The 113,575-nt window shown below is 51.4% G+C and overlaps 4 protein-coding genes and 2 long non-coding RNA genes across 12 annotated transcripts in view; 4 read left to right on the top strand and 2 right to left on the bottom strand.

The window, feature by feature from the left end:
- Positions 1–3,322, top strand: part of Sardh (sarcosine dehydrogenase) — a 59,940-nt gene extending 56,618 nt beyond the window's left edge. For 2 of the 3 annotated variants that reach the window (XM_006497789.4, XM_006497788.4), the window contains exon 22: positions 2,071–3,320. In XM_006497789.4, the coding sequence (XP_006497852.1) occupies positions 2,071–2,196 (126 nt within the window). In that variant the 3' untranslated portion in view covers positions 2,197–3,320. Of the gene's footprint in view, positions 1–2,070 lie in introns of all 3 variants that reach the window. The other variant, NM_138665.2, reaches the window with a different exon arrangement.
- A 5,188-nt stretch (positions 3,323–8,510) lies between these two features.
- Positions 8,511–26,208, bottom strand: Dbh (dopamine beta hydroxylase). The gene is made up of 12 exons (NM_138942.3): positions 25,849–26,208; positions 23,396–23,542; positions 21,146–21,403; positions 20,227–20,403; positions 18,909–19,011; positions 16,734–16,900; positions 14,264–14,407; positions 13,963–14,001; positions 13,468–13,527; positions 10,611–10,738; positions 10,085–10,244; positions 8,511–9,049 (listed from the first exon to the last, which is right to left on the bottom strand). Exons 1-12 carry the CDS (start codon positions 26,197–26,199, stop codon positions 8,915–8,917), a joined length of 1,869 nt encoding a protein of 622 aa, NP_620392.2. The 5' UTR covers positions 26,200–26,208; the 3' UTR covers positions 8,511–8,914.
- Positions 26,209–29,011: 2,803 nt separating this feature from the next.
- Dbhos (dopamine beta hydroxylase, opposite strand) lies at positions 29,012–46,817 on the top strand. Its single transcript, NR_040524.1, has 7 exons — positions 29,012–29,506; positions 29,858–30,129; positions 30,337–30,467; positions 31,336–31,466; positions 34,665–34,819; positions 38,777–39,004; positions 44,210–46,817. It is a non-coding gene; the product is annotated as a dopamine beta hydroxylase, opposite strand (long non-coding RNA).
- A 2,420-nt stretch (positions 46,818–49,237) lies between these two features.
- On the top strand, positions 49,238–81,336 carry Fam163b (family with sequence similarity 163, member B). 2 transcript variants are annotated; one of them, NM_175427.4, is made up of 3 exons: positions 49,238–49,555; positions 78,052–78,167; positions 78,825–81,336. In NM_175427.4, exons 2-3 carry the CDS (start codon positions 78,075–78,077, stop codon positions 79,233–79,235), a joined length of 504 nt encoding a protein of 167 aa, NP_780636.1. In that variant the 5' UTR covers positions 49,238–49,555; positions 78,052–78,074; the 3' UTR covers positions 79,236–81,336. The 2 variants fall into 2 exon arrangements, with proteins under 2 accessions (NP_780636.1, XP_030102504.1); XM_030246644.1 differs by lacking the exon at positions 49,238–49,555 and adding an exon at positions 66,806–66,881.
- Positions 81,337–82,733: 1,397 nt separating this feature from the next.
- Adamtsl2 (ADAMTS-like 2) lies at positions 82,734–112,379 on the bottom strand. Of its 4 annotated transcripts, none has more exons than XR_003953747.1 (19): positions 112,142–112,379; positions 109,921–110,011; positions 109,191–109,333; positions 108,440–108,515; positions 107,617–107,719; positions 106,793–106,938; positions 106,541–106,664; positions 104,424–104,504; positions 101,956–102,131; positions 97,825–98,182; positions 95,943–96,312; positions 93,012–93,109; positions 89,982–90,108; positions 88,733–88,950; positions 88,494–88,649; positions 87,677–87,847; positions 86,790–86,966; positions 84,176–84,320; positions 82,734–83,394 (listed from the first exon to the last, which is right to left on the bottom strand). XR_003953747.1 is itself a non-coding variant. In XM_030252238.1 (19 exons), exons 9-19 carry the CDS (start codon positions 102,025–102,027, stop codon positions 83,276–83,278), a joined length of 2,007 nt encoding a protein of 668 aa, XP_030108098.1. In that variant the 5' UTR covers positions 102,028–102,131; positions 104,424–104,504; positions 106,541–106,664; positions 106,798–106,938; positions 107,617–107,719; positions 108,440–108,515; positions 109,191–109,333; positions 109,921–110,011; positions 112,142–112,365; the 3' UTR covers positions 82,734–83,275. The 4 variants fall into 4 exon arrangements, 3 of the variants coding, with proteins under 3 accessions (XP_030108098.1, NP_084257.1, XP_006498502.1); XM_030252238.1 differs by having other exon boundaries at positions 88,733–88,946; positions 106,798–106,938; positions 112,142–112,365; NM_029981.2 differs by having other exon boundaries at positions 88,733–88,946; positions 112,142–112,336.
- Gm36882 lies at positions 88,928–90,956 on the top strand. The gene is made up of 2 exons (XR_374186.3): positions 88,928–89,687; positions 90,714–90,956. It is a non-coding gene; the product is annotated as a predicted gene, 36882 (long non-coding RNA).
- Positions 112,380–113,575: the final 1,196 nt, after the last annotated feature.

The following is a 113,575-nucleotide window of genomic DNA, read 5'->3' as shown; positions in this document are numbered from 1 at the left end:
AAAAGAAACTGACTGGTGTGCCTGTAGGATTTTCTTGATCAAAAAGAGTTGCAAGGCCTAGGACAATGTTCTCTGGTCCCTGAAGCTAGATCATCTCTGCCTTTCCTCTTCACCCAAATACCTCAACCCAGCAAGTAAGCCAGACCCAAGCTGTAGATTCCTGGGCAGCCTGGACAGCCACAAGGAGGGGCCAGCTCTGTGCCCAGGGGAAAGGAGATTGACTTTTTCTCTTCCTGCCTTCCAGCCACCGCCTTAGAGATGCACTGGGTAGTGGGGTGTACTTTCACACCACCTAAGCATTCCTAGAGGTGTGTGTACCTCTACCCACGTCTCACTGAGGTCTCCTATGCACCAACTCCAGCCCCAGAGGTGCTGACCTGGCTTTGCCTTCTAGCCTGACACCAAGACGAGACAGACCACAGTGTCCAGCTGAATGGACGGACCAGGCTAGGACAAGGCAAAGACTAGTGGCTCTCATGAGGCCTAGGGGTAGCCTGACTCCCGGAGCCGAGGTGGGGGTAGGGATGGGGGTGGTTGCAAGTTGGAAGGAGTCCTGTGCTGGAGCAGGAGCCTCAGGACACTGACTTAACTTGAGGCTGTGGCTTCTTTGTGCTCTGGGTCTGTAGCCCAGGGGTTTCTTAAAGAGCCCCAGCTCTACCTATAGAAAAGGCACAGGCTCCCACCCTCCAGTATGGACCACTGGGTGGACACAGTATGGACCACAGTATGGACTGATAAACCACACACACACACACACACACACACACACACACACACACACACACCACACCAAGGCCTTCTCTGAGACAGAGAGCCCCAAAGAACAACAGCTCATGTGCCCTGTGCTATGCCAGACAGAAACATGGGTGGAATTTGATTGAATGTATCAAACATTGCAAACCAGCCTGGGACCTTCGGTTGGTTACACAGGACTTTACCACTGAAAGGCCACAGCCAGGGTCCCAGAAAAGGCGAGATTAGCAGCTCCTTTACAGGTACCCAGACTTGGTGAGACAGGAGGAGCCCAACACTGAGGGTGATCAAAGGCATGAGATGCTGATGCCCTGCTGAGGTGATCAGGCTTCCAGAATATTCATGCCACGAGAGTGGGCAGATGCTGCAAAGCAACCCCTCCCTGCTTATATACCAGCGCTGTGCTGAGACAGCCCACATCTCTCAGTAAGAGTAAGGGACCAGGGCGAGTTTTGTGGCTCCTGGGTGTTTCTTAGCTGGACTGAGCTTGTCCCAGAACACCTGCCTCACTCTGCTGAGATCCACCAGCCTCCCAGCCACACAGGGAAGTACATGGCAGAGGACTCGCCCCTAAAGATCCCTCAGCTTTAATGGATGTGTTGCCTTTGTTCTTTCCTTTCCTTTTCCTTTCTCTTCTTTTTATTAGATGCAGTCCTGGGCCACCTGGAATGGGGAGAGAGCAAGCCCCAGACCCCTCCAGCTTGGGCCTGGAGTCCTCACTGTACACAGAGTCCGCTCCTTGGGTGGCCTAGGAGAGTTCCTCCCTCCAGCACAGTAGAGTATCAGGCTACAGCACTCGTCCTAGCCCGCAGAGCACCTGCTCCCAAGCCTAACAGTTCCAGAGGGGTTGCTGAGAAGAGGGAGCCAGATGTGGGCTGGGGGAGGAAGGGGGTGACTCAGGGGCAGAGCTGTCCAGAAAGCCGTTCCATTCACCCTGTCCCTCAGGAGAACACATCTGGCCCCTGGCCCCTGCCCTATAGCAATGATGTGTTTGTCTATCTCTAAAATCCATCCAGGCTCTTGCCTCAGACCCATCTTCCCAGAGAGCTGGGGACAGGTCATGGGAACAGGTCGTGCGGAGGAAGAGGTCTTGTTGCCTACTGGACCTAGGCTTTGGTGGGCTCAGATGTTTCTGTCTAGCATAGCACAGGGCACATGAGCTGTTGTTCTTTGGGGCTCTCTGTCTCAGAGAAGGCCTTGGTGCGGGGTGTGTGTGTGTGTGCGTGTGTGTGTGTGTGTGGTTTATCAGTGAAGCAGGAGTGGGTAACCATAGACCCCTGTAACAACTAAGTAACTCTGACTACCCTCTGCTTCTAGGTCTCTCTGGACTTTGTGAAGAATGGAGAGTATGCCTTGGAGAGAATGGGGGTCACCTATGCTGCCCAGGTTCACCTGAAGTCTCCCTTTGACCCTGACAACAAGCGGGTGAAGGGAATCTATTGATGGGATGCAGGTGGAGGCTACAGCTGCTCAGGCCACTGGCAACAGCCATGCTCCCCACACTGCCTGCGGACCCCTGCACTGCACACACAGCCTTGTGTCCTGAGACCCAGAATAAAGGCAAAGCACAGACTTCCCCACCCTTAGCCTCCATGTGGTCTTGCTAACCACCACAGTTCCTAACCAGGGCTGGGTGGAGCACTATGTTCCTCCTGCTCATGAGCCACACAGTGGTCTCCAGTCCGCTCTAGCCCTCCCAAAATTCACCCTGCAGATGTCTTGGCTCAAGGTCCCTGTGAGTATCTTAGGTGTATGGCTAACCCAAGATGGAAGCTGTAAAGCAGGCTTCCCCTCTGTCCCTCACTCAGCTGACTGCCAGAGTAGTGGATCGGGAGAGTGAATGGCGATTGATCAGCAATGCCTGCCACAGGGTGGGGAGCACATAGATGGGTGCTAGACTGGTACAATCCTTCCTCAGAATGGCTGCCTTTCAGACCAGAGAGGAGAAGGGTAAGAAAGCTCTTACAGCCTTCCAGCTCTCCAGGAGATAAAGCCTTCTAAGAGTCACCATGGGATTTGGATCAAGAACTTCCATTACTTACAAAGAAGTGACACATTCTGCCTCAGTTTCCCCTCAAGCTTTTGCTCATGGGTCCGGGGACACCAAGCTTGCTCTTGTGCATGTTTCCAAGGACTTTCTGTCTCTGTCACAGATGCATGGCTCCAGCTCTGCTCTGTGAGATAGAGCGGTCCCTTCTCCCATCCTGTGTAACCATCTACATATGTCCTCATGTCAAGGGCACCCTGGCTCTCCTTCCTGGCGGTGAATGTCTATCACTTTTCTATGGCCCCTGTCTTCTTCCTCTGCCTCACGCCCTGACTGAGAAATTAGGATGCCATGTCTCCCCAAACGAAGGTCACCATGTAGTCTTACATGCCTTGTGGTCTAGGAGGGCAGGAGGCAGATGCCATAGTGGTACGGAGCTGGGGTGTCCTAAACCTAAAGAAGGCAGCAGAGGGGATATGTGGGCCCAGCTGTCCTGGGTGGGCTCTGAATCTTCATAGGTTTACACACCACACACTGAGCTGGAAAAGGTCAAGTTAATAAAATCGTGTGAAACCACTGGAAGATGTGTGGGGTACAGCAGGTCTTTCAAAAGCAGATCTGGTCCCCTGAGCCTGCAGAAGGGCTGGAGGCGGGAGGGTGTGGAGGAGCCTCTGGATGGCTGAAGGAACACCTGTGCTCTCTTGAGACCATGGGTCTGGCTCTTGGATGACATGAGTTTTGTGGAGCCAGAGGAGGGAGGAGGGAAGGGAAGGAGGGAGGAGGAGGGAGGAGGGGAGAGTGGGCAAGAAGTAAGTGGAGTAACAGAGGGAGGAAAGGGCAAGAGAAGGGAAGGAGAGGGGAGGGGAGGAGAGGGAAGGGAAGGAGAGGGAAGGAAAGGAGAGGGCAAGTGGCTGCCCCATTGTCCAGCCTCCCCTCCCCATTCTGTAGTCTAGCCAAGACTCCTGAGTTTGGAGGATGACCACAGGGGACAGGGCAAGGGAGGTCTGAATGCTTTCCCAGCCCCCTGACTTCCCCACGCACAGTCCTTGGAAGGGTGTTGGGGCCCTGAGTGAGAGCAGCTGTCAAGAATCCGCTCCCAAGCTCACCTGTTTATCTGGAAAGTCCCCAAAGTGCCTCTGACCATGGCATCACAGAAACCTCAAGCCTGACTTCCGACACTGATAGTCTAAAGTCACGTTTCATAGCTGTACTAAAAAAAAATTCCCCTGGACGATCAAACACCATGGCCTCTACTGTGGCTGAGTACGGCCTATCAGAATCACTGTGTAGCTGATGGGGAAGTACCTGAAGTGTGCAGAGCGGTGTGTGGCTGGCAGTGGAGGGAGAGGATACACACCCTCAGATGCTTCATGAGGTCCAACAGTGTTGGGCTTCAGAGGTTCCTAGGCAGAGCTGTCACTGCAGAGGAGGGGAACATGCCCCTTTCTCCGCACATACACACAGGCTTGCTGCCCCTGGCCTGGTGTCTGTTACACTGAGCAGGCATGGTTTTTTCCTCAGGACTGGAGAGATAACCTGTAGGTAAGGCACATGTAAACTTGAGGGCCCGAGTTTGGGTCCCCAGGAACCAAGTAAAACTCAGGTTTGGTGGTACAGTCTATAGCTCTAGCACTGGCTTCAAGAAAGGACTTGGAAATCGGCAGATCCCCAAAGTCTGTGGGCCACCCCGCTTAGCCACTCAGTGAGAGCCAGGTTTAATGAGTGCATTGGCTGGTTTTGTGTGTCAACTTGACACAAGCTGGAGTCATCAGACAGGAAGGAGCCTCAGTTGAGGAAATGCCTCCATGAGATCTACTTGCTCAATTAGTGCTCAGTATGCGAGATGCCCAGGCCTCTGTGGGTGGGGCCATCCGTGGGCTGGTGGTCCTGGGTTCTATAAGAAAGCAGGCTGAGCAAGTCACGTGAAGCAAGCCAGTAAGCAGCACCCTCCATGGCCTCTGCATCAGCTCCTGCTCCAGGTTCCTGCCCTGTTTGAGTTCCTGTCCTGACTTCCTCCAGCGATGGACTATGAAGTGTAAGCCAAATAAATAAACCCTTTCCTCCCCAACTTGCTTTTTGGTCATGGTGCTTTATCACAGCAATAAAACCTGACTAAGACAATAAGAGGCCCTATCTCAAACAATAAGAAAGAAGGTGACAGAAGAAGAAGAAGAAGATGACATCAACTTCTGGTCTCTGCATCCACGGGTACACATGTGCTTGCTTGTAAACCCATGTATAAAGTACACGCATGCTTGGGCTGGAGAGATGGCTCAGCTGTTAGAGGTTAGGCTCACAATCCCAAATAAACGACAGAATGCTTACAATAGAGCAAGGCCAGTAAACTACACCACGTGCCTTCCAGTAGAGACGGGGAGGGTCCTGGCAGGGTGAGGTGCCCATTTCTCTGATAACGACTGAGGCCTTGCTTCCTATGCATGGTGCCGGCACAAAGCTATGTCCCTTTAGTCTGCATGGAAGACAGCAGGAACATTTAGAGAGGAGGGAGACACAGACAGGTGTTGGACCGCAAGCCACTCATGTGTCATACCCTTGAGGTAGGCCTGATCATCGTGGTACATGCTCTAGGTGGTATCTCGACAACCCAACCTTCAGAGGGGGACTGATAGATGGGACTGTCTTGCTCTGCCTCAACTTAGGGACTCTGCCTGGAAGACCAACCTTGTCTCCTGGAGCTCCATGCAGCCTGTTCGAGCCCATGCGTTCATCTTACTTCTACCCTGTTAGGGACCCAGGGGCCAGAGGGATTGCCAAAGATAGCCCCGAGTTCCATCCTGTTACTCTTGATGGTTGGGGAGAGCAGGCAGTTAAATGGTTCTACATCTGTGGGAAATGAGCTAGGCAAAGCCCACAGGCAGAGCTGAGTCCTTTTGAGTGGGCAGAGGGAACCAGGCTTGGGCTGTGGTGACAAAGGTGAGCATCTGGGAAGGGCATCAGAAGGTGGCTCAGCCAAGCTACTATACTCATTCATCAGGTGACCATCCTGTCAAGATGCAAAATGGCCAGTGTGCTCCATGACTTCCTGCTGGCCCAGGATTCCCTCTGGTTAAATAGCCCTGAACACCCCAGCATGTGGCCCCTTCTGCCTTTGTTCGCCCCCCATTTTCTTCCTCACCCTCCCGGCTTCAATAAAGTAGCACTCGTGTAAATATGCTAAGTATCTAAATACCAAGCTTGGCTGCCCAGGCACTGAGACTTCCAGCTTCTTTCACTGAAGACCCGATGGTGCCCTACCTGCAGGTAGGCACTTTGCATGGGCGGCCAGAGTCTTAAGTCCCCACTGCTAAGCAGGCTACAGTGGTAGCCTACCGAGGAGTCTTTAGACAACTTGGCAAGCCCAGGAACCTGTGTGCAAGCTCCTTGCAGCATCTTAGGAGGTCACTGCAGTTTGAGAGGTGCCACCATTTCTGCATGACAGGTGGTAGGTATCCCCTCGCCCCCAAGACAACAACTCCAAGCAGGTCCCCACAAGGATGGGATGCTGTGTGGGTGCCCATCCACTGTTGCAGGCATGAGTCACATTCTGCCTGACATGAGGGAATGACACCAGAAAGAGAACTGTAAATAAATATCTCAGTGTGTGTGTGTGTGTCTGTGTGTGTGTGTGTCTCTGTGTGTGTATCTGTGTCTATGTCTGTGTGTCTGTGTGTGTCTGTGTCTGTGTGTGTCCAAACATGTGTATAGAGGCCGGAGGTCAACCTTGGGTTTTGTTCTTTGGTTGTCTACCTTGTTTACTGAGATGAGATTTCTCACTGGAACCTGAGGTTCACTGGTTAAGCTAGGCTAATGAGCCAGCAAGCCACAGGGATCCCCATCTCCCCCCACCTCAGTGTTAGGACTATAAACTTTCACAAGTTTGGGTTGTGGGGATTGAACTCAGGTCCTCATGCTTTCATGACAGCCGTTTTACCAACAGAGCTGTGTCCCTAGTCAACCCCTCTCTCAGTTTTGGGACAGACTGTAGTGTAGACCAAGGGGGCCTTAAGCTCTGTCGTGTAGCCAAGGATGGGCTTGAACTTCTGGTCTCCCTGTCTCTACCTCCCAAGAGATGGGATGATGGGTGTGCTCATCCTGTCCCCAGTTTTATGTGAATCTGGGAATAGAAGGCAGGGTTTTGTGCGTGCTAGGCTAAAGTGTCTGACCAACTGAGCCATACCTCTCACTATGGTGCTTATAATTTTTAAATTAATCTAAATAGAAAGGAAATAGCTACCCGAGACTGAGGGCTACCAGACAGCACTGCTCAGGAGCAGCTCAGTGCCGGCTCATGTAAACCTTACCATGGCTTGGGGACACCCTATTTGTACCCAAGGCTCTCTCAGAACCGATATGGAGTAGCACACCCCATCCTTTGGCACTCCCTAAAAGCCCTGGCTTCTGGAAGACTAGAGATCTTCTGCTCCATGAAACACCCAAGCCTAGCAAGGCAAAGCAAACACCCAGCAGATGTGGGCTCGGCTCACACTCAGGCCTTTCTACCACCTCAGTGAAGAAGAGGGGTAGATCTGGAGACTTGCTTTGGCTTAGAGCATATAGGAGGAATGTGGTCTCGGTAGCCTGTTACCTTACGTTCTCATGTTCAGGTCTTGTAAGCTCACTCATGATTCCTGCCTGGTAAATAAGGATATAGAGCTGGGAGCCTAGATGCTGATGTCAGACAGCCCTGGGCTCCACAGCTCACCGTGGGGACCTTATCATCTAACCCCAGGTCTCTGAGCCTCAGTTTCCCTGTCTATAAGTCGGAACAACACTAGGAGCAGAGTAACTGTATTGAGGGTCAGGTTCCTTGGAGCTCCATGAGCCTTTCTTGTACTCTCTGGCTCTAGGCTACTCGGGCAGGCGGCCATAGAGAGAAGGCACAGCTATGGAGACCGCCTGCCTCCCCCATCTCTCAGGCTGTACAGATGACAGAAGACTGAGCATTGCTCTGGGCTGTCAGGCCTGGCATTTCACACCGATTACGCCCATGACTTATGGCCGCCTGGAGCCATGATTCATACCACAAGGCGCAGAGTCCGGGCACTTTCGTTCCCTAGTAATAAAGTGCCTTGCAGAAGGGGAGGCAGCACTTAGCTGATGTCTGCGGAGGGGGGAGGGGGTGCAGGAGACCCGAGGCTCATCCATCACCCTCCCTGCCTGAAGAAGCCTGGGCTGCATTTTGCTGAAATAGCTGAAAAGGCCCGGTCTCCTACTCCCTTCCAAAACCATCAAAGAGCTGAGCTGGCCCTTCAGCAGGAGACTGAGGGGAAGAAGTCAGGGAGGGTAGAAGTAACTAGAATTATAGAAGCAGGCCTCACTCACATGGGACAACATGTCTGATATCATAGAGCCCAGAAAGGCTCAGCACAGGGCAGGAATCCTGGACATGCATATGTGTACACAGTTAGTGCTAGGTAAGGGTAAGTCTCATTTAACAGACAAGGAGACTGAAGATCAGGCAGCTGAGTGGCTTGCTCTAGTCACTCCTTCATTAAGGGCCCAAGCCAGCTCTTCACCTAACTATCTATTTCAGAGCCTGGCCTGTCACCATCAGGAGAAGCAACCAGCTCTGGCCGTTCCACTCCTCTACAGAGCCTGGCTCTAGCCATCTTGGCTCTCCGTCATGGAACTACTTGTTGGGGGTTTCCTCTAGGTGGGCGAAAATATCTATTTACTCTGCCACGAAGCGAGTTCCCCTGGTGAGTCTCTAACTGCTAAACGACTTGTCCTGTCTTGTTGCAGGGAAGCCGCCCACTGGGAAACATGAGCCACTCTGCAAAGGAATATTTAAGCAGTGTTGTCACGGCATACACTAACACAAGTCACCACCAGAGGACCAACAGGGTCGGGACTGTGGGGCTTGGGGAGTCTGCACCCAGCCTGGCAAGGCTGTTCTGGAGGCAAGGTGGTGTTGAATCTGGACTACCACAGCGAGCTGTCCCTATGTGGAGTCAGCAGTGTGTAGATAATGTCCAGGGCTTCTCCGTTCAGTTGGACCTCATGGGGTGCAGTCATGCAAGTGTCTCCAAGGTGACATGCTCCTTCTCCCTGGATGGCCAGCACTAGTCTATGGAAGTGAGTCTTCACACAGGAAGGGAGGGCTACACAGAGCTGGTGTGAGCCCAGGTGGACAGGAGGAGGAGGGTCTGAAGAATAGCTTCTCACAAGGTGGGTCTATTCAGCATCTGCCTCTGTTGTGATGGGCACAGTGGGGTTAGCGGGGCTCTGAGTCTGTCGGATGGGGCAGCGTGGGGTGGGTTCTTCCAGCGTGGAGGTGATCTTAGGCAAAGGCTGCAGATTCCACTCACCCTGTAAGGAAGGAGCAGAAGGTAAGCCGAGGCTGGAGGGGCCAAGCAAACTGCTATCTCCCTAACTGGTTGGATTCTTGTCCTTAAAATCATTTCTCCCATGCTGAACACTCCACACCTCTTCCAAGTCAGCCTTTGAGAGTTAGCACCGGAGGATCCACGTCCCTTCCCTAGGCTGTTGTGTTCTCTGTCAGCAACCTGAAGCCCTCCAGACGTCTCCACCTCCATGCCTGCACTCAACTGTATACTCCGAGGAAAGGATCAGAGTCTTTGGAGGCAGGCCGTGGGTTTAGCCACTGTCCAACAAGGCGTCTGCAAAAGCCAAGATCTAACCATATCCGGCGGTGCCTCAAACTGCTCTGGGATGAACAAGTCTCCCCATGGCATGGGTGTTTGGGTTAGCAATTAATCCGGTACCCAAACGCTGCCAGGAAAGGTCTGTTCACCTTCTGCTGCAGTGCCTGCCTCCCCTGCCTAACACAGCAGGCGGGGTCTGCTGACCAGCACTCTGGGCTGGCACTGCTGCTGCTGGCTAGCTCTACTGGGAAATAAATTAGGTGCCTTTGAATCCCAGCAGGCCTCAGATAAGGAGGGAGAAGCTGCGCTGTGGGGCTCTTGTCATAGACTGCTGGTTTCTTGCCTCCCCTGCCCATAGCTCTATTTTTATTCTCTGAGCAGGGTGCTGACACTCAGTCACACACCATCCAGACAGGGCTGAGGTTAGTCCTCTGTTGTTCTATGCCCAGGAGAAGTGGCCTCTCTGGCCTTCCTGGCAGTGTTGCTGGCCTGTTCCCTTACCATCTATCTGTCTGTACGCCTGTCTCTATCACTGTGTGGTCATTTTCTCAGTCTCATGTAAGCACTGCTTGTTGGGAAGTTCAGGGTGCCCTTTCTCAACCTACCTGGGGTCCTCCTCAAGATCTGGACAGACCTGGAGTTGGAGAGCCAGGCAGCAGTAGGGTTTGTTGGTATTGGATAGGGTTGAACTAATGTTGAATGTCTGCTGCCACCCACCACTTAACCCCATCAGTCATACCGGGAAGCGGACAGCAGAAGTCTTGTTGCAATGCATGGAGATAGGGGCGTAGTCATACAGAGCCTTGAGCATATCCCGATTGAAAGAGTTCCAGGGCACGGAGGAGAACTGCTGGGGGACTGAGGCCTGAGGGCAGGTGCAGACCTCCTCACTGCTGAACCTGGAAGGAAAGGGAATAACCCATCATGGCTCCCATCAGTGGCCATTCACCTCTTCCACTGCCTAGGCTGTCCTGGCCCTGCTTCCATCTTTTATATCACATTTGCTTGTTGAAAATGGCTGCTCTGGCAGTAGCTTGGAAGTCGAGAGATTGATTAGTGATACTTGCCATAGGCACCTGCAAAGGCACAGAAGGTCTGATGGCATGCATGCTAACTTTGCTCCAAGAACTTAGCTCAAAGTTTGCATTTGGCCACCCAGACTCCTAATAGGAGAAGATGTGGGGCAGGGAGCATGGTGCAGGGTACAGGGTACAGAGGCTGTCCATGCTGGGTTCCCCAGGGGCAGAAAGCAAAAAGTGCTTCACCTGTTTACCATGTGGAAGTATTTCTGTAGGAAGCCGTCGTCCACGGCACTCTTGCAGAGTTCCAGCTCTGTCTGGGGGTAGTAGTGCACATAGTTGACACACATCTCCTCCAAGATTCCAAACCCCCCCTGCAGGAGAGAGAAGACCCCATCAGCCCTCAGCACATCGCTCTCAGCACCCTGCCTGTTTGTGGCTTTCTTGTGACTACTTGTTTGCCTTCTTGCAGCAGGGTAGCATCTAAAACTCCCCTGCCCCCAGGATAGAGCCAAGAGGGAGGTCCCCCCCAAAACTCTCCTGTCCCCAGGATAGAGCCAGGAGGGAGGTCCCCCCCACACACTCATGGGGTTTGCTAATGGTAGGGAGAACAGAGAGAGACCCAGTGAATAGGCACCAGATAGTGACTTTTTAAAAAGCCAGAAACAAAATGACAGAGCCTTGCTGTTCCTATCTTATGGGTTACCGCAACGGAGTCTTAGGGAGCAGGGGACAAGACCCCATGACCCCAGTGGGAACTGACCTCCCTACATATTACAAACCTCACTGGCTAAAAGTCATATTGGTACTGCAGAGATGCTAGTACAAGGAACAGTCTCAGGAACCCAGGCCACCTAGCCACACTATGGAAGGGACAGAGCAGGTGACATTCCTACTGCTTACTTTGTGCTCTGAGAGCTAGTGAACTAACCCTGAGTCGGGGTGGGGGGAGAAAGAGCTCCGTCTGCATCAGATCAGTGTCAGGAACGGCGGAGAGCCCAGGCCAAAGCTGTCTTAGCCTCTCTCCAGGATCCTGGCTCTTTGTGAACATGATGTTGGGAGGGAGATTTTATTTGGCTGGTTAGAACTGGTTAAAGATAGAAAGGCCTTCACTAATTCATGACAGACCACATGGGTGGGGCAAAGCTCGGCTGGCCCCTGCTTGGGTGGTTGGGGCCTGGGTATCTCTATGGAGGAGCGGGGGAAGGAAGTTCATCATAAGAAGTTGGCCTGCTCGCTGTGTGCTAGATGGGTCTTCCTGCAGCGTCTGCATGCCCCAAGCCCCCACGCTTCAGTTTTCATAGCTCTCAGTGAGCATGGGGACCCCCAACACTCCCCCCCAGCACTGTTGCCTCAGAGATCAAGAATAAGAACATAGCCTGGATGCCAGGAGTAGATTCTCCTTCCATCCTCTCTCTCACTTTGGGAAGGAAGCTGCATTTCAAAATCCACTATTTCTTTGGATCCACAGGTAGTCCGAGGTGGGAAGCTCAGGTCCGCCTCTGGAAGCTCCCATTTCCTCTGATCTCAGATAAAGCCTCCCATCCCACCCCCGAAGTCCTGAGCCCTAAACAGCCAAGGACTTGTATCTTGAAGCTTGGACTTGAAGACCTAGCATCTGATATTTTAGTTGCTTGCCAGGCCAGTGGCCATAACATCCCAACACAACTAAGGCACTATGAATCAGAAAAGGCAGGAACACAGCCCTGGCAGAAGCGCCTCTAGCTCTCTTCCACCAGTGACTGGCAGGTGCCTCCCTGCCTCTACCCATAGCAGATGCACCTGTAAAAGGAGCCGAGGCCTGTGAAAGCATCTGGGGACATGCTTGCCTTAGATACCGGCACGAGACTAAGACGGATTAAATGTACGGGAAAGAATCCAGCCACAGCAGGCTGCATAGCCTCTAAATCCAGTGATGAGAAATGTCCAGAATAGAAACATCTAGAGCAAGCGGATCTGTGTTGGGCTGGGCGAGGGGACTGGAGGCAATAGCTGAGGCCTGACTGTGTGCATGGATCTGTGAACGTGCTTCCAGGCAACAAGCTGCACACTTCACACACTTCAGCTGTGTGGAATGTGAGTCATCTCACAAGAAGGCTATTTAAAGAACACATGTGAAACAGAGTGGGGAACCCTGGACCGTGGCTGAAGGCCCAGGATACGGTGCAGAGAACAGTGCTCAGTATTGGTAGGAGTTCCCAGGGTTGAGGGATGCCAGGGTGGGATGCGGCCCATGTGCTAATTATTGGGTGTACAGGATCAATTAGAAGGTTAGTAAAATTAATGACTGGGAATAGTGTCCCCACTATTCCCCCACTAAACCATGGAAAACATCCCTCTTCCTTGTCCAACGTGCTCCAGCTGGATGACACATTTCCTGCATATCTCACTTTGAAAATAGTCCTCGCACCAGGTACTCCTCCTCCCTGGGCTATCCACAGTCCAGCCCCAGACAAGACCCAGGTCACTTCCCTAGTGTGGCTGACCCCATCTACCTGCCTGGTGCTGCCCACATCGCCACACTCCCCCACAGCTGAACATCCTAAGAACAACCTTTTTCCTCTGAGGCTCCTGGCTCATGCTGCCAGCCAAAGCTCTTTTCCATCTCTCCCCAACTCTCACATCCTTCCTGTCATCTCTGGGAAATGTCTGCTGAAGTTTCTGTGACCCTGTCATTTTGGTTATCTCCTGTAGCAGATATCTCCCCAGGTGGACTTTTGAATTTCAAAGTACTTCTTGGCTCCCTCCCATGTCAGAGAGACACTGAGCACATGGGTACCAATGAGAGTCCATCTTAGTGGTGCTCAGATGAAGTCCTGAAGCTGTATTGACAGTGTTACCTCCGTGTTGGACTCAGTGGGGTAAGTGCAGAGTCCAGCATGCTGCCTGTGTCACAGGAACTAGGAGTCTGGGGGAGAAGAGTTGCTAGAGATCGGGCTTCAGAAGCTTCCCCTGAGATGGTCGATCCATTCGGGGAATGCAGGAGGGGCAGTCCTGCCTCTGGCAGCCTACACTCAACCCTGGGAATGTTTAGAAATCTTTAAGCAGACTCTGGGCTGTTCATTTCTCTGTGTGGGTGGCTGAAAAAGCCAGTGTGACTTACCACTGTGGCCAGCGTCTTGTTTTCTGTGTTGTATGTGCATGAAGTGATGAGTACGTCCCCCTGGAGAGAGAGGCAGCAGATACATCAGCTCCTGCCCACCCAGTGCAGACAGGGCTGCTCAGCTCACCTCCATGGTGACCAAGCCACTATGATGTGTGACCTCCCAAGAGGACCCCAGCATCCTCCACAGTGAGGTTCCGAATCTAAGCATCCCTGGCACTTATATCCATCAGTGGCCTCATGGTCTGGCTGGCCATGTTGGATCCCCAGTTCTGTGTGGGCAAAGACTACATCTTGGCACCCCCATCTCTTTCCAGTGTTGTCAGGGGATGAAACTCTTTGAGGTTGTGGTTAAGCTGAAGATACCAGGCAATGTCCCCTCTGTGCCATGAAGCCCACATGTACCTTACCCAGCCCAGCTGTGCCTGCCCCTCTGTTCTCTGTCTCTCGGGCACAGTACTGTCCAAATATCTTCTGCCCCAGCCGGGCACTCACCGGGTAGACTGTCACAACCTTCTTCAGCATTCTGATCTCCTGCAATCAGGAAGAGAGGAGATGGAAAGAGCTGTGGACCCTGATCCAATCACCTTGTTCTTCCCCACCAAACCCTCCCTGGGTTTCAGTTCTGCCTGGGGAATGTCAGGACTGACCAAATGTGGGCTTCAATCAGGGGAAGACAAACTCAATCGAGTCATCACCAAGACATTGTAGCCTGGGTCAGGGACCATCACCCAAGGTCAGAGGTCAGCCCTGGGAAACAGAAGGCCTTGGAGGCTGGTGACAGGCAGGTCGTCACCTGGAAGTGGGGGCTGTAGTGGTTGTCCCTGTTCACCACCTTCCTCTCTTGGCCATCCCTGGCGAGCACAGTAACCACCTTCCTGCCCGTCAGGTGTGTATGAAGCTGAGAGGCAAAGATGTGGATTCCGGAGTCCTGCAGTGCCTGTGGGAAGAGCAGAATCAGACACCAGAGGAAAGGGACAAGGACCCAGAGCAGAGGCAGCATCCCTGGGCTTACCAGAACAATTGCTTTTTTCACGTGATTCTCTCTGATCTCTATCATAAACCTGCCAGAGAGTGGCTTGTTCAAGAGCGTATGGTGGCCAGAAGCCCAGGCCCTTGAAACCCCAACCAGCAGCCAGACTACAGAACATGTTCAGGGCAGATGACACCCCTCTCCTTTGGTCTCCTTGGGGGTCCCCAAGAGCTGAGTTCTCCTTCTCCTCAGCCTGCAGACCTCTGAAGCCCTTCCAATGCTGGCAGGATAGGAGCTTCCTTCTTGTGGGCTCCCTGTCAATTGATGTTTGCAATTCCCACCATATGCAGGGGCCCAGGCAGGGACTGTGCACAAAAGGCCGTATTCTCTCTGAGGTCACTGTGACCCTGGTCAACAGCAGTGATGTTGACCACTAAGCCAGTGGCAGAAAGATTGCCAGCCCTAATGTGGGGAGGCCCCCTTTTCTCATTAAGGCATTCGGGCAGTTCCAAGGAACAGTTGTTTCCCTCATCTGTGTTCATATTTTTAGATACCAAGTGTTCTCGGATGGACCATTAAACATGCCACCATTCATGACCCTGCCATGGTCCTTGGCTCCTCTCACACTGCCAGCCAGAGCTGAAGATCCTGGTGCCGGCAGCTGGCATCCGATGACCCTAGACTGCTGTGCTTTCTTCAACTCGTCTGCCTTTACTTCTGAACCTTCTGTCTTGCTCTGGCCGGCTATTGTCCCTGCTTTTCACATTGTGGATCTCTTTATCCCCCTTGCAATGAAAACTGAGGCCTTCAGGACTAAACTGTGACAACATATGCTGTCTAGTGAGCCAGGGTTGCAGGTGTATGGCAGAATGTGATCCATAGACACAGGTCTAAGAAGCCAGCATCACCCCTCCTGACCTGTCCGTTTTGACTTGGGAGGAAAGTTGATTTCTCACCCTGGCCCCAGGCTAAAGCTTTTGATTGAGTATAAGAACAGATGTGTCTCAGCCTGAGAACATTAGGCCTAGCTAATACTTCAAAGACCAGGCGCTCAGGTACGGAGGACTCTTGAGAACAGGTGTCATCCCATGAGTACACTGGGAAGGAACCTTCACTATGAGCTCTGTAACAAAGAAACCTGGCTCCGCAGTGCAGCTTTGGGCTATGTGTCCTCTCTTGGCAGGCCTGGATCTCCCTGTCTTCAGTCCAGGAATATGTACAATTCCATGACAGGTCACTGTAAGAAGCAGGGGGTCAGCCAGCAAAGAAGGCAGGACACATAGCAGACAGTAAAGTCACATCTGTGACATCAAAAAAGCTCCAGACAGTAAGACTGATGGCAGGCAGCCAGAGGAACTTGCAAAGGGCGAGAGCAGATGTTAGCAGAAATGAACAGAGGCTGCAGACAACTGAGAGGTGCAGGTCTGTGCGCTGCCTGCCCTCAGACCACGGGCAACCATCACAACTGCCACAGCATGAGTGCGAAGACGTCACCGACAGTCTAGGGAGGGCTCTGTGAGATCCCCATTGCTGGCTCTCCCCGTCCTTACTGAGTAGACCTCCATGTAGGAAATTCCTCACCAGCTCCACAGCAGCTTCTTGCCAGGTGGGAAGAGAGCCCAGCTAAGACAGCGGTGCAGCTGAGAATGAGGGCAGCCTGGCACAGGCAAGGAGCCACTGTCTGCTTGCTACAGAAGCCGAGGCTCCTGCTATGTCACCTTGTGCTTGCATGGCCTCAGGGACACTGGGTACTTTGCTGCCTCCCCTAGTCCCTGCTTGGTGAAACGTGATATGAGGGAGGCTGCACAGCCTGTAAAAGGTGAGTCCCATTTGGAAGTTTGGATACTCCTATAACAAAAGCAGTTAAAATGTACTGTGTGGGGTTACACAGAGATGGCTCAGCTGCTAAAAGTGCTTGTTGCTCTTTCAGAGGACTTGGGTTCAGTTCCCAGCACCCTGGTTGGAAGGCTCACAACCACCTAACTCCATCTTCAAGGGATCCAATACCCTCTTCTGGCCTTAGCTAGAACACACACACACACACACACACACACACACACACACACACACACACATGCGCACACACAGAGAGAGACAGAGTGACAGAGCCAGAGAGAAGGAGGAGGAGCATATAATCAAACACATAAATAAACATTTTTAAAGTGACATATTTCAAACAGGTGTGCAGAGACTCAGACAACCTTGATTCCAGGTCAGGGGTTCAAAGTCCTCTTGCTGCTCTCCCCTGGTCATCACAAGCAGTGGGTTGTGTGTAGGACCCTGTCCTACTCACCATCTGGGTGCACTTGTCTGTGCAGTAGCCGGTCAACACAAAGGCAGTCTCCTGAGGGGGGATGGCCATCAAGGGTGTATACACCAGTCCGAGCTCCATGATGCCCGCATCATAGCGTCGGAGAGTAGCTGTGTAGTGTAGGCGGATGCCAGAGGAGTCCTGCCGGCCTAAGGGAGAGGCATGTGGTAAGCAGCACCACCCTTGGGGATCAGTGTGCTTAGTCACCCTTTCTGATTGACTAGAACAAGAAAGAAGAGAGCCAGAAGCTGTTCTTAGTGCACCTGTCACATCTATGGGGAGTGGGGTTCATGGTAAGGGTCACCAGTCCCATTTACAGATGGAGAAACTGAGGCTGGAGGGTGAATGAAAGACTTTGCCTAAGACCGAGGATCTGGGAAGCATCTGAACTTGGCCTCAAACCCAGGACCAACAGGCTGGGATGCAGGATGTTGCTGGCAGGCTCTGTCTCTCTTCTGCTATCATTTGAGGGTACTGCCTTTTGTACTGTCTCTACCTCCCCACCCCCAGGCCAACAACATTCAAACTCAAACAGCCTCTTGTGTCTCTAGGCTGATGACATCAGAGGCAAATAATAAAAAGCAGCAGCAATTGGTTAAAATTTAGATGGGGATTAAATAATGAGATAATCGTGGATTTTGATATTAATAGAAAAACAGCCTGTCTCAAAATTCACCAACTGACAGGAGCATCTTTATATTTGGCAAAAGATCCATAAATACATGCAGACGATCAAGGAAGACAGACTTCCCTGACACCCAAGGAGTTCTCAAAAATCCATTTGCTCCCAGGTTTTAAATGAGCAATAAATCCCCTATGGGTGCTCAGGCCACAGCCATGTCTCGCCTTTGCCTGCATGCTGCAGATAATTCCTACGGTGGAGGCATTGCTACAGCCAAGAGGAAAGTCGCTGAAGGCATTAGGTTTGCATTGCCAATTTCACATCCAGCTGGGAGCTGGGTGCAGTAGCCGCTCCAGCCTCACTGTGACACTCCCCCATGTCTATCAGGGTCTTTCTACTCCTTATCTGCGTAGAAGAAAAGTGTCATTCAAAGAGACAGGGAGAGGAGGAGAAAGGAGGCTGGGAAAGGAAAGGAAAGGAAAGGAAAGGAAAGGAAAGGAAAGGAAAGGAAAGGAAAGGAAAGGAAAGGAAAGGAAAGGAAAGGAAAGGAGGAGACATTTGATGGCAAATGGGGTACAAGAGCAAAGAAACATTTAGTTTCTGATGTGGTGTTCTGTGTCAATCCCCTTAATGAACTACTCAAGTTGTTCACCTTCAGGTATGGGGTGATCTAGCTATTATAGTGACTTCCTGAGACTGGGCTAAGCCTGCAAGATCTGTACTAAATGGCACCATAGAATTGGAATCAATTGTCTCTCTCTTTGTCTCTCTCTCTCTCTCTGACTGTCTCTCACTCTCTCTGTCTCTCAGTCTCTCTGTCTCTGTCTCTCTCTCTCTTTGTCTGTCTGTCTGTCTGTCTGTCTGTCTGTCTCTCTCTCTCTCTCTCACACACACACACACACACACACACACACACACACACACACATACCTTGTCTCTCTTCTAGAAGTTCTAGAAGCTTTTTGCAGCATGGATGTGTCTTATTTCCCTTGAGATTCCTTCTCAGGCCCAGCCAGCCACCCACTACTTTACTCCAGCTCTGTGCCAGGTTGGGGAACAAAAGCAGGTGGGCAAGTGTGGCCCTGGCCTCTAACTGGACAGCTTGGGCCGTCTAAACCCATGACACACGCTGAGCAAAGAGCATGTCCGGAGCACTCAGTGCCCGACTGGCTGGCTGCAGGCAGGACCCTTGGCCTTCTGGATCTAAGGCCTGCTGTGGTGCCCTGGGAAGAGGTAGACGACATCCTGTCTGTCCCAGGGAACTTGTGAGGTTCTCTCTCCACAGAGTGTTCAGATGTGCACCAAGCCCTGCCCCAGGGTCCACGGCAGACATCACTAATCAATTACAGCACTAGCTTGAGGGGGACACCCAGAACCCCAGGCTGAGAACTCATTAGGATGCTGAGTACAATAAATAGATACGGAGTAAAGGCCTGTGTTTGTCCCTGGCCTGTCTGTGCCTCAACAGGCTAGGCTGCACCCAAGCATCTGAGAGACTGAAGCAGAGTCAGGAGATGTGCTCTCAACACTCCTACCTTGTATCTTCCGTGGGTTGTGGTAATGAACTTCCAGTCGGAGAAACGGGGAGGACCCCGGGCCCCCAAAGGGAACACCAGCTTCTTTTGGGTAGTAAAATGCCTGTGTAGGACAGGAGTATTAGACAGGGGTCCTTCAGGGCTCTGGAACAAACCTGGCCAGCAGCAGGGGCCTGAGCAGAGAAGCTCAGCAAGTGGCCAGGTTAGAAGGATTCTCTCCTGGGGTTAAGTAGACCTTTCTGTCACACAAGGAAGGTTCTATCATGAGGGCACCGAACCTGAGCTAAGCCTCTCTCCCAGACCTTCCAGTTCTGCCCTCAACATCCTCTGACCTGGGGACCTAGAAAGGGATTGATGAGACTCTTGGGCATCGTCTGTTGACATCTTATCCAGCCTCAGGCAGCCCTGGATCATGCTATGTACAGAACCCAGATCCTTGCAAGTGCTGATCCAGTGATGAGCAGTGCACACTTGTGATCATGTGCATTTTCATAGAAGGCTGCAAGGAACTTTTTTTTTTTTTTTTTTTGGTTTTTCGTGACAGGTTTTCTTTGTGTAGCCCTGGTTGTCCTGGAACTCACTCTGTAGACCAGGCTGGCCTCGAACTCAGAAATCCGCCTGCCTCTGTTTCCCAAGTGCTGGAATTAAAGGCGTGTGCTACCACTGCCTGGCTTGCAAGGGACTTTTGTGGCCCCCAAAGATTAAAAGCACAGGCATCCTAGAGGTGACTGGGGCTGCTTGAAACCTGCACTCTGCTGGTGCCTGGCGTGCCTCCTTCCCATCTCTCTCCTGGATCATTTTAGGATGTAGTTTTGTGGAGCTGGGTGCAGGGAGTTAGAATCCTGAGGAAGCGTGGGGGGGGGGGGTGGGGGGTGGCGGGATGGTGCAATGGTGTCCTAATTAACTTTAAACTGTTAAATTGACAAAGTCTAGACTCAGCAGAGACAACCTCAGCTGTGGAGTTACCTTTGTCAGATTGGCCTGTGGGCTCATCTATGAGGGAGTGCCAAAGCAACTGTGGGCAGCACCATTCTCTAGGCTATGTAAGAACACTATGAGATGGCCTGCAAACCAACTAGTGAACAGCCATCCCCCATGATTGCTGCTGCTCTTCCCTGGCTGTGAGTTCCTTGGTCAGAGGTGATGTGATATATTAAACAGGCCTGCCTTGAGTTCCTGTCTTTATTTCCCTTAGTGATGGACTGTGATCTGAAAATGTACGCCAAATAAATATTTTCTTCCTCCAAGTTGATTTTGGCGGTGGTATTTATCACACCAGAAAACAAACTAGAACAGGCATATAGCAGTATGTACACACCTTGGCACCCAGGGCCCATGCTGCCAGCACGTGCCGGCAGTAGTTGAGTCGGTCAGGCTTCATTTTGGAGTCACAGGGTCCGTTGAACTGGGGGAAGTCCTCAGACTCAGCTGCACATTGGAAGACCTCCATGTGGTGCACCAGGGCCTCATTGCCCTCAGTGACAATGGCCTCATACTGCAAAGGAACAGACCACCCTGAACTGGAAGCCCAGTGCCTGCCCAACCCTCCCACTTGGCTGGACTAGCTGGTCCTTAACTGCCCTGCTATAAGTCAGAAGGGTAATTAAGGCAACTTCAGGTACTTCAGGGTTTCCAGTTCAGAGCCAGGAGGTAACAGAACCAGCATAGAGCTCCGGGGAAGACAGTAGGGACCTACATGGAGTATTCCTGATAAGATGGAGCTAGGAAGGCAGCTATCTTTGTGCATATGGGCAACTGTGGGCCACTGAAGCTCCACTGGGAGACAAAATTGGGCCTCAAGGACAACTATACAACCAGGCTACTCTTTGCTGTGTGACCATGGGCATTCACATGACGTTTCTGGGCTATTCTTCCTCTTCTGTAACAGGGACAGTATTCGTGACTTTTGTGATGAAGTCCCTAGTTGCAGCTTTGGAGCAATTGAATTGAGCTACTTTTACATGAGAGGAGGTGGCCAGAAAGATTGACAGTAATTCTAACCTCAAGGGCAATTGCAGAAGATAAATAAATAAATAAATAAATAAATAAAATTGCTTTGCTCCAGGCAGGTAAGATAGGAAATATTCATCTCAGGGGCCCTGAGGCAGATGGTGAGCAGGGGCAGGGTGGGGCACAGGGGACTAGTACATATGTGCTACTTCTAAGGAGCCAGGGTAGCACCTCGATCCATGCAACTCTGGGACCCAGGTGGAAAGCAGAGCTCTACCCCCGTTTACCATGATGATGTGGTGTCGGGGGAAGCGTGGGGGTAGCTCAGTGATATAGCACCAGTACGTGGTCTCATTGTCGGGGATGAGGATGTCAGGAGCCCGGATATCCATGGTTTGTACATCCTCAGGCATGGATGGAGTGGGGACCTCAGACTTCAGAAGCTGCACCCGCTGCAGCCCTGTATGCAGGCCTGAGGTGTTGATGGCCTCCAGCGACTGAAATGGCTCTTCCAAGATCCCATACACTAGATGGACAGTGTCATCCTGTAGCCAGACAGAACCAGTTGATTGCCCGCTCAGAGCCAGCATAGGTTCAATGGTGAGTGAAGAGAATCATGTCACATGACCTCCTACCAAGTGAAGCTCCTCGCTGTCCGCTTAGCAAATGAGAAGACCATAACACTCTCTGCCTGGCCCCAGGCTGCTTCTGAAATCCTGTCCTCACCGGTTAAGCACTTTTTTTTTCTTTCTCATACACTCTGTGCATTTGCTTAGCATCCATTTATAGATCCAACCACTGGGCCCTGCTATAAGGCAGGCTGGGACTCTTCTATGAACCCCAAGGTCACTGGAGGCAGGGGAAAGGTATTGGTTGGCTCACAACTGAGGAGTCAGCGACCACCTAGGGAGCCTAGAAACTAATCTGGGGAACCCTGACTCTGATAGGGAGCAGTGTTTGAGTTTCCCCCACCCCCAGTAGCTGGACACGTAGAAGCCTACAGGTCATTGCTATGATGAGGGCCCAGCCAGATCACAGAGGTGGGCTGGATTCCTCACAGGTTGCCATGGATGGAGGCGGCCAGCTCTGGGTAGATACTTTGCTGGAAATGCCAGCAGCTCCTTCCTGGGTGGGTAGGCAAGGATGTACGTTCATGGTGGACAGCCAATGTGCTCTGGTTGGTAGGAGCCCCAAGGGCTGCTCTTGGGAAAGACATCTTGCAAGTTCTATGCAAAAATCTCTGGCCCCAGAACATGCAAACATCGGCATGCCCTGTGGTGCATTCTGGAAGGTTCTCTGAGTGCCTTGTCCCCAGGAGGGTGGGGACTTAGATGACTCATTTCCAATGGCCCTAGCCTAGCTTCTTTGTGTCATGAGCTCCTAGGTTATTCTATTGCCTCTTTGGCAAAAATTCTCATTTGTTTTCTTGAAATCTAGATTTGTTTGACATCCAATAATCAGTGCCAGATCTAAGCAAATGGCCAGTCATTTACCACCTCTCTGAGATCCATTCTTAGGGTGAGTGGAACCCACCTTCCAAATCCTGTAGTCCAGCTGAACCCGACACCACCCACCTTCTGTATAACTTTTCCACTCCAAGCCACCATCTCCTCTGTCCTAAATTGCCTCAGAGCCAGAATTGGTAAGCAGAGAGCACCCTGAAGCCCAGACAAGTCAGAATTCCTCCGCCTGCTGCTTCCCAGGGCCCTTCTAGTCTTTGCCCTATAAGGCCAGTGAAGGCCATTGCCAAGGTTCTATTCTCGAGTCTACCTAGTGACTGAGCCTGGTGCTTCCTATATGCTGTGGTCGGGCCTCTTGGGGGACTGTGAGTAAATCAGTTTCTTCCCATGGCACCAGCCTCTCAACTCTGTCTCTCAGCCACTACCACAAACTGCCAGCCCCTGTCTGTACTGTCAGGAAAGATTTAACTAAGAAAACAAGAATGTAAGGGGTCCATCAGGAGCAAGATGGACTGTCTTTTCCTAAAGGGAGTGGTTAAGAAGCCCAAGTGCTTTGCAACTATGTTACAGCTATGAAGTATACCATAGATCTTCCATATCTGGGATCCAGTAGCTCCTAGGCTTATTTTATAGACAAGTAGACTGAGGTTTGGAGGAGAAAGAGACCAGCCCCGAGCCTCAAAGCAAGTCAGCAACTGGGCAGGGTAAAAAGCCAGGTGTGCTGGTCTTCATACATGACAGACTGATGGAAGTGGGATAGATATACATCCCAGGGCAAGAGGGTTCCAAATAACAGTCACATCTGGAAAGAACACTGGCTACATGTCTGCAGGGAGCTTTTCTGGAGCCTCATGCTGCTATAGACCTAGAGCCTCTTTCTAAAACAGCTTCCATCTGTCGGGTCTCTCTCTCTCTCTCTCTCTCTCGTGTGTGTGTGTGTGTGTGTGTGTGTGTGTGTGCTTGCACGCGTGCACATACACACTCTACCCATGGCTTCCATGGAGGGAGGGGCCTTGGCCTGGGACTTTAGAATGCAGGGACAGTTCAGGAAAACAGCTGTTGCCCTGGACAGCCTACCTCAATGACATAATCCTTGGGGTCACAGGTGACAAAGGGCCTCTTGAAGAGCAGGGACAGGCCATCTCGAGTCCTCTGTGCCTGGAGCAGCTGGTAGTCTTGCTGGGAATCCAGATGGATCTGCCCTTTCCGGTCACTCCAGGCATCCTACAGAGACAGGCTCAGGGTCTGAGCAGGAAGGAGCCCCTACCCAGGTGGAGCACATATCTCTATTAGAGATCACAGCCGCTACCCCGAGTGAGTCACCAGCTCCACAGAACACCCAGCAGGGCTAGGAAGCTGCTGATCGTTGCTCCCGTTGGATTTTATCTGTCTCATTCTTTTTCAGTGTTGGGATCAAACCCAGGGCCCAGTGTATGTAAGGGCAGCAGGCCTCCCTTGAACCAAGTTTTCTAGCCCCCCATATTTACACCCCATTCTGTTGCCTATCCTACCTGAAGCTGTACCCCAAATCAGCTTCCTTTCAACCTACCACATGTAAGCTGGGTGCCTGAGACGCCCAGAGACAGTTAGCCATACAGCAGAGCTTAGAGTGAGACCTGAAGAAGTGTACTGCATTGTTAAGGTGAACATGGCTTCCCACAGGACTGCACACTAGGATTAGACATTTGAGACTAGAGCCTTGAACCTACACAGATGATGATGGAGCCAGAGTGGAAAGAGGCAGAGTAGCATTTAAGGTGGCACTCACTCACCCAGGTGTGTGCCCCATGCTTGCATAAAATTGAGAGCAAACGCTGCCTTCAATACTGTACCCTAGGAATCTCTTACTCTAGGCTAGCCTTGCCTGGAGAGATTAAACTGAGGTCTGGGTTGGGGAGGCTGCCTCAGCTGCATTGGCAGCAAGCGTGAGCATTTCCCCAGAATAGTTCCTAGAGCCGAGATCCAGGTCTCCCTGCCTTCCCCTGCAGGGCTCCAGGCCAGGGTAAGGGAAGCAGGCTGGGGTGGCATCTACCAAGTGGGTTCATGACCATCACAGGCCTCTGTTGTGAGGATTGTTGGGGCTGTTTCTACTTAGTCCTACCTCCAGGGCTATCACAGCTTAGGAAAGCAAAGCCTGCAAGAAATTAGCAACATTTCCTCTAGGGACAGCCTCATGGTGGGGCTCCTGTTGGGGTTGCTGCTGACTCACAGCAGGACCAGCCAGGCAGTTGGCATTGCTGCTGGGAAGCTACAGTGCAGACCTGAGCATACTGCTGCCTAAAGAACTCCGTTTCTGATGTCTGTGTTCAAAGGAATTCATTGTGCAAACAAACCTGCCAGGGGTGGAAAAGGCCCCCTTGGTGGAAGCTGCAGCTTGAAAAAGCTGCACCCCGAAGGGGGAAAGGAATGTCAGCCCCACTGGGACCCAACAAGTCTCTTCTGTCTCCCACACACCTCAGACAGACTGTGATTCCAGAGCCACTGTACAGCCAGCCCTGCTCTGTCACCCTGCCTGACAGTTCTGAGCCAATGCCTGGCCTCACTGTGAAACAGGGAGAGTGGCTGCTGCCATGCTCAGCTCAAGAGAGCATCTCCTAGTCAGGTTTAGTAGCTCACACCTATAATCCCAACACTGGGGAAGCTGAGGCAGGAGGATTAACACAAAGCTGAGGCTAGCCTAGTATGAAGAAGAAACATGATCGGATAAAGAAACCATCTCTTCTCTTGTAGATGCAGAGTTAGATTCTATCCCGAAGAGGCCCTGATGGTCCATCCCTCTGTAGAGGTAGGAGGACAAAGAGTAGAACCACAGAGGATATGTGTGGGTATCTATCCTCCGTCTACTGATCCCTGTAGCTTGTAGGGGCCCTGAAGGATGCTCCGGTCTGTAGGAGATTTCCTGTTTGCTACCCTAGCATGCAGATGTTCAGGTAGCTTTTGAACAGAAGGAACCAGAGGCATTCTGTTGGCCTGGGCTCAGCTTGTGTGGTGAGGATGGGGTTGTCCCACACCCGGGTTGCAGTGGTATCTGTGTCTACCTTTACCATCATTGAGTATAGCACAGAAGGCGTGTTTCTGTGTCCCAAGCTGGTGTGCATACTGCCTGCTCTATTCAGCCATATGCCACCTGGCCCACAACAGGTGCACATGTACTGGTAGTGTGGCATGGAGTTGCTATTTGTAAAACTGGAGGATATGCAGGGTCTCTACTCATGTGTGTGTGGGTGGGTGGGGACTCATGGCATGTGGGTCCTCCATCTGCCCTTACTGTCCTTAGGATTGCTGCAACCATTATTTGGGGGTGTAGTCAAGGATTTCAAGGAGAGACTACTTACTGTTCCATTCTCTAGTGAGTGTCCTTATGACGCTGAAGGGCTTAATTCAGATTAGTGACATCAAACACAGAAGCAGTAGGCAAGCTTTCTTTGCTGACTGTAGAGCAGGGCTGTATGAAGCTAGCCAGCTTGTGTGTGTGTGTGTGGGGGGGGTATGGACGTGAGGACAAGACAGAAAGATGGCAGAGGACTCACCGCAAAGTAGGCCCTGTCCCCATCAGTCCAGAGCATGATGAGATCTGCGTTCTCCATCTCTCCTCGATCTGACATTCCAAACAGGACCCCAGCCCTCAGCCCTTGCACCTGGAGCTGGAAGTGGATGATCTCCTGGACATAGCTGACGTTCCATGAGAGCTCTAAAATCCCTTCGGGGTCCAGGGGGATGTGGTAGGGGAAGGGGCTCTCTGGAGGCTCCGAGCCCCGCAGTGCAGCCACCAGGATGACCAGGAAGATGGCCACAGCAGTGCCGTACATGGAAGCCGCCTCACGGACACTGGGGCTTGGGAGGCTGCTCCAACAAGGCTGGTGGCTGAGATGAGCTTGCATGGCAGGGATGAGCACCCCAACCCCACTCTGCCATTTATGCCTGTCCAGTGGGGTTGGGCCAGGCTGCACCTAATCACATTTGTCTGGTGGGGAATTGAATTGTCTTGGTGGCCCTCCCACCAGTCCATGCCCTGGGGCAAACACATCTCCCCTAATTGGCACTAATGACACATGGACATCTTCAGGAGAATCGAAGCAGAGTGGCTGATGTCCTCCAACAAATCTCTGACGCCTGTTGGAAACAGCTACTCTCTGCAGACATAGGTCCTAAGGACACCTCCAGCCACGCCCTGCGGAGGGCCTCATAGGCAGCCAGATACCAGGTCCTCTCCACCTGCTCCAACTGAGGTCTAAGGGGCTCTTTCCTGAGTGACAGTGAGTGGTGGGTTCCTGGCTCTTGTTTTTAACAATACTGGGGGGTGGATAAGTTTCAAACTAAAAATAAAAGGCAGTCCCCAAATAGTCCGTGTTTAGACACTCTCTCCAAGGCCGGCTGTTCCCACTTTTTCTCCTGTTTCCCCACGGGCTCCAGCTGGCGCCACGGCTGCTACAGAAGGAGTGGGTGCAGAGACAGCAGGGCAGGCAGAAAGGGGTGAATGGGCTCTCGTGGCTGTAGGGACAGTACTTAGGGGAAAGGAGGGTGGGGGACATACCTGTTCCCATCTCCCTGAAGCTCTCAAACCCAGGGCTTCCTCTTGCTTCTCAGGTCAGCTGTACCCAGCGCTGTCCCTCCCAAACCTGCCATAGGGCCCCTGCACAGGTTGGCCTTCCTATTGCTCAGCCCTGTCTGTCTCATGATGAGAACCAGTACTGTCCATACCTCCAACACCAGGAAATTCTACTTGGTCTGCTGCTTGTATCCAAAGCCATCCACCTCTGTACCTCACTGTGACTATAGGTCCCTCCAACCTAGTTGTGAGTCCTTCTCTCCTTCCTTCTCTCCCTCTTTTTCTTCCTGCTTCTTTCTCAGAAACACAGTAGCCCAGCCTGAGCCTCTGGCCAGCAAGGCCGATTCTTCACTGAGCTCTGTTCTACAGAGGAAACGGGACCTCAGTCCTGCACACAGGTGAGATCTCCAGATAGTCCCAACTCTGCTCTGGAAAGCAGATAGGCAGAATGACCAGGGCTAATGGGCACATTGTTCTGCACAAGCTAGGACAAGAGTCACAGGCTCTGAGTGGGGTGTGGCTTAGCTAGCCACATCCTGGTTTTCAATGAGCTCTTAGGGCCACCTGGGGCAGCGAGGGCCAGGTCGGTTCCTAAGAAGGGTAGGGCTGCTGAGCAGGAGTCTGACTGCAGCAAGTAGTGTCCCTTTCCTGGATCCAGCCTGAGAGCAACAGTTGCGCTCGATGCTCAGAGGAGAAGCATGGTTCTTAGTAAACAGCAGAGTGACACACACACACACACACACACACACACACACACACACACACACATTTATTTTTAACAGATTCAAAAAGCACTCCCGTTCTGCAGCTAGGAACAAGGCTGGAACGCTGGCAGAAGTGATTCAGCCAACTTCAGAAGTAACAATTACCCAGTCTTCGTAGTTACCAGGGGAGGGAAGCAGGCCTGCCTGCTTTGCTGGCTTTGAGAGACCAGCCTGTGGTTGTCCCCATCTGACACACAAGGAGATAGAACCACACAGAGGGGAAGATGGGTTCCCAGGGTCACGCAGCCATCTGTGGTAGGGCAGGGCAGGGTAGGGCACAGACAAGACAGCATTCAGGGACCCCAAAATGGGTTTTCTTAGCAACATAAGGGGTAGGAGTGTACCCTGACAGCCAAGATCAGGAAAATCCCACAGGAGTCATGAGGATGGGCTGACCAGAACTAAAATCTGGAAAAAACCCCAGATGTTGAGGCAGAGCCAGCAGGGCCCATGGGCATCTATAGCTAGCCTTTCTATGTATGTATTGTATGCATGTATGTATGTATGTATGTATGCTTGTATGTATGTGTGTATGCGTGTATGCATGCATGTATGTATGTATGCTTCTATGCTTGTATGCATGTATGTATGTGTATATGTATGTATGTATGTATATATATATATATGTGTGTGTGTATGTGTGTGTGTGTGTGTGTGTATGTATAAATAAAATTTTTGACACAGATCCTCACTATGTAGAGCAGGCTGGCCTTGAACTCACAGAGATCTGTCTGCTTGCCTCTGCCTCCTGTCTGTTGGATTTAAAAGTTTGTGCCATCACACCCAGGCCTGGGTGCTGGGAATTTGAATTCGGGTCCTCGTGCTCATGAGCAAGCATTTTAACTGCCTGAGCCATCTCCCCAGCCCTTACATTTCAGTGTTGCCTTTTTAATTTATTTATTGTTGTTATCATTGTCTGCCCTTCCTCTTATTAATCTTGTAGCGGACTGATCTGACCCTGGACAGGGAACAGTGGTCAGCTATCCTGTCTGTGTTTCACCTCCTTGTAGTGTTTGGGAGGTCCAGGGCGCGGGGTGTTGTCCTTCCTTCTCTCCTGCTCTTGCCTGCACCCCCACCCTGGTGACTCTGCTAGGGTTTGACTATGTCAGCTGCCTTCCCAGGGTGGGCTGGGGGTGGCACCCAGGACGTCACTGTCACCATGTCAGGAAATAGACTCGGTGTGCTGCTAAATGCCTGGCTTCGCTCCAAGCCTCATCGATGACGGCTGACCTCATTTAGAACCAATTTCAGTGTTTTAATAAGCCCCTTGCCTTCCCGAATTTCTCTGATGCTGGAAGCCTTTGGGAGCTGTAATCCCCCATGGGCTCTGCCACGTGAGGCCATCTGTGGCTACGTCCTGACTGTGGGCGGTGACAACCAGCAGTGTAGCTACTGGAGTGAGGGCATGGAAGCTGGCCTGGGCAGCTGATGCAGACTAGGCAGGGCAGACAGCTCCGCAGCAGGGCCACAGGACTCCCAGCCTGAAGCCGAGCTCCTACGGTCTTCCTTGGGACAGATCAATATCAACCTTGTGACAGGCAACATGTCTCCTTGGGGAGTTGTCTTCTGTCCCCTCAGCCTAAGCCCAGTGGCTGTGATTGAAGGTTGAAAAGGCGCGTTCTCCCGAGGACAAGTCCCAGGATGAAGCAGGATGGATCCATGACGTATGTCTGTGCTTTAGGAAGGAAAGCACCAGGAAAAGCGGCCATGAAAGAATCTGCAGGATGGACATCATTGGAGCCCACTCCAGGAGTGCTGAAACCCACAGAAGGATCCAGGGCCAGGAAGACAATCTCTACAAGCAAGGCCATGTGTGGGGGGTGTCCAGCAATCCCATGTGAACCTGAGCGGGTCACCATGCATAAGCCTTCAAGTGTGAGTGACCCACACCCTTGATGTCTCCTTCAGGGGCCATCTCTTCTGAGTGTGCTGAGTAATGAGAAGGTGAAGGGGGAGGCAGCCTCCCCCCACCACCACATATAACATACCACACACATACATCCACATACGCCACACATACACCTCATATACCCCACACACCATACATACCACACACACCACACATAACACACACACATCACATACACAATACACACACAGCACACATACACATCACACACATACATAAACCATACACTACACACACATATCCCCCTACACCCACACATATATACATACCACACACAACACTAACAAATTGTTTTCCCTCTTTTTGAGGCCACACAGCACGTGGAGGTCAACAGTCATCTCAGCGATCACCAACTCTACAGCAGTCTTTCACCCACTGCCAACCCAAATCTGCCAGTCTAAAGAGGTGAAGCTTATCCCCCAAGGATATCCCTGCTGCAACTGTACTGGCATGATTCCACAGGAGCTGGGTGGCCAAGGCCAGAAGAGTACCAGAGAGGCATGTGACCACCCTCAAGGTGCTTCCTGGTTCCCAAGGTGTCATGGGATTGACATCATGTTCCAATGGCTGTATCCAATAGCAGGGATAGGTAAGGTCACAGAGGATAGGGATTTTAGGTGTGGTTTAGTAGAGTGTAGGTATATGGATATGTATGTTTGCATGTGTATGTGGGGGGGGCGATGCATATGCATGGGTATGTGGGGGGGACGATGCATATGCATGGGTATGTGAGGGGGGCGATGCATATGCATGGGTATGTGGAAACCAGAGAACAATCTCAGATATTCTTTCTCAGGTGCCAGGAACCATTTGGTTGTTGTTTTTGAGACAGGGTCTCTCACTGGCTTGGAGTCACCAAGTAGCTAGGCTGGCTGGCCAGTGACCCACAGAGATCCACCTGCTTCTGCTTGAACTCCAACATTAGGGGTATGTGCCACCATGCTACATAACAGTGGGTTCTGGGGACTGAACCCATGTCCTCAAACTTATACAGGAAAGACTTTACCAGGCGTGCCACTCTTCAGACCAGGCTGAGGATCTTGAAGGGAGAGATAGTCCTAGGTCATCCCAGTGAACCCAGAAGAGGAAGGGAAGCCCTGGAATAGGGTATGGGAGGCTCAGGGTCAGTGTGGATGTAGCAATGGAAGCAAGGTCTAGAAGAGACATCACTGACTCGATGCTTAAAGATGACCCAAGCCAGGTAATATGACAACCTCTAGATGAGGAAGAGTTGGGCTCTCTTGAGGCCCAGGACAAGCTTGTTCTCAGAACTGCATGTTTGAGGGTGCACTGCAGTGACCAGCAAGGTCACATGTACTCCAACCTGGCCCCATTTCCCCAGACTTTGTTCCTCTTCCAACTCAGTCAGCATGATCAGCACTAAGCACCTTCAGGTCAGGCTAGAAACAGACACTGGGTAAGGACTGATACATAAGATGGTTATGTGAAAGACAACCCCAGGTATGGAGAGAGAGAGGCCAAGAGATGAGTAAACAGTATGGTTGTGAGCGGTTTCCCAAGGGCAACTAGACAGGACGAGTGCACCCCAAAACTATCACACAGATAACAAAGAACCAGTTTACACCCTCCCCAGTGAAAGAAGGCACAGGCATCGATGTCCAGGTGCTTGTCTACAGGAAGCCTGAGGAGTGAGGAACTGTGGGTACCACGGATGACCCTGGAGAGGACCCATGAGAGGGAAGTGAGTGGGGGTGTCCTGGGCACTTGCTCAGCACACAGAAGGAACCTGCTCAGGACTGCTGTCACAGTTATAACCTCTTGTGCTCTCTGTTAGGTCTGCAGCCCTGGATCTTCCCTAGATGACAAAGTGTGTGCTTGTGTGTTGACCCTGGCTCTCCTTGTTGGTCAAAGCCACATGAAAATGGTAACTTGCTGTCTATGGCAGAGCAGAGCATCATTTACTGGGTAGGGTGAGTTGATTCTGCATCCAGAGGAGGAGGAGTGAGAGGGAGAGGAAAATGAGGAGGAAGAAGAAAGAGGACTTTATTGGTTTCAGCTGCACCTCAAAGGACTAATGAGGTCCTTTACTAGGGCCCCAGAAAGTGTGAATGGTAGCTACAGCCCGAGCTGCAGGCCAGTAATAGTCCCTCAGATCCATGACCATACTGATTTTGTCCCAAGTATCAGGGCTGCCATATCCCATATGACACCAATGGGTAGCTGCTGTTAGCTGCTGCCTGGCACTGTTGACACAACCTGGTGCCACCCAGTCCCAGGACCCCCAACTCACCCAATTTTGCTTAAGGTGATACAAGGAGATTCAGGTCTCAAGGTCTGAGAAGTCACCAGCCCTAACCTCTCCCCACACCAGCTGGGCCACATCTTTTTGGGGAAACCTGAGCTGAGGCAAACAGAAGCTCCCAGCAGGGTGTAGCCTCCAGCTTCCTCTTGGCCACCAAAACTGACCTTTGACCCTTGACAATGAAGTAAGTGTTGCTGAAGGTACATGTGACAGGCAGAAGGAGGCAGGATCCAACGCTGTGGCCTCCCTGCTTAGGACTCCCTCTCTTGCAGGGCATTGATGGTGCTGATGTGACAGGTGTGGGTGGGGGTGGCAATGGAACCCATGTGACAGGTGCACCAGGGGAGGGGGCTCGTGAGTTGTCACAGGCAGAGGCTGGGATGTGCCTGCACTGAGGACCCCATCAAGCTGGCAGTCTCTGCTGTTACAAAGCTGCAAATGCTCCTGACATCACAAAACAAAGCTCAAGGACATCATTCTAGGGGTGACTGCCATTAATGCCATGAAACACATACTTCAGGACGATCCATCTTGCAGAAGGGCCTTCTTCTGTATCCATAGATCTTTCTTCACCACCCTGATACCCCATCCTCGTTAAACACCACCTTTTGTTTCTCCTCCCGAGGCCTGGCAGAGCCTCTTCCCCTCACCCCTATTCTGCTGTCTGTCTCTATGACCTCCACCTCTGTAGGGACTTCACACAAGTGGAATAAAACAGCACATGTATGTTCTGTGTTGGGCTATTTCCCACATCATGGTGCTCTCAGCATTCATCCATATCACAACAGGTGTCAGAATGCCATCCCTGCTTAAGACTAAATAATATTCTACTGTGTAGGTGGACAGGACATTGCTTATCCATCATCCGTGGATGGACACTTGTGTGGGTGAGTGTGTGCACAGGCGCTTGTGGAGGTGGACATCAGGAGTTCATATCCAGTGTCTTGACTCAACATTCTTCTACCTCATTGTTTAGACAAATTTCCTCGCTGACTCTAAACTCAACAGTAGGCTAGACTTGCTGACCAGTGAGCCCAGGGGACCTTCCCATCTCCACCTCTTCAGCACCAGGATTACTGGTGTCCCACCATACCTGGCTTTGGTGCTGGGGATCAAGCTCAGCTCCTCTTGCTTGCTTGCTTGCTTGCTTGCTTGCATGCATGGTATCCTAGTTTCATTTCTGCTGCTGTGACCAAACGTCCTGACAAAAAGCAGCTTAAGGGAGAAAGTGTTTATTTTAGCTCACAATTCCACCTTCCTCACTGAGGGTGTGGGGTACTCACGGCAGCAGGAGCTAGAGGCAGCTGGTCACATCACTCCACACTCAAGAGCAGAGAGAGATGCATGCGTACATGCTGTGCTCAGATCCATTTCTCCACTCTTGTGCAATGCAGGACCCAACCCAGGGGGTGGTGTTACTCTCTTTCCCAGTCAGTGTTTGTAGTGGTCTGAATGAAAATGGTCCCCATAGGCTCATATATTTGAATAGTTGATGGCACTATTTGGGAAGGGTTAGGAGGTGTGGTCTCACTGGAGATGTGTCACTAGGGACCAGCTTCAAAATCCTACACCACTCCCAGCTAGTTCTGTCTCTCTCTCTCTCTCTCTCTCTCTCTCTCTCTCTCTCTCTCTCTCTCTCTCTCTCTCTCTCTCTCTCTCTCTCTCTCTCTCCTTCTCCCTCCCCCTACCTCTTCCTACTTGATGGTTGTATCTCAGGTGTAAGCTCTCAGCTACTGCTCCAGCAACATGCCTGCCTTCCTGCTGCCATGCACCCCACCACGATGATCTTGGACTTACTCTCTGGAACTGTGAACCCCAAGCAAACTTTCTTCTGTAAGCTGTCTTGGTTATGGTGTCTTCATACCAACAGAGAGTAACTAAGACAGTTTTCCCATGTCAGTTAAGGAAATCAGGACAACCCCCTACAGACATGTCACAGGCCAGCTGATCTAGATAATCTCTCATTCTTTCCAGGTGATTTTAGGTTGTATCAAATTGACATACCACAAGTGACAAGCCTTTACCAATTGAGCCATTCCCTGCCTGTTTCCACTTTTTGACTGTTGGGTTCATAGTGAGAAATGATATTGCAGATCAAGTAGGTGATTTTTTAATCTAAAATTAAGGGGTAGATCAGTTACTCTTCTGTGGCTGTGATAACACCATGAGTGAGTTACAAAATGAAGAGTATATTTTGGCTTACAGTTCCAGAAGGATAAGAGTCCATCACGATGGATGTGGCAGGAGACAGCAGGTACAGTGGCCTGAATGAAATGGCTCTTATAGGCACATGTGTTTGTAGGCCTGGTCCCCACTTGGTGGAATTGTTTAGGAAGGATCCAGAAGTATGGCCTTTCTGGAGGAACTGTCCCACTGAAGGTGGGCTTTGAAGTTTCAAAAGCCCATGTCAGGTCCAGTCTCCCCCCTCCTCTGCCTGCAACTTTCAGGCCAGATATGTACTCTCAGTTACTTCTCCAACATCACATTTGTCTGCATGCACCTTGGTCCCTGCCATGATGATAAGGGACTGAATCTCTGAAATTATAAGCAAGGCCCCAGGTAAATGCTTTCTCTTATAAATTGTCTTGGTCACAGTGTTTCCTTATGGCAGTAGAACAGTAACTAAGACATCAGGCATGGCAGCAGGGACAGGAAGCCAGAATCAGAGAGAAGCAGGAAGAAGGAGTAGGAGGATTTAAACTCTCAAGCTTCCCCCAGTGACATATTTCTGCCAGTAAGCCCACACCAACTAAGCCTCCCCAAACAGTGCCACCAACTGGGGCCTCATTCAAATCACTACAGGACAAGCTCCAGGGACCATCACTGTTTACTGCTGACTTTTCCATGTCCACTTTGGACAGATAGAGTCAGCATATACAAGCTGCATCTCAGCTCCCAAATGAGGACAGCCCCGAGGTTTACAAGGCCATTGTCAAGGAGAACATTTAGTCTCTGACTCTGCTGGCACCAGCCTGAAGATCCAGCTGTCCCCACGGAGCGTGCAGCCTTCCTAAAGGTAAGTAGATTTAAGCCTCATAGATGGGCCACATTGGCTTCTGGCTTGGACTGCTTCCCTCCAGCGATAATCGGACACATCATTTCCATAAATACAAATTCAATAAGGCCCTCCGAGGCTCACCATCTGCTTGTCAAAGATGAAGCTTCAGAAAACAACAGGTCTATGAGCCCAGGGGCCTCTGACATTCATACAGCAGGAGTGGCCTTGATCTGCACGTCCTGATCCAATTTCCCCACTGCTGATCAAGTTAAGAGAGACTCAGCCTAAGGCACCAGGAAAAGGGCAGCTTAAATGACCAGGGTGGAGGAGCTGCACAGAGGTGGAGAGGAGACGTGTAAGCCTGGGTGCTGATGATGATATGTTTCTGGGTAATGGCCTGTCGGTGTCTGGAGGGATGGAATAACTAAGACAGGCACTGCTGAGTGTTGATGCCAAAGGCCTGTTCTATTGGGACAAGAATCTTTAAATCACAGCTTTTAGCACTAGGAATGGCCGAGGCCATCATATGCTCACTGCTAAGAATTCCTGGTTCTTTGCAGGGCTTGAGGAGGGTGTACCTCACAGAACTTCTAATATCTATATCCTTGTCCATGCAATTGCCCCCTTGACTGGAAACATTTTTTGTTCTCCAGAACTCTCCTTGAGAATGGAAGGGAGTACCAGCTATTCTCCCCGAAAGTGGACAGAGGTGTCCACTTTCTTGAAAGGCAATGGGGAATGTGTCTTGAAGGGCAATGGGGAAACGGAATGTGGTGGTTTGAATGAAAATAGCCCCCATAGGCTCATAGGGAGTGGCACAATTAGTAGGTGTGGCCTTGTTGAAGGAAGTGTGTCACTGGGGGTAGGCTTTGAGGTTTCAAATGCTCACGTCTGGCTCAGTGTCTCTCTTTGCCTGCTGCCTGTGGATTCAGTTGTAGAACGCTCAGCTCCTTCTCCAGATACCAGGTGGCTTTGCACCTGGCTGGTCATGGGCCAGCTTAAGGGTATAAGCCTTATGTCTTATTTCTGGTTGTCTTAATTGGTTTCTGGTGGCTGAGCACATTCAATTGTTTTCCTCGGGGCATAGGTGTAACCCGAACAAGCAATGGAGGATCCAGAGGACCCACTAGTGTGCCACTGTGGAGGGAGCCTATCTCTAGTGTTACACTAAGGATGTAGCACAGGGGTAGAACACTTGACTTGCCTGTGGGAGGTCCTGGAAGGTGTGGGACTTGATACAGGGTCATGGAAACCAATCATGGGATGAACAGTGGCCAAGGAGTGGGGAACAAAGTGGCAATGGAGAGTAGTGGACAGTGCCCACGGGGTGGGGTGGACGACAATGGTCTTGGAGTGGATGGAAAGAGTGGTAGAAAGTAGCTGTGTGAGCTTTGTGGTCAGAGCCACTCAGCTTTTGCTTTGGCCCAGCATCTTAGCTACTTGCTTGTTCCTGGCTGTTATTTGAATCCCTTGACCCCTGGCTGTTATTTGCATCCCTTGACCCCTGGCTGAGACCCAGGGAGGCCACCATGGCATAGCAGTGACCAGGCAGCTGCTGACCTCAAGGAAGGAGAGAGAGCAACTCTTCTCCATCTAACTTGGAGACACGCACATGCTTGGGGAGCCCTGTGTGGACACAAGTACCTAGGGTCAAGTTTAATTTATAGGTCAAATACAGGAGGAGACTGATAACTCAGAACAATGACTCACCATATTCTTAAAGGTATTGCAGCTTATGTTTAATTCTGGAATCTTCCTTTAAATATTGTTTTGACCAGGTTGACTTCTGGTAGCTAAAAAACCCCATAAAGTAAAATCTCAGATAAGGGGTTATACCTCTCTAAGTTCCAGTAGAAGTGCAAAAAACAGGTCCCACAGTGGCAGACAGATAAACAGTGAAACTCAACCGTGGAGCTGGGCGCACTGCCCGCATGACCAAATGTGTGAGCCTGGAACCACTAAGAAAGAGGCAGAAATGCCGATGCCTGAGGAAGCAGCGTTGATCAAATCAACAGAAGGAGACTCTAAAATAAGTATAATTACTATCCTTAAAGAGATATGTGGTTATTGTATTCATGAGGCAAGAATGGGCTTTTATATAAAAGAACTAATTAGAGATCGTGGAGATTTAAAATAGACGGTCTGAAAAGCAGAGAGAGACATCTGAGGAGCAAATTAGTGAGCTGGAAGATCAGGCAGGTGCCACCCGAGGAATTCAGTGCAAAGGGCAGAAGGGGAAAGGTGGGGGGCTTGGACCAGCTCCAGAGGCTCTCATGCGGGTGGCAGCCATGCCTAAAGAAAGAGTGGCAAGGCAAAGAATGGAGAAAATGGGAAGGTTGTTCCAAGCCACAGGACAACCCTGTCTTCACAGCTGATGAACTCATTGCTGGGAAGAGCGCAGAAAACAGGCCTGCACCACAGTAGCCCATGCTTAGATAATAGTAAGACTAGGAGTCTGATACCCAGAAAGAGAAAGCCCAAGAGAGGCTAAATAGGAGAAAGAGGAGAGGGCTAGGGAGTGGAATATTGGCAAAGTGCTTGCCAAGCTAGCATAGATCCCGAGTCTGAGCCCCAGCACCCACATAAACAAACAAACAAACAGCGGGTACTATGGCGATTACCAACTTAACACTAGGAAGCAATACAGTAGTAGGTCCTTGGGGCTCCCTGGCCAGCCAACCTCATCAAACTGACCAGCTCCAGGCTCAGGGAGAGGCCTTTCTCAAAACTGAGGTGAAGTTTAGAGTTGGAGAGGTGGCTCAACAGGCATGCTTGCTGCACTTCCCCAGACCCACAGTTCCCAGCACTTCTGTCAGCTGGCTCAGAGCTCCAGGGAATTAGATGCCTCTGGCCTCCATATGTGTGCATACCTACATGCAGACATGTGCACCTACACATAATTAAAAGTAATTAATAATTACTTTTAATAAATAAATGTTTATAATTAAAATATATTTTAGTTAATAATTAATTAAAATTAATCTTTAAGAAGTAAAACTTTAAGAAAAAAAACAAAGTGCAGAGTGACTGAAGAGCTCCAACATTGACTTCTGGCCTCCTCCTCCTCCTCAATCCTATTAATATGCACTTTACACACTGATTAAACAAATACCTAGAGTTTGGATACAAGAGGAGATGCCCTGGCAGGGGAGAGACCCATACCAGCTTCTTCCTAGCAATTCCGAAACCCAGCATTCTAGTTTTGGAAATACCAGACTCAGTTAATTTACAATGCCCTCCTTCTGATGAAACAAAAGGTCTAACACAAAAGAGACAAAGCCAAGGACGGAGAGAATGAGGGTAGGGGAGATTATAAAATCCCAGGGGAATAGAGCTCCAAACCTAAGCAGTCTTGCAGTGGTTGGAGGTGCAGTCTGTTGCTTTCTTTGTTTTCTGAAAGACTTTAATTGTAAGAAACACACAGTGGACGGTGTCACAGATGCTCTTTTGCTCACCGTCTTCCAGTTGATGCTTATGTCTCTAATGATGTATCTGCGTCACAGAGTCAGGCAAACCTCATTTAGACTTCTGATATGCAATTGCTTTTCAAAGTCCCATACTACTAGGTTATGGAAATTGGCATAAAGCCCTAATTGCATTTTAAATGTTATGAATCTGTTTATTTTTGTATTTATGTATGTGAGGGTGGTGACTGCCATGGTCTGTGTATCACAGTTGGAGAACGATTTGCAGGACTTAATTTTCTCCTTTCATCATGTGAGTCGTGGGTATCAAACTCAGGACATCAGGCCTCGTGGCGAGTGCCTTTAACGGCTGAACCATCTCAACAGTGCAAAGCATTACTCTTTTAAAAGTGTTTATCTTGTGTCTGTTATCCTGCTAAGCTTATCATTTATCCCCAGTAAATCTTCCATACGTTCATTCAAATTTACCAAGTGGAATTTTCCGCACTTCAGAGAGGGGCCTCTTCTGGGTCGATATTTGTGACTTTCGTCTCTGCCTCTGTCTTTTCAGATCCGTCATCCTCCTGTCTCCGGGAAGCTGTGGGGTAAGGATGCACAAGTCAGCTTGTTTTCATGTTTACTTCCGGCTGGATAGCATTTCACGGCTACCGGTTTGTGCCACCAGAAAGTGTCAACCTTGAAGAACTGCTTCCTCAGCGCCCTTGAAGAGCAGATGAAGGAGTCTGGCTCTCAAGCAGCCTGAGTTTAAGACCCCGTCACCTTCCTACGACCCTTGAGAGTAAGTGTGAAGACTACTGTGGAGTCTTCCCCACAGATGACGAAAAGGCACCTAGATGAATAGAATGGCTGCTCTCTGTTCAGGGCTGGCACCGGCATGCCAGTTAACAGCCACTAGAGTGACCCCAAGAAAAGTCTTGAACACATCCACACCCCTGAAACGTATGTACTTTGTAATCAGGGGTGTATTGTGGCTTTCTTAGCTTCATTTTCCTCCTTTTCTGGCAGTAAATGTAACAATGCCTTATCTTAAAAATGACATTGCTTCAATATACATCAAGATACCTTTAGCCTATTGGCTGTTCTGTGCCAGACCTACAAGAAGAATCTATACACTATTAACCCATTTAATAGACAAAGGAGCTGTGGCACAGAAAAGTTAATTAACTTGTGCAAGATCACACAGTGAGGGAGACAGACAGAACCCAGGCTAGTTCCTTTGAGCCTCTGACCCTTGGCTCCCCCTTGGCAGTTTCTTCCACCTAATCAAGAATTGAACCTAATCTTAATTAAAGTGCCAGAGGACTAAGCCTCACAGGTTTATTTGTAAGAAGCCATTCAGCTGAGATCTAAGGAGAAATTGGGAGTGTGTGCCTTCTACATGACACTGCCCTGCAGAGCTGAGATAACATATGCCACCCAGGAAGTAGAGAGCAGAGGGTCCAGGAAGTAGCCCCCTGCTGCTGCAGTAAAGGATGCAGCCAGCTCCTGTGCATGTAGGGCAAAGGAGAAAGGTTAAACTTCTACTTTGCGTGCAGCTCTCAAGATCTTCGATGAGCTGAAAGCTATCAGGCCAGCAAGACGACTCAGCAGCTATGGGCTGCCAAGCTTGCTAGTCTGGGTTTCACCCTAGAACCCATACAGTGGAAGGGAAGAATCAATGTCCATGAGCTGTCCTCTGATCTCCACACATGACCCAGATATGTACACAAGAGAAATAAATAAATAAATGTGATTTACATTTTTTAAGGAAAGATAAATATAAAGATTCCACAAAGGCTGCCAGACATTCAGTCATAGCTGTCCTGGGCAGATGAGGAGGAGGAAGCAGTAAAGAACTATTCTATCCCTAACAGGAAGGCTTCACGATCAGAATATATCTAGGGTCAATATGGAGGTAAGACACGAAGTGGAGACCCTGGGTAGAAAATGTGTGAGAAGTATTCCTAGTGTCACTAGGTTCTAACAAGGTGCAGACAGATGGTCCTGCCGGAAGCCAGGATGGGGGCCCATCTCTGTGGAGGAGATGGCCAGTCACTCAGATGAAAGAGGCTGTGGGTGAGGCAGCAGGTGGCATAGGTGAGCAGCAATCCCAGGTGTGCATCTTGGGGAAGGAGGGATGGAGCCTCATCAGAGCCACCTGGAATGCAGGTGAGGAACACGATTTAGGGAATTGCTGAGTTCTTTTCCCAGCAGGAAGAGATAATCAAACAGATACCAGGGAAGACAGAGGGCCAAGCAGCAGAGGATTCATTCAGAATGTGAGAGGCAGAAGGCTGGGTGCTGGCTTGGGTGTTTTGTAAGGCCCTGGGTCCTTCCCTTTCCCCTCTTGGTCCTATCTAGTTACCCACCCCTGGGCCTTCTTGCTATTTCTCTTACAGAGTCTTCTGGGGGCATAGATCAGGGAGCCTGGCTTAGTTATCCTTGCTTACCTATGTTCCTCTAACTCTGCTTCACCCTGGAAGAGGGGGAAGAAGAGAGAGATGAACTCAATAGATAGGGTTCCTCTAGGAGGCTGTGAGAATTCCTTGGTGCCTCCTTTCTTCCCTCTTACATCATAAGGGAGTCTGGAAGTCACAGCAGCCTCAGTGAAGCCCACATTGCACCTGGACAATGGTGACTGTCTTAGTTAGGGTTTCCATTGCTGTGAACAGACACCACGACCAAGGCTACTCTTATAAAGGACACCATTTAATTGGGGCTGGTTTGTAGGTTCAGAGGTTCAGTCCATTATCATCATGGCAGGAAGCATGGCAGAGTACAGGCAGACATGGTGCTGGAGGAGCTGAGAGTTCTACATCTTCATGTAAAGGAAGTTAGGAGCTGTTCCAGGCAGCTAGGAGGAGGGTCTCCAAGCCCAACCCCACAGTGACACACTTCCTCCAACAAGGCCACACCTACTTTAACAGGCCACACCTCCTAATAATGCCATTCCCTGGACCAAACATATCCAAACTACCACAGTGACCATTTTTGCTTTATCATCCAGGTGTCCCACAGACACCTTTCCATGAGATCCCCACCTTTCCATGAGATCCCCACCTTTCCATGAGATCCCCACCTTTCCATGAGATCCCCACCTTTCCATGAGATCCCCACCTTTCCATGAGATCCCCACCTTTCCATGAGATCCCCACCTTTCCATGAGATCCCCACCTTTCCATGAGATCCCCACCTCTTGACTCTCAGGACCCTCCTAACTCCCATTCTCAGGATCCATAAGCCAAGCATCATATAGACACTGAGTGGAGTCCTCCGGGCCTAAACTCGCCCCAAGCAAGCCCATTGCTTCCCAAGTTCCCAAGGCCATTTACAGAGGGCTCCTCGCTGCACAAGAGAGGCTTGAGGCCAGCAGACAGTCTGCCCTGTAGAAGTGTGATACACTGGCCACTGTGCAGTAGATTTCCTAGTGTCATATCTACCCTAAGCCTCTCCTCACAACATAAGAAAAGCAAACACAGAAGAGACTGGAACAGGCAAGGAAAGGCACTGTTGTGGACTGGGGGGAAGGCGGGGAGAAGGGACATAGCTCTCTCCTTGACCAAGAGAATTAGGGTAGGAGGCACTGACAGGCTCACTCAAGGACCAGACTCACACCTCTCGAAGGTGCTGATGCTATGTCCAGGGGAAGCTGCCCAGTAGTGGAAAGGATGGAGGAAGGGCCAGGCTAGGGCTGAGCCTTTCTGACAGATCCTAGGGTGGGAAAGAGGAAGCAGTAACTCTCCATCTTGACTAGTGTTCTTTGTGCTGATGCTCCTGAGATCTGCTTGCTGCTGACTCAAGGCTCCGCATGCAGGTGTTCCAGGGCTTGGCTGTTTGCAGCTCCCCACCCCCAGCCTCCCAGGAACCAGAGCGTTGCCAAGGGAAAGAATGCAAAGCCCTTTTCTCCCAGGGGAGGAGGGGCAGCCTCTGGGTGTTAAAAGCCCACAGGAAGGGTAGCAAGGAAGCCAGGGGCAGAGAAGGCCAGCCTGAGTCTTCTCCCTCCTAACTTTAGCCATTAGCCTGGAGTTGTCTCTTCCCCACCTCCAGCATTGCCCTCCTCAGCATTGAGGCTCCAGAGCCATCCCTGGCAGCCAGAGCAGATTCCAGAAGGGAAAACAGGAAAACTTCCTTGGCCAGCAGAGCACCTGTGTTGGTCGAGCCCAGCGGAGCCAGCAAGCCTGAGGGTCCCTCCATCCCCAAACCAGAAAGATGTTTGCAGTTCCATGCTGCATGCGGGGAAACTGAAGTCCAAAATAGGACCAAGTGGAGAGGCCCTACTAAGAAATAGGGTACTACAAGCCTGAGTCACCTGACTTTCCCTGCATGAGGGGCTTTGTCCTGCAGCCACTTGCAGACTCTGACTGCAGCCACAGGTCTGGCCATGAGCTTACAGGGAGCAAGGCAGGAGAGCACCCTGTTTAGTCTGCTTCCCAGCACCCAACAGTGTACATGCACATAGTAGGTACTCACTGAATGTGTGAGTGAGCTGGCCTTTTGGCATGAGACATCCAGCTTAAATAGAGCTAAGTCAACAATTGTAGAAAAGCCATCTTTAGAAGGAGCAGCGTGGGGTCTGGGGAGATAGCTCAGTGGATAAAGTGACTTCTGAAGAAACACGAGGACCCGCTGAATACGAACTCCAGCCACCACACAAGAGCCACACACAGTGGTCACACACTTGTAATAATTCCCATCCTGAGGAAGTGGACACAGCTAAATCTGTCAGCTGGCACTGCCAGGCTGCCTGCGATCTCAGTGCCTAGCCAGTCCCCTGTCCTTTGCCAATCTCACATGAAGCATCTCCAAGTCTAGTGGCCTCAGTGTGCCCAGGGGAAACTCTGTCACTCACCACTGCTTGTCTGGGTGGCTGAAACCCAGAACCAAAGGTGCTCACTGGAGACAGTGCACATGACACCACAGAGCCTCAGGCAAGCACTTTCTCTTGTAAAGGTTTATAATGCATCCAGCAAATGGCTGAAGAGGTGTCCTTACTGTTCTGCCAGCCAGGGCAGAGGGTGGGAATGACATCCCCAGAAGTGCTGGAGTATCATGAAACTCACAGACACTGGGTTAGAGAGATGGAAGGGAGGCTGGGCATGTCACTTGCCCTCCTGCTTTATGGTGGGTCACAGTGGGCAATGCTTGTATTTCTGCTTAGGGCACAGTGATTTCCCTCTTGCTGGCCCCAGGCCACCTAGATGGAGGACTGTGACAGTCCCTAAAGCCAGAGCTTAGCAATGCACAGCTGCACCCTTTCATTCAGTAGCCCTAGAGCGGAGGAATTTGGGGTTCTCTCCTGCCTTCATTTCTCATGCTTCATCTGCCATGTTTCTTCCTGTGCCCCAGCTCCATCCCACTGGTCCCTTCCCCCACCCTCTCCTCTTCCTCCTCCACTGCTGCCTCTTCTCACCCCAATCCAGATTGTCAGCAGGTGTCAGACTGGTAGCAGTGATCGATTCTGACAGGAGAACAAGGAATAAGTCCAAGATCTCATTCTCTGTACTCAAGAGGGGTCCTGGGTGGGGGTGGCAGGTCCTCAAGGGGCAGAGCAGCCTTGGGTGGGGTCCTGGGGAGGGCAGGTCCTCAAGAGGCAGAGCTGCCTTGGGTGCTCTCTATGGAGCCTCCATCCCAAGAGAAAGACCTTGTCTTTCCCTGGAGAGCAGGAGCTTCAGTCTGTCTTGTCATTCTATTGTCAAGTCACTAGATCTGCATGTGTCAGTCACAGGAGGGAGTCTGTATCACACTTTTATTAACCCCAGCCTACACCTCCTCACAAGGTAATGCTAACAGGAGCAAGAGGGGAGAAGGCACAGGGGGTGCTTTAACTTGGGGTTTGCATAATTCAGCCAGTCTCTCATTTCCATGGCTGCTCCTCCTCCTCCTCCTCCTCCTCCTCCTCCTCCTCCTCCTCCTCCTCCTTCATTATAGACTGAAGGTACCCCTCTGGGCTTAGGATATTGCCAGCAAGGACTTCAGAGACCAGTGGACCTTGCTGTTGTGACAGGTTCCTTGCTGTGAGGTCAAAGAAGAGACTGACTCTCCTCTCTCCACTGTCTACATAGTTCAGAGCTAGAATAGCACAGGAGAGATGCCCAGGTGTCACTAAATACTTCCTACTTAAAGGACCTCGCCCTGTCCGTCAGGACCTCATCTCTAAGCTTCACTCACTTCCGGAATGCAGTTCTTACTCTGGTCTCTTCGCATCCAGAGTGTGTGGTGAATCAATGAATAAATGAATGAACAAGGGCTCCATCTGGATTGTTGGAGCCATTGCCTGGGGGAAGTAAAGGACTGATCAGGACCCTCCTGGTTAAGGTTTCTCTGGAGTGAAGCATCCTGAAGCCAGTGAAGGTGTGGGAACAATAAATCCCCTGCTGTTGGCTTCCCCTGACATATCCACATCAAGATTTTCCAGCCTGTGACTGACTCACATGAGGAACCCCGAGAGACCCGGGCTGATTGCCGTGTGTCACCTCCTCAGCTATCATCCCTCATGCTCTCTCACAAAGGAGTACATTGAGCTCACTGTCACAATGTTTTAGGATGTGGCAGCAATTAAAAGCCACCGCTGGTGCTTCCTCAGACAAGGCTTCTGCTGGGAGCTACAGCAACAGATGCGCCCTACCTCCCTGGGCTTCACATGCCCGTGTGCACCCCACCTGCCCACAGTCCTCGCTCTCTTGCACACTTGCCTCTTTAGCTCTCTTGTACACTTTCATTTTCTTGGCCATCCTTCAAAATTGTGCAATCTATCAGGCCCTTATCTGAGACATGAGGGTAACAACATCACGCACACACACACACACACAAATAACTACTGTTCCAATCTCTGGTTATTTTTCATTCTTTCCTGGATGGACTTGATCTGAGCAGATCACTTGGAGTTGGGTAGATTTGTGAGTCTGCCACCTGACATGTTCAATAAAACTTCTGAACCCCTCACTGTCTACAGCCTGAGAGTACCAATAAAAGATGCTCAGCTGTGGGAAGCCACATGTGCCGTTGCAGAGTGGCACTGACTACTGCTGGCCACCACGCATAAGATTGGACAAACAACCAATGTGTACATATGCAGTAAAGTTTTTTGCAAAGACACTGCCTGGCCCAGGCATGATAATGAGGTTCTGTAAGGTACTGAGAGTATAACCAATCAGATGTGAGACATGCAAATGAGGTATGATAATGAGGTTCTGTAAGGTACTGAGAGAAAGTAGCCAATCAGATGAGGAACATGCAAATGAGGCTTAGTGCATAACCAATCCGGGTGTGAGACACGCCCCTCCTAGGCCTATAAAAGCAGCACCAGTTCTGGGCTCGAAGTCTTTTCGCCTCTACAATCAAGCTCTCCCAATAAACGTGTGTAGAAGGATCCTGTTGCAGCGTCGTTCTTCCTGGCCAGTCGAGCGCGCGCAAGACTCAGCAATAGAAACGTTTATACCTGCCAACCAGCCAACACCATCCCTTCCAAAACCTCCTAGGTGTTCTGGGCAGAAAGGGTCCCCACCAACCTTCAGTTCAGTATGTCTGGAGTCTTAAGTTGGCTCCTTCCGGAGGATTCCCCGAAAGAGAATTGGACATTGTTCCTGGCCTTGGCTCTGTAGAAGCCTCTTTCCTTTAGGAGAGCTTTGTTCTTCTGGTCTGCAGAATGACACTCCCAGTCATGAGCAGAAGCTGGGTGGGTGCCCTTCAAGCCAGAGGACCCACTGTCCAGTGGCCAAGCACCTGACAAAGGCAGTTTACAGATGGAAGTGTTTATGTGGGCTCACAATTTGAGGGTCTGTCCCACCCTGGTGGAGACACTTTGTATCTATGGTCAGGAAGTAGAGAGGGATGAACGCTGGTACCCAGCTCATCTCTTCCTCTTATTCAGCCCAGCATTCTGACCCACAGGATGCTATTCTTACACTCAGTGTGCATTTTCTAATCTCAGTTAACCTAATCTACAAACTCTTTCCCAGGCACACTTACAAGTTTGTCTCTTCAGTGATTCTAGGTCTTGCCATTGGGTTAATTGAAGATATTAACCCACTGTGATGTGTAGGTAGATCTGAGTGCACATAATCCCCACCATGGTCACTTTTTTCTCCCACACCCCACCAGAAAGTGTGCTCTGAGCTTGGATATTTGCAAAACACTGGAGAGAAGTTGGTGTCTCTGATGAAGGCTATCAACCCTCATCCCTGAAGTTGCTCATATTCAAAGGTCCCACTTTCATAGCATAAAAGACTGCTCTTACAAAAGCCTCATTTGCCCAGACTGGAAAGCAAGCCTTGCAAACTGCCCTGCACGTTGCTGTGTGTTGGACAGTTTTCAACACCTCCACCATCTGTTGGCTGAGTTACATCCGCTAAACTGTATGTTGTAAAAAGATGGGGACAGGACTGAAGTTGCATGGCAACTGGAAAACCTGCTGAAGAGGAATGGCCAGTCCTGCCTCATAGCCTGCTGCCACCCAGCCTGGAGAACTGAATTCTAGAGGCTAGACTTCTTTTGTTTGTACCAGGACTTGCTGTTTCAGGAAACCTGATGGTATGTGGTTTCTATGAAGTCAGCTCCCTTTTTCTGTTTTTACAAATGAGCTTAAAAAATAAAATCAAGGCATGATTTCATACACAAAAACAAGCTAAGTGGAGACCACTGTACTGTTATCCAAATGAAATCTGCTCTGTGCATTTCTCTGTCGGCTGTGTGGTTTGGGGAAAGTCACATTGACCTTCTGTAATTGTTTTGAAGCTAAGGTAAGGAAGACTGGAGGGATGGCTCAGCAGATAATGCACTTGCGGAAGCACAAGGATCAGAGTCTTGATTCCCAGCACCCACCAAGGGCTGAGATGTGTCTGTAACTCCAGCTTTAGGGGCAAGCAGAAAGGGGAGGAGCCTGGGTACTCGCTAGCTAGCCGGTTTAGCCAAAACAGAAAATTTCAGGAGAGTGACAGAAGAAGACAGCTAACGTTGTTGACCTCAGACCTCTATATGAAAGCACACTGGTACACATGTGTGTACTGCTGTGAGGCATTGAAACCAGTCACAGTTTAAATGAGACAAATACCACTAAATAAAGTCACACCATCGCAAGTGCTGGGGAAGCATCTCTCTGCTCCACACAGGAAGGAGTAATAACTCAGAGCCTAGGGTAAAAGGCCAAGCCACTTCTTGGATGCTTGGCTGCTCAGACCATGGCTACCAGACTTACAGTCTTGGAGCAGACATGGATATGTGACAAAGTGGAAGTGTGGATGAGCTGCTGGCAAAGGCAGGGCTTGATGGTGAGGCCTCTTTTTGAAAATTTCTGGCACACGTTTGACAGCATCTAAGGATCTGAGACAATCACCAAAAGGCAAGTAAGTAGTCCTGATTGAGACTGAGTGGAAAGTCAGGACTGATGGTTGCAGGAGTTGATTGGCTGGCCGGCCTGTGGTTTCCTCTTGGCACTCTCCAGGGCTCTCTGACCTCCCTTATATAGAATCATCTGGAGCCAATTGTCCTATCTCAGACTGGGACATTGGCGAGTGTGGGAGATCTTGGGAGTCATCAAGTCCCAGCTCTGTTCTGTTGCCAAGGACTCTGTCGTTTGTTCTCACCTGCAAGACAGGTTCTGGCTGACTCTCCCTGGCCCTTGCTGAGCTGGCTAAATGAGACAATGTGTGCAAGTGTTTAGCACTGCGTCTGGAATGTGTTGCACACATAACAATTGATGTTTACTGTGAGATAAGAGCCTGCTTCAAGCAGGCTCTGAGTACAGTTAATTAATGAATCAAACACAGCCACCAGTCCCTGGAGAAATGAGGCAGGTGACAATTAATTACCCATCTCAAAAGGAGTAGAGATACTTAAAGGCGGGGTCATCTCTTCCTGGTAGTTAAGTGGGATAAAGGATTGTTCCCAGTTTGTTATAAGGCACACCAAGAATATGGTCATTGCTGAGGAGTTCAGTGAGGACCCTTAAGAAGGAAGGATCAGCAGGGAAGTGGGCAGAGTGAGTGTGTGTGTGTGTGTGTGTGTGTGTGTGTGTGCACGTGTGCATGCTCACGCAGGCGTCTGACTAAAGCACCTGCTTCCTTGGCTCTGTGGCATATCTTGGAATGACTTGCTGGTCTTTCTATGCCCAGCCAGTGGGCAAAGGGGAAGGAAACTCCACCAGCTCCCTAGCCCCTCAATATGGGCTGACATATGTCCTCCCCACAAGGACAGAGCTTCTTACAGAGCATCGTGTCGTTCCTGGCACAATCCAGTACCCATACAGTACCCTTAGTGGTCCAGGGAGTTTTCTCAGAGTGTGGTATATTCTAACTCAAAGCCTCATTCAATACCTACTCCCCTTAGGTTGAGGTCTGCAGCCACAGCCCTCTCCGGAATATCTTCCAGAATGGGGCTTATCTTGGGAACATATTTCTCAAAAGGAAAGGCCAGAAAGTTCTTCATTTCCACTCAAATCTGACTTGCTTTAACTTCCAACCACTGCCCTAATGCTGTACTTGGGGGTAAAGTAGCAGAGATTTGCTTCCTTCCCAATGGCTAGAAACCTGAGTCAGCCAAGGCCTCAGTCACCAACCAGCCCAGTGCAGACTGTACACTACACCAGACTGATCCAGAGAATAAACGGAGCAAAGGCAAACGTTTATCAAGTACTTAGGGTGTGCTATGCCTGTGGACATCTTTGCCTTTCATCTTCAGATCAGCCTTAAAGGCCCTGCTGTCAGTTACCCCAGAAACAAGAAGGACCAGGGACCTGCTCCAAGGTTGTGCTTTCCAGAGTCAGGTAAATCCCATCACCACAGAGACCAAAGCTCAAAGAGAAAGAAACAGGCTGGTGGAGATCCGTGAGAACCCCGCAGGGCGCGCACAACAGTGTGGGTCCCTAGACCTTGCATGTGAGCTCAGCCGCAGGGGGGAGGGAGGTGGGGGGAGGGGGGCGGACGCGGACCAGCGTCAGCACCAGGGACAGTTCCTCGCCTGCTCCCCGCAGCCGCCGCCGACGGCGCGCGCAGGGCTGCAGCGCGCACTCCTCAGCAGGCTAGCGCGCGCGCGCCCTCCCCTCCAGCGCGCGCCCCGCGCCCGGGACTAGGCTGGAGTCGCGCGTGCCGCTCGCAGAGAGGCAGCTGGGTGTCCAGAGCCGTGGCCGCAGCGCGCAGCTGGCAGAGAGTCTCTCCTGGCCACGCACTTGCCTCCTCTGGGGCCTCCAGGAGTCTCTTGGCGCTCACTTTGCCAGCCCGGCCCCAGCAGGCGCCACCGGCCTCGGCCTGGGCTGCATTTGCTGCTACTCGCTGTGCCCCGGACAGAGGGACGCCCGCCCCGTCACGTGTGTCCAAGTCCTCCGCCAGCCGGGGCAGCGTGGTTCCCATGGTTCAAGGTAAGGGCCAAGCGGGTGCGCAGGTCACGGTGTGAGAGCAAGCAACGCAGGCTGGGAAGCCCGGGCTCTGTGCCCACCTCGTCTACAGTACGTACTGCAGCCTGCCCTGGCCACCTTTCATCAGGTGCCCTGACCTATCTACACAGGTGCCTGTACAGCATCACCCATCCAATTGCTTCCCTCCCTCCAAGAGCCTGAGATGGGCAGTGGGGTTCTAGGTGAGAGGCCGAGGAACCCACGGACAGAAGAGAGGTTCTACTTCCCTCCAAGGGTGACTTGCCTGAGGGAAGGGGTATGGGGAGAGAAAGTTTGTCGGAAGAGACTGGAAACCTAGCTCCATTCATCCTTTCTTGCCTGGAGCTGAGATATTTGGTTTCAGGAGGTGAGGCTTGCCTCCCACCAGGTTGCTGCCGAATGCTTGCCCTGGGCTACTGCTGGCATCCATTCTGTCCAGCCTATGTATGAAAGGCTTGAGGGTTCCGTTTGACAGAGGAGGAAACAAAGGCTTAGAAAAGTTGGTTTCTTGTCCAAGGTCACGGTTAACAGGTGGTGGAACCTCTGTCGCTGCTTTCCCACATTGTTGGAAACCTCATCTTAAATAGTGCGGGCAGGAGGGGGCATGCCCGGCAGGCAGCTGTGTTTTTCCAGCCAAACACCAAAATCCGAAAAGCAGGTTCACATTCAGTGTCACACGGGTGCACATTCTCTGCTGATGTGACTCCAGGGCAAGAAACCTAGGTGACAAGTCCCCAGACCTTTCTGCAGGGTCCCTTGTCCCTTCTGGGGAAGCTGGAGTTAAGGGGTCTGCAGAGAGTGCCAGGCTGCTCCCCTGTGGTCTTCTCACCCCTGTGCCAGTCAAAGTCTTGGTAGGGTTCAGGGACAGCTTCCACCTCCCAGAAGTTTATGGTTACAGAAAAGCGCATAGGCCCATCTTCCCACCCTCCTCTTCTTGAGATAGAATTGAGAGTGAAGACTCCATGCCAAGGGTCTTGAAGACTCAAGAATTGACACCTCTGGCCAGTAGAAGGTGGTTGAAACTGTCCATGACACATGGGCTACAGGCTTGCTAAGTACATACAACCTTGTGTGGCTTTGAGAAGTTCTTTTCCCTCCTGAGGCCAGGGGCTCACTTCTGTCTTCTCTCTCTCTCTCTCCATCCCTTTCTTTGGTGGTCATGTGTAGTACATTTGCCTTATGCCATAGAAAAGATGGATAGAGTGGCCTTGTGCTGGAGTCTTTGTCCCTGTCACCTGAGCTCCTGTTGGACTGGTTGGTACTGACCCACTTACCAAGCCCGGAGATGCCTCCTGGAAAGGTCTAGGGTCTGGGAGGAGGTACAACTTCCAAAATGGGTGCCTGGAATACCTGTTGGGGGTGGGGGTCTGTAGAATATCACTGGCTCTCTGGGGCAAGCCAGTGCCACAAGATGTGGGAGCCCAGGATGTGCTGTACCGTCTCTCCTGTAAGTGGGAGATATCCCCAGAGCCTCAGGCCTCTGCTGTGCCAGCACAGGTAACATTGAAAAGGAACTTACAGAGATGGTGGGCACAGACTGAGGAGTCAAGACTTTGCCCAGCTCTGCCCTTCTTCCTGGGTGACCTTGGGTCGGTCCCTGTTCCTTTCTAAATCTCAGATCGAGGAGATGGTCTCACATGCCCTGGGGTTCCTCTCAGCGCCCCCTATTCCCTCCCATCCCATCCTCTAACCATGTAGTCGCCCAGGTTTTTTCCTTTGGCCTGGATCTAAGTGTCTAAGTCTGGTGCTGGTTCTGAATGAGGCTTTACTACTTAGAGACCCGTGCCTGCAGACCCAGCAATCCCATGAGGAAGGATGATAAAGCTCAAAGCAGAAATTTGTCACCTCACAGTCAATTATATTGGATCTAAACTCTCATGGATTGAGTGGAAGGCAGAGTGGCTGCCCAGACTGTCCACTCTGCTCCCACCCCACCACTACCCCCTCTTCCTCTTCATGCCCTAACCTGGGTGGCGGGAAAGTTATGATTTCTATAGTGGGAATGTAGATCCAGGGCCCAGGTTTTTAGGCAGATCCCTCAGCAACATCATCTACAAAAACAGGCGCTTCTGCCTTCCTGTGGCTGTTTGGTGGCACCTGTGCAGGCCTGGCCTGGAGCATCGTGAGGATGTAGTAGGGCAGGAAGGGACCTCCTGTCTACCTTGTTACTATCTTTTCTGTGAGGTCCCTGCAGTCTCTGTCCCTCTGGATTCATCTAGGCTGGAGCTGCAGTACCTGCAAGCTCCTCTCCTTCTCTCCTCCCAAATCTCTCCATTCCCCCCAGGAATAGGGCTCCTGGAAGAGGCTTAAGTTGTTGAAGTCACCCCTGACCCAGTCCTCTGCCTTGTCTCCCTTGCTGGGGGTTTCCCTAGAAGGCCCTGCTAGCCCAAGTCACAGGGATGCTGTGGCCAGAACTCCTAACTAATGGAAAGCTGGGGTGCAGAGCCTGGCATGTGGGCTCCTGATTTACACTCCTAAGATATGACACAGGGACTTTGTTCCTAACTTCCAGGGGTCTTGTGAGGGAGGTGGCTGGAGATGGTCTGGGGGTCAGATCCAGGCTGTAAGCTATGTTCTGTAAGTGGGCTTTATGCAAAAGTCTAAACCTTGGTGGACAGACCTGGCGTTAACACTGTGGGCTTTGATACAGAGACTGACTGGAGAGGAAAGGCAGGGGGACTCAGAAGAGCTTACCATGTCCATTTGGAACAGGACGGTAGGCAGTGAGCAAATGCCACCCGTTTGGGGTGCGGTGGTAGGTTGGAGTAGTTGTGAATGTGTACCAGGACTAAATAAACATCACTGCGACTGGCCTTCATTAGGATCTGGGATGAACTGTGAGTGGGTGAGGAGAAGGGCTTTTTCCTTCAGTACCAAGGTAGCACCCGACTGTACATCCCACCCCAGTGGATGCTGCTGCTTTCTTCTGGGTCCTCCCAGCCCACCCAAAGGGGCATCTGTGGGAGTGGCTCTAACCAGATCAAGCCAGTCCCCTGTGCCTGTGTCTAACTTCCCCAGTAACAGGACTGAGGAGATGGCTTGGTTGGTAAAGTGCTTGCCTTGGGAGCAGGAGGACATGAGTTTGATCTCTAGAACCTATGAGGGGGAGCCAGAACAGCCAGGCATGGTGTGAATGCCTGTAATTCCAGGACTGGAAAGGTAGAGACAGGCAGAGAGCCTGGGGCTTGCTGGCCAGCCACCCAAGTCTGTTGGAAAAGGTCCATGCCAGCAGGAGACAGTATCTCAAATACAAGGTAGATAGAGCCAGAGGAATGACACCAGATGTTCTCTGGTGTGCGCAGGTGCACACGCAAGCACACACACACACACACACACACACACACACACACACACACTCACACATACACCTGAAAGCACTTCTGTAGTGAGTTGGTTGGGATGAGGGCTGTGCTGCTATCTGGGAGTCGTAAGAGGAACAGATAGAGATCTGAGCAGTGGTTGGGGAACAAGCCAGACTCCTAGGGTCACAGCCACATTCACCACCTCCATGGCTGCTAAGGGTGGCAGGGTGGTACAACCTTAGGGACTGTGCTTATGTCTAAAGTGTGTGTTCCTAGTGAGGCTACTTAACCCCTTGTTCCCTGGGTTCTTTATCCATGCTGTATGTTGGTCCAGCTTCCTAGAAGAGTCTTTATACTACCGGGAACCTCCCATGGGGCTCATTTCCTGACCAAATCGGAAGATGGCCTCAGAGCAGACCAGGATGCCTTTGTCAAACAGGCGAAGTGTAGCTGGTCTTAGCTACTTTGTAGGTTCTTCTTCTTCTTCTTTTTTCCCCTTTATTCCCTTCCGCAGCCCGTTTCACACCCTATCACTAGATAGGAGAGAAAGGATAGAGGAGAGAGACAGAGACAGACAGACACACACAGAGAGACAGAGAGACACAGAAATCTCTGCATCTAATTTTCCCTTGTTTCTTCTTTGTTTGTAGCAGGGCTTTGCTCTTTTGTGGGTTCTTTCCCCACTCTTTATCCCATCCCTTCCAGTTTTACTCTCTATCACTGGATAGGAGAGAAAGAAGGATAGAGAAGAGAGAGGCAAAGAGATCCTCCAATCTGATTTTTTCCTCTTGTTTCTTCTTTGACATCTCTGAATGACCACCAACCACCAACTTCACTCTTTGGGAGCCTTAGCCTTTATATACCTTCTGAAAAGTTTCCAGAATTCCAAGCCTGCAGAATCACAGAAACGATCTGCTGCCGACAAGCCACGCCTCTGCTAGAGCACAAGACAAGTTACAGTCAACTGCTGCGACACAACTGTATCTCCACACCTGGGAATAAAATGAAAACATATTCTTATCAGATTTCTGTGACTTTGAAAGAAACCAGAATTCCAAATTTCTTACTACAGTGAAACCCACAGTGGGCAAAGCCACCACCACCTGCGGCTCAGCTCTTACAATTAGCTCTAGGCTTCTGCAGGCTACCCAGTGACAAAGTCGGTTGTTGGGTATTCTCAGGATGCTCTGCCCGGTGGCTGGGCCTGCACCCAGGTCTGAGGAAGAGTCCTCTGTCTTTTGCTGTTTCTTGTTTTTTGGCATTTGGTCTGTGGCCTAGGGACCCAGCAACTAACATCTCTGGAAGTGCGTGCCATGGCCCCCTAACCCGTGCCAGCCACCATGATAGGAATAGCCCCTGCTTGCACAAAGCAGTGATTGGTGGTTTTGTCTTTTTTATGCTATGCATCGTGTGTGCTTACCTAATACACATGCATCTTATAATATATTCAGATATTTGTATTAAAAGAAATGTGTTTTTCCTGCAAAAGGAAAACCAATCCAGTTTTCCTTGGCTTATTGCATGCAGACTAAGAGCCCTCCAGTTCTTTGCTGTGGTCTCCGTGCTCCCCTGCAGCCACACTGGACTCAGTGTTCCTGTTCCCGAGTGTTCCATCCTTGTACTTTGACTTGACCCCAGCCCCCATCATGGAATGGGCTTCAGGGCTTTATCTTCTGTCACAAAGCCCTAGCTCCAGCCTGACTTCCTACCTAGTCTTTGCAGGGCAGCTGTTGACTCACAGATGTACCTAGTTGGGTTGGTGACAGGCCTGCCATCCACTGGTTCTGGCTGCTACAGACTTGCTTGAGGTGTAAGCCTTGGGTGGAAGGCCCCTAGAGGCTGGCTGGGGGAGGAGAGAGGAGGAGGAGGCATGTGAACAGGATTAAGCTATAGTGTGGGAAGGTTCTGTGTGGTTGACAGCATGAGGCTCGGAGGCAGGTACTCTAGCTTCTGTGGAAATCACCTCAGGCTGGAGCAGTAGGGGAAGTGGATGAGATGCAGTCAGAGCTGAGCCCACTGGGTAGGTCAAGGGAGCAGGTGTTGCTTGCCAGACACCATCGCCATCGATGGAGGCAAGGGAGGCCATCTACAAATGCTAGCTGGCAGTCAGTGGGCTCTTGAAATGCCCCTGCATTTTTTCTGAGAGAAAGAAGGCACCAGATGGGGCTAGTCCCGGGTGCCCCATTGGCTTCTAACTATGTCTCTGTGGGTGTAGTTGGGGTTTCTCCTATGCTGTGGTTCTAAGCCAGGCTTAGCCAACCTCTCTCCTGGCACTAGCCCATATGTGCACTCCCCCATGCCCCTGCCCAGTCATGTCACTTGCTGCTGGACCACCCACCATGCCCGGGAGTAGCCCCCTTACTGGTTGTCTGTTCTGTGGCCATGGAGGGAAAGGCTGCAGAGCTCTCAGGGGCGGGACAGTGAGGAAGACACCAAGAGTACCATCTCCTCCTTGCAGCATGTGCCTGGGGCTCACCTTACAATGTTTGAAATGTAATATTTATACTGTGTTTTCCAAATTGCTCCACTCAGGGTTGGCATACACAGTCTCACTGGGAACACTCGGGAACTTTCCTAAGGCAAAATAAAGATGTTCCATTTTCCAGTTTATAGGCAGACTCTCAGTTAGGGTTACTTTTTTTCTGAGCCCATTCCAGAGCCCCACAGTTCAGGCTGGCTTACCCCCAAACTGGCACCATGCCCTCTATGCATGAGAGGCCTTGATCACATCTCCTTGGAAAGAAGATGGGCTGGGGATGTGGCGGGGGAGGTAGTCTGCCTCTTTCTCTAGAATGTACTTGCTTGTCTTTACCACGGGGGTTGACGCTAGGACTGTTGGTGTTTACCTGTGTTTGGTGTTTGTTTGGTTAAAACATTCATTACGTGGGAAGCTCCACATAAACCTACTTCCAGAGTTGAAGAATACAACCGTCTGTGATCTTTACCTTCACGAGGCTTCCCACACGAGACACCCCCTAATTACAAAACAGAACTCCATTGCAGAAGATTGTTTCACGGCGCAGTCTTGGGAAATCACTGTCGTAGTTGTTCATATTCCCACTGGTCTGTGTTTTGCTTTCTCCTTGGGAGCTCCCATTTCATTGATCAGGAGAGAGGGATGGGCAGAGAAGAGAGAAGGAGGCATGGAGAGAGAAGGGGTCTGCAGTCAGCCATACCCTGAGAAGTTATTTAGTGCCTGTTGGTGAAAATCGCCACGTTTTGCTCCGGTTTCCTGGCATATAAAGACAGGTGTGGTTTCCCCTTCTGTTACCAGGGGTGATCCTTGGTCCCTGAAGGAGCATGGTGGATTCTGGAGACTCTGGGCATGGATCAGGGAGAGAGGCTCCCAACCAGCACAAGGTGTTCATGCGGTTGGGGTCTTCTTGGGGCTCATGTGGGGTGTTGCTAGGGAAGAAAGGCAGAGACTCAGCTTGGTGCTAGAGGCGCTGTCCATCACTGCTGAGCAGGCTGGCTAATATCTGTGGGATGACTGGGACCTTGTGCCCCACTCTGTTCCTACCTCCTTCCTGAGTGTCAGCAATACAGCACAAACACACAGACACATTGGTACACACAGACACACACGCGCACACAAGTACACATGCAGACATGCATGCACACAGCAGGTACTTGCAGAGGAATGCAAATGTGGAGTTTTGCAGAGACAAACATGCACACACAGACATGTACAACAGGGGCAAATGCACACACACACACACACAAATACACAAATACACATAGACATTCATACAGTAGACACACAAAGAAACAAAAGAAGAAAAACCGCAGGTGGTACCCAGAGACATGCACACGGGGACACAAGCAGAAGCACACATGCACACACAGATACACAGAGACATTCATACGGGGACACAGTTAAACATGCACACATGGAAGACATGCACATAGCAGATACACAGAGACACACATGGACACACAGAGAGACATTCACAAGTACATCCATGAAGCACACATGTCATGCACACACAGATACACAAAGACATTCACATGAAGACAAACACAGACACACATGCAAACATATACCTATGCACGCACGACACATACATGTGCACACAGAAGACACACACTGAGACATGCACATGAAGACACACATGCACTCACATAACAGATACACAGGCATACACATACATACAACAAATATGCACACTGAACTGATATATCTCACTAGTAGATTGCCTGTTTAACACGCAAGAGACCCTGAGGTCTATCCAGCAGTACAAGAAAACAGCACACATATAGAGATACACATGTGCGCACAGACTTATACCCAGTCTTGCCCTGTGCCCTCTGCAGACAGGTCAGGAAGGAACAGCCTCCCTTTGGAGACACTGTCTAGCTCCCATTATGCAGGCACATGATGCTGGCTTCTGGAAGATTCTATGCCTCCTGGGGGGCTGCTTTTACTTGTCTGTTTCAACAGCATGGCACCCTCATGTTCTCTGGCTGCTAACTGTTAGGGAAGCTTCATCAGGCCCTACCTTTTGGGTAACAAAGTGCCACTGGGCATTCTCTTAGTCACTTAACACTTGTTATGTCTCAGCCTGAGTAGCAAGGCTGATAACTCATGTATATGTCGGTCACTTATTGGCATAGCAACTGTGTGACAAGCTATCCTGACATCTAGCAACACAACAGTAAGCAAAGCTCTTTTTGCTCACAGGCCTCTGAGTAGCTGGGGCTGTTCCACTCATTATGGGTGTCCACTCTAGATCCTCAGGTCTCTTCCCTAACTCCAGTCTGTGAGCTTATGTTTCCCGAGCACACTGTCCGGATCCCAGGAGTGAATCATTCACACTTCTTTAAGACTTTGTCTAGAACTGGGACGTGATCCCATGTGCCCCTGTTTCATTGGTTAAGTCATATGACCAAGACCAAGGTCACCAAGGCAAGACTCTGCTGTGCCCATGGTAGTACAAGGTCCACTGCAAGGCAGAAAGGGGGCTTGCTGGGTCTGTGCTTTCAGATAGTTCCTAAGACTGGCCAGGTTCAAGCTCTCCTCATATGACAATGTGAGTAGGTCTGACAGAGATCAAAGCTCATGGCTGGCACCTGCTGTCTGGTCTGCCCCAGTTCTGCAGATCTGGAGAAGAGATGGGGAAGGAAGAGGGAATAGGCTCCTTTCCCTCACCTTCCCTCCAGCCTGAGCAGAGAGAATGACTGTAGTAGTCACAGCTGGTAAAACCATCGGCTGTGGGGTGGGGGTGGGGGCACAATGACTCTGAACAGATACTGGGGAGAGAGAGCCGAGGTGGAGCAGTGAGGATCCCCCTGACCCATGCTGCCTCAGAACCTCTCCAGTACTGCAGATGTGTCCACATGAGAATGGAGACAAAGTCATGGGTCACATCGGAAGAAGGAGATAGGAGGGAGGTGATGTGGAGAGGAGGCAGGGTGAGGCATGTCCTTCCCAGCAGAGCCTGGGTGTGTAAAAAGCAAGGGGAGAGAGCCAACACCCAGGCAGAGGCAGGGCTACCCTACTGCTGCCACTAGACAAGAGCTTCAGGCACATTTGGAATGGTGGCTCGGGCCGTTGCACATACATAGTTCAAAGGCCCTGTATTAGGAGGATGGCCAGGAGACGTGAGGGAGCCCCCCAAAGGTCCAGTCTGCACTGAGGCTGGAGGAGGAACCTGAGACAGTGGTGAGGTCTGCAGTGGTTCTAGGGAGATGGGGTGGCAGGTAGTGGGAGCAGGAGGTAGTGGGGACTTGATGCAGGTGAGGCCCTAAGAGACCAGAATGGAGGAGAGTGTAGGTCCAGCTGGAAAGGGAGACAGTGGCCATGACCCTGAGCAGACAAGGGGGATCTAGGTGACAGGGAGGGAAGGGGCTGGGACACAGGTGGGCACCAGCCTGCTGTTCACCAGAGCGGGGTTCTGCTGGTGGGGAACCTCAGGGCACCCCTGTCTGATTAGCCTGAGGTGTGACCCCTCAAAGGATCTGAGGTTCGTGTCACCCCTGTGACGTTTGCAGTGGCTTCAGTGCCTGTCCCCAGTACCCCACTTATGAAATAAGCCAGATTGGGACTCTCTGACCTGAGAACGCAGTCTAATTGCAGTGTGAAATATTAAAAGCATTCCACACTAGCGCTGGCTATTCCCTGGCCGGCCCCGGTGGATAGGCCGAGACAGCATTCTTTCCTTTTTTGCCACACACACCCTGCGCTTCCAAATTCCCCTGGCTGGCTGGGGTGCGCCCTTGAGCACGACGCTCTGCTCTGCCATTGTATCTTTTTCTGGAACCCAGTTGAGTCTCTGTGTGAAGGAAAACACCACACAATCTTAGTTTAGAATCAACAGGTGACACAATCGCTAGTTGCAGAACCTAGCATTCCTAATTTTACAAACTATTCTCTGTTAGAAATACTCCAGTAATGGATCCTGGCAGATCCACCTCTGGAACCAACAGCCTCTGGCTTCCTACATTTTGTCTGTCTCTTGCTTCCACTGGTCCAAAAGGACAGCTCCTTTCTCCTGCTCTTCCCGATCCCTAAGTCCCACCTCCTCACCCAGTGATTGGTCCCTTGTAATGTTTATTTATTGGAGAAAAATTCTACCACATTTAGACTTTGAAGCGTCTTTAAGCCCCTCTTGTTAGCAGTCTGTTGAGCTTTTGGGATCTAGAGGATCAATAACATACAAACTGGAAACTATTTTTAAAATTATTTATTTATTTATTTATTTATTTATTTATTTATTTATTTATTATTCATGGGAGGGGGGCGGCTAGGTTTGCTTGAGAGGGCCAAGGGACAACTTACAGTTAGTTCTGTTTCCATCATGTGGGTCCTTAGGCCATCAGGCTTGGCAGCAAGCACATTCACTCACCATCTTGCTGGCACAAGAACATACAAGTATCTAAGCTCCCAGCAAGGTGAACCTCCACAATGTGTGGTACCCAGGAAACAATCACCTAGTGTCAGGAAAAGAACCTGCAGAGACGAGAATTCTGTAAGGAAAGACCAGAGCAGCTTTTAGCCCAAGCCCTCCAGAACTTTCCAGTGTTCCAGGAATTACGATGCCTTCCTAGGTAATGAGGATTTTTTTTTTTTTGAGACAGGGTCTCATTGAAACTGGAACTCACTGGGCTGATTGTCCTGTAAGCCCCAGGGATCCTTCTGTCTCCACTTGCACAGCACTGGAATTAAAGGCAGGAGCCATCACGAGCAGGTTTTATTCCTGTGCTGGGGATCAAATTCAGTTCTCATGCTCATATGACAGGCTCGTTACCAATCGAGCTTTGTCTCCCATCCCCAGAATGAACTTTATGGATGACCAGCACCACCCAGCTCTGCCTGCCTTGGGCCTTTATGCCTGCCATGTTCTTTGTGGGATGCTCTCTCCTGCATCACCCCTGGGTCTTCTTCAGGGTTGGGCATCCTGCTTGCCCTCTCCTTGATCTCTTCTCCCCGATAGCACCCTCCTTCCATTCCATGGTATTAATATATGCTCACATTGCCCACAGCGCTAAAACCACACAAGGGTGGTATCTAAATTAGGGAGGAAAGCATTTACTTGGCTTACACTTCACACTGTAGTGCATCACGCTAGGACAGAAACTCAAACAGGGCAGGCACCTGGAGGTAGGAGCTGATGCAGAAGCCATGGAAGGATGCTGCTTACTGGCTTTCTTCCCATGGCTAGATCAGTCTGCCCAGGAATGGCACCACCCAGACTCAGAAAGGGCTAGGATACCCCTAATCAGTCACTAATCAAGAAATGCCCTACAGATGGATCTTATGGAGACATTTTCGTAATTGAGGTTTTTTTTTCCTTTCAGAGAACTCTAGCTTGTGTCAAGTTGACATAAAACTAGCCAGCACGAGGGACCATGGATCCAGGGCCATGATGTGTTAGAATTTAGTGAGTATTTGCTGCCAAATTGTAGGTAGATGTCTGTGGCCTTAACACCCTGAAAGCGCCTGATCCCATTTGCATTGTGGGTAGATGATGTAGACAGTAATGATGCAGGGCTCCAGAGAGGTAAGCAAGGGTGGAATTTAGGGGAGACTTGCTCCAGGAACTGTTTTGACTGATGGCTTTGAATAGAACTAGAGGAAGTTCAGGGCTAACCATCAAAGCCTCTAAGACAAGAAAAGGAAAAAGAAAAAGAAAAAGAAAAAGAAAAAGAAAAAGAAAAAGAGAAAGAAAAAGAGAAAGGAAAAGAAAAAGAGAAAGGGAAAGAAAGGAAAAGAAAAAGAAAGAGAAAAGAGAAAGAGAAAGGAAAAGAAAAAGAAAGAGAAAAGAGAAAGAAAAAGAAAGAGAAAGAGAAAAAGAAAAGGATGAGAAAGATAAAGACTAGGGTTGTGGTTGGCAGGCTGGGGAATAAGCGCCTTCCTAAATGAATTCAAGGAGTCCTGGGGAATACTGAAGCTCCAAGCAGAACAGATTGTGGGGGGTGGGAAGGGAAGATGACCATGGAGAGCCAGGAACACAGATATTTGGACCTAGAACCAATAGTTCTAAGCTCAGAGACTGATGGGGACACCATAGAAGAAAGTGTGCGCCAGAGAAATCCCAGGGGGCCATTCTGGAAAGTGTGAGCTGCAGCCTGTCAAGTGTGTGCTTATACACAGAGAACGTCCATCTCCACTCACCACCCTGCATGCCTTATACACAGAGAACGTCCATCTCCACTCACCACCCTGCATGCCTTATACACAGAGAACGTCCATCTCCACTCACCACCCTGCATGCCTTATACACAGAGAACGTCCATCTCCACTCACCACCCTGCATGCCTTATACACAGAGAACGTCCATCTCCACTCACCGCCCTGCATGCCTTATACACAGAGAACGTCCATCTCCACTCACCACCCTGCATGCCTTATACACAGAGAACGTCCATCTCCACTCACCACCCTGCATGCCTTATACACAGAGAACGTCCATCTCCACTCACCACCCTGCATGCCTTATACACAGAGAACGTCCATCTCCACTCACCACCCTGCATGCCTTATACACAGAGAACGTCCATCTCCACTCACCACCCTGCATGCCTTATACACAGAGAACGTCCATCTCCACTCACCGCCCTGCATGCCTTATACACAGAGAACGTCCATCTCCACTCACCACCCTGCATGCCTTATACACAGAGAACGTCCATCTCCACTCACCGCCCTGCATGCCTTATACACAGAGAACGTCCATCTCCACTCACCACCCTGCATGCCTTATACACAGAGAACGTCCATCCCCACCCACCACCCTGCATGCCTTATACACAGAGAACGTCCATCCCCACCCACCACCCTGCATGCCTTATACACAGAGAACGTCCATCCCCACTCACCGTGCTGCATGCCTTATACACAGAGAACGTCCATCCCCTCTCACCGCCCTGTAGACCTTATACACAGAGAACGTCCATCCTCACTCACCGTGCTGCATACCTTATACACAGAGAACGTCCATCCCCTCTCACCGCGCTGCATGCCTTATACACAGAGAACATCCATCCCCTCTCAGCACCCTGCAGACCTTATACACAGAGAACGTCCATCCTCACTCACCACCCTGCAGACCCCCAGGAGCTGAACACGCATCCTTAAGCAGCTCTTGTCCTCTTGCCTTGGCTCTGGGTCAGGGGAAGTGAAAGTGACTGTCAGGCCTGCTCAGAGCCCTCAGACTTTGCAAAGGAAACAGAGAAGTCAGTGGCACAACCGAGGCCACACACTGCCAGACCATGGCTGCACAGGAGGCCAGAGCTAGGGATGTTTCCAGCCTGCTCAACAGCCCTGCTTCCTGGCCTCAACAGGCAGGACTCTGTCCTTGTTCATCACCAGACACAAAATACAACCTAGTGTTTATCTCACAGTCTGCAAGCCATATGGGAAGGGGTCACCTGAAGAGTACCGTAACTGTCTTAAAATGAGGGACCGAAACAGGAGTGGTGGCACATCCCTGTCATCACAACACTTTGGAGGATGAAGCGAGAGGATCCTGAGTTTGAGGCCAGCCTGGGCTGCTTGGTTAGATCCTGCCACAGTAAACGACATAAAGTATCAGGACACAAGACAGTATGAGAGGAGGGATGTCTAAGTTTCTGTTCGAGTCTTTCTGATATCCAGGCAGACATGATGTCAAGTACTGTGAGGGGAAACTGATGCTCAGAGGTCTGAGCATGGGCTGCGTGGGGTCCCTTGATGTGATAGGCGTGGCTGGTGCTCAGGCCTGGTGCGCACCACAGGAGTGTGGTTTTGTGCAAGGCTGAAGGGACAGGTTTGCTTCCCAGCTGGGCTGCCTCCCGTGATAGTGCTCATTCCCACCTGCCAGCAATCACTCCCATCAACCCCCTGGTCTGGCTGAAGCTTGTTCCTCTCCCAAAGCCATTCCGACTTACTGACTCAAATGGACTCAGCTCTCACTCGATGTATGTCTGTTCCCGCCCAGTCTTACCAGTGCCCCCACCCAGATCCAGGGTTGGACACAGTATCCAAGCAGAGACCTGTGACTATGCTCAATGGGTGATTGGGTCCTTTCAGAGAAGCCCTGAGAACTGCTAGAGGCACCTCTGGGGCATATGGGGTTGGGGCAAACCAGCCCAGTCATGCTCCAGCCTCAGCTAGGGATACAGCAAAACTACAAGGAAGACATGGCCGGGCCTTCCAGGTCAGAGAAGCTAGCCACTTGCATGTCCAACACTGTCCTGTCCTGAAACAGAGGGAGCCAGCCAGGCCTCGGAGGGACAGAGTGGGGACCCAAGGAGTAAGACATGTATTCTGAGAGCCTTATGGGCCTGGCCTTGCCTTGGCACTCTTTGGTTAGCACAGGGTCCTTAGAGTGTGGCTCCTATGCTGCTGGCACCAGCACCCTCCCAGAGCTGGTAAAGTGTGTCTGGGACCTACTCAGAAGCCCCCAACATAGACCCATCCACCAGGATATGAGGCCCCAGGGGAATGTAGACAGACTATGATGGGGGACTGGCTGGCAGTGTCTCCAGCAGGTAAAGCTTGGGAGGGAACAGGATAAAGTGAGCACCGGATGCGCCCTGCATCTTTTTCAGTTACTGCCCCACCCCAGCTTCCCAGGACCTGAGCCTCCCAGCCTGCCATAGTGGTAGATTGAAGGCCATAGGGCAGGGGGAAAACCAAGGTGTGCCAAACCTTCTGCTTCTTAAAACACTGGTGGTCTCACAGCTGCCACCACTTGGCAGGGGCATAGCAGCAGCTAATGCAGCTCTGCAGGGCAGCCTAGAGACAGTGAGCTATTGCAGCGCTGCAGGGCAGCCTAGAGAGGGTGAGCTAGAGAGAGTGAGCTAATACAGTGGAACAAGGTAGCCTAGAGAGAGAGCTGGAGCAGGGAGAGAGTGCTAGGCCTTTGAGAATAGCCCAGAATGCTCTAGTCTTGGCCTAACACCTTTTTCAGGGCTTTGCATGGATGCTCGGGGAGCCTGGAGCTAATGCAGAGCAGTGAGACCCAGAGCCTAGACCCAGAGTGCCCTTCAGTATCCTGGCACGTTCATTTGCTGAAAGGTTCAGTGAGTGTGTGTGTGTGTGTGTGTGTGTGTGTGTGTGTGTGTGTATGTGTGTGTGTGTCTGTGCAAATGTGTGTGTGTGTGCGAGAGAGTGTGTGTGTGTGTGTCAGTGTCCAGTGGCTCTCTCAGTCCTGTTCCACACATGATCTGCCAGCAACTTTGCCCACAGGGTGTTTCACAGAGGGATCCTCAGCACAGTTTAGAATTCCTGGTTGGGTTCAGAGTTCTGAACCATGCTGTCAGCTTGGATTTGTGGGTTTTCTTGCACCCCAGGACTGTTAGGCAGAGATGGCAGGGTAGGCAGGGGTCTGGTAAATGCAGTGTGAGTGGGTGTGGCTGGTCAAGCAAGCGGAGAGGGGCCTGTAGACCTGGTCCATCACCACCTATCTATCTCAGGCTAGGTTGGGGGAAGACTAACAGGATGGTGCCCATTCAGCTTGCACTCAACTGTTCTACCTCCCCTTGCCCATCAAGTTGATAGCTTCCCTTTCCACAGCCAGCATACAGAGGAGCCAGCCCTGCAGGCTTCACACCATTGAGCCCTTGAGGTGCATCAGCAGGGGTCTCCAGGCCTCTCTTCAGCTCAGGGGGGTGGTGGTGGGGGGACTTGAATTTAAGGCACCTGGACTTGGCCCCGCCCACCCTGCCTGCAGCTTCCGTTGCTGCTCTCTTTGTGAAGATGTTCCAGCCATGAATAACATGCTGTGAGGGTTAAGAGAGTGTTTGCACGGTTAATTCATGGGGTGATAACAGTTCCAGCTATCCAGGCCTTGCACCACCCTGTCCCTCTCTGCCCATATTCCAGGCCCTGAACTGGAACCAAGAGTTATGCTGAGCTCTTCGGAGAGAAAATTTCACATTATTATTAAACAAACAAACAAACAAACAAACAAACGAGCAGAAAGCCAACAGCAACCAAAAGGTTTTTGAAACCTGACCACTGCACTTTGTTACCTGTAAGAGGAAGAAGGGCAACCCCAGAAAAGCACTGAGTGGAACAGCAGCTCTCTTGACTGGAAGCAGGCAGGGGAGGGAAGGGGCTACAGGAAGTAGACCCCCTCCTCACACTACGTGCTACTGCCACACTCAGCACACACTGGTGCTTTCCCCCACCGACCCAGTCCACACAACAGCATTCCGATTCAGCCCCCCACTGAATGCTACAGTACTGCCCCCTTGTGGCCGGAGGACTGACAACAGGTAGGAAGCCAGTTCGTCTTTCCTGGGGTGGGGTCGGTGATAAGGGAACCTGTGTCCTCACACCTCTAGGCAGCTGAGCCTGGGGATGAGAGAAGACGTCAGCTCTGGGTAGCATGCTCGCCCTCGCTCACCCGTGTTTCTGCTGTGTGACTGTGTGAGCTTCTCTTTCCAATATTGACCTGTGCTATTTCCTGTGTGAAGAATAATAACAGGCCTTTCCCGGATGCCCTAGGGACTGAAGGAGGAGGTGGAGGCTATCACATCTGTCCTGGTGTAGAGACTAACTACGGGGTGTGTGCTTACTGTTATGGAGAGGCACTGGGAAGAGAGCCAGGGTATGTAGTTGAGGTGGTGACCTGTGAAGATTTGGGTTTGGGAAGCCCAGTGGAGAATTTGATAGCAAGGTCAGAGACCCAGCTTGAGTGATTCTAGCTCATGCCTTGGATGTTTCTAGTCATCCTCCTGTTGGAGAGTAGCTATCCCAACTTGGTTAGAGTAGGTTGGCCATTGAAGGGCCAGATATACAGGGATGGAAGCCAAGTGTGTGCAAATCCTTGACAGGTGTGTGACTATCTCAGAGGGGGTGGGAAGGGTAGACCTTTGAGCAGCAGATGAGTTCAGCCGGTCTTTGGTAGTTTGAATGAAAATGGCCCCATAGCCTCATAGGGACTGGCATTATTAGGAGGTGTGGCATTGTTGGACAAAGTGTGTCACTGGGGGGTGGGCTTTGAGGTTTCAGAAGCTCAAGCCAGGCCCAGTGGCTGTCTCTTCCTGCTGCCTGCAGATCCAGATGGAGAACTCTCAGCCACTCCTCTCTCATCACATCTGCCTGCATGCCACCATGCTTCCCACCATGATGATAATGGACTAAACCTCTGAACTGTAAGCCAGCCCTAATGATATGTCCTTTATAAGAGTTGCCTTGGTCATGGTGTCTCTTTGCAGCAATAGAACATTGACTAAGACAGAGTCCTTTACCTTGCTGCCATCTGCATTTCCTCCTAGCCCACTGAGCCCAGAAGAAGCTCACCCCTCACTGAAGCAAAGCTCCTTCTTTAGTGGGGCAGAGCCACTCCCTGTCTACACAGGAGGGAATAAGCTATACTTTCCTATGCCACTTAGCACAGGCCCCTGAACCTCACTTGTGGACACAGCCCACACAGGCTTCCTCGGCCTGAGGCCACCACTCCATGCCTGATTGACAATGGTGTTCATTTGTCTATCAGGTTCTGCAGTCCCAGGAGGGGAATTCTGGCTTTTTCCCCCTGATTGTGTGCAATAGGAGATCAGATAAGGATAGGTTCAAGGTGGGTCCTGTCTGTCACCTTTTTTTGTTTTTATGTATGTGTGTCTGTCTCTGTGTGTCTGTGTGTTTCTCTCTGTGTGTCTGTGTATGTGTGTGTCTGTCTATCTCTGTGTATCTGTGTGTGTTTCTCTCTCTGTGTATGTCTTGTGTTTCTATGTGTGTGTGTGTCTTGTATGTATTTCTGTGTATCTGTCTTTGTCTCTCTGTCTCTGTGTGTGTGCCTGTGTGTCTGTCTCTGTGTGTCTATATGTCTTTGTCTCTGTGTGTGTCTATGTGTCTGTCTGTCTCTGTGTGTCTGTGTGTAATTAATACCATGTCTTCCTCTACTGTTTTCCGATATTTTTAATAATATTTCTTGAGACATCATCTCTCATTGAATCCTCGGTTTGCTGATTTTACTGACTATCTGGCTAGTTACCTCCCTGGTACTGGGGTTCTAGACCGAGCCACCACACAGGCTTCTACATGAGCACTGGAGACCAGACTGCTTCTCATGCTTATACAGCAAGCACTTTACAGCAAGCACTTTTCCCAATGAGCCGTCTTCCCAGCCCCCACTTTCCCTCTTGCTCTCCCCTACCCTCCACGTGTTCTCTCCAACTCTCTGTACCTCAGGGAGACCCAAGAGAGGGCATACAAGCCCAGTCTAGGAAACTGAGTCCTAGATCAGGCAGAAGCTGATGAAAAAAAAAATCTGCTGGCTCCTGGAGTAAACCCACCAAAACAGGGCCCAACAGGTTCCAGCCATGTTCATGAGGCCAGCAATCACTCACACACCCAAGGAGCCAGCTTCAGCCCTCAGCCAGCAGCTTCATCCCCTCTGTACCCCACCTAACCCCCACCCCTCTAATCTCTGCATCCCCATTCCCAAGCCTGGGTCCTTTACTATGGCTCTGGGGTGGGAAGTTGGTTCTCTGGGGTTCAGGCAGAATGGAGACTCCTGCCAGAGGTTTGAGACAACCCCAGCTGTGTAGGGATCTCAAGAAGTGGGAAAAACCCAGTCCCACTCCCATTTCCTGCTTCCTTACCATCCTGGGCTTCTTCTCTAGGGCATGCTTTTACCCTGGAGAAGCCTGGTTTCTTCTCTGCTCCTGTCTTCACGCCCACCCTCATAGCTCTGCTGCCCAGCTCTGAGCCACACTCGTGTGGATGGGGACAGGACTTTTTTCCTCGGGAATTCTCTGTAGGTGAGACACTTTGGCTTTGGGTCGGTTGGAGCTGATCAGCATGAAGCCTTCTGGAGTGGAATCCACAAGGCTTTGAACTGCAGGACGGTTCCTCCTGCCGCACAGTCTCAGTCCACTGGATATCGGCCTCTCTCTTCGCTCAGTCCACTGGGTATAGGCAATCTCTCTTCGCTCAGTAGGTGGTCTCACTTTCCAGGTCTCTTTATTTCTATAGAATATGGGTCAGGTTATCTCTGCAAGGAGATTTCAGAAGGCCTGGGCTTCTGTTGACTGGTTCCCTCAGCCACCAGGAAAAGTTATCCACCTAGAGGGAGCCCTAGAGTGAGATGGGCTTGCCCACCAGACATGGCTAGGCTCAGTGATCTGGTTTGACTGAGTTTTCGGCTGGGGTCTGAGAAGATATTCCACCTACGACACCCTGGAGAAGGCTGGTGGAATGTATGGGTCCCTATGTTCCTTCTGGGGGACACTTCAGGAGTGCAAGCCACCAAGCAGGCAAGCTCAGGGCATCTGTGTATCTTGTGCCAACATCTTCCTAACCAATCTTACGTCTAGGTGCATTAGTCTCCTCATTGTGGGAATTTTATGGGGTCCTCTACAGATTATGAACCCCTGGGAACCTTCCTGGGTCCTCAGGGCCCTGGTGGAGCTGAGAGGGGAGGGGGACAAATCCCAACCCTGCTGGCAGCTGCCCCCTGTCAGCCCTCCCTTGTGGTGGGCTCTGGTTAGTGTCTCTGAGACCAACCCAGCCACACAGAGCTGCTGAACACTTTCCCATCTATTTATTATTGAACGAACGCAGGAATCTGGGAGCCTGCAGAGCGTGAAATTGGGAACAAATGCAGAAGAGGTCTAGACAGGAACCCCGTAGGCCGCTCTTTGCTCGCTCCGGACCGCAGGGCCCTTGGGCTTCCAGGTAGCAGAAATACTTGTAACCAGACAGATGTGTATGGGGGAGGGAGAGGGTTCTGAGTCCCCATAAGCTCTTGCCCAGACTCTGGCAAGGAAAAGAGGCTGTGAGGCAGCCAGCCTGGATTCCCAGACAGAGCCAACCCTCTCTATCCCGGCCTCAGTTTCTCCATCTGGAGTAAGCAGTAGTAGTACCTCACAGGGTTGGAAGAGACCCTCATTAAACCAGCAAGTTCCAGGCTCTCATGCTGCACTACCATAACCCGGGCAGCTGGGTTTGCTAGGCTCTCAATTCTGGTGCCCTGTGGTATTGGAAGTCCCTGGGTGCAGTGAGGCTGCTGGGGTTTCCCCTGCCTCCAAAGCACTGGCCTTCACAAAATCTTTCTATGTGCCCTGTACCCTGTGGGGCCTTGGCAGGGCCTGAAGTAGGGTGCAAGTCTTCCAAGGCTAGAAAGCAAAGAGGGCACAGTGGGGAGAGCAGAGAAAGGAGGGGGTTAACCACAGGATGCACAGTCCAGATGGCAGCTACGTGGGGGGTTCCTGCCAGAGGCAGGAGCTCACTGGAGGAGGCAGGTGGAGGCGTCTGGTTCTGCTGCCAGGTGTTTCCTGCCTTGTCCCCGCCCCCCGACGCTTGGGCCTCTACACAGGAGACAACGGGAGCTTGTAACATGGCCATTCTCCAGGCTGGCTGCCTAGACATGGGTTATGGGAAACACACTGTCACTCACCAGAACACTGCCCCACCCCCTACCCCCCCATCCCCAGCACACATTCAGATTCCAAAAATGGGTGGAGGGTCCACAGAGTGGCTGCGTCTTCCACTTTGCACTTGGAGAAATGGAGATGGGGACGGAGAGCTCCTGTTTATAAGGTTGTAAACCCATTTATGGTCCCCGGGGGGTAATTAACAGTTCAGCAAGAGCCTTGCCAAATTGCCTTGGCTGGCATGAGAAGACTGCAGAATTGCCTTAGGGTTGCAGACAGGCTGTAGGGTGGTCTCTGCCAGGTTGTCCTGGGTCCTTCAGCCTCTTTCCCTCTACTGCTTCCCTCAAGGACCAACTTAGCAGCCTGCTCCAGAAAGCTCCCCAGCCCCTTCTCCCTGAGCCCCAAAGCATCCTGTTTCTCTCAGGTACTCAGGTTAGCCTTTCTCAGAACCTGGTGGGAAGATCTCCCCTAGGCAAGGACAGATGAACTAGAATCCCTTTCTCTGCTACCTTGGCTCAGTGCCGGACACTGTTTTCTTCTCCCCCCAACCCCCAGCACTTACTGGGAATTCCTTGTTCATGGGGAATAATTGCAATCCCCGATCCCCATCACGAATGGGGTTCAATGGGTTACCCTAGGCACACGCTAAGCCAGTCAGTGTAGCGCCTGTGCAGCCCTGGACATCTAAGAGCATCTCAGACCTGTTACTGCTCTATCTTGGGTGACTGAACGCCACTTGTCCCTCTAAGAAGTTGGGGGATGCCGACCGCGAGGGGCTCTTGTAACTAGTTAGCATGCCAGAGTCTCATTCATTATCGGAATTAACCAGACAAATCGTTCCACCCACTAAGAACGGCCATGCACCTGGACACTGTTTTCATCCACGACTCTCACATTTGGTTGTACATTTAAATCACCAAGACTCCTTGCAGGTTGGTTAAAAATCCAACAACGTGGAGTAGATGGAAGGATAAGCTGTACTGAATCCGCATTGCAGATGAGGGAGCTAGGGCCCAGGAAGAGACCTCTAACCTAAGCTGTGTGTGTGTGTGTGTGTGTGTGTGTGTGTGTGTGTGTGTAGGGGGGCGGCTGTGAAAAGTCCTAGCCCTTGAGGGGAAGTATAGGGAAGAACCCAAGAACATCAGGGTGAGGTGGAAGGAAGTGAGCGCCAGTCCTTCACTCCTCCCATTGACGAGAAGCATGCCACATGGTTCCTTTGGTGTTTCTCAAATACGTGGTACACGCTGAAGAAATTCAGGAAGGCTTTCTGGATTAAGCAAACATATGTTCAGCTCTGATGGCAGTGGAAGTATGGGAAAAGGGTATCCCTGAGGGAAGGCAGGAGACTAGAGCCAAGGGAAGCCTGGTCACCCCCAAGACAGTTGGTAGTTAACTAGAGATGATGTAAGGCTGGATCTTGAGCAGAGCTGCCAGTGGCCTGTATGGCTGTCCTGGGCCAGCCCTGGGACCTGGCGCCCATTGCGGGTGTGTATGTATCTGCAAAGCGATGCTGAGACGCTCCAGCTGGATGGCCCGGGTGTTGGAGCAGCGGCTGCTGACAGCCCTGGGCACCTGGCCTGAGCTGGCAGCCTTCCCATCATGCCGCCAGGCTGCCTGCCGCTGGAGAGGACCCAGGCCCCAAGGAGCAGCAAAAAGCAGCCTGGGTCTGAGGGCCAAGTGAGGGCTGTGTGTCTCTCAGGCCTGGGAGAGGCTCTACTGTGAGTGTGGCCAGATCCCTTGGAGACCTGATTCATGCCTATCACATGATATCAGCCTGCCCCTCCCAGAATTCTCAGTGTTTCTCAAATCTTCCTAGGGAGGAAACTGAGGCATTTGGGCCTGTTCGGTGACTGACTGGAGAAGCACAGGCTGGCATTCAGGTCTGTTTGTGTACATTGTATAGGCCACTTCTTTCTCTGTCCTGAGGAGGAACCCCTGCTCTGCCATGCCTCTTGTAAGCTCCTTTCTCCCCTCAGTTCCAGCCCTGCATACATAAGGGCACCCTTGACTGGGGCATACGCTGTTGGTAGAATCCAGCCCCAGTCCCTGTGGCTGCCAGTGAGCCTGCATGTGAGCCCCAGGGGAGAGTCACTGCAGGACATTGAATCTTGACCTTAAAGGCACTCAAGTCCAACTTGCTAGCCACTTCTCTCCTCTTTGGCTTCTCTGAATGCAACAAGTTCACACCAGTATTTGGCTTCTATAGTCATCTGCCCTGGGTGTGAACAGGAGAAACCCACTTAAAGCGATGTTTTTATAGTCTCAGAGGGTCCTGGAGACTTCTAGGACATCTCCACATCTGTGTCTGTTTCTCCTGACTCTCTACACATTTAGCTGAGGATGCCAGCCCTTGCCACATGTGTCTTCACACATGCCGCTGACCAGCAGGGAGCCGAGAGTCTCCTAATTCCCTCCTAATTCTCAAGAGAGAAGCTTTCCAACCCTAGGGTCTGTGTCCACCTCAAGCCCATTTATACCCCTGTTATAATCAAAGGACAAACAAGAAGGGCATAAATGCAGCCACTGGAGCCTCTTGGCTCAGAGGCAGAGCCCAGAGGGGAGAGCCAGGGCAAGGCTGGGCTGTACCCCAAACTGTCTGCTGCAGACTTGTCTGCTGCAGTGCGTGTTCCCATGAGGGTGCCGTACGATTTAGGGCATTAGTACAGAGGAGATTTAAGGCTCAGCAGTCATGGGGCAGTAGAGAACACATTACTGCACTGAGGAAGATGGAGGGAGCCCCCGAGACCCTACACATTCCTGAGCACATCCGTAGATCTGGCTCTAACCTGACCTTGAACGTTTGTCTGGATGGGACTGGTGTAGAACAGGCCACTTTCCCCTTCCCAGGCTGTGGTTTGTACATCATCATCACAAGTGGGCAACCATGGGGGCCCATATCATCTCAGAGAGAGGGGTCTGTCTGACAAGCAGGTGGGATGATAGGAATGAAGGCAGCCTCTGTGCAACAGAGAGCCTGGCTACTCCTCCTCCCTCCTCCTATGGCCACCAGGGCCCTGTCCCTGCTGCCATCTCTTTCAATAGTAAGATACCACTGTGTGACACGTGCAGAACAGTTTCACCTTAGTTAGGACATTGTTTGCTTTAGTACACACCTCCCAGGTGGACCCTCCTCAGTCTTCTTCCTAGAGAATCAGGGTTTCAGTACCTACCTCACCCTTCCCAGCTTCTCTGACCACTGAGAAAAGCTTTCTGGGATCTCTTCAGTGACCCCAGAAAAATCAATGTTCCTTGCACTCCAACAGAGGGCCGAGAGCAGAGCAGTCGATTCTAGTGGCACCAGTGACTGTTTGGGTTCACCCTAGCAAGGCCAGCTGGCCCCAGCCTCTGGAGAGGCCGAGGGGGGCAGAACTGTTAGGCAGCATGCCCGGGAATGTGAAGGGTCCCTGGGGCTCCTTCTCTGTCTGTCTCTCCAGCATGTCTGCACCCCATTGTCTCACACTTTGGGGCTGTCTGGACTTGCCTGTATTTGGAGTTGTCCCTATATCTGTCTGTCTGTATCTCTTGCCTTGTTGCTCTGGGTCTGTCTGGACCTGCCTGTCATCTGTCCATCCATCTGTCTTCTGAGATCTGAATTCCAGTCCCAGCCTTGCATCAAAGCATGGCCTGAGCAAGACTCTCCCTGACAGTGCATGTCCATGTCTCTTCCACCTGTACTCAGGCCATCTGATCCTCCCAAGTCAAAGTGTAAAACACCTCATCTAGACTCGCCCCACCTAGACCTGGAGAGTCAGAAGCAAAACACCGGTCTGTCCGTTACTCTCATACACCCCTGGAAGAGGATTCCTCAGTCTAAATCCCGGCAAGTCTTTGGGCAGGTTTAGCAGAGATTTAGAAACATGCACCACAGGGCGTTTCCTTGCATGTTTCTGTAACAGTAAAAGGTGGATAATTGTGTCTGTAGGGTCCAGTGGTGTGAGCTTGAGTTCTTCAGCCTAAAGGAGTATGACCTGGGCGTGAGCATGCAGAGAAACTCCACAGTGGATCCAGAGGGCTCCCTAAGACCATCACTGCAGCATGGGGCTAGACCCCGCTGCATGAAGCAAAGGAAGGCGCAACATGTCTTAACAGCAGCTTCTTTGAAAAGAGAAGAGGAAAGTGTTAGTGTGTGCGCATGGATGTGTGTGCTTAGGACAAGACTGTGGAAGGGGAAAAGCAGAGCTGAGACAGGTTGTTGCTTCCAGGGCAGAGCAGAGGATGGAAGGAAGGAAGGAAGGAAGGAAGGAAGGAAGGAAGGAAGGAAAGGAAGGAAGGAAGGAAGGAAGGAAGGAAGGAAGGAAGGAAGGAAGGGAAAGGAAGGAAGGAAGGAAGGAAGGAAGGAAGGAAGGAAGGAAGGAAGGAAGGAAGGAAGGAAAGGAAGGAAGGGAAGACACACTTCAAATGCACCTGGATTTGTGTTGGGGTCTGTAGGACCAATCACTTTCTATAATTGAAAAGCAATTTTTAGGCTAAAAACAAATGAGAAGAAAATAAACCTGAGTGTGGAGTCAGTGGGGAGCCACTGTTAAGAATTGCTTGTGGGGACTTTGAAAGTCTTTGGCTTCGACTCTATCCCCGTGGGAACAAACACAGAGAGAGACAAATGGTGGCCTTTCAGGAGGCTTCAGTGGGGATCCTAACATTGCCATTTTAAAATTGCTACAGATACAAGGGGTAGAGCAAGTAAATTTAGGTTATTAAAAGAGAAGTAAAGATTAAATTTTAATGAATAAAAACTCAAACCAAGAAACAGAATCCCAGCGTTTAGATGTAAATACTCATGGGGCTTAGATCCTTACTTCTGAAAACATAAAGTGTGTTGGCGGGAGGTGCCTGCTGCAGTCTCAGCACTTGGTCAGTAGAGTCAGGAGGCTTGGGGGGGGTCTGAGGCTGGGTTTCAAAACCACTAAGGTAAAAGCACTGAGCTGGGGGAAGGTTCAGTGGGTAAGAGCTGGGCTTAGGAACTCCAGCCCCTGTGTAAAGTGCTGGGGGTATGGCCCTGCACCTATAGCCTTTGTACTGGGTTGAAGACAGGAGGTCACCATGTCTTGGTCCCCAGCCTAGAAAATAAATAATGAGCTCCAGGTTCAGTGAGCAACCCAGTCTCAAGGGAATGAGGCACGCACACAAATTAATTAATGAGTTCATTTGTAATAAAAGACCCTAGACTCTGGTTGCTGTGAACATTGAGACGGTGAGTACCATCCTGGAAAACTCCACCAAGGGCTCATGAGGTCTCCAGGATGGCACAGCAATAACCACAGAGAGGTCTCCAAGCCTACAGTCCCCCTCAGACAACGGGAAAACTGACTTCAGTCGGTGGAAACCCATCCAACGATCAGCCATGCTGCAGTGAGACTGGGAAGCTAGGGCCCCTCTAGGAGGTGATGGGGTAAGAACTAGGCATGGATGCCCTTCCGCCTTCAGATGAGGCTTTGTAATCACCAGCTCAGCAGGCTCTTTTACCTTTATCCGGAAGAATCCGAGTAAATAGCTTGAGAGAAATGAACCTTGGGGAGACGGCTGTTGTGTGTTTGCTGTGATATTGCTGGAAGAGTAGCAGCTGGGAGGGAAATCCCATGATGAAAGAACCAGGCCGAACCATCGTCAACGCAATGTCACAAGAAGGGGAAACGATGGCAGGCATCTCCTGATGCATCAGGAGGCCAGCTTAGAGTTCCAAGCGGCCATTGAAGGACCTCTTAACTGTCACACGAGGAAATAGGCCATCTCTAATACATGGGAAGTCCTGTGAGGTGGACAGTTCCATTTCTTTTCTAGTCACGTGAAACAAAGGCAATGGTAGGGCGGTTGAGAACTCTGGAATGGAAGGTTGTAACACACATGGGTCCTAACTCGAGCAGTCCATTGTAAGAATGGCATCACAGAGAACGAAGAGGCCAAGCAGAGGAGAGACTTTTCTGAGTGCCCCCTGTCATCTGAACAGAAGTGTTTATGGGTAGATTGAGATATGCTGGCTTTCCCTTTAAATATTCTGGTCACTCCCTCCATGTCATCTCCCATGCTCTCTGAAAAACCAGAGACTTAGGAGTGGAGGAAGGGCTAAGCTTGCCCAGGTACAGGGCTGGTCAGAGAGAGTCCCGGAAGATGGAAGGACTGTGAGAAACTGGAAAGTCTTACTTCAAATGGCACTGGCCAAGATGGGAAAGGTTGCCTGGCAACAGAGGAAGGGAAGACTGTGACAGCAGGTGAGGCTGTCACTCAGCACAGGCCCCACCTGTGGGATGAGCCCTGCAAGAGGTACATAGAACGCAGGCTGTGTGCTCCCTGCAGTGAAGAGCTCATGCCACCAGGGCAGCAGAGATCTGTCTTCTAAGAATTTGTCCTGAGAAAGTCATCGGGGTTGGTTTTGTGGATCCCCATCACGTCCCTGTAACGTCACCGGGAATATATTTTTCTAAATATAAATTTTCTAAATAAAAAGAAATTGGTTTTTTTTCCTAGTCTCATGAGATGAAAAGAAAGAAAGAAAGAAAGAAAGAAAGAAAGAAAGAAAGAAAGAAAGAAAGAAAGAAAGAAAGAAAGAGAGAGAGAAAGAAAATCTACTTGTGGCATTAAACTGGACACACAATGGTGAAAATAGGACTGAAAAGATGGCTCAATCAATGTTTGCTGCTCACACAGACACACACACACAACCAAAACAAAACAAAATGAAAAAGCCAGAAGTGGTATGCTTTTGTAATCCCAGCACTGGGGAGGTGGGGAGAGGTAGACAGGCAGGGGAGGGCATGTTGGCCAGCCATTCCAACTACTTGGCAAGTGCCAAGCCAGTGACAGAACCTGTCGAAACAAAATAAAACCAAACAACTCTCCCCGCCTCCCCCACACACACCTGAGGCTGTCAAGGAGGCTCAGCAGGTGGAGATGTGTGTGGCAACCCAGTTCCATCTGTGGACACACATGGTAGGAGAGAGTTGACTCCCAAAGTTTGTTCTCTGATCTCCAAATGATGTGTGCACACAAATAAATAGATGTTATAAAAATTTTAAGTGGGAAAACAAAACCAAGATGGATAGCTCCTAGTAAAGACTATGGCAGATGGACCTCTGCCCTCACACAGCACATACATGTATCACAACCAACACATAACCATGCACAGCTAGACAGAGGCAGGACAACTGGTGAAATTATGTGCTGTGCATTTTACTGTCACTAAATATATTACCGGGATTGGCTCTGTTAAATGGTGCGATATGTCAGAAATTACACCACAGAAGAAGGTGTATGAATGTGGGAAAATAGGCAAAGAGCCAGATCCGCCAGGTCTGAAGCCAGCATTCGGCTGAACTGTGTCTGGCACTTATTTGCTTGTTTTTGAGACAGGGTCTCATGTATTCCAGGGTGACCTCAGAGTTGCTATGTTGCTGGAGATCACTTCCAACTCCTGACCCTCCTGCCTCCGTCTCCCTGTTGTGATCACACATATATGCCACCAGGCCCTGCATTGGGTACATTTTTTTTAAGTGGGAGTGTCGAGCTAGGCTGGAAGGGAGATTATTAAAGCTAATGCTAAAAGACACGCTCAGGAAAGCTTTGCTGTTGGACTCAGGATGGCTCAGTCAGTAAAAACGCTTGCCTTACATGTATAAGGACCTGGATTCCACTTCCTAGCACTTATGGGAAAACACAGTATGATGGCACACATCTGGAGCTCCAGCACTGGGGAATCAGACACAAGAGCTCATTGGCCAGCAGCTAGCCAATCAGTGAGCCTCAGGCTCAGTAAGTGATGTCTCCAAAAGTAAAGTAGGGACAGATGAAGACAACTGATATTGACCTGTGGCCTCCACACTGACATGCCATGTACACACATGTACACGTGCACACACGTGCACGCGCGCGCGCGCACACACACACACACAGAGAGAGAAAGAGAGAGAGAGAGAGAGAGAGAGAGAGAGAATTTCAGGTCAGGGGCTGGAGAGTTGGCTCCGTGGTTAAGGGCACCAGTAACTCTTCCACAGGACCCTGGCTCTCAGAACCCACACAGCAGCTAACAGCTGTCTGTCACTCAAGTCCCAGGGGATCTGAAGCCTTACAGTCTTCATCAGCACACATTGTGCACAGACATACATGCAGGCAAAAACTCATACACATAAAAATTAAACAAACTTCAATGTCAGGCTATTAGCATTCACCTTTTACAAACAGGGAAGCTGAGACTAAGAGGTGGAGCAGGGCTTGGAGGCTCGGAGTCTCCTCCCACCTGCCCGTCCCAGGCGGATGCCTAGTCTGTGGTGAACACATTCTGGGGGATTGCCTTCTCCCTCTTGATGGTCTTGTAGAGAGTAGACTAGTGGCTTTGCATAGAGGCACTAACAATGCTGTGGCCTATGGTGTCTGTTGCAGGCTGTTGATGGAGAAGTGGGCGGATGACAGCCGGGACTGTGGTCATCACTGGGGGCATCTTGGCAACTGTGATTCTGCTCTGTATCATCGCTGTTCTGTGCTACTGTCGGCTTCAGGTACTCCCAAGGGATGGGGAAGGGGACCGGGTTTGAGTGGAGCCTGAAGGGTGGCTCTGCAGAGGAAGCCATCTGACCAGGGTGTAGGATAGAGTGCAGGAGGGTACAGCCAGACTTCAGGGGAAAAGCTCTGCAGTGGGGATAGAGTATGGCTGTGCTGTTCAGTGGTCAGCTATCCAGCTCACTGACGGCTTTGGCTAAGGCTCAGAGAGCACCAAGGACTTAGCCAGTGACATGCAGCCCTCTAGGATGGCAGCAGCGAACGGCGTGTTGTCTTGCATACCCTTCCCTACCAGAGCTCTAGAGGTTTTTGAGGTCCCATGTCTTCCCAAGAGGAGGGGTAACCTGTGTGCAAAGCACACCCAGTGCCTGTGACTGGACTCTAGGATATGAAACAGCTTATTCAGTTCTGCCCACTCTCAGGTTTCTTACCCATGTGTGCCTCAGTTTATCTGCCTGCAAAATGGAAGTTAGAGTTACATCCAGCTGTGTGGGTGAGATAAATAAGTGACATAACGCAGGGACCTCAACTCCAAGTGGGTGGGGGTAGATGCTGAGTGGTGGTGGAGCAGCTGGAGGTGACTGAGAAGGGCCACCTTCCAATGGACACTGGTGGGGAGTGCACTGTGGTCACCCGGGTCCTCTGCCTACATACAGTATTACTGCTGCAAGAAGGACGAATCCGAGGAGGACGAGGAGGAACCCGACTTCGCTGTGCATTCCCACCTGCCGCCCCTGCATTCCAACCGCAACCTCGTGTTGACCAACGGGCCTGCTCTCTACCCAGCTGCCACCACCTCTTTCAGCCAAAAGTCCCCGCAGGCCCGGGCCCTCTGCCGCAGCTGCTCCCACTACGAGCCGCCCACCTTCTTCCTGCAGGAGCCAGAGGACGAAGACTTTGAGGGTGTGCGCAACGGCGGGGGGCGTGTGGCCTACAAAAGCATCAGCCAGGAAGATGTGGAGCTGCCCTCTGCAAGCTTCGGAGGCCTGCAGGCGCTCAACCCCAACCGCCTCTCTGCCATGCGGGAGGCCTTTTCCCGAAGCCGCAGTGTAAGCACTGACGTGTGACAGGCCTCTATCCTGCCGAGGCGCCCAGCCCTGGGTCCTGAGGTCATGACAGGATACCCACGGCACACCCTGGCCCCAACTCCAGACCTCTGCTCAGTCAGTCTTCCCCGTATCCTTGTCCTAGGGGCTCCTGGAATGAGGAACCCCTGGGCCCTCTACAAGGATAAAGCCCAGTGAACCAGATGTGGCAGCTGTGAGTAGGGACAGCTGGCACAAGAAGGGCAGCAGGGGACAGGAGGGTAAGGTAAGGCTGTGTTGGGGCCCAGGGGCCAGGTCCTATTTCCAGGAAGTGAGAAGATGGATAATGTCAACCCTAGCAACTTGCCTGTCTCTGGCTTCATGGTCCTCCCTGTCAGTTCCTCACCAGGCCTTGGGCTTCCTCCTGCTTAAGGAAGCAGTGGCCTTGCTGGTTGCCCATGGCCCTACAAGCATGAACCTTCCCTAGAGACTATGGACCAAATAAATATTCTGTCCCTTCACCCTGTCTCCGCTTTCCCATCCTTCTCTCTGTTCTCTCTTCACTCCTTCCCCCAGCCTCTGTCTTTCCCATCCTTCTCTCCGTTCTCTTCACTCCTTCCCCCAGCCTCTGTCTTTCCCATCCTTCTCTCCGTTCTCTTCACTCCTTCCCCCAGCCTCTGTCTTTCCCATCCTTCTCTCCGTTCTCTCTTCACTCCTTCCCCCAGCCTCTGTCTTTCCCATCCTTCTCTCCGTTCTCTCTTCACTCCTTCCCCCAGCCTCTTTCTCATCCTTCTCTCCGTTCTCTCTTCACTCCTTCCCCCAGCCTCTGTCTTTCCCATCCTTCTCTCCGTTCTCTCTTCACTCCTTCCCCCAGCCTCTGTCTTTCCCATCCTTCTCTCCTTCCCCCAGCCTCTCTGTCTCACGCTCCTGAACCTCGATGCCAAGCACCTGACACAAGCTTGAGATGCCCGTTGCTCTGGCCTCCTCCAAGATGGGCAAATCTCCCTGTAAGCAGGGAGAGCTTAGGAGTCATCAGTGTGGACACTTGCTCTGCCCAATCTGCTTTTTGCTGAAAGAAGAGGCATAGGCACAGACACCCCTGCTCCGGGAGGGATGACACTAAAATGTACACATCCGGCACTTAGCCCTACACCCAGACAAGTGAGAGACACATCCAGCTAGGTTGTGGAAGCACTGGAGGTGGCCCAGCTATGCACTAGAGGTCTCAGGTGTCGACTTGCTGTGACTCTTAGGCAAGCCATCCTATTCATGGGCTTGCCTCCCCATGCATGTACTTTGGGGGGATGGGGAGACTGGCTGCAGAAAGCCCTTTGAACCCTGGTCCTCAGTTGGTACTGAGGTCCTTAGGGGAAGCTGAGCTATAGACCACCCACTTCCTGTTTAATGCTCAGAATGAGGCACCCCAGGTCCAGACAGCCAGAGCTTGCTGCCCCTGTATGAAAGTCCTGTCTCTACCCAAGCTGCTCCAAGCCTTCAACTGTCTGAGAAATCCGTGTCAGGTGACCAAGATGCTCTAAGCCCAGGGCCCTAGCCATCAGGAACGTAGTTCTCCTGCTCTGAAAAGAGACACCATTCTTGGCAGCATAGCCTCAATTTCCTTTCTGCTCAGGCCCTGCCATGGCGCTCCAGACAGTAGCAAGTGTCCCCATGAAGGTGCCTTCCTGTAGGACAGTGGCCACCCCTGAGCCAGAGACCTCCACACTTATTACAGGCAGCTGAACCATGCCAGTGAGGATCTACTGTCTTTGGCATCCTGAATTCCTTCTCCTTTTCTTTTTCCTTCCTCAGTTTGGTCTTGCTAGTGGAATCCACCTTAGAATCACAGACAGTCCTAGCCTACTTTTCCCCCCTCTATGTCCTTTGTCCCATTCCATCCTGTGGCATCTGTCCTTTGCATTGCTTGGGGTATGGGTGAGGTAGGGAGGGGTGCTCTGGGCTGTTCTGTCTTTGCCTCCTATCTCTCCCCCTTTTTTTAAACCTCCACCATCTCTGTATAGATCCATAAACATCTTCAAAGTGAATTAAGCATCTGTCCCTGCCACTCAACACCACCATGGGACTTGCCAGGGACCCACACAGCACCCTGAAAAAGCAAAAGCCAATAAATTTGTTTCCCACAGCATGGTGCGTGGCTGCTTGTTCGTCCGTCCACTGGGCACCTTCAGGCACAGACTCTCCCTGGAAGCAGATGGAGTCCACCTTCCCAGATCAAGCTGCTGAGAATAGTTCTTAGGCAAAGGGGGCATCGTAACAAGCCACCTTTGTTTCCCCATTCCCAGGGGTTTTCATGATTGCTGTTAACCAATCAGAAGAACAGATTGAATGTGATGGGCTGTGTTTCTTGGGGACAAGTGGCTGACTGTCTCTGATCTTACATCAGCATAGTTGCACACTGATGATATCCACCTCAGAAAAATGAAACCAGACATTGCTGGTGGCATACCTGACACAGAGCCTGGCATAAGAGCTGCACAGTAAAGGCCAACAGGAAAGAGTGTGGGATGAAGTCGAGAAGGAGGAAATCAGGAAGGGAAGGAGCGTGGAGGGGTAGTAGTGGGACTCAGGTGTGGCTGAGGCTTCAGTCCCTGAGACACACAGACACTGCTCTGAGTCCAGCTGGTGACCTGAAGCACTTCCGTCTCCCAACCCATTAACTCCTGGATTTGGGGGGCTTAAAATAAAATCTCTAGGAACAGCCCCCCTGTTTCAGCCTCGGTGGTACAGGCACACACAAAAGCAACAATGTACTAGGCTATGTTGCTGCCTCAACTTCCCCCAAAACACTAAGCCCTTCAGAAGCAAAGTTCTTTGGCAGACCTGTCCTGGGCAGAGTGACTACAAAGCACAGGAGAGGCCACCAGCCTCCCTACTATCTCAGCCAAAGGATTCCTCCAGGATGCTGAGGCTAACTAACCCTGCTCATCTCAGATTCAGCCCGGTCCTCCTCACCTCCCTGGGGCTGTGTGTGTGTGTGTGTGCGCGCGTGCGCGCGCGCTGTTTTCCATTTTCTTTCACTCAAGAAAAACCAGTCTGAAGCAGCACCCCCCATAGGCCCCTTGTGTCTCTGCACCCACTAGAAGGCCCCCCTATGTGGGAAGCTGCGCACTCAGCCCTGAGGATAAGCCTTGAGAGTAGTAGATGGCCGTAGATGAAACCTGATGAAATGCCAGAAGACCAGAGGAGCCCAGCTGTAGGCGCTCTTGGAAGCCCTATCCTGTACCTTGCAGCCTGCATGTGCCATCTGCTCCCCCAGCATTCCTGTAGCCCTGTGTTCCATCTGCACAATGAGCCCCAGACCCAGGACAGCTAAATATGGCAGGAGATTCATGCCAATGTCTACCTCACCCCTGTCCTGCTGCCCACAAGCCTCTCCTTGTACACTCCCCGCTCCTCTGGCTGCCTTTTGTCTACTTTTTATACCCGACTGCCCTACCCATCTGTGCACCTGCTGTCTAGCAAAAAACTTATACAGTCCCTGAGGCTACCCACCATTTTTGCCCAAAGTGACAGAAACCCCAGTATGCTCCCATAAATACAGCCACTTTATTAACATGCACCAGTAAGTAGTGAGGAGGCTGGCAGAGACACCCAGGAACACGGGCCGTCCCTCCCATCTAGCACAGGAACTCTGGGAGGGGACAGTGGCACTAATGCCATAGGAAGGGGTACCTTCAGTACTTCCAGAGACAGGGCAGCCTGGCCTCCTCAGCTGACCCAAGGCTTCTCCTTACCCAAGACAGCCAAAGAAACGAGACTCTGTCCTTCCTGTGGCACCTGCAGGTCACCTTGAGAGGGTTCTGTCACATCAGAGTTGAGTCTGAGAAATGGGCAGGTACTGCTTCCTCTGGCTTCTGGACTCTGAGCCCTCTGGGATGGGCACAGACACAGGATCCTGGGAGTGCATGTGCAGCTTCCGCAGCAGGGTGGCTCCATCTGAGAAGTCCCTTCTTGTCAGTTGTGCCCTGTGTCACATCTTCACAGTTCAGCATCCCCTGCAGAGTGGGTGTCCAAGGAAGCCCCAGGATAGCGTGCTTATATCTCAGGGGCTGCAGCAGCAGCAGCTAGGAATGGGGGGGCCTGCAGGAGCGACAGCAGGCTTTGCTGTAATACCAGTGGCCACAGAGGTTCACTTTGATTGCCAGTGCACAGTTGGTGCCTGGCTGGTCCTGGCAGCTGTCATCTGGAGATGGGACACAGTACAAAAGGGAAGGATTAAATGCTGGAAGACCAATGGAAAAACAGCTCCCAGGGTCCCAACTCTTGCCATATTATCTTCACAAAAGCAGGAGCTCACTAAGATCAGCCCAGCTGCCACTTTATGAACAGGTCAACAGAAACCCCCCCCCAGTCTTGGTCCAGAGGACCCCAGCTACTACAGATCTCCACCCACATCTCAGCTATCCCTATTCTAATCTAAACCCCTCTTGAGGAAAGTGGAGATCCCACTAAGTGATTTGATCTGATCACAAAGGAGCAAAACCCTAGGATTTGGGAGAGTCCCTGATCCCTTCTGAAAAGTCCTAACACCTCCAGGGCCCGTGGGTTCCTCTCCCCTTTCCTTAGTATTCCCAAAGTAGAATTCACCTTCCCCTACATTTGGCATCAACTTTGGAAACTGGACTTTGTCTGTCTTTCCAGGTGCCCAAGCCAGAGACCTTGCCTGAGACCCTCCCGGCCTCCTGGGAGTCAGTACCTGCTGCTCAGACCAGGCTATCTTGGTTCCTGGTCCCACAGCTTCCCCAACCACATTTTTGGTCAGTGCCTTTTCCAGTACACAGGTCTCTGTGGGGGGTTCTGAACCTCAGCTAGGCATCCCCCTCAGAGAAGACCTCCTGAAGACACACCTATGTGTCTCTCTAGATGCTTCCCCGGCTGATGTCTATTGGTTCTCTAGACCCTGGCTCTCACCACAGTTCCTCTAGATACCCCCCATGCCCTGTCCCCAGCCTCTTCCTTCTCACCTGGGGGCTCTGTGGGGCATGGCTGCAAGTCACAAGCCTGTCGGCCAACAGGCTTCACCAGTGGGTCACATCCACGGACAATGTCGGTTCCCTGGTAACACTTCACGTCTCGCATCCTCACACCTACCCCACATGTTTTGGTGCACTGGTGTGGGACAGATAGACAGACAGACAGGTGCATAACAAGGCTCCCCATAGTGACAGAGACAGAGAATCACATCACCCAGGACCTGTCCTTCTGTGCCATGACCATCCCACAGGCTGGCAAGGACACAGCAGTTCCTTGGAACCTCAAGCTGGAGCTGGGACTGAGTAGGGGTAGCTGAAGGAAAGGCACCATCTGGCTGCTTTGCCTCAGTTTTCCCAGCCTCACAGTGAGAGGGTGGCCCCTCCTGCTCCGACTGTGACCTCCTGAGTGCTCAAGTTCCATCTGTCTCAGATTAGTGACACAGAGGGTTTGCCATGGACCAATCAATGCAACATCCAGAGCCATCACTCTGAGTCCAGATGTTCCCCTCAGAAAGCCTGCTGAGTTACCCAGAATACCAGGGACATCTGCTGACCCCAATTACCCTGCTATCCCCCTGCCAAGATCCTGCAGGCAGTGGTTCCCTGATGTAGTGACCCCGCATCACCCGGGCATGCCTAGACCTGAGGTATGGGGAGGCCCCTGCCCCAGGCTCACTCCTTGCCTGGTTACCAGACACAGAGGAGCTGATGAAGGCTGACGTGAGGCCACCTGCCTGCTCACCCTCCCTGAGAAGAGGAGAGGCTGGCTTGGCACAGGCAGAGGGGATAGTTCACCTCTGCAGATTCCCTAAAGATAAGTGGGCTCCTGGCAGGCCCTAGAACCTGCTTGTCTGTCCCTGGAAAGTGCATGGAACAGAATGGCTGGATGGGAAAAGCACTGAGCTGATGCATCGTGAGGTGGCAGCCATAGAGAATGGCACTGCCCCAGCCAGAGGCTGAAAGGACAGTACATGTCCACCACTCATGTGCTCCAGTCTGCTCCTCTCTCATCAGGGAAATATGGGAAGCACCCCTCCCTCATGGCTACTTTGGGGACCCCCTTATTTCTTCTCCTCCCTTCCCATTGACCAACATGGTGCCCGGCTCTGGCTACACAGCCACCCTGAGACCGGTGTTCTTCTTAAAGTACAGGAGTCACTGGGCTCCCCAGGTCACAGCCAGACCTCTGGCTAGGTTCAGTCAGTTCAGAGGGGACCTTCACTCCAGAGACACCTGAGAGTCTCCCTCCCTCCCTCTACCTGCTTCCCCTAATCATGCTTGCTGGTCCTCGAGCTCTACCACGCACCCTCTCTAGTCAACCACAGCCCTACCTTCCTTCCTTCTTACCTTGGCAGTGATGTTCATTGGTGGACACCACAGTGTGTGTGTGTGTGTGTGTGTGTGTGTGTGTGTGTGTGTGTGTGTGTGTAGAGAAGAACCCTGGAGTTCCTACGCCTCTGCTTGAGAAGGGCAGCTACTGGGGCCTCACCCCACAGAGCCCTTGGACTTTCAAGTCTTGGCTTTGTAACCTACCCATTCCAGCAGCTGAACCTGGAGAGGACGTATACGTTGGGCTCTTGGACACTATAGAACACCATAGTGAAGGAAGGCTTTGGGGTCCAGGCCCCATCCATAACTCCACACTGTTCCTAAGCATTCAGAATTGACCTATGTAAGGCCCAAGCCACAGGCAGCTGGAAACACTGTGCTGCCCAGCCTGGCCACATGAGTCCTGTCCTCAGCCTGACAAGAGAAACTTAAAGATGGCTCTGAACTCCGCATGTCTTTACACAGGACAGACACGCTATGGGATGGACATAGAGAAGGCAATGGCCTGAGAACCAGAGGTGCAGTTACTGCTGTGCCAATCAGAGGCTAAACAGCGAGCCCCTCCCACCCCATGGGTGGGAGCCCCTCCCATCCCTCTCTGTTACTCACTGCCTCTCTGCCTGTGCATAACTAGCCTGAAAGTTGAGGCTACTCCTGGGCCCCTTAAACTCTGCCCCCCATGTTGGAAAGCTCTCTCAACTTCGGTTTCTTCCTCTCCATAAGTGCCATTTGGAAAAGAGATATGTGACAAGTGCTGGGCCACAGCTGCCCTCAGTGACCTCTAACAGGTGAGGGCTCTCTGTTCTTGCTTCAGAGATGAGAGCTCAGCTCTGTCCTACCTAGCCAGGAAAGCTTGCTCTTTGGCCCACTGGCTCAGTGTCTTAACCTAGAGCTCACGTCCTGCCACCTGTGTGCTCAAGTCTCACGTCCCTGCCTTAGCCATGCCTCAGCCAATCTTATTACCCTCTGTGTCTATAGGAGTTGGACTATCCTTGAGAGATACCAAACACACCACTTACAAGCTTCAACTTTAAGCCAGAAGTAACCAGGCCCAGACAGGCCCACAAAATGAGTTGCAGGGACACCTAGGTAAGATCAGAAAAGACTTCTGGCTGGCTCTCTTCCAGCTAATCTAGAAGCATCCAGGGACAAGCACCTTGACTGACTGAACAGGGAAGAAGGCTCCACAGACATTGACCGAGATGGACGTTCTGTGGCAGGATCAGAGCCCAGGCCTCATCTAAAGCAGTCTCAGCGGGGCTTGCTGGGTGCTCACCTCTGACCAGGGGCTGGTGTACCACTTGAAGCAAGGCCTCTCGAAGCACGTGCTCTCCTCAGGGGGCTTCCTGGCTAACCCGCATTCAGGGCCACTGCGGATCTGAGGCTTTCCGTTGGCCAGCTCCATGCAGAGAACTAACCGCTTTTTCACACCACGCCCACAGGTGGTATTGCACTGAGAAGGGCCAAACAGGATAGGTCAGTAGCCAGAAGCTCAGGGAACCAGAACCAGGACCACAGCCCTTCTGGAAGTCAAGGACTGGTCAGTGATACGGGGTGAGAGGCTAAGCACTCTCAGCTGGGGGATTGGCTGAAAACTCTTTGTTCATTAACCATTTGGCCCCATCCAGATTTGATCAAAAGCAATTGGGCCCCCGAACCATCTGTTTTGAAACAAATTGGCTAATGTAATTTGCCCAAGGATGATCAGGCCAAAATCAATTCTGCAGAAAGCAATTTGGCTCAAGATTATTTAGTTAATAGTGGCCCTGCCGGAAACCATTGACTGAGAGCAATTGTCCGAAATGGCAAGTTGGTGACAATGACAGGCTGAGACAGAAGGAAGACAAAGGTTGAGATAGCAAAAGGTCATCAAGGCCCCATGCACTGAAAGTGCCTGCAGCCGGTCACCCTGTCTCTGGCTTTGTGTCTCCCAGAACAGGGCCCAGCAAGAAGACACTGGAGGACCTGCAGACACCCCTAAGGGAGGAGACAGGAAATGGTTTTACTATCTTTTTGGCTTTTTTCCAAGTAAATTGTTAGTCAAGTGTTCTTCCTAGGTGTGTTATGAGTTATTCATTGTGACCAGCCATTGACACTCAGGCAGATTCTCCCTCATCCCCCAAGAGACCCCCATCGGCCCTAGTCAGGCCCCTGGGCACTCACCCTTTCCCAGTCTTGAGCCAGCCAGTGTGCTGGGCAGTTCTTGTCCCCACAGGGGTGGATAGCCAGAGGCTTTGTCTCTGTCTGGCACTGAGACTCGGGAACTACCCGTCCATCGCTGGTCTTACAGTACACATGCCTGATAGTGCGGCCCTGTCCACAGCTCCCACTGCACTGCAAGAGGGAGTGACAGGAGCTGGTAAGATAACAGGGGCCATTCCACAAGCCCCCCAACCTGCAGCATCCCCAAATAAAAGAAACAGCTTAGTCTAGGGCAGTGTGCGAAGCAGTTCCCATGGCAACCACTTTTTAAATAACATTTCTGTTCTAATTACAGAAATAACATGCTCGGTGCAAAACACACACAGAGAAAAGCACAGCTCAAAAGGTCACCTAAGCCCCCACCACCGGAGAGGACCCTACCTGGCATATGAGCAACTCTGTTCCAGATGAGAGAGACAGATGGAGACAGAGATAGGAAGGGAAAACAGGCATGGAGAGTCAGAGACAGGGAGAAAAAAACTGCAGAGAGATGGGGACAGGGAAAGGCATGCAAGAGAGATACAGAGACAAGGAGAGATGGAGTCAGGAGAGGTGGAGACAGAGAGGTCATTAATGGGGTGATGATGTCCACTCTTGTTTCTGGACAAGGGTTTGAGTCCCTACACGAGTGGAAGGGAGGTTATTATACTCTTCTTCTCTTGTCTCTTTACTCCACATAGATGAGAAAACTAAGGCAAAGCAGAGCCCTCAGGTCAGGGTACCATTTCTGTTGTAATTACAGAAATAGCTAGGCCCGTATCCTGAACCTTGCCCTCACCGGTCCCCAGTCCGAGACAGTCCACTGGCGGTCACAGGGAGGCCCAGTGCAGTTCTTCTCTCCCACAGGCTTGGTGCTGGGGTCACACAGTTTCTCGTCCTCGGAACAGCGGATGTCTCTGGTCACTACACTGCGCTCTCCACACTTGGCAGTGCACTACGAGGAAGTCAGGGCGAGAAGCATCATGGCACATCTGTTCTCAGGAACAGGCTACCACCCCAGCGTCTGTAGATGCTCACCTCTGACCACTCAGACATCTCCCACTGTGGTCCGCAGGCTGGGTTGCGGCATGTCTTGCGTTCCTCCGGCCGGACAGCCTCCGTGGCTTCACAGAGGTCACTGTACACGGAGCTGTCAAATCCAGGGGACAGCATCTTCCAGCAGCGCACGATGCGGAACTGATGGCCCTCACCACAGGTACGTGAGCACTCACTCCAGCTGCTGGTCTCCCACCTGCCTCAGGATCGAGGACAGCCTTCAGTGGCCCCAAATCACACAGGCCAAACCAGACTGGAAGGAGATGAGACCTGCCAGTGTGGACTGTGCCCATGTTAACCCAGTGTTTGACAATGTTAGTGGAACGTTGGATGAGTATCCTGCAAGTGTCCATAGTCTTCGGGGACCTGGCTACGTTCACCTATGCTCACCCCCAGTCTTTCTTCCTTTGTCCCTTCTGTCCTCTGCTTCACGTCTTTCACATTTGCCACCCTTTATGTTCATACTCCAGTATCCTAGAGCCCCAGGCCTTGCTTGCCCTGCTGGGACACACAGGTGACTGTGGCCTCCTCTGGACATTTGATTCTTCCTGAGCAAAGATGGATCCAAGCATGTGAGTCTAGCTGCATAGCCAGAGAATGGCCTGTCCAGTGTACAGGATGACCACCCAGGTCTACTTTCCATACCGAGTGAGGTCATAAAAGGCTGGAGTTCTCCATGCAGGTCCTCTGAGAAGACACACTTGGAGAAGACTCTAAATCAAGTACAGGTCAGCTCTGTGGTGTGTTCCACACAGGAACAGGCCAGATATAGGAACAACTGTCCATATATAGCAGCCAGAAGGAAAAATAGAGTGTGGCCATGCTAGGGAGCAAGAACTACATAGCTCCCTGGAAGTGACACCCAGGCCCTGCCTCTGCCTTGAAGAGAAGATAAGAGACAGGGGGCTAGAAAGATGGGGCTCCACTTGTTTCCCAGGTAATCCTTCTTAGCTTACAGAGATGCCACCTGCACAGGTCAGCCTCTGTGCATAGATACCCCTCTGGTATAGAGAATAATGTGGAAGAAAACCTATGGTGTAATGTTTAGTCACCATCCCGTGTGCTCTGCTCTGACCCACACACACAGCCTCACAGCTCAGTTCACAGCAGAGCCCTAGTGTGAACACACCTGTTCGCATGTGTGCACACACACACAGGCACACACAGGCACACACACACACACACTTGCTCACTCATCCTGACTCCCAGCTTGGTGCTCCAGGACAGGTACCTGGGCTGGCACTCCCTCCCAGCGCAGAATTCGTGGACAGGCTCAGGACGGGTGAGGGCATCGCAGTAGCTGTCATCCACTTCAACACCATCATAGCGAACACACATGGCATAGGTGGACATGACTCCTAGATTCGGGGAAAGGGAAGGGTCTGTAAACTGTGTGGTTAACAGGGAATACCTTGGACACCAACAGATATAGGGTGAGCCTTGTGGTCTTGGAATGGGTCACATGATCACTCCAAGCTCTGCTTCTTGGGTTGGGGGTGGTGAAATGCTAGAGTGGGGAGCAGGAAAGCTCTGTGGGATCAGACCTCTTTCTTTGCCCAGCCCCTCCAGCCCAGCCCAGGCATCTAGCTCACCTGCCACAAACCTAGATGGTCTTCCAGAGGCAGAGTCTGTTAAAGCCAGATACCCTAAGCGCATTTGTCTGATGGAGACCATTTATGGCAGATGAGCAGGCAAGCAGGTGAAAAACCAAATCATGGCAGCAAAACAGCCCTGCCCCCAAACATCAGATTAGGGGCCTCAGCTCTTATTGAGGGTCTCCCAACCAGCACCTCCAAATGCCTTTAACTATTTGTGTGGCTTTTTCTGGGATTCCTGAATTCTAAAATACCAAGAGAATATGAAGGGTCACGCGCGTACGTACACACACACACACACACACACACACACACACACACACACACACATACACACAAAACCATACCTCCTCTCCTTCCTCCCTCAGGCTGCTTCCTGCACATCAGAGAAAGCCTGCACATGGGCTCCCTAAAGGGTGAGCATTCCCTACTCTGGAGCAAGGTATGCCAGGATTTTGCTCTGCTGGAGAAAGCCACAGTGGCACTGTATGTGAAAGAAGATCTTGGGGGTTTTCAATGGTTCTACCTGTCCAGAGATGTCAGAGCCTCGGCACCCTCTGCTGCTCCAGACCCCAACCCCAAACAGAACCATGGAGTCCGAGGAGAACCCATATATGTGTTTTGTTTTGTTTTTATTCCATGAGGGCCAAGCCAGGCTGCAACGACTGGTTCCTCCCCTGCCAGCACTAGGCTGTGCAGCCATCAGCCTGCTGGGGGAGGTCAGCAGCTTCCTGGCCAGGCTTGTTTGGAACATTTCAGGCCTCAGAGACACTAGCTCTGGGACTCAGGGACATACAGACAGGCTGGGGACTTGTGCAGCTGCCCCAAGTACCTGGCTATGCTTTGGTTTGTCATCATGGAATGGAAACACATGGGAGAAAATCCAGGTCCCACCTAGCAGAGCCACCAGAGTTGTCATGGCCCCATTGCTCATGCCCAGAATGGGAAATTTCCAGAAAGGCTACAAGATCAAAATGTAACTTTTCTGGGCACCTCTTCCTTACATCTGTCTTGAGTGTGAAGCTTCTTAAAACTTCTTGACCGCAGAGCCCTTGCCTTGAGCTGAAGTGTGCTTTAAGCCCTGAGACATGAAATAGCCAAGACCAGCTATCCCTCCTCAGTAACAATCCTACCTGTCCCCTTAGCTCCTGGGAAGCTATGCTGTGCTTTGGGGGACTGAGGGACAGTCTAGAAGTTATACCCTGAGTCCCAAGTCGAGTCCAAGACCACCTGACCACATTGCTGTTCCAAAAGGACAAACCTAAGATCTTTACCATGGCTGGGGGTTCAGGGTACAGAGAAGGCAGGCCCTACAGCCCAGCACACCCTCAAAAGCAGATCTCAGCATTGGAGAAGGAGAAGAGAAGTGGGTGCAATCATGATTCTCTACAGAACATCTGCAGACATTGTGTGCATTCACATCTGGAAAATCCCACACCCTGGCCTCTCCTCTTCAGCATGGCTACAGTTTTACATAGCAAATTTAAGCTCTGGGAACAGCGAGGTCTTCCAGACAGCTAGTGATGTTAGGGCAGAAGGTGTTGAGGCAGTGAATTGTCCACAGTGTGGACTCCATGTCACTCAGATGGGTCAGTGCCTCTTAAGGTCACAGAGCCTCTCTCCTTCTGACACTTTTGTCTGAGACAAAGCTCATCCCTTCCCAGTATCACACCTGTCCTATTTCCTTTCTTCCTGTTTCTGCTCTGGGCTGTGGGACGCACAGAACATCCCTGCTCCTTGACCTGGGTACATCTAAGTGTTGAAAGACAATGGTGTCATGTTCTCCCTGAAGACATCACTTACCGGGGCTCATTCATCAAGCACCTTGCCACCAGGGCTACCTCAACCTGGAGACATCTCAAGTGTTGTCACCTCTCCAGCCTCCAGAAAGTTCTCATAGTCACAGCACATGGTAGGTCCCACAGCCAGGATGGCTAGAAGGACCATGGGCTAGCATGCCCATACACAGTTTCAACAGGTTTCAAGAGCAGAGGCCACACAGCTGCTAAAATGTTTGGTCCTGACAAGCCATCCCTGTGAAAGACGGGTCTCAGGGTTCATCTGTCTGCTGGAGCCAGTGGACTGGCTGCTCCTGGGCTAGGACCAGCTTCAGCCTTACCTCAGAATCCCACAGCAGGGCTGCAGAAATGGCATTCACTGGACGAATTTGGACCAGGCAGATGGTGCCTTTCCATTTATCCCACAAGAACCTTTGCCATGGTACAATGTAGTCGTGGGCAGAGGTCAGTAGCAATTTCCCGAGAGACTGGGGTATGATATGGGGTATGGTGTTTGTTTGCTTCCAATTTGTTAGGAACAGGGCAGCGTTGTGTGTTTTCAGTCAGGGCCAGTATGCAGTATGAGCAAAACCGCAGAGTGAAGATGCCCATCTCTACTCTGAAAAGCCCCTCTCCTGAGGTGTCAGAGAATAATTAGGGCTAACCAGTGAGGCCTGGACCTGATTGTCACCTAACAGGTCATGAGATCAAGGATGCTTTTGTGATCTCTCCCCGACTCCTGCCATCCCACCCTACCTCCCAGATCAAGCTAGGCAAGCTCTTTGGGGGTGGCTTGGGACTTCACATGAATGCGGGAGTCTCCAGCTAAGCCCGATCACCATAAAGGCAGGCTCAGAGGAGGTGTCCCCGTGGTCCCAGCCTCAGTACCTGTGGTGCATGTGGCACTGCAGGGCTCATGGGATGAGAGCTTCCACCGGTACATGTCAGCTGGGCTCACACCTTGCTTGCGTGCCTTGGGTCTGGTCCTGAAACACGGTCAAACAGAGCGTGGTGAGAAAGCTGGGTGCTTATAGGCTTAGTCTGCCTCTAAGACACACTCCCCTTAAAGACACATTTTCCTGGGCTCCAGCAAGTACCCTCCATGTAAACCAGGGCTCCACCCTTTGGAACAGAAAAGGAGACATACATGTTGGCCATGAGCAGACGTGGGTACTTCTCATTTCAGGTACTAGAGACTCTGCATTGAGGCACCCTGTTCTTTCAGAGGAACGCTGAGCAATGGGGAACTCACCAGTGTTCTAACTGCTCTTTCAACATCCACCAGCTTCTCACTCCGTCTTCTCGCACACGCTAGCAGATTCCTTCTTCCCACCCCAGAAGGAATCTCAGAAAGCCCTTAGGGCCTGAGCGCTTCCAGAATTTTCCCCAGCTGCCTCCCTCAGTTGGGTTTCTGATGAATGGGGACACCAGCCACTCAGCTTCCAAATTTCAAACTCACAAAGCCCAGCTGCAGGAGGGAGAGTGGCCTCGTCCCCACACTGCATTGCAGCTCAGGTCCACGATGGCTGCACAGGCCAGCTGACGGGAAGAGGCACGCTGGGGGCTGGCCAGCTAACAGCTCTGGTTCTTGGCCAGAAGCCAAGTATTGTTAGGACTGTTAGCTTCTTTGAACCAGCCTCAACACCCTCTGTGCAGGCTATGCGGGACTCTGCAGGGGGAGGAAGCCGCTGCTGCACTGTTATCTCCACCCAGGTTATCTGCTTCAAGACCTGGCCACTCAAATAAGAACACAGTCTCTGAGTCTCATAACCCCTGGGAGCCAAGAAGAGCAGTTGAGGAGGCAGCCCATCACTATCACCATCACCATCACCATCACCACAGCTCCCTTGGGCTGCATAGCCCAGCTCTTCTTTCTTTGGAACTAAAAGGGGCTACCTAAGGGCGGTGCAGTACCACCTTTCACAGGACTTAAATGGACCAGACTCTTTCCTGGGGACCACAGTCACTCGAGAACTGTGGATGTTATAGGCCATTACATTCTAAAAGCCATTCAGTGTGAATCTATGGTAGAGACATCTGTAAGGACTGTTAGTCAAGTGGGTAAGAATTGCGCCTGCATTTGGCTCAGATTGGCTCTTGTCTCCCGAGAGAGTGCTCTGGAGACGAACACTACCCTGCTGTCCTGATAGCACGTCACGCTCTGAGAACCCAGGAAATGATCTACCCACAGGAGCCTCAGTCATGAGTTTACTGATGTGACTCCATGAATTCTCAAGGGGAGGGTGGGGGCAGGAAAGGAGGGAGGCTAGGGCCTGGGCCACCTCTCCTGGGCCTCAAACTGGTCCTTAAGCCAGGCTCTGTGCAGGGAAAGCTCTGCCTTCTTCTCTGCTTATAAACAAAGCTTCAACACTGAGGGGAGGGGAAGGGCGTCTCAAAGCAAAAGATCCTAGCCCTGAGCTCCCAGTGGGACCCACTCACAGCACCAACTGAGGGTGGGCCAAACCCCTCAGGGGGAGAAAACTGGGGAGAAGAGTTTATCCTTTAAGGCTCGACCCAGATAACACTGGAGCTGCCTGGGCCCCTGACACTGCCTTGAGCAGCCTTAAATTCCTCCCAAAAAAACAAAAAGAGAGAAGATGTGCTTGGTGTGGAAGCCTCCATCTTTATATAATTACACACTTCTCAGCCACAGCCTGCATGACTCATCCCTGACTCAAGAGCTAGCCGCCAGGTTCAAAATAACCCTTTGGATTTTAAGCTCTAAAGGTATTTCTGGAGGGGCTGTCTACACCCACTCTCCGGCACGTGTGGGGTGCTGGGTGCTGCTTAGATCACAGTGCGTACCTATCAGGTTTTCTTGCTGGAAGGTGCACCAAAAGTGCCACACCCTGGAAACCATCACCACCCCAATATGGAAGAGCCCTTTCCTCAGCGGTGATGGTTTCTGAGACACCGGTGGCCACTTTTCTGGGTTCTTGCCCAGTGCCTGGCGGGACACAGGCTCCTGAAATCCCCAGAGAGCAGAGCTCTGAAATGACTGTTTGTTTATAAATGAACCAGAAATTCTCTTCCTACCACCCTCCAGGCTTCAGAGTGTGCCTTTGCATCCCAGACGCCTGATCCCAAAGTGTCTGGTGACAGCCCCTCCCGGGATTGTTTGAAGCCTCTCTAGAAGATGAAAATAGCCCTTCCTTTCTAGGCTGTCCCTTTGATTTCACCGGCTCCCGGAGCAGACTTGACTTCCTATGTTTGGACAACACTCGGAGATGTGGCTATTTCGGCTTGGTAGTTTCCCCCATGGCCTCCCTCAGCCCATTATCTCCCCAGACCATCTTTGGTCCCCACCAGCAGCATCCTTTGATGGCAGTCGGTTGGGCATCTCACTGAGCTGCACTTTTCTGAGTGCTGACAACCTGTTTTAATGACTTGACTCTAGGAATCCAGTCTGTCCCACAGGGCTAAGGGGGCAAGGGAAAGAACAGATGGACGCTTTGGAATGTGGCTTAGGGATTCTGGACTATGTGGCTGCTAGTCCCTTCTCAGCTCCTTCCCAAGAGCCTAACACTCATGGTAGTTGTGAGCACTCCCTGCTCTATGCATAAAAAACGTTGAGTCCATCCCAGCATCAGAAGTCTGTTAGCAACATGGTTCCCATTTAGGACATTTAGATCTGGGGACATTTGGACTGTCAACCTTTTAGAAAGATACGTAACAATCCAGACTCACAACCTCATGTCAGATTCACTTACCCGTGCTTTCCCACTTATCTCCAGGCTCCTGGCCCTTCTAGCTAGATCCCTCTACAATGACTCCTACTCCATAGGGCAGTAAGATAGGGCAAGGAGAAGTGCCTCTTACCTTGCCTTGTGAGTCCTGTTCCCAGCCAAGTTGGGGGGGCTGGCACTGGTGTTGGGGAATGGGGCCTCAGAGGAGGTGTTGATCCTGTCACTGCTCAGCTCCAGGTAAGACCCATTGATCAAGTAGGCAGCAGGCCCCTCATTCTCCTCATAATCCACATAGAGGCTCTCAGCTGGGGAGCTTCTGGGAGCACCCTGGGCAAAGATGCTATTCATGGTCTCATTGAGTGAGAACTCTTCTGATTCAGAGCCTGTGCCCAAGAGCTGGTCGGAGATGGTGTTGGCTGAGAGAAGCTCGTGGGAGGTGAAATGGGCACTGATCTCCCGGTCATCCTTGTCCGCGGAGAAAGCTCTCCCAGTGGCATTGTGGTCTGCAGAGAGACAGGTGTTTCAACAGCCATGCTGCTCTTGTGTTGATTGTCCCTCCTACTCCCACACATTCCTGTGTGTGACAGGTGAGTTACATGAACAGGATGAATTCATGGGGCAGGGAAAAAGCAGGAGTCCCCAGATTCTTCTCCATAAGACACCAATATCATCGAATGATAGGAAACCCAATGATCACTGCAGACGGTTTGGCAGTGTCCCCAAAGCCCAGGCTCGGCTGGAAGTTCTGCATCAGATCTGGTTTGGAAAGAGGATCTTTATAGGCTCATGAAATAATATAACCTGGATTTAGGTTGAATCTTAAATGACTGGTGCGTGGCTAGGAAGAGAGAACACAGACACGTAAACCTCAAAAAGTCCAGCACAGGAAAGAAGTATGTGTGAGGCAACACACCCAGGACCCCCAGCAACATCCATTAGGCCCAGTGCTACCCAAGTGAGCCACAGGGTAGAAGAGCTGGCAGATCACTTCCTCTCTCTAAGCCCATCTCTTCCATCAGACTCAGACAGCCATATATGGTTCACCCTCAGCAAATGTGGGGTCTGCATCCTAAGAATCAGAGGGTGAAGGGTCCAAATATTTTGAAAAAGAATTTCATGCTGTCTGGGTCTGGTGGCGTACAGCTTTAATCCTAGCACTGGGAAGGCAAAGGCAGAGACAGATGGATGTCTTATGAATTTGAGACCAGTCTGGTTTACACAGCAAGTTCTAGTCTCACAGAAGGAGGAGAAGGAAGGGGAAGAGGAGGAGAAGAAAGAGAAGAAGGAGGAGGAGGAGGAGGAGGAGGAGGAGGAAGACTTATATCTATATTAAGCAGATTTTGACAGTTAATATTGATTGTCAACTTAACAGGCTCTAGAGTCACCAAGGCGACAAGCTTTCTACACTTGTCTATGAGGAGTTATCTAGATTAGGTCAATTGAGACAGTGAACACCAGCTTCCTTTCTCTCCCTCTGCTTCCTGACTGCAGGTGCAACGTGACCCACTGCCTTAAGCTCCTGCCGCCATGATGGAAAGTATCTCCTGGGATTGGGAGCCAAAATAAAACCTCCCCTCCTTCCTGGGGTTGCTTAGTCGGCATTTTGTCAAATCAACGAGAGAAGTATCTAACCCACTGATATACCAGTTCCATCCTGTGTCACCTTGCATTGACTTAAAGTCAATTGCTACCCACAGTACACACACACTGCATCTAGTACTGGGGTCAGCTCTGATGATCAATGCAGGTTCTCTGCAAACACAGCACAGTATACAGGGATTTGAGTAGCTAAGAAGCTGAGAATTTGGGTGTTCAAGAGCACCCTATAGCCAATCTGCAGAACTATGGCTGTATAGCTCTGACTTCACACTCTGCCTGCCCAGAGAGATGTGCAAGCAACTGAAATTCTCCTTAGCCTCTTCTGCAGACTTCAAAGAAGACCAACACTTCTCACTTGAGGCCTCTGCCCCTGCGGAGCCCAGGCCTTTCCCATACCCACTCTTCCTCTTTCTCACCTTGGAAACCCTTGCCCCTGGGAGGTCCCTCACAGACCCCACCGCTGGCTTGCTTGCACACCTCGTTGGACTCCTGGCCTCTGCTTGGACCTAGCTCCACCTCAGGGGCTGGAGGCTGAAACAGCTGGCTGTTCAGGCCCAGCCTCTCTGAGGAGGTCTGGCGGTAGAGTGAGCCATTGTGCTGCATGAAGCCCAGCAGCCTGGCACTGTCCAGCTCCTGCCGCTCGGTGCTCTCTGTGCTCTGGGAGGCTGCCTCAGAGAAGCTGTAATAGACAGGCGGCAGGTGGTGCATGTGAGGTGACTGCAGCAAGGTGTACTCGAAGGTGATAGAGGGGCTTTTGCCGTTCTGGTTCCACACCTGGGAAAGGAGAAGAAGTGAGACCCGGCTCCTGTCCTCTCTCCTTCTTAACACCCAAAAACCCTTGAGACCAAACAGCCCTGGGTACATTTCCCAAGGAATCACACCTGATCCAAGAATGTGGCCTCATGCAAATGTCCTAGGACGGCTGTGCCTTGAGACTGTGAGTGAGGCACACCAAAATGGGGAGAGGGGTAGGTCACTTTGAGAGCAGAAAATGGGGGACACACTGCATGTCACTGCCATCATGGGCCAGACATCCTAATAGCACTGGTCTCATTTTATCTACCCAGGACTTCAAGGGCCTCCAATGAGGGATCAAAATTCAGACCATGCCCCTGTCCAGGACAGCATTGAAGGGTCACCTGGTCATGAAGCTACTAGGAGATAATCAAGGCCTTTACAGAGACCACAAGTGACCTCTCCCCTAGACAGACTTCAGTGCCTTTGTTCAAAGTCACTTCCCTAAGATCTGGAAGCTGACAGTAGTGGATTTGGTGCAGGACTAACTACTCATGGGGCCATAGAGCTGCCTAGCTAGAGCACAGAGCGCAACAAGGCCCTGGAGGGTGGCAATGAACAACCCACAGAAATCTAAACAAAGCCAAGACAAGCCATAGCAGGATACCAGATAGAGAATGAGTACCATCCAGATGACATCTCAAGGGTGTCTAAGGACAGGATCAGGGACTATGGAAGGCACTTCACTGGAGCAAGATGACAAAGAGAGCCGACACCATTTCAGGCTAAGCAAATGACTGCAGGTGTGGTCAAGAAACTCTGATGCTTAAAGCTTCAGGACAGAGAAGGCAGAAGAGAAGAATGAGCCTGGGTCAGCTTCTCACCCTGCTAGGTCTGCTCCACCAGACAGAGTTAGGCTGCAGCAGTGGGACCCACTTCACAGAGAGATTTGGGTCGAGATAATTGGAAATGGTGAAATCTCAACAGCTAATGAAGCCTTAGGAGAGATGCACATAGACAGCTTCCCTTCCTAAACGTGCCCTTCCTCTGGGCCTTGCCTAGTCTCTCCTGACCACCAGACCAATATATCTGGTAAGGTTATGTCCTTTAGCCACCAGGGAAATCCTAGAGAATAGACAGTTGTTCCTGGGCCTTCAGGAGAATTGCAGCCCACCAGGAGCACCCTTACACTCTGGAACAACATGCTGGCCTGCTAACAGGGAGGGTAGAGCGAATGAGGCTCACACTGAGTGCAAATGCAAGAGGGGTAATTCAAGAGCAGGCAACTCACTGGTGACCACTTCTACCAGGAAGCCCCAGAACATTCTGCTCACAGGTGGGTGGCTGAGCAACACTGATGACATTTAGAAAGACAGTGTGGGACACCCTCCCATGGCAGGGCTGGTGGTAAGGGGTGATGGCAAGTTCTGGACTCCCCGGCAGCTGTAGATATGAGCAGGCCCTAGATTGATAAAGGTGAGCAACAGAAAACAGTAACAGAGGGGCTGGGTAGGTGACTCAGTGGTGGTAAGCACACTTGCTGTTCAAGCAAATTCAAAACCCCAGCACCCATATAAAACCTGCGTGCTTCTACAACACAACTTTTGAGGCACTGGAGCTTGCTAGGCAACCACCCGAACTGAGGTGATGAGCCTCAGGCTCAGTGAGGGACCCTGTCTCAAGAGACAGGCTAGTGAGGACAGCCCCTGAAGTTTTCTTGTGGCCTCCCAATGTGTTCACACCTCTCTCTCTTTCTCTCTCTCTCTCTCTCTCTCTCTCTCACTCTCTCTCTCTCTCTCTCTCTCTCTCTCTCTCTCTTACAGTATCTCAAGTGACAGACACAGAGTCACAGGAAACAGAAAAAGAAACACCCCACACACACCTTGGAAGTAGACACATGGGCTAAAAGGGTCCTTCTTGATTGGGATAGGCCAAGCGAGAGGAGAAGGAGGCAGAACCAGCTGTTCAGACAAGGTTATGACCCTTTCCCCCCATTTCTTGAACCAGTTTCTAGATCCGAGAATCTGCTGAAGGACAGAGGAACCCACGGTTCTCTTCTAAAGGACCAACAACTGTCTACTTACTCAACTGTTGCCTGGAGAGAAGGCTGGGCATTCTAGAGCCAGGTCTGAGTTGTCGTTGTTGGCTATGGACCCTAACTGCCATTGTTGTTGTCCTCATCATAAGCATTTGGATAAGTAGTGACAAGAGGGATGACCCAGGTCTGGCCAGGAATGTGTCTACTGGGTCCCTCATTGCTAAATGTGTAAGTGATGGTCACAGCCCTCTATTGACAGTGCTAATAAGTAAACACCCATGACATATCCAAGAGCAAATCAGAGTTACCATTGCCTCCTCTGGTATCACAGATATAATCACACCATGGCCTCAAGAACAAAAGAACAGAAAACACACTCCACATTCAGTCACACAGTTCATGTTTCCCTGACAGTGATAAAATGATCCCAGTGATCTGTCATCAGAGTACACTTGAATGCAGTAAGCCCAACCAAGCAATGACCCTTACTGAGCTTTGTATAGGTGTGGTGACTTTTCTAGAGCATGTTAACATGGCCTTGGGTTGAACACATTTGGCTCAAATGTGATAAATAGTCTCCTGCTAGTCCTCCAAGAGCAGTTTCCATCTACCTGGGTGAATCATAGCATCTGCACACAGCTGTGATCCAGTCACCCCATAATTCAAAATAACAGGACCATTCTATAGGACGAGACACTGTGCTGGTTCTGCAGCTTGCAATCTCTACCATGAGCAGGAATTCTTGAGGTGGCTCATTTCACACCTGGTAATATCAGTCTAGTCTGCCCAGCAAGCAACTTAAAATGTTGCCTATGCTTTATGGAACACAGTAGAGAAGGCTCTATATAGACCCAATTGGGTTGCACAGCCTGCCACTGGACTGCAGGAAGAGCAGAGATGCTTATGTGGGTAGGGTATGGAATGTGTCATGGAATTTCTGCATGTTCCAAAGATGTCTCCAGCTCAACAGAGAAGCAGACAAGTGGCCCCTGCTCAGGCAGACCTGCAACTTACAGGTAAATGACTGTATAAACCTCTCCAGATTCTCTACCTACAATATGAGGCCACAGAGCACACTGTGGTGGGAGCCAGCTTTCTTGGAGAATGTCAGAATTGCTCATTTGTGTGTCCATGGATCTGGGGTGAGAAGCTACAGTGGCTTGCACTCCTTGATGCCAACTGTGGAAAAACACTAGCCATACAACAAGTCCAAACTCTGCCCTGCCTGCTGTTCAGAGCCCTGAGAATCCAGGGCAGGAAGTGGCCAAAAGCACCCCCAAAACTGTGTACCAATGGAGGTAGTATAATCTTGTGCACCGATGAAGGTAGTACAACCTTGTGTACTGATAGAGGTAGTACAACCTTGAGGGACAAAAAGACTCAACTGAAAAATAAGGCCAGCCACCTGTCCTTAGATTTCCATGAGGTTCCCAATGATCACAGAATGGGATGGCATAGAACAACAGTTCTGAATGGATGGATGGATGGATGGATGGATGGATGGATGGATGGATGGATGAATGAGAGAGGGAGTAAGCAAATGAATGGATAGATGAATTAATGAATTAATGGGAGACAAAGTAAATGAACTAAAGTCTGAGTGAATAAATGAATGAGAAAGCTAACAGTGATTAGATGAATGAATGAACAACCCCTTACCCCTACCACAGACTGCAGCAATATGGCTGCATTCAGGGCCCTCAAGCCCCCACCTGTAACTGGATTCTGGGAAGCCACTACCCCCACCATCTCTGAAAGCCTGTGGCATACGCACCATGACATTCAGGCCCTGGTTGGTGGGCCCCTGTGCCACTATATACTCGATGCCAGTCTCATAGACATCCATGGGCCGTCGGTACTTGACCACTGTGCCAGCAATGTTGAAGTTCTTGGGGCTGTCCACTTTGTAGTTGCCATTGAAGAAGTAGAAACCAGCTTCATCTGCAAGGGCTGAAAGAATAAAAATCACTGAGTCACATGGGCTAGACGGGCCAAGCAGAAAGGAGAGAGAAACAGGGAGGAGTCAGCATACAGGCTCCAAGAAGGGTGGCCAGCCATGCCCTCCCTCTCCAAAATGACCCAAAGACAGGAAATTCAATGTCACAGAGGATCAGACAGACACTGTGCCTGGGGCCAGCATGTGGCCCTGGCCAGTGAAAACCTAAGAGACACAAACACTTTCCTATCAGTTTAAAACAAACAACCACAGGCCAGTCTGGGTGGTTGGAAGAGCCAACAGGGAAGGCTGACCCTGCCCTTCTGTCTGTCTCAGATGAGCCAAAAGGATTGAAAGGTAATGAGCTAGAGCCATGGCCAAGTGGCCAGTCTGGACCAGGCGAGTCTATAGCTGTGAACAACAGGTACCAGCCAGATTCTAGACAAGAAAGCACAAACTGACAAGGACTCTGGTTGTAGTACCAACTGCAGCTAAGAAGGGACCTCAGTACCTCTTCCAGGGTCCACAGAGAGTGACACTTTAGTGTGTCCTGGCTAGTGTACAATGCTCTCCAGAAGTCTTTTCCTGGGACCACTCCAAGCTGACCAGCCCTGCCCTTCTTGTAGAAACAACAGCATTCAGTGGTCTGCCTTTACTGTTGCCCAATTAATCTGTTTATCCTGCTGGGCTTAACACCTCCCGGGGACCCAATCAGGCAAGAGCAGAGCCTGCACACGTTCTCTCACCATTTCCCTTAGGCAGGTGACTGGACACTTTTCAGGACATGGCCGGAGGCAACTGAAAGTTAGAACCAGAAAGGAATATGCCCAAGACACTCTGACAGCCCATTTCCCAGATGCCCCGTCGTCAAACACTGGCCTGGAAGCTGGCCTTTCCTGAAGCTATGGGGGATAAGTAAAGGTTCTCTGAGCCTGAGAGCTGGGGAAGAAGGGGAGGAGGCAGTCTCAGTGCTGGGGGACATTCTGTCTTCTAGAGGGTGTCCTTAAAGCCGGTTCCAGGAACTGGCCCGCCAGAGACGCGAGCGTCGTTTCCAAAGGCCCTGATGCAATCCAAGCAGAGGAGCCGGGGCAATTAATTTATTATCAGACAGACGCAACAAGCAGGACGCGTCTGAAAAATGCCTTTAACGTAATAGCGTCAGAACGGAGCGTCAGGTCCAAGTCCGGCTGGGGCCTGGCTGTCCCAACTCAGCTGCCAGATCTGTGCCCAGGGTTCAGCTCAGGGCCCACATCCAGAACCTGTTTCCTGACAGCGAGGCCCTTCCTTCCTGATGCTTTCCCAGCCCTTGCTATTTCCAGTGTCTGCTTCAAGAATGAGAACTTTGCAGCCAGCTCAGAAAACACAACGTCTCCTGGCCTCCCTGCAGCCTTAGTGAGCTAGCAGACAGCAGAGCCACTGGCCTGGCTGGAGGCCTGGCTCTCCATGCTCAGCCCACAGATGTCCCCAGCAGTGTGGGCCCAGAGCCAGCCATGTGCAAACTTGCTGGGGTTGGGCCTGATGCTGCGCTCAATCTGAGGACACACACACACACATACACACACACACATACACACACACACACACACACACACACACACACACACACACCCCTTTTCTATATCCCTAGAGCAGACCTCTGTCCTGCTAAAGTACATGAGGTATGGGAGGCAAGACAGGTGGGTGATGGAACTCTGTGTTAAGACCAAGGCGAAGTTCATTTTGGAGAACTGCTCGGTAAGACTGAGCCCATGGCAGAATGGCTCACAGGTACCTGCCCATATGGTGCGTCAGTCACCAGGTCATGGCAGCTCTCCAGGTTCACACACCACCCATGCAGAATGTCATCAAGGTGGGGCCTCACCACCATGCTAGTGCATCCATAGCCTGTCCCACATAGCCACTTCCATCCTAGAGTGTCACCTCCCTCAGGAAACTGGGCATGGTCATCGTGACACTACAGATAGACTGTGATAAATCCTTCCTCAGCAGCTCCTGGCCTTAGACCTCTCGGTGCTGTGGCTCAGTCCTCAAATAGACCCTACCTCTGGCTCCCTGGATTATGTCTGGACCAGGTTCTCTAGTGATAGAGAACTCACTGCCTGATCTCACACCCTGGCTCTTGTCCAGCACCTCTAAGGACAATTCCATACAAAGGATGACATCGGGGACCCCCTTCCCAACAGCTGGCTGCATCGCTGCCTCCCGCAGCTGTGCCTGGCCACCTGGATTGTTCCATTCCTCAATTAAGAGAGCGAAGGTCAGGTGCCCTTCTCTGTCCATATGCATCCTCAGATTCACCTACGCACCCAGCACATCTGCTGACTTCTTCCTCTCCACAATCTGGATATCCCGGGCACCAGCTGGAATATGGGTCACCAAGGAGTAACCTGTGGGCATAGGAACATATGTAAGCAAAGCCAGGGATGGCAGTACAGAGAAGGAGCTGCCATTTCTCCTCTGCAAAGCCACTTCTTGGCATCAGTGCCATCTCTGAGCTCTGTAAAGGGTACCTGCATAGGGCTTGTTCCTGCCATAGTCAACGCTCATGGCACTGGAAGGCCCAACCTCTTCCATCTTATCATAACATCTCGTTAACAGCTAAGGCTTGATGCATCCACACAGAGAGGCTCAAATAGAAGCCGACACCCTACAAGGGCTACTGTCCACATGCCTGGGCTGTAAGAGGGCACTGCCAGCAGCTCAGACCCCATCATCCAGGCAGGGAGCTGCCAGTGGAGGGAGACCTGGCCAAAAACAGTTAATAAGAACAGAGCCATCTCCTGGCAGAAGAGGGAGGTCTCAGAAGGAGGAAGTTGGTGTTGCTTTCCTGAATCTCCTATAGAAGGCTGCAGAGTCCACATTCAAGCCACCCCCAGGCCAGATGATCCTGCCTTGGCCATGACCTCACCCTACCTTACAGGTACTTAAAGATTGTGCCCTGACAGTGTCTCACATTGGGTTCTTTGGAAACCAGGGCGAGGGGCTCTGATTTGTAGCACTGAGCCATTTATGTGTGCACACTACCCCCATTGTAGCAGACTGAGGGCAATGCCCATGTAGTGAGAAGAGGAAACCGGTTCATGAAGGCCTGGCCTTCTAGAAGACAAAATACTGATTGAGACCAAAGTGTTTACTTTGCTGAGATAGGGTCCCTCCATGTGACAGCAGCTGACCTAGAACTTGTTATGTAGATCATGGTAGCCTTGAACTTGCAGTGATCCTCCTGCCTCTGTCTCCCAAGTGCTGGGATTGCAGGCATGCACCACTACACCTGGATCTAATTTTTAAATCAGCAAGTGGTTTCCAAGACTCCTGAGCAGCTAACATTGACTCCCAGGAACTTCAGGATAAGGACTGGCTTTGAGCTTGGTCAGGGACCTAGGACCTGTCAGGGCAGATGTGCAGCTCTGCAGCTAGAACCCAGGGTCCAGCTGCCCAGGTTGAAACCCAGGGCCTTAGAATTTCAGGTCACCTTAATCATTTGCTCTCTCTGCAGATCTGGGCAACAGTAGCAGCAATTGCCTTGTAGCAATGTCTCCAGGCGTGAGTGAGTTAATGCTGTCCAGACCTGGCTCTGTGCCTGGTTGGGGAAACACTCAGCAGAATTAGTGGGATCATTTTCACATCAGCCCCAGCCTCCTCAGAGGGAGCTCCAGTAGGAGCCCTGTCTAGTGGGCCGTGTATAGCCTGTGGCATCTGACAGAAGCTCTCAGGGGGAGGCACTTCTTGACCTCTGATGCCTAACTTCATCTCTTGGGGGCCTCCTATGGGACTATTGGAGTCCACACTAATTCTATGATCACCCCTCATGTCACCAAGACTTGTTGGCCTCCTAGGCCCTCCAGTGGTCTCAATAGGATTCTCTTGCCTCCCTGGGGGAGTTTGAGCAGGCATTTCCCACACTTGGCCTCAGTTTCCCCATCTGATAAGTGGATTTCAAGTCGCCCTCTGTAATAACTTAGTTTGACTCCACACATACTTCTTGGGACACAGCAATGCATTTGGCTAAGTACTGACTATCACAAGTGATGCATGGAGGTCTGTCTCATGCACAGCTCCCAAACGTGAGGCTTGGGCCAGAGCCAGATGCAAACACAAGGTCAACAAACACAACACTAGAGAGGAGAGTCTCAGGATGAACCCAGAAGCTAGCACATCCAGAGTCGAATCTCACACACGCCAGGACTTGTGCCCCAGTTTTCCCCTTCAGGGCATTTGGTCCTCCATGAAGGCTACCTCAGAGTGTCCTCTGGTGTGCAAGTGATGTAAAGAGCCCCTTTTATTGCCAGTAGGAGGGAGTCTTACACCTCTGCCTGGGCCTGGGTGGGCATGAAAGGACCCGTGAGAGGAAGTGGCTGATGATGGAAACCTTGTGGGAGGCAGGGATACGCCCACCCATCCAAGCCGCCACACCTGCCCTTACCAAGATGATTGTTGCCCTTTCGGTAGTTGCCTGTCACGTGGGTGCAGCTGCTCCCGTCCCCCTGGCAGACACCACACTTGTCCAGCGTGTGGGTGGAGAAGAGTACTCCATCACAGCCAATGGGCTGCAAGAAGCAATGAGAGAGGCTGCTGAGAGGGCGCTGTGGCTGGCTATACAGGGGGGCCACTGTCTCTGACAGGCAGGGTGGCCAGCAGTGAGAACAGCCATACTTTTGGTACAATGTTTAACAACCTCACATTTTCCAGACACGCAAACCCCTCTCAGGTCGGTGAGCTTGCAGGAAGTGCCGTCTCGGGCCGGCACCGTGAGCTGCCGTTGGCCGTCCACGGTGCTGCAGTGTAGGTCGCATGGCTTACTGGAGATGTGCACGTAGTCATCTGGAGGGAGGTGGGAGGAGACGGGGCATCAGGAAAGGGGGTGCCAGATTCACCCTCTCCTACTGAGATAGCACCCTTCCCACTACATGGATGGAGAAAGTGAGGCTTGCAAAGAAAGGACCTGACAAAGTATTGGTAACAGAAATGAATGAGGCACGGATCATCTGGCCTGGCCCAAGCTCTGAGTTCTAAAGTCTGCCTCCTTGTGAGAGGGCATCATACTTGCTATCCACACTAGGAACTGAACACATCAGCACGTGTGCTGAATTCAGAGAGAACATTTACAGTGTACCTGAAAAATGTGTTTCTTCTTTCTGTGGGGAGAGCGGGGGAGGTAGAAAGGTGGGCAAGGAACAGCAAGCCTGTTCCTGGTCCCACAGGACCTTGGCCAGTCCTCGTTTAGGATTGTCTGGGCTGATTCCTGTCCAAGCTCTGGGGACAGTGGGAGAGTCTTGACCTCAGAGGCCAGCCTTGCAGGAAACTCAGCTCTGTAATCTGTCAGTGGTGATGTCATGGGTCATGGGGGAGGGAGAGGACGGACCTCCAGACCCTTTTCTAGAGAAATGGGGTTAGCTCTGAGCTCTGAACATGGCCACAGTAGGCTTTAGCAGGTCCTGGCTCTAAGCCTGACCTATCCCACACTCCCACCAGCAGAGCTCATTCCTGAGGCTCAGGTACCCGGGTAAAGGGGCTTCCACTGGTACGCCCGGCCGTCATACACACGGGAGTTGAAGGAGACACACTGCTCTTCACGGAAGCTCCTCCCATCCGGTGGACACTCCTGAAAGAAGAAGGCAGGCCGGCTCCAGGGGAGGCTGAGCAGGAAATGGCTATGACCAGATGACCCTTGGGGGCCACAGTTCATTCCAAGCTGGAGTCTAAACTGGGTTAGAGGCTGTCTCCTTGAGGAGCTCATGGATGTCTACTGAATCCTATCTAGGACAAGCCATGAGCTCCCCTTCAGCTCTCACATCCCACGGGTGTGCTCACAAAGACAGACTTGGAGCAGCTCAGCCAGGCACACCAATCAAGGCTGGGAGCACTGGCACCTCGACCACCACACCCTGTGGCTCCTGGAAAGGCAGCTAAGTTTCAGACTGACTTTGGTCCCTTAGAGAGTGTTCTCAGAACTCACGCATAACCCACGCCTCTCCCCAAACTTCTGCCACCTTGGGGTCCAGCCAAGGCCAATGAAAAAGTGCACACAGCTACACCTGAGAGTTGGGGCAAGAGAGGCGTAGGGTAGCTATCCACCAAGGCTGCTTCACAGGTATGAAGAGATGGCAGCTTTTGTGGCTGTCTGGTGTTCAAATTTCCAAGGCTATGGGACTATAGTAGGAGAATGCACTAAGAGTTCAAGAAACAGATAGGAGTCCAAGACATCCTACCAAAGGGGAGACAACACGCAGCTTTGAGCGCCCAAAGGACTTAGCGTGAGCCTGGGCATCAGCCAGCCTAAACAACAGGATGCCATGGTCCAAGGGCAAGACTGGGGCCTCACCTGCACTCTGCAGAGCTGGTACCGTTTGGACGTGCCCACACAGGTCCTGTTCCCTGTGCCTGGAACAGACTTCCTCCTGGTGGGAAAATGTGGTACTGAACTAGGGCTGGGTGGCCAGCTGTGGATCCCGATACCTGTTCAGCCATGGACTAGCTTCCAGTAGCCTCCCTGGCTCATAGGATGGCATCTGATCCCACTCTGACTTCCCAGCACCCGTAACAGAATTGTACTGTACAGAACCAATGAGTAACATCCATGTTTGCTGAGGCTAACATGCAAATACATGTGGTGCTAACATGCAAATACATGTGGTGTCATGTGTGCCCAGAATCAGGAGCTGGCTTCATCATGCTCTTCACATGAAACCACAGATGAGGAAACTGGTGTTCAGAGAGGTTAAGTGCCCTGTCCAAGGTCACACAGCTTAGAAAGAGCAGAAATAAGACTCAAACCCAAGTCCCTCTGAAAGCAAAGGCTCTTAGCACCTTGCCCTGTGCTCTTCCATGCTTCAGAAGACACGGGGTCTTGCTCCTCAGTGGCAAAGCCCTATAAACAGTCCTTGCTTTCTGATACTCCCTCTCCAGCACCCCAGAAAACCATTGTTAAGGACTTGTCAGAAGCTCTCTGCCCAGTGGATGCCTACGGGAAGAGAAGCCTGCGTACATCAAATGTGAGCCCAGAGGAAAAGCCACCAGGCCACTGGCCAGGCTGCCTCTCCCCACGCACCTTTGGGGGTTTCTGGTGAACTCACCTCTGTTGAAGGCAGTGGCGCTCCTGGGATGTCACCCCGCCCCCACAACTGCGGGAACATGCTGTCCACTTGGTCCACTCCCCCCACCAGTAGGCAGTGGTGTCAGCACCTCCCTCTAGGCTGTTGGATGTGGGGCTGTTGTCCTGGGTAAAAAGCACCCCCCAATAGTAAGGAGAGACTCAACCATAACAGAAGAAACCTGAAGATGCAGCTGAGGGGAAAGAGGATGAGGCAGCTTCCTATTGGACTGGTGGGCGGGTCTCTCAGATGGCTGGAGAGAACTCCATTGATGAGCACATGTGCCCCCATCTAAGGGCTGAGCATTTTTGGATTTAGCTGGTACCTGAGGCATATCTAACTTGTCTTGCTTTCTCCCTCACGGCCCACACTTCATCTGCACTTGCAGGCTCGCCCCATACACACCTCCTGTCCACATGCCTTATACTAGGCCCTTGCTGGAAAGAGAGACACCAGACACATGTCACTCTCTAGCGAGCTGGTCAGGGACTCAGGGATGGCCAGAGTCCCAGGTCAGGGGCTGGTCTGACCAACACCCTGAACAAGTTTCTGGAGCCAAATCGAACATCAATACCCCTGGGCATGACCCTTGCTACACAGCCCTCCAAAGTCAGCCCACTCCAGTATGAGCTCAACACCTAGCTGAGAAGCATGTTGGGGGGGTTGTAGGGGGGGGGGAACAATAATGACTGGACAATGGCATACTACTCACGGAAGCCTCCGTAGGTGCCGCACCCCCAGCCACAACTGCTACAGCCAGCAAGGACCAAGCCCAGTGTGGATGCTGCCGTCTGCCATCCATCCTACGAAGCAAGACCCCGTCACTACCAGGTCAGGCTCTGCTTTGGAGATAAGCTCTCTGGTTCTTCCAGTGTTTCAAGTGGTAAGGTTATCTGGCATCCTATGGTAGTGGCTGCCATGTGAGAGGGACCGAGCCATCCATCTGGGCTCAGCAAGCAGCTTGGTAAGTAATTACAGATGTCTGCCCTGCTTAGGCACAAAGGGATGGTGTGAATGCCAAGTCTGAGCCACCCTTCATCTGAGGGCCTCTGCCAAGCTTTGCCCCTGGAGAATGTCTGTGGAGAACAGAGACAACTCAGGAGACTGGAAGAAGCCCAGCCTGGCAGAGTGGTCATTGTGAAGAGAGCTATTAACCAGGTTCAGCCCACTGTCTAGTTTGGATCGCCTTGGGAGTTTTACCTGCTTTACATCGGTTATAGATGGGATACCCTCCTTCTTCTTGAGCAATGGCAGCCTTCCCTTCCCAGAGGAATCCTCACAGCCAGGTATCCAGCAATCTGGTCCTCAGGTGCAACACAGCTCAGGGGTCTGGGCCCTCCTCTCTCTCTTTTTTATTAGATATTTTCTTTATTTACATTTCAAATGCTATCCTGAAAGTCCCCTATACCCTCCCCCCCACCGCCCTGCTCCCCTATCCACCCACTCCTACTTCTTGGCCCTGGCATTCCCCTGTACTGGGCATATAAAGTTTGCAAGACCAAGGGGCCTCTCTTCCCAATGATGGCCAACTAGGCCATCTTCTGCTACATATGCAGCTAGAGACATGAGCTCCGGGGTACTGGTTAGTTCATATTGTTGTTCCACCTATAGGGTTGCAGACCCCTTCAGCTCCTTGGGTACTTTCTCTAGCTTCTCCATTAGGGGCCCTGTGTTCCATCCTATAGATGACTGTGAGCATCCACTTCTGTATTTGCCAGGCACTGGCATAGCCTCATACAAGACAGCTATAACAGGGTCCCTTCAGCAAAATTTTGCTGGCATATGCAATATTGTCTGGGTTTGGTGGCTGATTATGGGATGGATCCCCGGGTGGGGTAGTCTCTGGATGGTAAGTCTCCATCCTTTCGTCTTAGCTCCAAACTTTGTCTCAGGGCCCTTCTCTCTTGAGAGAACAGAGATATGGAGGAGGGGCAGAAGGAGGTACAGCCTGCACCTGGCTCCTGATTCCCTTCCAACAAAACAGCCCCTCAAACCCAAACACCCACCAAGGGTTACGGTGAATCAAATCAAGAGAGCTTCCAGCCTTGCTGCTCCAACTCTCAGAATGGCTGCTGCGCACCTCAATTTAAACCCTGTCCTAGAAAGGAAGCTAATGTAGCTTGTCCCAGGTGGGTGTCATCTGCTGGTGAGTTAGACAATGGGCTTCAGAAAAAAGAGGCAGCTTGCCCAAAGCCACACAACAAGGTAGCCTACTGCCCCCTCCCCCACCACACACACACACACACACCACAGAGCAAACTTAGGGACTCAGTCGCACCCAGCAATTCCAGGGGAAGAAAGTCTGGAAATGGTCAGCACCCTCGAAGCCCTGATACCAACTGTCCTACTGTCCTACTGTCCTTCTGTCCTTCTCCCTCTCCCTTTTTTTCTCCCTCCCTCCCTCCTTCTCCTGCAGGTGTCCAGGAGCTTGGTCAGCATCACCCTTACGTCCACCCACCCCCGACACTGAAGGTCTCCATCTGAGTCCCTATTTTCACTCCAGCACAGAGTCCCCATCTCACACAGTCCCATTAGCCTCCATGGCTCCCCAGTCCCTGCTGCTGCCAAAGACAGGTGCCCAGTCAGCCTCACACTTGGTTTTCATTAAGGCTCCCAGACACTGCTGGATTCCAGCCAAGTCCAGCTCAAACAGGATCCATCTCTCCCTAGGGTCCAAAACCTTCAACAGGCCCACCACAGCATGGCTTTGCAGACCAGACAGCAACTGCTAGTACCAAGGTTGTTGCCTCAGGACCACCCTGCCACTGTGTGGCATAGGTTGTTCCCCCCTTTCTCTGTGGTTGAATACCCTCACCAGGGGCTGGGACATCCCCCGGCCCCCATTCTGAACAGCTTGGCTGGTCTGGGATAAGCTACATCTCACACCTCCCAAAGACCACAGTATGAGCAGGGACAAGTATGTAGTGGCCTACCTCACCCAGGGTCAGCAGGTTGTCCTCCTTTTAGAGAAAAGGGTGAGAGCTACTGCCAGGTGCACGGTGCAGGAAGGTGAGTGCAGAGATGTGCGGGCTCTGCCTGTCTCTGGTCCTGCTTCCCCAGCTGCCTCCCTCTCCCACTTCAAAGAGCATTCAAGGGAGGGGGTTCCCAGGAGGGGCTCTCAGCCCAGTGGCTGCTCTGTGGCCGCAGCTGCCTTTATAGCTGTCAGGCAGACGGGGAGGAACTCACACTTCCCACCGCTGCTCCCCCGCCCAGCCTGCTGGCGGCTGGCCGGGCGCACACTTTAACCCGCTCTGCTCCTCTGGAGTATGGCCAGGCTGTCCAGCTGCCTGCTGGCTGCTGCTGCCACAGTCCAGGATCAGTGAGTGAGCCTGAGACTGGCTTGCCTAGGTCCAGAGTGACTGACCCTAATGGATCAATTAGCCTGAGGTCATGTGGAGGGAGGTTGGCAGTGGTGGAGCGGAGCCCCCTTGACCCACCCATCTAACTTCAGCTTCCAGAGAAGGCTGGAAACCATGTGATGTCCAGGCTTTCGGCTCCTGTTCACAGGGAAGACACAGAGGTCCAGACATTGCACGGGTGCAGGCCACCCTCCGTCCTTGGAAAACAGACCTGAACAACGGAGGAACTGAGATACATCCAGAGATCAACCAACCAATGGCTCCAGGGAGAGGAAGAGGTGGCTACAGCCTATCGACCAGATGTCTAGGAAGATCGTCGGCACGGGGTATTCTGCAGATGTTTGGTACCAGCTTGGCTGGACCCCACAGCAGCTGGGCAGCTATTGGCAAGCAAGCAGGACTCAAGAGCTCTGTCCCTGCTGAGCTAGAGCTGAAGTCTTATGAATCCAAGAGGACTTTGGATGATGAGATGTCTGCTCTGACATTTCCTGCTCTCTGAAGCACCCCGTCCTGGAAAACAGGCACCTTCAAATGCTAAGTGATTCTGAAACAACATCCCACAAGCTGGCTGAGCCATTTCATCCATGCCTCTGTCCCTGTAGTGGGGACTGGAAGTCCTCTCCTTTTCTCTGTCCCTCCCTCTTGTCCCTCCCTCTGTGCTAGATGATAAGCTTCTTCAGCTGCCTCTTTGGGCTGCTAAGAGTGATACCCTGGGGGAAGTCTTGTGTCTGACCACCAGACCGCAGCCAAGAACAAAGCAACCAGCAAAAACCAATCAGCACCCAGCCTCTCTGTGAGGCTTGAGTCAGGTGACAAGCATCTTCATCATCTGTACTTTACCGAGGAGAAACTGAGGCTGGGAAGTGGAGTGGTCTGCTAAAGCCACCAGTCAAAGTTGTGACAGATACAGGTTGCGGCGCTGCTCTGCCACACACCCTCTCCTTCTGCCTGGTTCTTCAAAGATGCTGGCTGGCTCTCCCAGCTTAGACTGCGACAGGGGGCAGAGGG

This window comes from Mus musculus, chromosome 2 (assembly GCF_000001635.26).
Source record: "Mus musculus strain C57BL/6J chromosome 2, GRCm38.p6 C57BL/6J".
Taxonomy (NCBI): domain Eukaryota; kingdom Metazoa; phylum Chordata; class Mammalia; order Rodentia; family Muridae; genus Mus; species Mus musculus.
The sequence above is the reverse complement of the archived record's forward strand: the minus strand, read 5'-3'. Positions and strand labels throughout refer to the sequence as shown.

Excerpts from the sequence above, each read along its gene's own strand:
- Dbh (NM_138942.3), bottom strand. The coding sequence starts at position 26,199 with ATGCAAGCTCATCTCAGCCACCAGCCTTGTTGGAGCAGCCTCCCAAGC. Across the intron at positions 16,901-18,908 it reads CAACCCACGGAAGATACAAG|GCCGGCAGGACTCCTCTGGC; the intron begins GTAGGAGTGTTG and ends CCTCTCCCTTAG. Across the intron at positions 13,528-13,962 it reads AGGTTGTGACAGTCTACCCG|GGGGACGTACTCATCACTTC; the intron begins GTGAGTGCCCGG and ends CTCTCTCTCCAG.
- Adamtsl2 (NM_029981.2), bottom strand. The coding sequence starts at position 110,010 with ATGGATGGCAGACGGCAGCATCCACACTGGGCTTGGTCCTTGCTGGCT. Across the intron at positions 108,516-109,190 it reads CGCCACTGCCTTCAACAGAG|GAGGAAGTCTGTTCCAGGCA; the intron begins GTGAGTTCACCA and ends TTTTCCCACCAG. Across the intron at positions 88,947-89,981 it reads GGGAGGGAGTGCCAGCCCAG|GTGGGAGACCAGCAGCTGGA; the intron begins GTACCTGTCCTG and ends ATCCTGAGGCAG.
- Fam163b (NM_175427.4), top strand. The coding sequence starts at position 78,075 with ATGACAGCCGGGACTGTGGTCATCACTGGGGGCATCTTGGCAACTGTG. Across the intron at positions 78,168-78,824 it reads TGTGCTACTGTCGGCTTCAG|TATTACTGCTGCAAGAAGGA; the intron begins GTACTCCCAAGG and ends GCCTACATACAG.